We start from the raw sequence: 132,217 nt of genomic DNA on the forward strand, positions 1-132,217 counted from the left end.
TTGCAGTGTGATAGTTGAGATGTCAACTAAAATATAATTTGTCCTCATTATTTTTGAAATTAGAAAGCGTCCTCTATGTCTCGGACACGGCTTCACAGGAAATCATTCAACACTTAAACGAGGTATTTTCATTATCAAGGCCAATAGTAAAAAAGACCTTAATGGAGACACTTATAACAATAACTTGTCTGTTTCTAGTTCTGTTCTGGATGAACTAACTGAGGCTGTTATGGACTGCAATGTCGTAGTTAAAGCCATGTCAGAATGCTCAGATTTGTTCAGCTGGCACTTCTATGTAGATTAACTAACCTTAAAAAAAGTATCTATAAAGCTTTGTTCGCTTTACTGTTGAAAGACATTAGCATTCTTGAGGAAGAAGGTGTTGTCATTGAGTCATTGGGGCAGAATGTTAAAGGAACTGTCTTTTGTTTGTCTGCAGACAATCTTGCAGCACATCATTTAGATCTGGGTATTCCTGTAGGTTTTGTTTAGCTGCTAGAGATCTGATAAAATCCATGAGTGTAATTCAGGGGGAATTCTCCGGTCATGACATTTATGTTTGTGATGTTTTGCAGAGTAATACCAAAAGCAGTCAGGTGTAAAAGCAGACTGTGGGCTGCATGAAGCTTTGAAACATTTCCACCCCATCACTGGATTGGCTCCAGATATGCTTCATGATCTCTTGGAAGGTGTTGTACCAGTTGAGTTGTGTTTATACCTTCAAAAGCTGGTAAACCAGAAGTACTTCACTTTAGACTACCTAAACAATAAGATGAAGTTGTTTTCATTTAAACACACTCACAAAACAACAACTCACACCCAATACAAAAACCTGTTTCACAACAGACAGTGTTGGTGGAAAGGATGATGAAAACACCATCTTGTTTAGAGTGATGGCAATGTTCCAGAGGGAGATAAGGCATGGGCTGTCTTAATGGATTTAAAGCTGTCATTATCACCAGCATTTTCAGACGAAACTATGCAGTATTTGCAGATATTTTCTGAGGTTGTACATGACACCCATGACACAATGTGTCATTACTCTGCAGTTCATTTGAATCATGGTATGTTGAACTGTATGAGCTTTCAACAATGCCAGGAAAACTCTGTATTTCAGATCTGAAGAACACAATCACACTGCTGCTTACTTCATTGATGGTCAGTTAATGCTGTCTCCCAGGAGATACATCTTGGTGGAAAATGTTTCTGATCAACGGTGTTACAAAACACATTTTCACACATATTGTGCATGTGATTGTTAATTTTTCAGGCAATAGAAAAATGGCAGCTTTTTCCTGTTTGATGCTTCGTGTCATTGTTGATGCTAGAACTACTCAGAAGATCACACTTGCCTCCTATCTTGAATCCACTGGACTTGGATCAAAACTTCAGCACACAATACAAAGACCCTGATTTTTATAGACAACTTGTATCTAACATCGAGTTACCACCAAAAGCTACTTTTTAAAAAAAAAAAGAGAAACTAGTTCTACATCAACAACAGAAACTAAATTGTTAACTGATGTTTCCACACTCTAACGTGTTTTAGGGTGGCTTTACAGCAATTTTTCAGTGCAAGCATTTTTTTGTGAGGTTGAACACATACTTAGAGAAGGAAATTCTGCCTTTGAAAAAATAGGAAAAGTGTTGCAGCTGACCAGAAGCATGATGTCCTTGATATTTTTTTTTTGGTGCTCTGCCTAAAATGTAAACAAAAACAAAAATAGCAATTTCTTCTGTGACAAAGTAAAAAAAATTGGAGACAGCAGATCAAAAAAGCTTAATTATATTTTTTTAATCATTAGGGTATAATTTGAATGTATTTTCTTTGGCCTGGTGTGCCTTTTGTTGCACATAACTGTTGTCACAATTTTTGTTTGCATAATGCCTATTTCTTTAGCTAATATGGCAATTCTTTGACATTCTTTTTTTATGTTGTTGCACAGAAGAGTTATCACTGTTTTTGTTGGCTTAAGGGCTGTTTAGGTAATATTTCAATGTATTTTCATTTGACGTGGTGTGTGTCTTATGTTTTATAATAACTTTTTGTACTTTGTTTACTGATTTCAGATGTGTAATTTGTACTGTTAAGTTGTAAAATGTAGATATGGGTACAGGAAACTTAAAGAAACCAAGGCAATCAGTTGCCACAACATATTTAAGTCATTCCTTCTACAACTTCTACAAAAGTTACGTAAATTCTATAATTTAATAAAAAGTTGTCAGTACTCAAAATTGAGTTGCTAAAAATAAAAATGAACAAAACACTAACTACACATTTTGATTTAATGTTTATTTATAACTTAGTTTTACTAAAAATAATTTGCTTTATGGTTACTGATGATATTTAAGTTCGCAAAATTTAAAATAGCGGCAATCAGTGATGTCCACTGATGTCACATGAACTGCTTTACCAATGTTTTTACTACATTTCTGGATCTGTGATTATTTCAGTTGTATTGCTGTCAATGGAGGGTCAGATAGCTCTCTGATTTAATTAAACATTTCTTAATTTGTGTTCCAAAGGAGAACAAAGATCTTACAAGTTTGGAACAACATGATGGTGAGTAATTAATGACAAAATTTGTCACTCTCTACCTTCTCGTTCACAACGAGGTATAAAGTTTAAAACCGGTTTGACTGGCATTCTGATTATCTGTGCTGTCATTCATGGTTAGGGGAGGTTTCTGTAAATTGAAATCATCCAGATTAAAAAGGGTTGGGCCAATTTACAGTATAACTCTGTACAGCTTGGACAGACAGACACCAGATTTATTAGCCATTTCATAATACTATATTTTTTGCATTTAAAATTTAGATTATATATATGTTGTATGTTATTGCTCTTATTTTTTCTGTTATTTTTCTTTACAGATTAAGCCATAATGACTCGAAGTTCACTCTTTCAAGTTATCATGCTATTTTTCATTCTACACTTTGAAGAAGAGGCTCTGGCTTTCAAGTATATGCTAACTAGTTCCTTTACCCACCAGGAAATAACAGAAAAGGCAATTTTACAAACAACAGCAGAAGTCTGTAGGGTTCAGGCACTTCAACAAGGAAGGAATTTTGTGCAGGTGAGCAAAGAAAGTAATCCTTATCTTGTGTAATAGTTGCATTGCAATCAGATTCAAGATATTTAATACTTTTAACTGAATGGATGCTCAGACTTTAATTACATAATGATTATATATTGTTCAGTATTGATTTCCTGAGTTATTTGTCTCTTATAAATGTAAATTAAAATTCACTTAGTGTAAACCTGCGAAATTCATATCCATAATCCATGTGACCTTCACTAATAACAACATTCATGGATGTTAAAGGGTCAACGTATTTAATGTAATCAGCCTCGTTTATGTCCTGGGGAAAACACATGGACATGATTTGCGGTTGTTTGCACCTAGGGAAAAGTGTATTGCATACGTTGTGAAATGGCAGAAAGACGTAACTCGGGGGAGGAGAACGGTTGAGTAAATTATGTTATTTTTGTTTTCTTTGCGCAAAAAAAATATTCTCCTGGGGGTGTAAAACTGAAGTTGAGCCACTGATATCACATGAACTGTTTTACCAATGCTTTTACTACGTTTCTGGATCTGGGGCGATCATGGCTGGAAATTGTTCTCCATCATCAGTGGGCTTGTGTCAGACTCTGCATTGTGGGGAGATGGTGGGCTGGGCTCCGTGGCAGGGGGATCTGGCGAGATCAACCATGGGGACATGGCGAGTGGCTATCCATTTCTCGCCATAATCCACTCCACAAAGGTGGTGAATTCTGCTCAAGGACCACCTTTGGGTAGCTGATGAGTTCTGCGGGGGCTAAAAACAGCAGGAGGTGGAATTCCAAAGAAGACAAGAGGGTTCATGAGGGCACAACAAAAATGGAGGAAACACAGAGGAAACTGTTTTTATGTTGGGTCTTCTATCACAATTTATCTAAACAAGGACGCATGCAAGAATGGGTATTTGTTTTTAATTAATTATAAAAGAATTCCAAGCACAATAAAATTGCTTGTGGCCATAGCTATGCACAGAGGGAGTATGCTTTACTTTCAGGTCTAAAGTAGGTTTTTCTTTCATTTACAATATAATTGTAATATTATTTAAAAACTCTCAAATATTATAAAAATAAACATAATATGATAAATAACAAAAATAAATATTATATAAAATCATATATATAATTAAGGTAGTTGTCACAGAACTCCAAAGAAGATGAGAAAGACATAGATAATCAGCAACACAGTAAGGAGATAACTCAGGGGAAGGATAAGACATTTAACAATAACCAACCAACCAACAACCAAACTAAGAAAAGACCTTAAGTAAGACTGCTACCGAGGGAAAAACAGGTGAAGTGAGTTACCTAATAATGACTAACAGGAGAATTAACAAACAAGTTAAATCATACAGGAACAAAACCATATAAGGAAACAAAGGAACAGAAAAAGACAAAACAAAAGTTCACGTCCAGTCCCGTCACACATGACAAACTTTTTCTATTTTATATATATATATATATATATATATATATATATATATATATATATATATATATATATATATATATATATATATATATATATATATTTATTTTTTCGTATTCAAATGTATGCAAAAAATCTGGTTAAAATTAATCTAATCTAAAATCAATCAAAAGCAGTTTGATTATATTAACTAAAATGAGTAATGTAAAATTTTAAGTTTTGACCTGTAATAGACTACAATAATTGTTTCAATCTAAACAGCACTGGTTGTTTTAGAATTTTTTTTACAAAATTCCTTGCACTTGCAAGTTCACAACATTTCGAGGCTGATGTCAGCACAAATTCTGATACTTTGTGGAAAAGTTCAGTAGAATATATAATATGAATACAAAACGTTCTGATTGTATTTCTGTTTCAGCCAGATGTATTGACAGTTGAGTCTCTGACAGAAGCTTGCTCATCTCCTACATCTGTCAAAGGTTTCGAACAAGCTATTAATACAGTTTGTGATAGTAATGCAAGGATTGACAAAGACAAACCAACGGACGGAAAATACCACTTTGATGATGAGAAGTTTTTGGAGGGCTGGTATCTCATCAAAGAAGGTGTTGCAGCTGTTAAATATGCTGCAGATAAGATGAACTACGAAACGGCAAGAGAGAGATTGGGTGAGATTCTGCATACTATACAGGTGTGTCATTACTTTTTTTACTTTTACTTTCATAAACAAGCACATGAGTGGATGTACTGAGAAGTACATATCACCGCAGTTTCCAAAAGAAATCTAGAACACTAGAGGCAGTAAAACACAGCACCTGAAAATAGCCAGACCCTCTTGCTTGCACAGGGAATGTGCTAGTGGTGTAACTGGATTCAATGATCTATGCTAAAAGTGCTCATCGCCAGACCCAGAGGTCAGCTGAATAGATTCCAAAGTGGTAAAACTCAACCTTTATTTATTTATTTTTTTATCAGGTAGGTTTAAGGTTAGGTTTGGTGTAGGGCATATTTTCAGCATGACAGAGCATTCTGACCTGCTGCAAAACATACACATATCAACATAACAAAAACATGCCAAGGTTCACATACTGAACCTGTTTTAATGCCACTCAGTAGAGAGCGTAGAGAGCTTTATGCGTTAAAACGGAAGATTGTGAGAATGCAATTAACCAAGAAGAGTGACAGTTTTATACATTTCTTATTATTTATATTTAATATTAAATGATAATATTTTCTAAATATGTTATATTTTAAGATGAAATTAAAGTTAATATTTTAACATTTTAAACACTATTGTCTGTTTTGTGTTCTTCAACACAACACATTACTATGGGATACTGTACTCTTGTGCCCACAGCATATATATGTGGTCAGATGCATCTTTTCCATTGTTCTTCAGCTCTTAACCGTGCTGCAAGAACACTGTCACACTATGTTTTCACACAAAAAAGGATCACAAGTTAGTTATCCTTGTGGAAGACCAAGGTAAAGAGGACAGAAACTAAAGTTTTTACTCATGTTTAGCCTTGCTAACAGGGGCTAATGAACACTTTCATATGAGATTCCGGAGAGATTCCTATGGCATGTGTATATTTACTTTCAAGTAAAGTTACCCGTATGATGGGGAGTGGTTTGGAATGTGTTAATTGTTGCAAAATTGTATTGCTGTTTTCTCATAATTAGAGCGAATCAGGGCTCCAAGCAAGACCCCAGTTTGTCGTCATGGCATAACTTGTAGTAACTAACAGATAGGAAACTAAAGATCACATGATCACAATAGGATTTATAGGATTCATTTGCTCACTTTCGTTTGGAACATCCATGCAAATGTAACCTTAGCAATCCTGAGACCTTGATTAGCTTGTTCAGGTGTGTTTAATTGGGGTTGGAATGAAACTCTGCAGGACATTGGCACTCCAGGACTGACATCGCCTATCCCTTTATTAGTACTTTCATACAATATAATTAATATAAATGATTAACATTATATAAATATGTATATAACATTTATGTCGCTGTTTTCTATGACTTTAAAGGATTTTTACAGTCACAGCAACTGGATAGAACTAGGAAACCTGTTTCCATACTCAAACTTGATCAGACCTGATAAGACTATAGAAAATATTGCAGGTAAATAAATAAACGTGGCATTGAAATTCCATCTCTTAAATAGTAAGGGAATCAACAACAAACAAGATTCTATTTAACTCTTATTGGATTTATATTCTTAAAGGAATTGAAACTGCCACTTGTAGGAACTGTGATGATAACTGTAAAGACAACATTCTGAACAACATCATAAAAGAAAAAAAACTGACATCAGGATACTTTGGATTTTCCAAACCACCAGGTACTGAATTCCTATTATCATTTTATATAAAAATAAAGAAAACAAAGGAGCATGAACACTAATAAGTCCATGTTTAATATTGCAGGAAAGTGTAGCCATGGAGACTTCTTAGACGTTTCAAGTTTGTTTGAACCTAAAGGTGGAATCAATAAAGACACACGATCATCCAAGCATGGTCACCTTCATGACAGTGCTTCAACAGTAGCCATTGCTGCCACCAGAGAACTACTGGAAGACATAAGAAGTTACTTGGGAGACTCAAATTTTTTGAGGTTGGCCTACTAAAAAGATTTATTGATTTTTGTGCCTGCTGTTTGAATGAACCATTACTATGGTAGGCCGTTTTAACTTCTATTTCTTATCAGGATATGACTTCTTGATATCAACAATTAAAGTTTCACTAGTAACAATGTTAATTCTTGATATCAACAATAAAATCATCTATGGGAAGCCATTTTGAGTTTTATTTCTTCTCAGGATATTACTTTTTTATATCAGCAATTACATTTCCAATAGTAAAATGTCTCCGTAGGCTGCCCTTCAAATATATTTGTTGATATCAAGAAATAATTTATTACTAGTAAAAACCATTGATATTGATATCAACAGTTGTATTTGAATGGCAGCCTATGGAGATTATTTTAAAAGTAAAAATTAAATTGTTGATATCAAGAAGTCATATCCTGAGAAGGAATAAAAGTCTTGCCATATCATTACATGATTTTTATCAGATGACATGATCAATTCAATCAATCAATCAATCAATCAGATAATCGTGCCCCCACATGAAGCACCATTTGTGCCTGAGCAAACTTTTCTTCAAATTGAAATCAATTATGTTAATGACGGGTATTACATCTCAATGCAATTAAAATGTATTTCTTTTCTCTTTGTGGTCACTTACATTTAGATTCATGGGATTCTCTCAGAATTCAGTTCTTTGCTTTACTATTGACACTACAGGCAGCATGGGGATGACATTGAAGAAGTAAAACGAGTCACTTCTGAGACCACAGACAGGATGAGAGACACTGTATCAGAGTACATTCTGGTGCCATTTAATGACCCTGGTTCGAGACATTTAAATTACTTGTTTGCTCATTTCTCTGCACAAATTACAGTCATCCAAACTACTTTGCAACTACTAATATATGTGTTAAAAAACATTAGTATCTAATAACTGTAACTATTACACTCCCAAAGACTTTGGACCACTGATAAGAACAACAGATCCTGATGATTTCAAATTACAAATTAATGCTCTTCGGCCCCATGATGGAGGAGACACACCAGAGCTCTGCCTTTCAGGACTCCAGGTAAAAGATCAGTATGAGTGGAAATGTCTTCTGGATTCATTTTATGAAATATACAATATATTTCAAATGATTATTATTATGTTTCCCAGCTGGCTCTGACTGGTTCACCTCCCCAGACTAAAATATTTGTTTTCACGGATGCCGATGCAAAGGACTTACAATTAAAAAATACTGTGTTGGCACTGATTGAAAGCACAAAGTCTGTGGTAAGTATTATAAGTTTCTCCTAATATTATTGCCAATTAAACAGGCAGAATGCACAAAAATAGCATTATATTACCTGATAGCATCTCCTCTCCATGAGGATATGCATACTGAGTATTTGTATATATTTAAAATCTCTTAAACACCTTTTTGCATTTAGATACATTAATTATTATTATTTTATATGTCTATATATTTTTTCTAAACATATAAGGCACTTTGCCAATCAACCTACTTGCAGGGATGGGCAGTATTTCAAATACAGTATGTATTTAAAATATCATTATACTAAAGTATCTAATCTAAAATAAATTTCTGCATATAAATAGCACACCAAATAGAAACAAATATTTGGGTAATTCCCTTTACATATTTTTGAACAAATAAGCAAATATATAATACACTGGTTGTTTTGATTAGTATCCAGGTTTAAACAAACAGTTTCAAATATTGGATGTGTGTCAGTATAACAGATGTATGTTTTTATTATATTAGGCCCCCTAAAGATAAAATCCTAGAATACTCAGAATACTATAGGGATAAAACAATATTATAATATTATCAAAATATGATAATATTGTGCTATGAAGTCCATGAAACAATATTTACTACAATATAAAAAAATGCTACATTTTAAAAGGAAATTATTCTATCTAATACACTTTAAGTGTTTAAAATTAAGAGCTGCAACCCATATTGTTAACTAAGAAAACTTAATTTTAGCATCATTTGCAAACATATCATCAGTCAAATAATACTGGTTTAATTACCTGGAATAAACAAGCAACATTACTTTAATAATACTTTTTCAATTATTTCCTTTATATGTAAATACATTTAGATTAAATATGTAAATATGTCCATATATAATTTTTTTTTAGAATATTTAACATATTACATTTTCTGTGTGTAAATGTAAATAAACATAAAACTTCTCACGAGCAAGGAGGAGACACAAAAATACAGTCAAATTTTATTTTTATAAAGATATGTCTAGTATGTCATCACAGTGGAAAACTTGGCTTATATCATTATTGTAGCATGGATACTGCATCATATGCAATGTTTGTTATGTTGTTTACGGTCAAGCCATCAATATACCATAAAATTTAAACACGACGGTTATTGTGAAAAAGATCTATAAAATAAATAGCATTTCGGTCATGAGTTATTGATCTGTGAAATTTGAAACTGCTGCCAACTTGTGCCCACTGCACAAAATAGATGCTAAGGATGTGACTTTTTCCAACTGAATGAAAGCTGTGCACCTTTTATAGCCAAAGGGGTCTCAAATTTGGTAAATGTAGTGCCTAATTTTCACTATGTAAATAAAATAGTGCATGGGAAACGGCTTTATCAGAAGTGTTGAGACTTTTAGAATGCACATGAGCTTCTGTAGAAGCTCATCTCTAATATGGACAAAGACACAGCTGTAGATAAAAAAAGGTTTAATTTTACCCTTTCCATACGGGCCTGCACAGCTGGCCTAGAACATGGTGTAATGTTGGAGGAGAAATGTTACAGTCATTGGTTCAAATGCCAAATCTGCAACCAAATCTGATTGGTTCAAATGCTACAAATGCAAATTGTATAATATCCATTTAGGCTAAACTAAAATTTAAAATTATTTAAATAATACTGATCTTAGTAAACAACTAACGCTTTTAAAAATGGTGTGTTTTTTTTTTGTTGTTGTTGTTGTTGGGCAGTGTTTTGGGTGAATTCTGTAGTTTAAACTCTAAAAAAAATGTTTATTAAAAATCTAGATAAACTTCATGTTGACAAATGGTCTTGCTGCTCGTCGAAGAAGACGTGAGGACCTGAATCTAGGGCAGAACCAGCAGTACTCCACCAGGATCTCCAATCCCTTAAATGAGGTCTATGTAGATTTGGCTCTGGCTTCTGGAGGGCAGGCGATTGAAGTTACAAAAGCAACACTTCCCCAAGCCACCAGCATTATAGCGGACGCTTCCACATCTGCTCTAGTAATCAAATAAATATCTCAAACCTTTCACATAGTGCATACATATACAATATATACATGTGCAATGTTCTATGTCTTCAGGTAACTGTTTTTCAAACTGTAATTAACCAAGGAAAAGGAGAAAACTTCTCTTTCACCGTGGACTCCTCGCTGAAAAATTTGACAGTCTATATTACAGGAAGTTATCTAGTGTTCAACATCACAAGCCCATCAGGTATGTAGACAATTGCTAAGCTGCATATTCCATATTCCACATTCCACATATATTATCAGCTCTGTTTCATTACATTATTTACCTTCACAGGGGTTTCTCAGACCAATGAAGAATTAAGTGGAAAACTGGGCTTGGTTGAGCATGTGGGTAACTTTTACAGGGTGCGTCTGACTATACCTGATCCAGCAGGCCTTTGGAACATTAATATTAACTCATCACAGTCCTACACCATCAAAATCGTTGGTAACTTTTTTTGGTTTTACATCTCATTTATAAGACTACAAAAGGCACTAGTAGTTCACCCCTAGGTTGCCCCTATTGTCTTAATAAGTAATGATTTGGAGTTAATTTGGAGAAGCTCAGATAGCTCTGTTAGCTTCTCACGAGGCCTCCCACTGGCAGCTATTTTTCCCCCCTCAGCACGGACGCACTGGTACACAACTGGCCTCAGGCTTTACGCAAGTGTGCATTCCCCCCACTGAGCCTGCTTGCACAGACACTGTGCAAGATCTGGGAGGAAGAGGAGCAGGTCTTGCTGGATGTGCCATACTGGCCCAACTGGACCTGGTTCCTGTAACTCTTGCTCCTCGTGACATCCCCTCCCTGTTGAATACCTGTTGAATAGTAAGGACCTCATTTCCCAGGGTTTGGGCATCATCTGGCACCCAAGTCCCATCCAGACGTCTCATCCAATCCACACAGAGCATTGCCTCCTCCTTTGCGTTGTCCTATCGTGCTTGAAAATAACATACCGCAGCTTAAACTACACCTAACTGATAGTGTTAACAAAAGCAAATGTGAGAAAATGCACATGCTGAAGCAACCAAGTTATGGTAGCATTCTTCTACAACTCTTTCATCGCAATTTGTGTTTCACATGTCAATTTCAGTGCTCTAGCAGGTGAGCTACTTAGCAAGATACATTTTTGGTGTTTCTGCCAAGGCATGTTTTTCAGTGAGGTTAGGTTGGCATTTGAGATTCAGAAGACAAAATGTTGAATAAACAAAGAGAGAATTATAATTTGTGTATACAATATCTCCAAAAGCTATTTCCTTATTGAATTACCAGGTCAAAGTGACATCGACTTCCTCTTCAATTTTGTGGAGCTAAGTGATGGTGCTCATTCAGGCTACAGTGTATTAAGGGGCAGACCCACAGCAAGTAAGAGAACATATATAGTATACGACAAGTGAGCAACTTGTGCAGCTGATACTTATATTTTCAATTTTGTTCTTTCCCTGCTACAGACAATAACGTCACACTACTGCTTACTGTTCTGGGTGGGGACTCTGTTATCCCTACAGAGGTGGCTTTTGTGGAAGCTACAGGATCCAAGACTATTACTGGAACCTTAGAAAAGGTTGCAGGACGGAATTTCTTAGTCACAATGAACAGTGTGCCAGCAGGAGAATTTGTTGTACGTTTAACAGGGGAAAGGAGTTCCTCACGTTCATCAAATGATCGCTTTCAGAGACAGTCTGTCACTCAACACAGAGCTTCCAGTCTGGTTATTACTGTAAGATGAGGCCTTTTAACAGTAGTCAAAAATACACATGCACCACCTCTTACAACCATTTTTATTTCTTTATTTATTGTTTGTTTGTAAACTGTAATGTTCTTAAACTACCTTTAAGTGGCCTTAAGCTTGTAGAAATGTGCTAAACAAATAAAACGACTTGTAAATGGCATGTGTTTTTCCACATTCATACTAATCTTTCTCAATCTATACACTTAGGCTCAGACAGATGAGGTGTGGGAACCTGGGAAGACATTGAACATCCCTTTCAAAGTGTTGAACAGTGGCTCTTCTGAGCTCTTTAACATTAATGCCAGGAACAACCGTGGGTTTGTCACAGTATTTCCCAGCAACATGTCTGTTGGAAGTGGGAATAGTGGAAATGGCACCGTAAATATCACAGCGCCCTTAAACACTCCTTCAGGCACTGAAGTAACTCTCACCATTGAGGCAGAAACAACTGAGAAAAGCGATTTCAACTATGCTGTGCTTAAGCTTGTGATTGCTTCTCCGGTAACTATCTCTCTCTACTATATACTTTGAATAATGTTATATGGTTCAAGTTAAGCAAAAATATCTAAAACATAAACATAATAAAATACAATAAAAAAAAAAATCACTTACCATAAATGCAGAAAATTAGTTTCAAAAACTTAATAAAAATAAATGCTGTCCTTTTCAATGTGCATAAAAGAATCCTGTACAAAATGCATTAGTTTAAACAAAAATTATTTAGTACAATAGTTTTCAACTTTGTTTGTTTGATTATAAATCTTTCTTAAGGAGCAAACCAGCATAAGTTTTATTACATTTAAGTTAATTAACCGATAATAAAGTGTCTGAAATAATTTTCCCTCACAAGAGTACAGATGTGACATCTCCAGTCTGTGAGATTGTTAGCATAAAAGCTAACTGCTCAGGCAACTGTAGCCTGTCGTCATGGAATCTCTCAGCCAAACTTACAGATGGAAATGGGACTGGTATCGTATCTGTGACTCTGCGTCAGGGTCTTGGAACCCTCAACACTAGCACCACAATCGGAGATGGAGATGTGAACGTCACTTCTGTGTTCTACAGTGCCTCTTGTTGTTCTGAAGTAATGGAACTGGTTGCTGTAGACGGGGCTGGAAATGTTGGCATTTGCTCAAGGTCAGTAACATCCGCTGTCACCACCACAACCTACACAACCATGTCTACATCTACTACAACAAACAGCATGACTACAGCAACAGCAGCAACAACAACAGCTACAACAACAGTAATGATGACTTCCTCTACTTCCATTAATTCCACGACCAACAGTGCTAGATGCCCTTTTATTCACCCATGATTTTTTGGGTTAGTGTTGGAGCTATTCTGTTTTTCCATGTGTTATGCTTCTAAACATTTTATGCTAGTTGCCTTTACACTAACATTCTATCCGTCCTGTCAATTTTTTTTTTAAATTGTCAACATGTGGTATAAAATTTTCTATTAATTCCTGTAATAATTGATAAATGTACATGTACACGTAATTGATGTACAACTAAGATAATCAATTTCAGATCCAATTTTACCAGGCTGGTGGATTGATTTTTTTTTTTTTTTGGTGATGGTATTATAATTTATACTGATGATTTTTAATCACACAAATCAAATGTCTGTTCACATTTTTCCATATTAAACTATACACATCCAACAATTTTTTTAGATGCAGTGTCTTGTTATTTATATATTAATGTATTCTCTTGATTATAAATTTTAACATGTATGAAAATAACATTTAATGTACCATTTTTAAATATCGCTTAATGGGTTGTGCATTGTTTTTTTTTAACATAAAAACATCTGTGTATAACTTTACTAAAGCTAAAGAATAGTTACTGATATAGATTATCATGAAATTTTCTATGCTGACACGAACCATAAACGGACAGCTATAAATTAGAAATTTGTTTAATAGAGAAGTAACTTATGCTAGAAGAACATGCATACAATTTTCTATGCAATGATCAGAGATCCTTAACTTGAAGGTGCATGAATTTATTAACATAATTAATAAATAACTGATTTCACAAAACAGCAGTCTTTTTTTTTTTTTTTTTTTTTTTTTTTACATTTTAAAATGGAGATTATTCACCAGGCTGTCACTTCTAGTAGGATGCTTGTGGACTAGAAAAGTGGTTTTCAAACTTGTTCCAGGGGACCCACAGAAACATTTTGCATGTATCTATGTAAATTAATGTTAAAATGAATGATAGGTACCAAAGTAAGTATTTCAGGGGTAGGCAATGTTGGTCCCGGAGTGCCGATTTCCAGCAGAGTTTAGCTGCAACCCTGAAAAAAAAAACTCACCTGCCTGTAGCCTTAGTAATCCTAAAGACCTTGATTAGCTTGTTCAGGTGTGTGGATTAGGGTTGTAGCGAAACTCTGCAGGACATCGGCACTCCAGGACTGCGTTTCACTCTGCTTTTAGACAGCAATTTGCCATTTTGAAGTGTGTTCCACTTTGCGAAGTGGACGAGGCAAGGTTATATGGAAATACCCTTAATCCCTTGCAGGAGGATGAATATCCAGCACTCTCTCCACCTTCAATATCACGACTAAGGTTAGACCCTTGAGCCTTAATGGGTTAAATGCAGAGCACAAATTCCAAGTATGGGTCATCATAACTGGCCACAGGTCACTTTCACGTTCACACCCAAGTGAACAAGACGAAGGGAAGTTTTATAAAAAGAAAACAAACTGGAATGCAGCCTAGGACTGGCATTTCCTACTCTATACATTAAGAAGTCTAGCTCAAGTAGATTAACAAAATTTTTGTTGGTGTCTCACCAAAACGTACTTGTGCGCAAACATCCGTCCACATCGATCGCAACCAAAAGGCTTCTCACGTGTGTGGATCCTCATGTGCGTTTTGAGGTTTGAAGACTGGTTGAACATTTTCCCACAAAGGTTACAGCCATAAGGTTTTTCGCCGGTGTGAACAGTCACATGCTTTTTGAGGTTACTTTGATCTGCGAACTGCTTGTCACAGTGCACGCATTTGAATGGTTTTTCACCTCTGTGGATGCTGTGGTGTCTTTTCAGACTAGACGCCTGACTGAATCGCTTACCGCAAAGTGTACAGTGGTGAAGCCTCTCCCTGTTATGAAGTTTTTGATGCAAGAGGAGAGTGCTGGATTGAGAGAACCCTTTTCCACAATGTTTACACACAAACTTGTCTTTCTTTTGCATCTGAGGCGAGTCTGACTGTGAAATGGCGTTATCTTCATCGTTGTGTGTTAAATGACCTTCCATATCCGGCACAGACAAGCCATTAGAGTCCATTGGAGTTGCATAGGAACAAGTGGGATCAGTGCTCCCTCTGTACATCAAAAACTGATTCACAGAAGGTCCGTTGCACTCAGATTCAGCATAGGAGGCATGATTTGTGGTTCTGTCAAATCTCCTGGAAACCCATGAGGGATATGAAGGGTCAGGCTGCAGGTTAGTCACTGAATCTTCATCACAATGTCTCTCCATTTTGGTTTCACCTGTTTTGTTGAAATACAAAATTTTTTTTTGTAAATAATGTATTTAGTAATTATGTCAATTCCAGCAAGAATGTTCTACTTACTACTTAGTACATGTGCATCTTCACCTATTTCATTCATTTCAGGGATTTCATCCTCAAGGAGATCAGGTTGCATTCCATTGGACTGTCAGAGGAACAGATTATTAATGATGAATGTTAGGATTTTTAATGTTAAAGGCAATTTAGCAGAATATTGTCTGTATTCTAGACATACTATCTCTGCACCATGAAATATAAAAACTGAATATGCTTTGTTGGTAATACAGTAATGTTGCATTAGTTAAGATTAATGCACTAAGTAAAACTGTTTTAAAAACTGTTTAAGTAAAACAAAAATACAACTGTTCACGTCAGCTCAGATATTATACACTTACAAATACCATTCAGAAATAGCTAGCAAATGTCATAAATAATAAAAGAAATCTTGTCATTATAGCTATATAAATAAAGGTGTGTTGACAAAATGTAACACATTCTCCAATAATTTTAATAACTTTTTAGTATACTACATTGCTAAATTCTTTAAAAATATTTTTCATTGTCAGTGTCGTTGTTAAATTTGAATACAACAACAAACAATCTTACTAGGGTTAGGCAACAACATTAATCCAATAAACAAAAAGGGGGAGCAGTATGTAAACTGTTGCTGCTATAGAAAAGCGGAGAGTCTATCGTGAGCCTGATTTGTAAAGGAATACAGGTATGTTGAAATGTATCTCTCATACTCACCTCTTGATGGCAGTGCTGGACTGTGTCCTGGTCTACGACGTTATCCCTGTGGACTGTTACAAATACCCCTGCACTCTCATACTTTGTATCTTACCAGGAAAAAAAATTGATGAATTAGAATTTTCATCTCAATATCCATTGACAGGTTTGTTATGTTTTAGTTATATTCACTGGAAAATAAGTATGCGATAAAATATGCAGTAAACAGATACAATAAATAACACGATTATTAATACTATAATTTTAATGTTTCTTTAGCAGTTGATGAATCTATTCCACAATATATTACCAAATGAATAATTAGAAATCAAATAATGTTTGATTTCTAATTACTTACCTGGATTAATTTCAAATCATAACATTAATTTTGACACCCATATTGTTGGGGGGACAACTAAAACAAACTAAAGGTAAAAATAACAAAATACACAAATGCATACATATGCACGCACACATAAACAAACAAAGAAACATTAAATACAGTACAGCACACTTACGATTTGCAGCAGTCTCTGTTTCTCTTTCTGACTGTTCACAGCCCATGTTGTCAGGTCTCTCCTCTTTAATTATGACAACATCTGGCTCATTGTCCACTGCAGACTGATAACAAGCACAATGCTGCCATGACTCCCGATACATCATTAGTGGTCAGCTGAGAAAAGCGCTTTCTTACCTCTTCATGGCAGTGCTGGACTGTGTTCTGGTCTATGAAGTTTTCCCTGTGGACTGTCACAAAGACTCCTGCACTCCTGTACTGCTTGCCATCTTTAGCTGCAACATGGATGTGCAAGCGCACACACATAAAATGCAAAAATGTCCCTATGCAATATCTATATATAAAAAAAATACAGTGATTTAAAATGTTTGTAAATTTAACATTGTTGTTTGGTTGGATCATTTCTCCTTAAAAGCCATGTTTTGCCATCCTGCTGAGATCGAATAATCGCAAATCTGACGACTTAATAACTTAAATAACTTGATAAATAAAGAAAAAAATTAATAAATAACTTCATACACCATACTCACGGCTTTCATTAGACTTTGCTTCTCTTTCTGACTGTTCACACCTCACGTTGCCAGGTCTCTCTTCTTGAATTAGGAGAATGTCTGGCTCTTTATCCACTACAGACTGATAAAAAAGCACACTGTTGTTATGGTTTCCGAGAGTAAAGTGTTATGGGGGATGTAGACACAATTAGTGGTCAACTTACATGTCTTGCTCAATGGCCTATGCCAGTATATACAGATACGTTCAGATGGCATATACACCACCATTCACAAATTTTAGGTCAATAACATTTTTAAAATGTATTTGTTTTTTAACAAATGAAATTAATACTTTTTTTGAGCAAGCTTGCATTATATTGATAAAAATGACAATAATGCCATTTAAAGTATTACAATAGATATCTACTGGAAATAATTACAGCCTTTATGAGTACAAAAGCCTTCTTTCCAGAATATTAAAAATGTCATCAAACCTTTTAAAAGTAATGCATCCACCTAAAAAAACCCTGCTAAATAATAGCAAGTGACATACAGTAACTGAAGTTGCTGAAAAGAAATGAACACTTACATATTATACACCAAATCATCCTAAACTTTAGAAAATGTATTATCTAGGATCCTAAGGGTTTCAATTTCAACGTTTTAATTTAAATATCGTCGACATACTAATGAAACAAAAGACGAACACTTTGATGAATAGGGAAGTTTTGAATGCTGTAAAAGGGTTCAAAATATCAGGTAGGAGTGGTTTGCAGACTGAAGTGTACAAAACACTATGACAAAATGCAAACTTTAGAGCAAACAGATACACCCCGTTCACTGTTTATGCAGACCTGGTCTATTCTTTCGGGTTCAAGATGCGAGACTTTACCGGAGCGAGCTTCATCTTCATCCCTGCCCTCATTACACAGCAAAGAAATGTTCGCACTATTTCGCCCTGGAAACAAGCACATACGTTCTCCATTAGTAATTATTAAGTTATAACGGTGTCTTTGAATACAACTGCCATCACGTGTGTAAACTGAGTGACCAAGATCACCCCTTTACTTGATGCTTTTTCGTGAATACCTGTTTTGGTCTTTGTCAAGGCAGTCGATTCATTTCTCAGTTTGTGCGCTCGTCTATAGAACGAATCCCGAATCTCTAGCACTTTCAATTTCTTTTTAAGGAGGTTATTCTCCTTTTGTGTTTGAGATATTTCAAGCTGTAATTCGGTATAGCTTTCCTCAACGAGTTTGCAGATTTCTGCGACAGCAGCGTTTGCGAATACTTCCATAACCGAAGCGATTTGCGTCTGAAACGTTATAACATTTGCCATAGCGTTGAAATCTATTATTAAGCTAATTTAATATTACTGAACCAGTTCGGTAATTCCTTCCAAATGATTATGCGTACGGGTCCAAACGCGAAGCTGGCCAATGAGTCGACAACATCCGCTTGAGGTTTTTTTTTTTTTTTTCAAAATAAAAGTTCTCATATTACAAAGCAACTGTCACGTGCCCATAAACGTTTGTTCTTTTTTTTTTTTTTTTTTAGCACAGTATCACAAAAGAGTGAACGGTTCTGTAAATTTGGAATTTTTAGGACGTTACAAACTGCGACATACTGAGAAGTAATGTAGACAGTGAGTAAGTAACTCACTAAAGATACACCCCAGGCACTTGCGAGGTCGGCTTTATTTCATTGCACTTTATATAACCTAAGTAGATTTCTACTTAGATCCCCCCCATCTCTCTCTCCATCTCCCTCCCTCCTTCCTTCTTTCTCTCTCAACGATTTACGTCACGCAACATTTTATTTGTAAAAAGGTAAAAATGTATTTTCAGTATTTTCTGAATGATGAATATCATCAACTATAGGTAATAAATACATAATCAATTAATACATAATAATGATTAGTTAATAAATAATTAATGACTAATTGTGCACAATGATTAAAAAATGTTTAACTTGCTTTATGATCCGTTTTATGTTCCGGATATGTATTCTTTTCTCCTTGGATTTCTTGCCTTTAATTCTAAGTAATTCTAGAATCAATCATGACATGCAAAGATTTTAAATGCAGTTTACTGCATATGGTTGCTGGACATTTTTTAATTACTGCTATGCATTTATTATTGCTAAATATTTTATATATTTATTCAATTAATTTGAACCAAATTCACTTCTGACATTAAACCTTGACTTGATATGAGCTAATTAACAGTGGCGCATAAGATATTCATTAATTGCCAAACTTTCATTGTACATTTATTTCCACCTAATTGAAAAAATAACATAATTCTGAGTGACACTGTTTACCATATAAACAGCTCTGATGTGTCAATCAAGGCTAGGGCCAAAATAAGTAACTTTTATACTGACATTACAAAGAGAAACACAAACGTCTATATTGTTCTGTATTCTTTAGTATTTTTATTACAGTTTTTTATATTTTCATGCCAATGACTTACATAAATTTCCTTTACATCATGAACTTGCTTTACCTTTCCTTCACATTAATAAAGTGCATGGAGTATGAATAAATAATAGCTATAATTCCAATGTTGCACATTTGTCTCTGAACTGTGTAATGCTAAATAAACCAATGCTTTCCAAAAGCTTATTAATTGTAAACATAAACAGAATATTACAATAAATACAAATAAATAATACAATAAAATACAATTTTATTATACACTATAGGAAGAATTAAAATATCACATTTAGAACATTTTACAGAGAACCTGTTTGTCTAGCAATACAGGCTTAATAAAATAAATACTTTGTAAAATAAGAATTAACATATTTCTTTCACTACTAAAAAAAGAGACAGTATTGAATTGCATACTGAATATCCATAATCTATCATTTCTATTGGTGTTCAGTCCTGATTTTGTCAAGTCTCTCCGAACTCTCTAGAAGAGGCTGTTTCGTGTAGTGTACTGTACGTTGTACGACCGTCTTCTGTGCCAACGTCTTCTGATTGCTGCACAGCACCCACACAGCAGACACTGAACACAGAAACAGACAAAGTGAGAGTTTACATCATTTATACACTTTAAATTAGCTGTAAATAACACATTTAAAAGGCAGATCTATGTCTGCTTTTAGAATATTGATCGCCTCACTACTAAAGCACATATTTGACATTTAGTCATCATAATACTTACGCAAAGGAGAATCCAGCAAGGTACGAGCCCGATGATAATAGCACAGGGGACAATGATGGCAACAACCCATGCTGCGTTTGTACCGTTGTTTGACATTGTAGTGGTTACGGTTGGAACTGGTGTGGTAAAAACCTTGAAAAGGGTACCAACCAATAAACCAGCAGCAGAGTTGCTGTTATATTGTGAGAAAACATACGTAACACTGGCCTCAATCACGGTGAGATCATCACTGAGGAGAGATTAAAATATACTGTGAGAAACAAAATGAATATATATAAAAATAATCTCACCATTTATTCACCTACAGTATCACGAAAGCAGTTTTCTTCAATTCATTCAGACATTTCTTCTTAAAATAAAGTAAAAAACAGAACTCACTTGATATCAGGAACAATGAGCAGACTAACTGAGGGGTCTTTTAGGATCTGGGTCACCTGTAGAGTGCATCATTTAAAATACAGTAGGTTAATGATTAAAATAGGGAAATTTCAGAACAACAATATCCAAGGCTTTCCTACTCACCAAGTTATTTGTTTTATCTTGGATTACTTTGTAGGCTTCATTCCTGCTTGACTCTGTCAGTGATACTTTGTTGATTTCAAATGCGAATATGAGTGCGTAGGCAGTGTCATTAATTGCTTTAAAATAAATGACAAAAATAATTAGTTTTGTGACTGTATATGAGTGGTAGTATTTTATTATACATTCATTATGCATTAACAGTTTTTATTATTATTATTCTCCTTAAAAAGAATTCATAAATAAGAGCTACATGACAACAGATAAACCATTTGCATAAAATGTTATTTATATTCATGACAAAAACTGAGCATGAAAGGAGAGGAAAAACTCACCTAAATAGTCGACATTCTCCAAGGTCACAGGATCACTCACGCTTACTGTTTTCACGGTTAGTTTAGTTGTGAGATTTGTAGCCAGCACTGTTTTAACCACCTCTAGAACATTATCCTTACTTGGTCTTGGACCCAATGTGATAAAGTCAAGACGAATCTTAATAATTGCCTTCCTAATCCTGCATGAAAGATGATAAATAATTGGAATGAAACCACAGAAATGTTAGACTTAATATCAATGTAACGTAACAACAACTATCTTTAAAAAATCACTTATTGGTCTTACAAGATTGGTGGTGAAGTTGTGCTTGTTGTCAGTGCATTCACTGAAAAAGAAACTAGTGATTAATGAAGTAGAATTAATCTTATTTTTACACAAATACAGCATTGAAACATAAAAGTAGCAGGTGTGGATGATATGACAATACCTTCAGCAAGTTGAAGTTCCTGAACAAAAATACTGGGTTGCGTGAAGTCATTTGGTGAGAAAACATACTCTACTTTGGCCTGAATCACAGTGGAATTGCCCCTGTGGTGAGATTGAAATGTACAACGAGAAACTAAAGTCAATAACTAAAATCTATTTTTAATCATGTAGCAGTGTACTTAAACGTCCCAGCTAACACCAACGAAGAGCCATGAGGACATATTTTCTTAAATCAAAGTAAAAAGTGGGTCAGAACTTACGTGAAATCAGCTTCTTGGAACTTAATGAAAGGAACTGACGAGTTACTGAGGAGGATCTTGCATAGCTAAAAAAAATAGATTAATTTGTTTATAAATATGTTGGGTGTAAATTAAAATAAAACATAGAGAGAGAGGGAGAAAGAGGGAGAGAAAGAAGAAGAAGAAGACGAAAAAGTGATGGCAAAAGACTATTTTACTGAAATGTCTCCAACTCACCAATGAGTTTATAGAGTCTTGTATTAACAGATGGGTACCATTCCTGAGTTCAACTTTTTCAGACATAGTTATATTGCTGATTTCAAATCCAAAGTTGAGAGCATATGCCGTCTCATTGATTTCTTAAAAATACATAAAATAAAATGAATTATGTGGTTGTGTGGTTTTACATAGTTGAAATTTGACTAATGCATTTTTTAATATGATTTTTTTAATTCATTTAATCTATAGGCTACAGTTCTACAACCTCAGAATTTAAAAAACATACTTAGAACAAAAAAGAAGGGGAGATAAACTCACTTGTATATGTGACATTGACTAAGCTCACAGAATCACTCAGGTCTTGTGTTGTGGTATCTTGTTTGGTTGCCAGACGTGTTTTAAGCAGAGTGTTGGCCACCTCAACAACCCTATCTGGATTTGGCAGGGGGGCCAGTGTGACAAACACGAGGCGAATGAATATAAGTGCTTTGCCACGCCTACAAAGATAAGAAATAAGATGCATTAAGGTATGAAATAAAAATAAAAATAAAGCAAAACAGTAAGGACTGAAATCACTGCTCTTACACTATCAGTGGAGTAGTTGTCAGAGTACTGGCTGTTGTTAAGACTGTAAAAGAAAGTAACGATTAATGGAGGAAGCTGGCAGTTACAATATTTGCAATCCATTGTCACTTTTGACAAACCTGTCGGTGGGATTAGTTTATTTAGGAAGCTGACTGGTTGTATAACATCTCCATCCTGAAAAATGTAATCCATCTTGCCGTCAAATTGGTTTGAAGTGCTTCTAAAGAACAAACAGAATAAATACGTTAAGTATACATATGTGTACATGTAAATTTTAAGCATTATTTAGAAAATGCACTTAACGTAAAATGTGAATACATATTATATACATTAAGTCAGTTTTCATCTTACATGAAGTTGGTTGACTTGGGATTTAAAGTTTGTGTGCCAGGTTCATTCAGAAGAGTGTTCAACTGCAGAAGAAAAACCAAACATTCACGAAACTCTGGAGAACAATTACATTTGACAAAAACTTATACTCAGTTATTGCTTTATGCTTACCGCATTATTGATGACACCCTGAGCTTGTAGGTATGTGCCGTTTCTTAGATTAGGATCTTTTGACATGCTGATATTACTCAGATTAAATTTAAAGATGACAGCATAGGAAGTTGCTGCAATTTCTGTTTGGATATAATTATAATTATTTTTATTTGGTCTATATTTGCCACTATAAATTTTCAAAAGCTTTTCAGTTGAAGAAGATCACACTTACTCTCATAGGTGACATTCACCACCTTCAGTGATTCATTCAGCTTTGACTCTCTGGAATTACGGAGAGTACTGATAGCGCTGAGGACTAGATCTTCACTGGGAACTGGAGATGATGAGTTGAACACCAGCCTGGCTATGACCACTGCTGAACCAGATCTGTAATTCAAATTCAAATTTTATTTGTCACATACACATACATACATGGTACGACATGCAGTGAAATGTTCTTTCTTGCAGTGAAATGTTCTAAACAAAACTGTGTAAACAAAACACAGTTTGTTCAGAGTGTTCAATTTGTTCAATTTTAAGAGTAAAATTGCAAATGAAAACCAACACATACATGAGGGTTGGTGAAGTTACAGAGAAACTGGTTGTTTCTGGAAGCACTGTTGTCATGGTTGACACACGTAACTCATTAAGGAAGCTGACTGGTTGCATGGCATCTCCATCATTGAAGTTATAACCAATCTTGCCATCAATCTGGCTTGTAGCACTCCTACAGGACACATAGGAGATATCTGTTAGTGACTTTAATCCCCATCTAAAAAACTTTAGTTCAGTTGTTTATTTTTTTAAGTATTTGGTATTTCCCACAGCTTTATTGAACTAAAATGCGAGGAAACTTTAAATGAAGATTGTCACATGAGTTTTCATCTTACGTGAAGTTGGAAAATTTGGGTTCTAAAGGTGGGCTGCCAGGTTCGTTCAGAAGAGTGTTCAGCTGCAGGAGAAAAACAAATCTTTTGTCAGTCTCTGTTGAAAAGCTGCCATTGGACCTAAACCATTTTAGATTGTACATTTTTAACATTTACCGTAATATCAATGATTTTCTGCACTTCCTGGTAGGTGTTGTTTCTGAGCACCTGGTCCACTGGCATGCTAATGTCAACCACTTTAATTTCAAACACCACAGCATATGAGGTTTCTGAGATTTCTGTGTGGACACAAAAATATGACATTTTATTTGGTTAAAAACTTGCCATTTACATCAGTTTTCCTCATTTGCCTGTGAAAATGTTTTAAACCTTCTTTCATGACACTTACTCTCATAGGTGACATTCACCACTTTCACTAATTCATTCAGCTTTGACTCTCTGGAATTACGGAGAGTGTTGATAGCCCCGAGGACCAGATCTTCACTGGGAACTGGAGATGATGAGTTGAACACCAGCCTGGCTGTGACCACTGCTGAACCAGACCTGTAAGCAAAACACAGTTTTTTCAATGTGCATCAGATTGTTAGAGTAAAATTCCTTTTGCAGTTTCAAACCTTCTTCCAAATGAAAACCAACACTTACATGAGGTTTGGTGAAGTCACAGAGAAACTGGTTGTTGTTTCTGGAAGCACTGTTGTCGTGGTTGACACAAGTAACTCATTAAGGAAGCTGACTGGTTGCATGGCATCTCCATCATTGAAGTTATAACCAATCTTGCCATCAATCTGGTTTGTAGCACTCCTACAAGACACATAGGATATGTCTGTTAGTGACTTTCATCCCCATCTAAAAATGTTTACTTCAGTTGTTTATTTTTTTAGATATCGGGTATTTCCAACTGCTTTATTGAACTAAAATGCGAGGAACAATTAAATGAAGATTGTCACATGAGTTTTCATCTTACGTGAAGTTGGAAAATTTGGGTTCTAAAGGTGGGCTGCCAGGTTCGTTCAGAAGAGTGTTCAGCTGCAGAAGAAAAACAAATCTTTTGTCAGTCTCTGTTGAAATGCTGCCATTGGACCTAAACCATTTTAGATTGTACATTTTTAACATTTACCGTAGTAACAATGATTTTCTGCACTTCCTGGTAGGTGTTGTTTCTGAGCACCTGGTCCACTGGCATGCTGATGTTAACCACTTTAATTTCAAACACCACAGCATATGAGGTTTCTGAGATTTCTGTGTGGGGACAATAATATGACATTTTATTTGGTTAAAAACTTGCCATTTCTATCAGTTTTCTCATTTCCCTGTGAAAATGTTTTAAACCTTCTTTCATGACACTTACTCTCATAGGTGACATTCACCACTTTCACTGATTCATTCAGCTTTGACTCTCTGGAAATACGGAGAGTGTTGATAGCCCTGAGGACCAGATCTTCACTGGGAACTGGAGATGACAAGTTAAACACCAGCCTGGCTGTGACCACTGCTGAACCAGACCTGTAAGCAAAATGCAGTGTTTTCAGTGTGCATCAGATTGTTAGAGTAAAATTTCTTTTGCAGTTTTAATCCTTCTCCCAATTGAAAACCATCACTTACATGAGGTTTGGTGAAGTCACAGAGAAGCTGGTTGTTGTTTCTGGAAGCACTGTTGTCGTGGTTGACACAAGTAACTCATTTAGGAAGCTGACTGGTTGCATGGCATCTCCACCATTGAAGTTATAACCAATCTTGCCATCAATCTGGTTTGTAGTGCTCCTACAGGACACATAGAAGATATCTGTTAGTGACTTTAATCCCCATCTAAAAATGTTTAGTTCAGTTGTTTATATTTTTAAGTATTTGGTATTTCCAACTGCTTTATTGAACTAAAATGCGAGGACACTTTAAATGAAGATTGTCACATGAGTTTTCATCTTACGTGAAGTTGGAAAATTTGGGTTCTAAAGGTGGGCTGCCAGGTTCGTTCAGAAGAGTGTTCAGCTGCAGAAGAAAAACAAATCTTTTGTCAGTCTCTGTTGAAATGCTGCCATTGGACCTAAACCATTTTAGATTGTACATTTTTAACATTTACCGTAGTAACAATGATTTTCTGCACTTCCTGGTAGGTGTTGTTTCTGAGCACCTGGTCCACTGGCATGCTGATGTTAACCACTTTAATTTCAAACACCACAGCATATGAGGTTTCTGAGATTTCTGTGTGGGGACAATAATATGACATTTTATTTGGTTAAAAACTTGCCATTTCTATCAGTTTTTCTCATTTCCCTGTGAAAATGTTTTAAACCTTCTTTCATGACACTTACTCTCATAGGTGACATTCACCACTTTCACTGATTCATTCAGCTTTGACTCTCTGGAAATACGGAGAGTGTTGATAGCCCTGAGGACCAGATCTTCACTGGGAACTGGAGATGACAAGTTAAACACCAGCCTGGCTATGACCACTGCTGAACCAGACCTGTAAGCAAAATGCAGTGTGTTCAGTGTGCATCAGATTGTTAGAGTAAAATTTCTTTTGCAGTTTTAATCCTTCTCCCAATTGAAAACCATCACTTACATGAGGTTTGGTGAAGTCACAGAGAAGCTGGTTGTTGTTTCTGGAAGCACTGTTGTCGTGGTTGACACACGTAACTCATTTAGGAAGCTGACTGGTTGCATGGCATCTCCACCGTTGAAGTTATAACCAATCTTGCCATCAATCTGGTTTGTAGTGCTCCTACAGGACGCATAGAAGATATCTGTTAGTGACTTTAATCCCCATCTAAAAAGTTTAGTTCAATTGTTTATATTTTTAAGTATTTGCTATTTCCCACGGCTTTATTGAACTAAAATGCGAGGAACAATTAAATGAAGATTGTCACATGAGTTTTCATCTTACGTGAAGTTGGAAAATTTGGGTTCTAAAGGTGGGCTGCCAGGTTCGTTCAGAAGAGTGTTCAGCTGCAGAAGAAAAACAAATCTTTCGTCAGTCTCTGTTGAAATGCTACCATTGGACCTAAACCATTTTAGATTGTACATTTTTAACATTTACCGAAGTAACAATGATTTTCTGCACTTCCTGGTAGGTGTTGTTTCTGAGCACCTGGTCCACTGGCATGCTGATGTTAACCACTTTAATTTCAAACACTACAGCATATGAGGTTTCTGAGATTTCTGTGTGGAGACAATAATATGACATTTTATTTGGTTAAAAACTTGCCATTTCTATCAGTTTTTCTCATTTCCCTGTGAAAATCTTTTAAACCTTCTTTCATGACACTTACTCTCATAGGTGACATTCACCACTTTCACTGATTCATTCAGCTTTGACTCTCTGGAAATACGGAGAGTGTTGATAGCCCTGAGGACCAGATCTTCACTGGGAACTGGAGATGACAAGTTAAACACCAGCCTGGCTATGACCACTGCTGAACCAGACCTGTAAGCAAAATGCAGTGTGTTCAGTGTGCATCAGATTGTTAGAGTAAAATTTCTTTTGCAGTTTTAATCCTTCTCCCAATTGAAAACCATCACTTACATGAGGTTTGGTGAAGTCACAAAGAAACTGGTTGTTGTTTCTGGAAGCACTGTTGTCGTGGTTGACACACGTAACTCATTTAGGAAGCTGACTGGTTGCATGGCATCTCCACCGTTGAAGGTATAACCAATTTTGCCATCAATCTGGTTTGTAGCACTCCTACAAGACACATAGGATATGTCTGTTAGTGACTTTAATCCCCGTGTAAAAAAGTTTAGTTCAATTGTTTATATTTTTAAGTATTTGCTATTTCCCACGGCTTTATTGAACTAAAATGCAAGGAACAATTAAATGAAGATTGTCACATGAGTTTTCATCTTACGTGAAGTTGGAAAATTTGGGTTCTAAAGGTGGGCTGCCAGGTTCGTTCAGAAGAGTGTTCAGCTGCAGAAGAACAACAAATCTTTCGTCAGTCTCTGTTGAAATGCTACCATTGGACCTAAACCATTTTAGATTGTACATTTTTAACATTTACCGAAGTAACAATGATTTTCTGCACTTCCTGGTAGGTGTTGTTTCTGAGCACCTGGTCCACTGGCATGCTGATGTTAACCACTTTAATTTCAAACACTACAGCATATGAGGTTTCTGAGATTTCTGTGTGGAGACAATATTATGACATTTTATTTGGTTAAAAACTTGCCATTTCTATCAGTTTTTCTCATTTCCCTGTGAAAATGTTTTAAACCTTCTTTCATGACACTTACTCTCATAGGTGACATTCACCACTTTCACTGATTCATTCAGCTTTGACTCTCTGGAAATACGGAGAGTGTTGATAGCCCTGAGGACCAGATCTTCACTGGGAACTGGAGATGACAAGTTAAACACCAGCCTGGCTATGACCACTGCTGAACCAGACCTGTAAGCAAAATGCAGTGTGTTCAGTGTGCATCAGATTGTTAGAGTAAAATTTCTTTTGCAGTTTTAATCCTTCTCCCAATTGAAAACCATCACTTACATGAGGTTTGGTGAAGTCACAAAGAAACTGGTTGTTGTTCCTGGAAGCACCGTTGTCGTGGTTGACACAAGTAACTCATTTAGGAAGCTGACTGCTTGCATGGCATCTCCACCGTTGAAGGTATAACCAATCTTGCCATCAATCTGGTTTGTAGTGCTCCTACAGGACGCATAGAAGATATCTGTTAGTGACTTTAATCCCCATCTAAAAAAGTTTAGTTCAGTTGTTTATATTTTTAAGTATTTGGTATTTCCCACGGCTTTATTGAACTAAAATGCGAGGACACTTTAAATGAAGATTGTCACATGAGTTTTCATCTTACGTGAAGTTGGAAAATTTGGGTTCTAAAGGTGGGCTGCCAGGTTCATTCAGAAGAGTGTTCAGCTGCAGAAGAAAAACAAATCTTTCGTCAGTCTCTGTTGAAATGCTACCATTGGACCTAAACCATTTTAGATTGTACATTTTTAACATTTACCGTAGTAACAATGATTTTCTGCACTTCCTGGTAGGTGTTGTTTCTGAGCACCTGGTCCACTGGCATGCTGATGTTAACCACTCTAATTTCAAACACCACAGCATATGAGGTTTCTGAGATTTCTGTGTGGAGACAATAATATGACATTTTATTTGGTTAAAAACTTGCCATTTCTATCAGTTTTTCTCATTTCCCTGTGAAAATGTTTTAAACCTTCTTTCATGACACTTACTCTCATAGGTGACATTCACCACTTTCACTGATTCATTCAGCTTTGACTCTCTGGAAATACGGAGAGTGTTGATAGCCCTGAGGACCAGATCTTCACTGGGAACTGGAGATGACAAGTTAAACACCAGCCTGGCTATGACCACTGCTGAATCAGACCTGTAAGCAAAATGCAGTGTGTTCAGCGTGCATCAGATTGTTAGAGTAAAATTTCTTTTGCAGTTTTAATCCTTCTCCCAAATGAAAACCATCACTTACATGAGGTTTGTTGAAGTCACAAAGAAACTGGTTGTTGTTTCTGGAAGCACTGTTGTCATGGTTGACACACGTAACTCATTTAGGAAGCTGACTGGTTGCATGGCATCTCCACCGTTGAAGTTATAACCAATCTTGCCATCAATCTGGTTTGTAGCGCTCCTACAGGACGCATACAAGATATCTGTTAGTGACTTTAATCCCCATCTAAAAAAGTTTAGTTCAGTTGTTTATATTTTTAAGTATTTGGTATTTCCCACAGCTTTATTGAACTAAAATGCGAGGACACTTTAAATGAAGATTGTCACATGAGTTTTCATCTTACGTGAAGTTGGAAAATTTGGGTTCTAAAGGTGGGCTGCCAGGTTCGTTCAGAAGAGTGTTCAGCTGCAGAAGAAAAACAAATCTTTCGTCAGTCTCTGTTGAAATGCTACCATTGGACCTAAACCATTTTAGATTGTACATTTTTAACATTTACCGTAGTAACAATGATTTTCTGCACTTCCTGGTAGGTGTTGTTTCTGAGCACCTGGTCCACTGGCATGCTAATGTTAACCACTCTAATTTCAAACACCACAGCATATGAGGTTTCTGAGATTTCTGTGTGGAGACAATAATATGACATTTTATTTGGTTAAAAACTTGCCATTTATATCAGTTTTTCTCATTTCCCTGTGAAAATGTTTTAAACCTTCTTTCATGACACTTACTGTCATAGGTGACATTCACCACTTTCATTGATTCATTCAGCTTTGACTCTCTGGAAATACGGAGAGTGTTGATAGCCCTGAGGACCAGATCTTCACTGGGAACTGGAGATGACGAGTTGAACACCAGCCTGGCTATGACCACTGCTGAACCAGACCTGTAAGCAAAATGCAGTGTGTTCAGTGTGCATCAGATTGTTAGAGTAAATTTTCTTTTGCAGTTTTAATCCTTCTCCCAATTGAAAACCAACACTTACATGAGGTTTGGTGAAGTCACAAAGAAACTGGTTGTTGTTTCTGGAAGCACTGTTGTCGTGGTTGACACACGTAACTCATTTAGGAAGCTGACTGGTTGCATGGCATCTCCACCGTTGAAGTTATAACCCATCTTGCCATTAATCTGGTTTGTAGTGCTCCTACAGGACACGTAGAAGATATCTGTTAGTGACTTTAATCCCCGTCTAAAAAAGTTTAGTTCAATTGTTTATATTTTTAAGTATTTTGTATTTCCCACGGCTTTATTGAACTAAAATGCGAGGACACTTTAAATGAAAATTGTCACATGAGTTTTCATCTTACGTGAAGTTGGAAAATTTGGGTTCTAAAGGTGGGCTGCCAGGTTCGTTCAGAAGAGTGTTCAGCTGCAGAAGAAAAACAAATCTTTTGTCAGTCTCTGTTGAAATGCTACCATTGGACCTAAACCATTTTAGATTATACATTTTTAACATTTACCGTAGTAACAATGATTTTCTGCACTTCCTGGTAGGTGTTGTTTCTGAGCACCTGGTCCACTGGCATGCTGATGTTAACCACTCTAATTTCAAACACCACAGCATATGAGGTTTCTGAGATTTCTGTGTGGAGACAATAATATGACTTTTTATTTGGTTAAAAACTTGCCATTTCTATCAGTTTTTCTCATTTCCTTGTGAAAATGTTTTAAACCTTCTTTCATGACACTTACTCTCATAGGTGACATTCACCACTTTCACTGATTCATTCAGCTTTGACTCTCTGGAATTACGGAGAGTGTTGATAGCCCTGAGGACCAGATCTTCACTGGGAACTGGAGATGACGAGTTAAACACCAGCCTGGCTATGACCACTGCTGAACCAGACCTGTAAGCAAAATGCAGTGTGTTCAGTGTGCATCAGATTGTTAGAGTAAAATTTCTTTTGCAGTTTTAATCCTTCTCCCAATTGAAAACCATCACTTACATGAGGTTTGGTGAAGTCACAAGGAAACTGGTTGTTGTTTCTGGAAGCACTGTTGTCGTGGTTGACACACGTAACTCATTTAGGAAGCTGACTGGTTGCATGGCATCTCCACCGTTGAAGTTATAACCAATCTTGCCATCAATCTGGTTTGTAGCGCTCCTACAGGACGCATACAAGATATCTGTTAGTGACTTTAATCCCCATCTAAAAAAGTTTAGTTCAGTTGTTTATATTTTTAAGTATTTGGTATTTCCCACGGCTTTATTGAGCTAAAATGCGAGGACACTTTAAATGAAGATTGTCACATGAGTTTTCATCTTACGTGAAGTTGGAAAATTTGGGTTCTAAAGGTGGGCTGCCAGGTTCGTTCAGAAGAGTGTTCAGCTGCAGAAGAAAAACAAATCTTTGGTCAGTCTCTGTTGAAATGCTACCATTGGACCTAAACCATTTTAGATTGTACATTTTTAACATTTACCGTAGTAACAATGATTTTCTGCACTTCCTGGTAGGTGTTGTTTCTGAGCACCTGGTCCACTGGCATGCTGATGTTAACCACTCTAATTTCAAACACCACAGCATATGAGGTTTCTGAGATTTCTGTGTGGAGACAATAATATGACATTTTATTTGGTTAAAAACTTGCCATTTCTATCAGTTTTTCTCATTTCCCTGTGAAAATGTTTTAAACCTTCTTTCATGACACTTACTCTCATAGGTGACATTCACCACTTTCACTGATTCATTCAGCTTTGACTCTCTGGAATTACGGAGAGTGTTGATAGCCCTGAGGACCAGATCTTCACTGGGAACTGGAGATGACGAGTTAAACACCAGCCTGGCTATGACCACTGCTGAACCAGACCTGTAAGCAAAATGCAGTGTGTTCAGTGTGCATCAGATTGTTAGAGTAAAATTTCTTTTGCAGTTTTAATCCTTCTCCCAATTGAAAACCATCACTTACATGAGGTTTGGTGAAGTCACAAAGAAACTGGTTGTTGTTTCTGGAAGCACTGTTGTCGTGGTTGACACACGTAACTCATTTAGGAAGCTGACTGGTTGCATGGCATCTCCACCGTTGAAGTTATAACCAATCTTGCCATCAATCTGGTTTGTTGCGCTCCTACAGGACACATAGAAGATATCTGTTAGTGACTTTAATCCCCGTCTAAAAAAAGTTTAGTTCAGTTGTTTATATTTTTAAGTATTTGGTATTTCCCACGGCTTTATTGAACTAAAATGCGAGGACACTTTAAATGAAGATTGTCACATGAGTTTTCATCTTACGTGAAGTTGGAAAATTTGGGTTCTAAAGGTGGGCTGCCAGGTTCGTTCAGAAGAGTGTTCAGCTGCAGAAGAAAAACAAATCTTTGGTCAGTCTCTGTTGAAATGCTACCATTGGACCTAAACCATTTTAGATTGTACATTTTTAACATTTACCGTAGTAACAATGATTTTCTGCACTTCCTGGTAGGTGTTGTTTCTGAGCACCTGGTCCACTGGCATGCTGATGTTAACCACTCTAATTTCAAACACCACAGCATATGAGGTTTCTGAGATTTCTGTGTGGAGACAATAATATGACATTTTATTTGGTTAAAAACTTGCCATTTCTATCAGTTTTTCTCATTTCCCTGTGAAAATGTTTTAAACCTTCTTTCATGACACTTACTCTCATAGGTGACATTCACCACTTTCACTGATTCATTCAGCTTTGACTCTCTGGAATTACGGAGAGTGTTGATAGCCCTGAGGACCAGATCTTCACTGGGAACTGGAGATGACGAGTTAAACACCAGCCTGGCTATGACCACTGCTGAACCAGACCTGTAAGCAAAATGCAGTGTGTTCAGTGTGCATCAGATTGTTAGAGTAAAATTTCTTTTGCAGTTTTAATCCTTCTCCCAATTGAAAACCATCACTTACATGAGGTTTGGTGAAGTCACAAAGAAACTGGTTGTTGTTTCTGGAAGCACTGTTGTCGTGGTTGACACACGTAACTCATTTAGGAAGCTGACTGGTTGCATGGCATCTCCACCGTTGAAGTTATAACCAATCTTGCCATCAATCTGGTTTGTTGCGCTCCTACAGGACACATAGAAGATATCTGTTAGTGACTTTAATCCCCATCTAAAAAAGTTTAGTTCAGTTGTTTATATTTTTAAGTATTTGGTATTTCCCACGGCTTTATTGAACTAAAATGCGAGGACACTTTAAATGAAGATTGTCACATGAGTTTTCATCTTACGTGAAGTTGGAAAATTTGGGTTCTAAAGGTGGGCTGCCAGGTTCGTTCAGAAGAGTGTTCAGCTGCAGAAGAAAAACAAATCTTTGGTCAGTCTCTGTTGAAATGCTACCATTGGACCTAAACCATTTTAGATTGTACATTTTTAACATTTACCGTAGTAACAATGATTTTCTGCACTTCCTGGTAGGTGTTGTTTCTGAGCACCTGGTCCACTGGCATGCTGATGTTAACCACTCTAATTTCAAACACCACAGCATATGAGGTTTCTGAGATTTCTGTGTGGAGACAATAATATGACATTTTATTTGGTTAAAAACTTGCCATTTCTATCAGTTTTTCTCATTTCCCTGTGAAAATGTTTTAAACCTTCTTTCATGACACTTACTCTCATAGGTGACATTCACCACTTTCACTGATTCATTCAGCTTTGACTCTCTGGAATTACGGAGAGTGTTGATAGCCCTGAGGACCAGATCTTCACTGGGAACTGGAGATGACGAGTTAAACACCAGCCTGGCTATGACCACTGCTGAACCAGACCTGTAAGCAAAATGCAGTGTGTTCAGTGTGCATCAGATTGTTAGAGTAAAATTTCTTTTGCAGTTTTAATCCTTCTCCCAATTGAAAACCATCACTTACATGAGGTTTGGTGAAGTCACAAAGAAACTGGTTGTTGTTTCTGGAAGCACTGTTGTCGTGGTTGACACACGTAACTCATTTAGGAAGCTGACTGGTTGCATGGCATCTCCACCGTTGAAGTTATAACCAATCTTGCCATCAATCTGGTTTGTTGCGCTCCTACAGGACACATAGAAGATATCTGTTAGTGACTTTAATGCCCGTCTAAAAAAGTTTAGTTCAGTTGTTTATATTTTTAAGTATTTGGTATTTCCCACGGCTTTATTGAACTAAAATGCGAGGACACTTTAAATGAAGATTGTCACATGAGTTTTCATCTTACGTGAAGTTGGAAAATTTGGGTTCTAAAGGTGGGCTGCCAGGTTCGTTCAGAAGAGTGTTCAGCTGCAGAAGAAAAACAAATCTTTGGTCAGTCTCTGTTGAAATGCTACCATTGGACCTAAACCATTTTAGATTGTACATTTTTAACATTTACCGTAGTAACAATGATTTTCTGCACTTCCTGGTAGGTGTTGTTTCTGAGCACCTGGTCCACTGGCATGCTGATGTTAACCACTCTAATTTCAAACACCACAGCATATGAGGTTTCTGAGATTTCTGTGTGGAGACAATAATATGACATTTTATTTGGTTAAAAACTTGCCATTTCTATCAGTTTTTCTCATTTCCCTGTGAAAATGTTTTAAACCTTCTTTCATGACACTTACTCTCATAGGTGACATTCACCACTTTCACTGATTCATTCAGCTTTGACTCTCTGGAATTACGGAGAGTGTTGATAGCCCTGAGGACCAGATCTTCACTGGGAACTGGAGATGACGAGTTAAACACCAGCCTGGCTATGACCACTGCTGAACCAGACCTGTAAGCAAAATGCAGTGTGTTCAGTGTGCATCAGATTGTTAGAGTAAAATTTCTTTTGCAGTTTTAATCCTTCTCCCAATTGAAAACCATCACTTACATGAGGTTTGGTGAAGTCACAAAGAAACTGGTTGTTGTTTCTGGAAGCACTGTTGTCGTGGTTGACACACGTAACTCATTTAGGAAGCTGACTGGTTGCATGGCATCTCCACCGTTGAAGTTATAACCAATCTTGCCATCAATCTGGTTTGTTGCGCTCCTACAGGACACATAGAAGATATCTGTTAGTGACTTTAATCCCCATCTAAAAAGTTTAGTTCAGTTGTTTATATTTTTAAGTATTTGGTATTTCTCACGGCTTTATTGAACTAAAATGCGAGGACACTTTAAATGAAGATTGTCACATGAGTTTTCATCTTACGTGAAGTTGGAAAATTTGGGTTCTAAAGGTGGGCTGCCAGGTTCGTTCAGAAGAGTGTTCAGCTGCAGAAGAAAAACAAATCTTTGGTCAGTCTCTGTTGAAATGCTACCATTGGACCTAAACCATTTTAGATTGTACATTTTTAACATTTACCGTAGTAACAATGATTTTCTGCACTTCCTGGTAGGTGTTGTTTCTGAGCACCTGGTCCACTGGCATGCTGATGTTAACCACTCTAATTTCAAACACCACAGCATATGAGGTTTCTGAGATTTCTGTGTGGAGACAATAATATGACATTTTATTTGGTTAAAAACTTGCCATTTCTATCAGTTTTTCTCATTTCCCTGTGAAAATGTTTTAAACCTTCTTTCATGACACTTACTCTCATAGGTGACATTCACCACTTTCACTGATTCATTCAGCTTTGACTCTCTGGAATTACGGAGAGTGTTGATAGCCCTGAGGACCAGATCTTCACTGGGAACTGGAGATGACGAGTTAAACACCAGCCTGGCTATGACCACTGCTGAACCAGACCTGTAAGCAAAATGCAGTGTGTTCAGTGTGCATCAGATTGTTAGAGTAAAATTTCTTTTGCAGTTTTAATCCTTCTCCCAATTGAAAACCATCACTTACATGAGGTTTGGTGAAGTCACAAAGAAACTGGTTGTTGTTTCTGGAAGCACTGTTGTCGTGGTTGACACACGTAACTCATTTAGGAAGCTGACTGGTTGCATGGCATCTCCACCGTTGAAGTTATAACCAATCTTGCCATCAATCTGGTTTGTAGCGCTCCTACAGGACACATAGAAGATATCTGTTAGTGACTTTAATCCCCATCTAAAAAGTTTAGTTCAGTTGTTTATATTTTTAAGTATTTGGTATTTCCCACGGCTTTATTGAACTAAAATGCAAGGACACTTTAAATGAAGATTGTCACATGAGTTTTCATCTTACGTGAAGTTGGAAAATTTGGGTTCTAAAGGTGGGCTGCCAGGTTCGTTCAGAAGAGTGTTCAGCTGCAGAAGAAAAACAAATCTTTGGTCAGTCTCTGTTGAAATGCTACCATTGGACCTAAACCATTTTAGATTGTACATTTTTAACATTTACCGTAGTAACAATGATTTTCTGCACTTCCTGGTAGGTGTTGTTTCTGAGCACCTGGTCCACTGGCATGCTGATGTTAACCACTCTAATTTCAAACACCACAGCATATGAGGTTTCTGAGATTTCTGTGTGGAGACAATAATATGACATTTTATTTGGTTAAAAACTTGCCATTTATATCAGTTTTTCTCCTTTCCCTGTGAAAATGTTTTAAACCTTCTTTCATGACACTTACTCTCATAGGTGACATTCACCACTTTCACTGATTCATTCAGCTTTGACTCTCTGGAAATACGGAGAGTGTTGATAGCCCTGAGGACCAGATCTTCACTGGGAACTGGAGATGACGAGTTGAATACCAGCCTGGCTGTGACCACTGCTGAACCAGACCTGTAAGCAAAACGCAGTTTTTTCAGTGTGCATCAGATTGTTAGAGCAAAATTTATTTTGCAGTTTTAATCCTTCTCCCAATTGAAAACCAACACTTACATGAGGTTTGGTGAAGTCACAGAGAAACTGGTTGTTGTTTCTGGAAGCACTGTTGTCGTGGTTGACACACGTAACTCATTTAGGAAGCTGACTGGTTGTATGGCATCTCCATTCTGGAAGACGTATTCCATCCTGCCATCAATCTGGTTTGAAGTGCTCCTACATAACACACAGAAGACATCAGTAAGGTTCTATAAAGGACACGTTCAAAAAGCTTTCATTTCATTATTTTTCTTTGCTTCTGAGCTAAAATGTGCAAACACATGAAATAAAGATTGTGTAGTGAGTTTTCATCTTACGTGAAGTTGGAGGACTTGGGTTCAAAATCTTGCTTGCCAGGCTCGTTTAGAAGAGTGTTCAACTGAATTAAAAAAGAAATCAAGACATTCATCAACGTCTGATGAAGATTTACACTGGTCCCTGACTTCACATTTGGGTTAATGCTTGTTACTTACCGCATTATTAATTAAATCTTGCACTTGAACATAACTTTTGTTTCTTAGCTCAGGATCCTTAGGTATGCTGACATTATTCAAAATAATAGTAAATATGACAGCATAGGAAGTTTCAGAGATTTCTGTTTAGAAAGAAATACAGTTTCGTTCAGTTAAAATTTGACATTATTCACTGGTTCAAACTTTTATAAATTAAATGATTTTTCATTCATAATGAAGAAACTTACTCTGATAGATAAAACTGACAATCTGCAGTGATTCATTGAGTTGTGACTCTCTAGATGTAATTAGAGTACTAATAGCACCTTGGACCAAAGTTTCAGTGGGCAGAGATGACAAGTTGGAAAATATCAGTTTGGTTGTGACTGTTGCTGCACCGGACACATTTGATGCCAATGTTTTGGATATGTTTGAAGTTTCTGGATTTGAAGTACTTTGAAATGTAACAAATGCATCTGCTTTTGTTGTATTGTTCAGAGTTGTGGTATTGCTAATAGGAGTTTCAACTGGTGTTGTTTTTATGAATGTTTGACCTAGAACTGTAGATGATGGTGATGTTGATGTATTTGTGTTTGAACCTAATGTTATTGGAGCTACTGGAAATTCTGCTGTATTAGCAAGACCTGTAATAATTCCAGTGGTAGTTGTTGATGCAGTTGTAGTTTCTGAATCCATGCTTGGGCTTGAAGTTGTTTTTGTTGAAAGTTCAAGTGTGGCTGGAGCAGAAGATGTACTTGTAAAAGCAACAGTTGTTTTTAAAAGATCTCCTGTTGTCACTTGAAATGCAGTTGTCATTTGAGCTGCAGCTGAGCTTGTTGTGCTTGGAGCAGTAGCTGAGATATCAACTGGAACTGTATTGGTAGGAAGAACAGTCATGGTTGTAATGGGTGCATTTGAGGTTCTTGGAGGTTCAGTTGTTTTTGTTGGAGTTAAAGTTGGAAATATAGTTACATGTGATGAGGACATGGGCATAATTGTTACAGCAACAGTTATGGTCTCCAGAGACACAGTTGTAATTATTGGAGGTGCATTTGTTGTGGTAGGGAGTGTTGCTTGGCTTAGAGTTGGAGCTGTATTAGTGAAAGCAACAGTTGTGCTTGATAGAGGTGAAGATGTTATTTGGAATGCAGTTGTTGTGGCCACTGTAGCAGTGCTTGTGCTTAGAATTGAAGCTGCGGTTTGAGCTGGATTTTCTGTTGTTGATGAAATTGCAGATGTTCTGGCTGTAATTGTGGATATGGTTGGACCTTGTATTGTTGTACTTGTAGTTTGAGATGAGATTGAAGATGAAAAAGCAGTAGGAGCTCCAATCATAGAGGAGGAAGATGTAAAACTGGATGCTGCGGGTGCAGGTGTACTGCCTGAAGTTGTAGACATTGGTAGTGAAGCAAGAGTTGAGGTTTCAGTAGTCGTGGCTGCAAATGAAATTGTGGTTTCGGCTGTTTTTGTACTTGGAGCTTCAGATGAGGTAGCAGCAGATGTAACAGTTGAAGGTAACTTTGTGGTAGCTGACGTCGATGCTGTATGAGCAGTTGTGCTTTCTAAAGTTGTAGACTTTACTGGAGCAGGGTTGACAAATATTGATGTGGTTTGAAGTGGAGATTCAGATGAAGTTGGAGATGCCGTAGCAGTAGAAGGCACTATCGCAGGTGAGGAAAGCGTAGATGTTGAGGATGCAGTCTTAGTTTCGGAAGCTGTTGTCACAGTAGTGGAAGGCCCCACTGTGGTCATGGAAGCTGCAGTTGTGCTTGCTGCAGGTGTAGTTGTACTACCTGATGCTGTTACTTCTGAAGTCACAACTGCTGATGCAAGAGTTCCAGTAGATGTGGTTGCTAGAAGCAATTTGGTTTGAGATGCTGTTGTACTCAAAGCTTCAGATGACACAGGAACTGTTGTTATAGTGGAAGATACAGCTGCAGTTGTGGAAGCTGTAGTTTTAACTGTTGTAATCCCTGAATCTGTAGACATAGTTGTTGAAGTAATAGCTGTGGATTCTGAAATTGCTGATGTTGCTGTTGTTGGATTCCTCAGTGTTGTAGAAGCAGTTGATAGAGCTGTAATTGTGGCTTTTGCTGTTGTAATCTCTGAAGTTGTAGGAATTGTTGTTGTCGAAATAGCAGTGGGAACAGAAGTTGCAGCTGCTGAGTTGCTCATTGTTAAAGATGTGGCTGATGGAGCTGTAGTTGTGCTTTCAGCTGGTGTACTCTTGCTCGCTGTTATAGACGAAGATGATAAAGCTGCAGTTGTGGTTCTTACTGTTGTGCCCTCTGAAGTTGTAGGCATTGTTTTTGAAGTAGGAGTTGTAGGTTCAGAAGTTACAGCTGCTGATGTTATTGGATTGTTCAGTGTTGTAGAGGCAGTTGATGAAACTGTAGTTGTGGCTCTTGCTGTTGTAATCTCTGAAGTTGTAGGCATTGTTGTTGTCGAAAGAGTAGTGGAATCAGAAGTTGCAGCTGCTGATGTTGTTGGATTGCTCAGTGTTGTAGAAGCAGTTGATGAAACTGTAGTTGTGGATTTTGCTGTTGTAATCTCTGAAGTTGTAGGCATTTTTGTTGTCGAAATAGTAGTGGGATCAGACGTTGCAGCTGCTGAGTTTGTTAGATTGCTCATTGTTAAAGATGTGGCTGATGGAGCTGTAGTTGTGCTTTCAGCTGTTGTACTCTTGCTCGCTGTTGTAGATGCGGATGATAAAGCTGCAGTTATGGTTCCTACTGTTGTACCCTCTGAAGTTGTAGGCATTGTTTTTGATGTAGGAGTAGTAGGTTCAGAAGTTACAGCTGCTGATGTTGTTGGATTTCTCAGTGTTGTAGAAGCAGTTGATGAAGCTGTAGTTGTGGCTCTTGCTGTTGTACCCTCTGAAATTAAAGGTATTGTACTAAGAGTAGTGGGTCCAGAAGTTGCAGCTGCTGATGTTATTGGAATGCTTGTTGCTGTAGATGCAGTTGGTAAAGCTGTAATTGTGGTTTGTGAAATTGTAGATGTGGTTTCTGCTGGTGTACTCTCTGAAGTTGTAGATATTGTTTTAGTAAAAGTAGTTGATTCAGAAGTTACAGCTGCTGATGTTGTTGGATTGCTTGTTGTTGGAGATGTGGTTGATGAAGCTGTACTTGTGGTTTGTGCTGGTGTACTCTCTGAAGTTGAAGGTATTGTAGTAAGAGTCGTGGCTTCAGATGTTACAGCTGCGGATGTTGTTTGTTTGCTTGTTGTTGGAGATGTGGTTGATGAAGCTGTAGTTGTGGTTTGTGCTGGTGTACTCTCTGAAGTTGAAGGTATTGTAGTAAGAGTCGTGGCTTCAGATGTTACAGCTGCGGAAGTTGTTTGTTTGCTCGTTGTTGGAGATATGGTTGATGAAGGTGTAGTTGTGGTTTGTGCTGGTGTACTCTCTGAAGTTGAATGTATTGTAGTAAGAGTTGTGACTTCAGATGTTACAGCTGCGGATGCTGTTGGATTGCTTGTTGTTGGAGATGTGGTTGATGAAGCTGTAGTTGTAGTTTGTACTGGTGTACTCTCTGAAGTTGTAAGCATTGTTGTTGCAGAAAGAGTAGTAGGATCAGAAGTTGCAGCTACTGATGTTGTTGGATTACTCGTTGTTTGAGATGCAGTTGATGAAGCTGTAGTTGTAGTTTGTGCTGGTGAACTCTGTGAAGATGAAAGTATTGTAGTAAGAGTTGTGGCTTTAGATGTTACAGCTGTGGATGTTGTTGGATTGCTCGTTGTTGGAGATGTGCTTGATGAAGCTGTAATTGTGGTTTGTGCTGGTGTACTCTCTGAACTTGTAGGTATTGTAGTAAGAGTTGTGGCTTCAGATGTTACAGCTGTGGATGTTGTTGGATTGCTCGTTATTGGAGATGTCGATGATGAAGCTGTAATTGTAGTTTGTGCTGGTGTACTCTCTGAAGTTGAAAGTAGTGTAGTAAGAGTCATGGTTTTAGAAGTTGCAGCTGCTGATGTTGTTGGATTACTCATTGTTTGAAATGCAGTTGATGAAGCTGTAGTTGTGGTTTGTGCTGGTGTACTCTGTGAAGTTGAAGGTATTGTAGTAAAAGTTGTGGCTTCAGATGTTACAGCTGCGGATGTTGTTGGATTGCTTGTTGTTGGAGATGTGGTTGATGAAGCTTTAGTTGTAGTTTGTGCTGGTGTACTCTCTGAAGTTGAAGGTATTGTAGTAAGAGTCATGGTTTTAGAAGTTGCAGCTGCTGATGTTATTGAATTGCTTGTTGTTGGAGATGTGGTTGATGAAGCTATAATTGTAGTTTGTGCTGGTGTACTCTCTGAAGTTGAAGGTATTGTAGTAAGAGTAGTGGATTCAGATGTTACAGCTGTGGATGTTGTTGGATTGCTTGTTGTTGGAGATGTGGTTGATGAAGCTGTAATTGTAGTTTGTGCTGGTGTACTCTCTGAAGTTGAAGATTTTGTAATAAGAGTAGTGGATTCAGATGTTACAGCTGTGGATGTTGTTGGATTGCTTGTTGTTGGAGATGTGGTTGATGAAGCTGTAATTGTAGTTTGTGCTGGTGTACTCTCTGTACTTGTAGGTATTGTAGTAAGAGTAGTGGATTCAGATGTTACAGCTGTGGATTTTGTTGGATTGCTCGTTGTTGGAGATGTGGTTGATAAAACTGTAGTTGTGGTTTGTGCTGGTGTACTCTCTGAAGTTGAAGGTATTGTAGTAAGAGTCGTGGCTTCAGATATTACAGCTGCGGATGTTGTTGGATTGCTTGTTGTTGGAGATGTGGTTGATGAAGCTGTAGTTGTAGTTTGTGCTGGTGTACTCTCTGAAGTTGAAGGTATTGTAGTAAGAGTCATGGTTTTAGAAGTTGCAGCTGCTGATGTTATTGGATTACTCATTGTTTGAGATGCAGTTGATGAAGCTGTAGTTTTAGTTTGTGCTGGTGTGCTCTCTGAAGTTGAAGGTATTGTAGTAAGAGTCGTGGATTCAGACGTTACAGCTGCGGATGTTGTTGGATTGCTTGTTGTTGGAGAAGTGGTTGATGAAGCTGTAGTTGTAGTTTGTGCTGGTGTACTCTCTGAAGTTGAAGGTATTGTAGTAAGAGTAGTGGATTCAGACGTTACAGCTGCGGATGTTGTTGGATTGCTTGTTGTTGGAGATGTGGTTGATGAAGCTGTAGTTTTAGTTTGTGCTGGTGTACTCTCTGAAGTTGAAGGTTTTGTAGTAAGAGTAGTGGATTCAGATGTTACAGCTGCGGATGTTGTTGGATTGCTTGTTGTTGGAGATGTGGTTGATGAAGCTGTAATTGTAGTTTGTGTTGGTGTACTCTCTGAAGTTGAAGGTTTTGTAGTAAGAGTAGTGGATTCAGATGTTACAGCTGCGGATATTGTTGGATTGCTTGTTGTTGGAGATGTGGTTGATGAAGCTGTAGTTGTAGTTTGTGCTGGTGTACTCTCTGAAGTTGAAGGTTTTGTAGTAAGAGTCGTGGATTCAGATGTTACAGCTGTGGATGTTGTTGGATTGCTTGTTGTTGGAGATGTGGTTGATGAAGCTGTAGTTGTAGTTTGTGCTGGTGTACTCTGTGAAGTTGAAATTACTGTAGTAAGAGTAATGGATTCAGATGTTACAGCTGTGGATGTTGTTGGATTGCTTGTTGTTGGAGATGTGGTTGATGAAGCTGTAGTTGTAGTTTGTGCTGGTGTACTCTCTGAAGTTGAAGGTTTTGTAGTAAGAGTAGTGGATTCAGATGTTACAGCTGCGGATATTGTTGGATTGCTTGTTGTTGGAGATGTGGTTGATGAAGCTGTAGTTGTAGTTTGTGCTGGTGTACTCTCTGAAGTTGAAATTACTGTAGTAAGAGTAATGGATTCAGATGTTACAGCTGTGGATGTTGTTGGATTGCTTGTTGTTGGAGATGTGGTTGAAGAAGCTGTAGTTGTGGTTTGTGCTGGTGTACTATCTGAAGTTGAAGGTATTGTAGTAAGAGTAGAGGATTCAGATTTTACAGCTGCGGATGTTGGATTGCTTGTTGTTGGAGATGTGGTTGATGAATCTGTAGTTGTAGTTTGTGCTGGTGTACTCTCTGAAGTTGAAGGTTTTGTAGTAAGAGTCGTGGATTCAGATGTTCCAGCTGTGGATGTTGTTGGATTGCTTGTTGTTGGAGATGTGGTTGATGAAGCTGTAGTTGTAGTTTGTGCTGGTGTACTCTCTGAAGTTAAAGGTATTGTAGTAAAAATAGTGGATTCAGATGTTACAGCTGCGGATGTTGTTGGATTGCTTGTTGTTGGAGATGTGGTTGATGAAGCTGTAGTTGTAGTTTGTGCTGGTGTACTCTGTGAAGTTGAAGGTATTGTAGTAAGAGTAGTGGATTCAGATGTTACAGCTGCGGATGTTGTTGGATTGCTTGTTGTTGGAGATGTGGTTGATGAAGCTGTAATTGTAGTTTGTGCTGGTGTACTCTCTGAAGTTGAAGGTTTTGTAGTAAGAGTAGTGGATTGAGATGTCACAGCTGCGGATGTTGTTGGATTGCTTGTTGTTGGAGATGTGGTTGATGAAGCTGTAGTTGTAGTTTGTGCTGGTGTACTCTGTGAAGTTGAAGGTACTGTAGTAAGAGTAGTGGATTCAGATGTTACAGCTGCGGATGTTGTTGGATTACTTGTTGTTGGAGATGTGGTTGAAGAAGTTGTAGTTGTAGTTTGTGCTGGTGTACTCTCTGAAGTTGAAGGTTTTGAGGTAAGAGTAGAGGATTCAGATGTTACAGCTGCGGATGTTGTTGGATTGCTTGTTGTTGGAGATGTGGTTGATGAATCTGTAGTTGTAGTTTGTGCTGGTGTACTCTCTGAAATTGAAGGTATTGTAGTATGAGTCGTGGATTCAGATGTTACAGCTGTGGATGTTGTTGGATTGCTTGTTGTTGGAGATGTGGTTGATGAAGCTGTAATTGTAGTTTGTGCTGGTGTACTCTGTGAAGTTGAAGGTTTTGTAGTAAGAGTTGTGGATTCAGATGTTACAGCTGTGGATGTTGTTGGATTGCTTGTTGTTGGAGATGTGGTTGATGAAGCTGTAGTTGTGGTTTTTGCTGATGTACTCTCTGAAGTTGAAGGTATTGTAGTAAGAGTCGTGGATTCAGATGTTACAGCTGCGGATGTTGTTGGATTACTTGTTGTTGGAGATGTGGTTGAAGAAGCTGTAGTTGTGGTTTGTGCTGGTGTACTCTCTGAAGTTGAAGGTATTGTAGTAAGAGTCGTGGATTCGGATGTTAAAGCTGCGGATGTTGTTGGATTGCTTGTTGTTGGAGATGTGGTTGATGAAGCTGTAGTTGTAGTTTGTGCTGGTGTACTCTCTGAAGTTGAAGGTTTTGTAGTAAGAGTCGTGGATTCAGAAGTTACAGCTGTGGATTTTGTTGGATTGCTTGTTGTTGGAGATGTGGTTGATGAAGCTGTAATTGTAGTTTGTGCTGGTGTACTCTCTGAAGTTGAAGGTATTGTAGTAAGAGTTGTGGCTTCAGATGTTACAGCTGCGGATGTTGTTGGATTGCTTGTTGTTGGAGATGTGGTTGATGAAGCTGTAGTTGTAGTTTGTGCTGGTGTACTCTGTGAAGTTGAAGGTATTGTAGTAAGAGTAGTGGATTCAGATGTTACAGCTGCGGATGTTGTTGGATTGCTTGTTGTTGGAGATGTGGTTGATGAAGCTGTAATTGTAGTTTGTGCTGGTGTACTCTCTGAAGTTGAAGGTTTTGTAGTAAGAGTAGTGGATTCAGATGTTACAGCTGCGGATGTTGTTGGATTGCTTGTTGTTGGAGATGTGGTTGATGAAGCTGTAGTTGTAGTTTGTGCTGGTGTACTCTCTGAAGTTGAAGGTATTGTAGTAAGAGTCGTGGCTTCAGATGTTACAGCTGCGGATGTTGTTGGATTGCTTGTTGTTGGAGATGTGGTTGATGAAGCTGTAGTTGTAGTTTGTGCTGGTGTACTCTCTGAAGTTGAAGGTTTTGTAGTAAGAGTCGTGGCTTCAGATGTTACAGCTGTGGATGTTGTTGGATTGCTTGTTGTTGGAGATGTGGTTGATGAAGCTGTAGTTGTAGTTTGTGCTGGTGTACTCTCTGAAGTAGAAGGTTTTGTAGTAAGAGTCGTGGATTCAGATGTTACAGCTGTGGATGTTGTTGGATTGCTTGTTGTTGGAGATGTGGTTGATGAAGCTGTAGTTGTAGTTTGTGCTGGTGTACTCTCTGAAGTTGAAGGTATTGTAGTAAGAGTCGTGGATTCAGATGTTACAGCTGCGGATGTTGTTGGATTGCTTGTTGTTGGAGATGTGGTTGATGAAGCTGTAGTTGTAGTTTGTGCTGGTGTACTCTCTGAAGTTGAAGGTTTTGTAGTAAGAGTCGTGGATTCAGATGTTACAGCTGTGGATGTTGTTGGATTGCTTGTTGTTGGAGATGTGGTTGATGAAGCTGTAGTTGTAGTTTGTGCTGGTGTACTCTCTGAAGTTAAAGGTATTGTAGTAAGAGTAGTGGATTCAGATGTTACAGCTGTGGATGTTGTTGGATTGCTTGTTGTTGGAGATGTGGTTGATGAAGCTGTAGTTGTAGTTTGTGCTGGTGTACTCTGTGAAGTTGAAGGTATTGTAGTAAGAGTAGTGGATTCAGATGTTACAGCTGCGGATGTTGTTGGATTGCTTGTTGTTGGAGATGTGGTTGATGAAGCTGTAGTTGTAGTTTGTGCTGGTGTACTATCTGAAGTTGAAGGTTTTGTAGTAAGAGTCGTGGATTCAGATGTTACAGCTGTGGATGTTGTTGGATTGCTTGTTGTTGGAGATGTGGTTGATGAAGCTGTAGTTGTAGTTTGTGCTGGTGTACTCTCTGAAGTTGAAGGTATTGTAGTAAGAGTCGTGGCTTCAGATGTTACAGCTGTGGATGTTGTTGGATTGCTTGTTGTTGGAGATGTGGTTGATGAAGCTGTAGTTGTAGTTTGTGCTGGTGTACTCTCTGAAGTTGAAGGTATTGTAGTAAGAGTCGTGGCTTCAGATGTTACAGCTGCGGATGTTGTTGGATTGCTTGTTGTTGGAGATGTGGTTGATGAAGCTGTAGTTGTAGTTTGTGCTGGTGTACTCTCTGAAGTTGAAGGTTTTGTAGTAAGAATCGTGGATTCAGATGTTACAGCTGCGGATGTTGTTGGATTGCTTGTTGTTGGAGATGTGGTTGATGAAGCTGTAGTTGTAGTTTGTGCTGGTGTACTCTCTGAAGTTGAAGGTTTTGTAGTAAGAGTCGTGGATTCAGATGTTACAGCTGCGGATGTTGTTGGATTGCTTGTTGTTGGAGATGTGGTTGATGAAGCTGTAGTTGTAGTTTGTGCTGGTGTACTCTCTGAAGTTGAAGGTTTTGTAGTAAGAGTCGTGGATTCAGATGTTACAGCTGTGGATGTTGTTGGATTGCTTGTTGTTGGAGATGTGGTTGATGAAGCTGTAGTTGTAGTTTGTGCTGGTGTACTCTCTGAAGTTAAAGGTATTGTAGTAAGAGTAGTGGATTCAGATGTTACAGCTGTGGATGTTGTTGGATTGCTTGTTGTTGGAGATGTGGTTGATGAAGCTGTAGTTGTAGTTTGTGCTGGTGTACTCTGTGAAGTTGAAGGTATTGTAGTAAGAGTAGTGGATTCAGATGTTACAGCTGCGGATGTTGTTGGATTGCTTGTTGTTGGAGATGTGGTTGATGAAGCTGTAGTTGTAGTTTGTGCTGGTGTACTATCTGAAGTTGAAGGTTTTGTAGTAAGAGTCGTGGATTCAGATGTTACAGCTGTGGATGTTGTTGGATTGCTTGTTGTTGGAGATGTGGTTGATGAAGCTGTAGTTGTAGTTTGTGCTGGTGTACTCTCTGAAGTTGAAGGTATTGTAGTAAGAGTCGTGGCTTCAGATGTTACAGCTGTGGATGTTGTTGGATTGCTTGTTGTTGGAGATGTGGTTGATGAAGCTGTAGTTGTAGTTTGTGCTGGTGTACTCTCTGAAGTTGAAGGTATTGTAGTAAGAGTCGTGGCTTCAGATGTTACAGCTGCGGATGTTGTTGGATTGCTTGTTGTTGGAGATGTGGTTGATGAAGCTGTAGTTGTAGTTTGTGCTGGTGTACTCTCTGAAGTTGAAGGTTTTGTAGTAAGAATCGTGGATTCAGATGTTACAGCTGCGGATGTTGTTGGATTGCTTGTTGTTGGAGATGTGGTTGATGAAGCTGTAGTTGTAGTTTGTGCTGGTGTACTCTCTGAAGTTGAAGGTTTTGTAGTAAGAGTCGTGGATTCAGATGTTACAGCTGTGGATGTTGTTGGATTGCTTGTTGTTGGAGATGTGGTTGATGAAGCTGTAGTTGTAGTTTGTGCTGGTGTACTCTCTGAAGTTGAAGGTTTTGTAGTAAGAGTCGTGGATTCAGATGTTACAGCTGTGGATGTTGTTGGATTGCTTGTTGTTGGAGATGTGGTTGATGAAGCTGTAGTTGTAGTTTGTGCTGGTGTACTCTCTGAAGTTGAAGGTTTTGTAGTAAGAGTAGTGGATTCAGATGTTACAGCTGCGGATGTTGTTGGATTGCTTGTTGTTGGAGATGTGGTTGATGAAGCTGTAGTTGTAGTTTGTGCTGGTGTACTCTCTGAAGTTGAAGGTATTGTAGTAAGAGTAGTGGATTCAGATGTTACAGCTGTGGATGTTGTTGGATTGCTTGTTGTTGGAGATGTGGTTGATGAAGCTGTAGTTGTAGTTTGTGCTGGTGTACTCTCTGAAGTTGAAGGTTTTGTAGTAAGAGTCGTGGATTCAGATGTTACAGCTGTGGATGTTGTTGGATTGCTTGTTGTTGGAGATGTGGTTGATGAAGCTGTAGTTGTAGTTTGTGCTGGTGTACTCTCTGAAGTTGAAGGTTTTGTAGTAAGAGTAGTGGATTCAGATGTTACAGCTGCGGATGTTGTTGGATTGCTTGTTGTTGGAGATGTGGTTGATGAAGCTGTAGTTGTAGTTTGTGCTGGTGTACTCTGTGAAGTTGAAGGTATTGTAGTAAGAGTAGTGGATTCAGATGTTACAGCTGCGGATGTTGTTGGATTGCTTGTTGTTGGAGATGTGGTTGATGAAGCTGTAATTGTAGTTTGTGCTGGTGTACTCTCTGAAGTTGAAGGTTTTGTAGTAAGAGTAGTGGATTCAGATGTTACAGCTGCGGATGTTGTTGGATTGCTTGTTGTTGGAGATGTGGTTGAAGAAGCTGTAGTTGTGGTTTGTGCTGGTGTACTATCTGAAGTTGAAGGTTTTATAGTAAGAGTAGTGGATTCAGATGTTACAGCTGTGGATGTTGTTGGATTGCTTGTTGTTGGAGATGTGGTTGATGAAGCTGTAGTTGTAGTTTGTGCTGGTGTACTCTCTGAAGTTGAAGGTTTTGTAGTAAGAGTCGTGGATTCAGATGTTACAGCTGTGGATGTTGTTGGATTGCTTGTTGTTGGAGATGTGGTTGATGAAGCTGTAGTTGTAGTTTGTGCTGGTGTACTCTCTGAAGTTGAAGGTTTTGTAGTAAGAGTCGTGGATTCAGATGTTACAGCTGTGGATGTTGTTGGATTGCTTGTTGTTGGAGATGTGGTTGATGAAGCTGTAGTTGTAGTTTGTGCTGGTGTACTCTCTGAAGTTGAAGGTTTTGTAGTAAGAGTAGTGGATTCAGATGTTACAGCTGCGGATGTTGTTGGATTGCTTGTTGTTGGAGATGTGGTTGATGAAGCTGTAGTTGTAGTTTGTGCTGGTGTACTCTGTGAAGTTGAAGGTATTGTAGTAAGAGTAGTGGATTCAGATGTTACAGCTGCATGATGTTGTTGGATTGCTTGTTGTTGGAGATGTGGTTGATGAACCTGTAATTGTAGTTTGTGCTGGTGTACTCTCTGAAGTTGAAGGTTTTGTAGTAAGAGTAGTGGATTCAGATGTTACAGCTGCGGATGTTGTTGGATTGCTTGTTGTTGGAGATGTGGTTGAAGAAGCTGTAGTTGTGGTTTGTGCTGGTGTACTATCTGAAGTTGAAGGTTTTATAGTAAGAGTAGTGGATTCAGATGTTACAGCTGTGGATGTTGTTGGATTGCTTGTTGTTGGAGATGTGGTTGATGAAGCTGTAGTTGTAGTTTGTGCTGGTGTACTCTCTGAAGTTGAAGGTTTTGTAGTAAGAGTCGTGGATTCAGATGTTACAGCTGCGGATGTTGTTGGATTGCTTGTTGTTGGAGATGTGGTTGATGAAGCTGTAGTTGTAGTTTGTGCTGGTGTACTCTGTGAAGTTGAAGGTACTGTAGTAAGAGTAGTGGATTCAGATGTTACAGCTGCAGATGTTGTTGGATTGCTTGTTGTTGGAGATGTGGTTGATGAAGCTGTAGTTGTAGTTTGTGCTGGTGTACTCTCTGAAGTTGAAGGTATTGTAGTAAGAGTCGTGGCTACAGATGTTACAGCTGCGGATGTTGTTGGATTGCTTGTTGTTGGAGATGTGGTTGATGAAGCTGTAGTTGTAGTTTGTGCTGGTGTACTCTGTGAAGTTAAAGGTATTGTAGTAAGAGTAGTGGATTCAGATGTTACAGCTGCGGATGTTGTTGGATTGCTTGTTGTTGGAGATGTGGTTGATGAAGCTGTAGTTTTAGTTTGTGCTGGTGTACTCTGTGAAGTTAAAGGTATTGTAGTAAGAGTAGTGGATTCAGATGTTACAGCTGCGGATGTTGTTGGATTGCTTGTTGTTGGAGATGTGGTTGATGAAGCTGTAGTTGTAGTTTGTGCTGGTGTACTCTCTGAAGTTGAAGGTATTGTAGTAAGAGTCGTGGCTACAGATGTTACAGCTGCGGATGTTGTTGGATTGCTTGTTGTTGGAGATGTGGTTGATGAAGCTGTAGTTGTAGTTTGTGCTGGTGTACTCTGTGAAGTTGAAGGTATTGTAGTAAGAGTAGTGGATTCAGATGTTACAGCTGCGGATGTTGTTGGATTGCTTGTTGTTGGAGATGTGGTTGATGAAGCTGTAGTTGTAGTTTGTGCTGGTGTACTCTCTGAAGTTGAAGGTATTGTAGTAAGAGTCGTGGATTCAGATGTTACAGCTGCGGATGTTGTTGGATTGCTTGTTGTTGGAGATGTGGTTGATGAAGCTGTAGTTGTAGTTTGTGCTGGTGTACTCTCTGAAGTTGGAGTTACTGTAGTAAGAGTCGTGGATTCAGATGTTACAGCTGCTGATGTTGTTGGATTGCTTGTTGTTGGAGATGTGGTTGATGAAGCTGTAGTTGTAGTTTGTGCTGGTGTACTCTCTGAAGTTGAAGGTATTGTAGTAAGAGTCGTGATTTCAGATGTTACAGTTGCGGATGTTGTTGGATTGCTTGTTGTTGGAGATGTGGTTGATGAAGCTGTAGTTGTGGTTTGTGCTGGTGTACTCTCTGAAGTTGAAGGTATTGTAGTAAGAGTCGTGGATTCAGACGTTACAGCTGCGGATGTTGTTGGATTGCTTGTTGTTGGAGATGTGGTTGATGAAGCTGTAGTTGTAGTTTGTGCTGGTGTACTCTCTGAAGTTGAAGGTATTGTAGTAAGAGTCGTGGATTCAGATGTTACAGCTGCAGATGTTGTTGGATTGCTTGTTGTTGGAGATGTGGTTGATGAAGCTGTAGTTGTAGTTTGTGCTGGTGTACTCTCTGAAGTTGAAGGTTTTGTAGTAAGAGTCGTGGATTCAGATGTTACAGCTGCGGATGTTGTTGGATTGCTTGTTGTTGGAGATGTGGTTGATGAAGCTGTAGTTGTAGTTTGTGCTGGTGTACTCTCTGAAGTTGAAGTTACTGTAGTAAGAGTCGTGGATTCAGATGTTACAGCTGCTGATGTTGTTGGATTGCTTGTTGTTGGAGATGTGGTTGATGAAGCTGTAGTTGTAGTTTGTGCTGGTGTACTCTCTGAAGTTGAAGGTATTGTAGTAAGAGTCGTGGTTTCAGATGTTACAGCTGCGGATGTTGTTGGATTGCTTGTTGTTGGAGATGTGGTTGATGAAGCTGTAGTTGTGGTTTGTGCTGGTGTACTCTCTGAAGTTGAAGGTATTGTAGTAAGAGTCATGGATTCAGACGTTACAGCTGCGGATGTTGTTGGATTGCTTGTTGTTGGATATGTGGTTGACGAAGCTGTAGTTGTAGTTTGTGCTGGTGTACTCTCTGAAGTTGAAGGTATTGTAGTAAGAGTTGTGGCTTCAGATGTTACAGCTGCGGATGTTGTTGGATTGCTTGTTGTTGGAGATGTGGTTGATGAAGCTGTAGTTGTGGTTTGTGCTGGTGTACTCTCTGAAGTTGAAGGTATTGTAGTAAGAGTCGTGGCTTCAGATGTTACAGCTGCTGATGTTGTTGGATTGCTTGTTGTTGGAGATGTGGTTGATGAAGCTGTAGTTGTAGTTTGTGCTGGTGTACTCTCTGAAGTTGAAGGTATTGTAGTAAGAGTAGTGGATTCAGATGTTACAGCTGTGGATGTTGTTGGATTGCTCGTTGTTGGAGATGTGGTCGATAAAGCTGTAGTTGTGGTTTGTGCTGGTGTACTCTCTGAAGTTGAAGGTACTGTAGTAATAGTCGTGGCTTCAGATGTTACAGCTGCGGATGTTGTTGGATTGCTTGTTGTTGGAGATGTGGTTGATGAAGCTGTAGTTGTAGTTTGTGCTGGTGTACTCTCTGAAGTTGAAGGTATTGTAGTAAGAGTAGTGGATTCAGATGTTACAGCTGTGGATGTTGTTGGATTGCTTGTTGTTGGAGATGTGGTTGATGAAGCTGTAGTTGTAGTTTGTGCTGGTGTACTCTCTGAAGTTGAAGGTATTGTAGTAAGAGTCATGGATTCAGACGTTACAGCTGCGGATGTTGTTGGATTGCTTGTTGTTGGAGATGTGGTTGACGAAGCTGTAGTTGTAGTTTGTGCTGGTGTACTCTCTGAAGTTGAAGGTATTGTAGTAAGAGTCGTGGCTTCAGATGTTACAGCTGCGGATGTTGTTGGATTGCTTGTTGTTGGAGATGTGGTTGACGAAGCTGTAGTTGTGGTTTGTGCTGGTGTACTCTCTGAAGTTGAAGGTATTGTAGTAAGAGTCGTGGCTTCAGATGTTACAGCTGCGGATGTTGTTGGATTGCTTGTTGTTGGAGATGTGGTTGATGAAGCTGTAGTTGTGGTTTGTGCTGGTGTACTCTCTGAAGTTGAAGGTATTGTAGTAAGAGTCGTGGCTTCAGATGTTACAGCTGCTGATGTTGTTGGATTGCTTGTTGTTGGAGATGTGGTTGATGAAGCTATAGTTGTAGTTTGTGCTGGTGTACTCTCTGAAGTTGAAGGTATTGTAGTAAGAGTCGTGGATTCAGATGTTACAGCTGTGGATGTTGTTGGATTGCTCGTTGTTGGAGATGTGGTCGATAAAGCTGTAGTTGTGGTTTGTGCTGGTGTACTCTCTGAAGTTGAAGGTACTGTAGTAATAGTCGTGGCTTCAGATGTTACAGCTGCTAATGTTGTTGGATTGCTTGTTGTTGGAGATGTGGTTGATGAAGCTGTAGTTGTAGTTTGTGCTGGTGTACTCTCTGAAGTTGAAGGTATTGTAGTAAGAGTAGTGGATTCAGATGTTACAGCTGTGGATGTTGTTGGATTGCTCGTTGTTGGAGATGTGGTCGATAAAGCTGTAGTTGTGGTTTGTGCTGGTGTACTCTCTGAAGTTGAAGGTACTGTAGTAAGAGTCATGGCTTCAGATGTTACAGCTGCGGATGTTGTTGGATTACTCGTTGTTTGAGATGCAGTTGATGAAGCTGTAGTTGTGGTTTCAGCTGTTGTACTCTCTGAACTTGTAAGCATTGTTGTTGAAGAAAGAGTAGTAGGATCAGAAGTTGCAGCTGCTGATGTTGTTGGATTAGTCGTTGCTTGAGATGTAGTTGATGAAGCTGTAGTTGTGGTTTCTGCTGTTGTACCCTCTGAAGTTGAAGGTACTGTAGTAAGAGTCGTGGCTTCAGATGTTACAGCTGCGGATGTTGTTGGATTACTCGTTGTTTGAGATGCAGTTGATGAAGCTGTAGTTGTGGTTTCAGCTGTTGTACTCTCTGAACTTGTAAGCATTGTTGTTGAAGAAAGAGTAGTAGGATCAGAAGTTGCAGCTGCTGATGTTGTTGGATTAGTCGTTGCTTGAGATGTAGTTGATGAAGCTGTAGTTGTGGTTTCTGCTGTTGTACCCTCTGAAGTTGAAGGTACTGTAGTAAGAGTTGTGGCTTCAGATGTTACAGCTGCGGATGTTGTTGAATTGCTTGTTGTTGGAGATGTGGTTGATAAAGCTGTAGTTGTGGTTTCATCTGTTGTACTCTCTGAAGTTGTAGGCATTGTTGTTGCAGAAAGAGTAGTAGAATCAGAAGTTACAGCTGCGGATGTTGTTGGATTACTTGTTGTTTGAGATGTGGTTGATGAAGCTGCAGTTGTGGTTCCTACTGTTGTACCCTCTGAAGTTGTTTCAGCTGCAGTTGTCATTTCTGAAGATGTAGGCAAGATTGTTGAAGTAAGTGGTTCTGTAGTTGTACCTGAAGAATCAAAAGAGGTTGGAGATGATGTTGCTGAGGTTGAAGTGGGAAGAATAGTTGTGGTTTCTGAAGTTGTGGACTCCGTTGTTGAAGCACTGAATTTTTAAAAAGAAAAATATTATACCTTTTCAAGTATTTAAAAAAAGTATATTAAATGAAAAATTAATGACACATATTTGAAATCCAAACAATCACCTACCCAACTCTACTTGTAGAATTAATAGCACACAACAAACAAACTGTAAAGAGAAACACATTCCTGTAAAATCTTTCATAAATTTTGTTAATATTGTTTCTATCAAAAACAGATAACAAACTGTAGAACACATATGTCCATATTCTATAAAGATATTCCGGAAACACTCTAGAATACTGCTCCATCATTAATGAATAACTACACAAGAATACATGAGTAATGCAATATTAGCACTCTAGTAACTGATACTATCTAACAAGAAACTTTGATTAATGAATTAGTAAGTAATAGTACTTTGTAGAATATGGTAGTTTACTATTAGCTAATCAGTAACTGTTATTTTTTTCATACCTCCCCAAGAACTACTAAGAAATACTGTATACAGCTTCATAATTAACACAAATAATACACAATGTATAATTAATTCTAAAGTGAAGCTCATGGTAACCCACTAGTAATGACTCAAGTATTACCAAATACTTCAGAGGGATTTAATAATTATTAGGATCAGTATTCTAAAGTGAAGATTATGATAACTCACTAGTAATGACTGAAATCTTTTTAAGGTTTTGCAGGTTTTGCAAGTATTGAATAGTAATTATTCAGGTGTTACTACATGCTTCTAAAGAAATTCCAATTTTTTGAAGCAGTATTCTAAAGTGAAGATTGTAATAACTCTCTAGTAATTACTAAAGTCATTGTAATCTTTTAAGGTATTTGTTTTTGCTCTGGTTAGTAATTCACTTTGCTAGCTTTAAATCATTACTAGTAGGTTACAATGATCTTCATTTTAGAATACAGATGCAAATAATTAGTAGTATCTTCAGAAGGATGTAGCAACACTTGAAGTATTACTATCTAAACCCTTACATACATCTCAAAAGCTTACAATGAAGTCAGTTGATATTAGAGAGTTATGATGATTTTTACTTCAGAATCCTGATCCAATTAATTAGTAGTTCCTTTACAAGGATTTGTTCTTGAGTCATCACTAGTGTGTTATCATCATTCTAATTTTGGAATTAATTATTTATTATGCATAATTCACATTAACTATGAACCTGTGTACAGAAGTTCTTAGGAGTTCTTCAGGACATATGAAAAAAATAGTATTTGATTAGCTAATTGTGAACCGCCAGTTTCAAATCAGTGATATTACTAATTAAATTGTTTATCTTGTTAGGTAATAGTAGTTACTAGAAAGTTAATAGTGTATTAGTTATTTGTTGACAAATCAGTATTCTAAAGTGTTACCGATATTCCATTAATATGCTAAGTTCTATGCATTTTACATTTACAATACTTACAAAGGATGAATAGATTTTTTCCTGTGCCATCTTGTTTAAAAAGAAAAAAACGTCTGAAAGAGAAATCAAGACATTTAAATACATTTAGATAATTGTTGCATGATTCATACGTTTACCCTACACAAAATAATATCTACAAATGATTTAATGTTCTGATCAGCAATTTGAGTCCTGCAAATAACCTAAATAATAAACAATAAAAAGTAAAAAATAATGTAAAAGAATAATATATTCCATCCCTGAAATACCTTGCATTTCTATTAATGAAACACATACTACATAGACTGAAAATAATAGTCCAGTGAATCTAATGAATCTGCCTCAAATCTAGTGAGTCAATGTTTTAGTCACCCATTCAAAAAAAACTCACTTTGTTCATAAATGAATAAGCTCTTTGATCCAATGATATTTTAATTAAATCCATTCATGCCACTTAAAAATCACTAAACAGCATAAATATACCGAAATTTTGTCAAATATGTCTTCGATGCCTAGATTAAAACAGGATATCCATAGTGCAATTTCCACTACACTTTTGTGTTGAGTGATTACACCATCACACATTGTGTCTAGCAGCTAGCAGCTAGGATTGTGAACAAATACAATAATACTTATGAGTTATTCCCCCCATGTGTTAATATTTAAGGTGTTCTGTAAAATTAGACAATTTTTACCTATTTAGCCAAATTTATGTAGGTATGGGAATCTTATGCCTGATATCTCAAAAATATAAAAATAGAGACCTCTAGAGGACATTTTTTATAAATAAAAATCCCCCCTAAAATTTGTCTACTGCCTGTTAGATGATTCAAAAGGGAGATGGACCAAATAAATATCTAAAACAGACATTAGAATAAAAACATAATTTTTTATAATAATAGTAATAATTAAAAAAATAGTTAAAAATACAACAAAAATATTGATTATTAAAAAAAATATATATGTAAATAAACCCAAAAACGCCAACTGTCCCTTTTTATTAAAATCAAGGGGTCATTAATGATGCTTACATTATCACATATGCAGATTCATAGACAATGTAGGTTTAGTTTTTTGTGTTTTTTTCGGGGTTGCCAGAATTGAACAGGTTAATTATCTCCAATCCAATATTATCTTGAATGTGTCTGTCTCAATACCTGAAAACATCTGAAAGAGCATAATACATCTAAAAGAGCTATAATGACAACCACCTCAAACCCAAGAGTCCCCCAGTAACTGTATACTTGAAGAGATCTGAATGCGTGTATGTTGTCGGTCATCTTAATGATGGCATAAACCGAAGCGTACGGTTTTTAAATACAGAAAACGTTTAATTTTATTTAGTATTTGCACATTTATAAATGAATAATTTACTTTATCTTTAGATTACATCATTGCTTAATTGATCAAAAACGACAGGGCAAAAACAAAATGTATTGTTTTTTTTTGTTTTTTTTTGATTATTGAAAAGCAAAAATATAAATTCTTAATTTGTCAGAAAAACAAAATAAGACTAAATAAAATGTACGGTCAAAGCGAATGTTTATAATTAAATATGGAATGCATAGACACAGACACAGAAATACATTTGTTTTTAAGTGACGTCCAGTGTAACTTTACGCGCGCTTTAGGAGACCCCCGCAAAAGCAGATGCAGCATATATTTGCTTAATGGTTGTTGTTGTTGTTTTTATAAAAATTAATTTATTATTAATATTTCATTAATTTAGTGACATACCTTCTCCCGCTCTTCAAAGTCATAACCATGAATAACGAACTATATTCCTTATGATAGTCCTTGCAATGCTCGGCGTTATGAGTTTTCGGTTTACAGACTAACAAGACAAAATCTGTGCCAGTAAATATAAGGTGTGTTGACGTTGTAAGGTAAGGTGTGGTAGTCTAACAGGTGTGATTTTAGTGACGAATCTGTGTAGCGTGCACTACAGCATCTGATTTACGCTCTAACTCTGTCAACAATAAAGGGTGTACCCACCAGTTTACGCTAAAATCCCATCACGTCGCGAAAAGTTTGCGATATCGTTTTACGCACCTCACAGGGTTATTAAACTTAAAATAGCTTTAGGTTAGAAGTGGAATTACAAAATAATTTTAAAAAGCCTCCAAAAGCCAATTAAACATACCAGCTATGAAATGTACGTTACAATTTGATATTAAAACAGGCCTACTTGTTATCCATGGCTATGGTATCATTTTTGTTTATAACTTAAAATCGTATCTGAAGCTAAGATGTAAAGTCAGCTATGTGTCCACACAGAATGCGACTTTCAAAATCAAGCTTTTCGTGAAAATAAATAAATAAAAGTAAATAAATAACTGGAAAATTACAAATAAAAAAGTTACATAATATCATATAAAATATATAATATAACAATATAAATATAACAGAAATTTAACAGAAACACATGTGCAGGAAATTGAAGTACATTTCATTTTAATATTGTTTAATTACTTAATACTAAACAGTTACATTTAATTTGTGCACTGCACTGATGGAAACAATCCAGTTAAACTATATAGGTGTTTTATGGTGGGATTATGTGTGTAATAAATTAACATATTTGTGGAGTCATAAAAAATTATTACATATCTCAGTCCAGCTATATTAAACTGTTTGGTCACTTTCTAGGGTTACTGTCCATCAAAATATTTTAAAATTATTATATATCACAGATTTTTTTAATTAGTGCTACTGGTTTTACAACTGCAATATTTTATCTTTGCAATAGTTACTAGTTCAATTTTCACCAGTAACTGCAATTTTATTTATATTGTATTCCTAAACTCCCTGTTATTCCATCGGCCACTGTTGTGACCATCAACGTTTACTCATTCTATGACCACAGGTAACAAAACTAAGCATATGTGAATTCATGTATCAATTTTAGACACCCTAAAGATAATGTATAACAAAAATCCTTATCATATCTTTATGTTAACATACTTTACTAGCCTTTTGTTTTGAAGCTTTGATGCAGCCATCATCTTCTCATGGTGCAAACGAGAATTAAACTGCTTTCGTCATGTGACAATTTGCACCAACCATGTAAAAACTGCACATATTTAAGACTATTATTTTTTCCATATTTGCAGGACGCTCACCAAAACATCCATCAGTAAGGTTTTAAGCTTTACAATTGAAAACCATTTTTTGCAGAAGAAGAAGAAGAAGAGGAAGAAGAAGAAACAGCACTGGGAAAAGCTGCATGACATCTTAGCCTTGTATGGTGTACAACTACGAGCTCATAATAAAGCGTATAAATAATACACCAAATAAAATTGAAAACTCTATATTCAAAAATGGACTTTAGAATATATGTACATGTATGTCTTTGGCACGCATATAATACGCAGTTTTCTTATACATAGTGTACGCATCTACCCCACAACCTATACCCGTAGCATATACACGCCAAACCCAATTTTTGTGTATTAATATACCACATGTTTTCATTTTATTTGGCGTACTATTTATAAGCACTTTCAAGAGATTGGGTAGACGAATTTGTGTTTCATAGTTTATGCTCTTCCTACATTATAAAGGACTCACTTGAAGCAAGCTTAAATTTATATAAAACAAACAAAACATGTTTTTTTTTCTATACCCAAATATTGTGTATAGTTAATATTTCACAATGGCAAATAATAATAAAAACAACAACAACAACAACAATAATAATAATAATAATAAAATAATTTTGACTGACATTGTCACCTTATATTATAGTAAGTACAGTGTATTATACAATACAAAAGCCTTAGTAACCGATTCTGCTATCCTTCTGTTCCAAAAACACTGTCTACTTCTAACAGTATGTTACCAAACATAGCAACTGACTCCAAGAACCTAACCTGTGAAGCAGGTTAGAAGCTAGAATAGTTTGCTTTAGGCAAACGTCATGAGATGCCCTACTCCTGAGGATCTTGTTGGTGTGGAGGAGCAGATTATTACAGTTATATTAATGTTATTGCAGTTATATTGCAGAATAATCCAAATTTATATCATGAAATGAAATCAGTTTGATTTACCTCGTAATTTATAATTAGTATATTTTCAATGTCACATATTACAGATCTGCATTATTAACACTTAGCAAGGGAGTGTTGCCAAAAAATATTTAGTGTTTGTCTATTCCATAATTATATAAACATCTTTAATAGGTCTATAAATAGAGCTAAGGTCAGAGATGTTCCAACTCTATTAAAGCAAGACTCCAATTACTTGAAGACAGATAGGTGTGTCGGATATGTGGGAAATTGTCCCACCCCTCAACCCTATTATCCCTCTGCAAAAGACGAAATGAGAAGGACATTTGTTGAAAATTATACAGGTTTTCAGGAACCTGAAAATGAGTACATTAAACTGTGTGCCTCAAACCTTGTTCAGTTCTTTAGAAAAAAAAATGGAATTGCAAGCCAAAAATATCAATAAATAACTAAATCACCACCTGGATTTAACTAAGCAAACAGGTGGTATGATTTGAGGTTACTGCAGTCAAGTCTATGTTCAGCAATGTGCCCAAAAAAGTCAGCTGACTACCTGAATATGCTGAAAGACTTTGTGATGTGAGATGAGACTTTGCACAACGGCCAGACCCTCCCATCATCAATTACAAGATCTTTGCGAAAAATGTATAGCAATGTATATCCACATACTGCAGATGGCTATGATGCTAACCCTGGAATAAAATCCACCAGGATGAAGTGAAGAAGTGTGGTCCCACATGTTTTACAGGCATCAGAATGCCAAGTCAATAGACGTACTACCTGCATCAGGGCCCCGCATACCCTAGCTATGGCCCTGAGGGTGTCACACCTACTGACTGAATCAGCAATAATGTAAGGCAGCTAATGACTGAAGACCTGCTAGTGGGTCAATGGCTTGTGGAAATATGGAAATATTAAACTTTTGAAGGACATTTACAATAATATGTCACAAGGTGGGAGAAATGTGATTGTCAGTTTTCTAATATGTATTTAAAAGGCGTTTGTTTAATAAATACAAAGTTGAAAAAATAAATAAATAAATAAAAAAATGAATGAATAATTTGTGTATAATATTGTGAATCATTGCAAATGAAAAATTGAGGAAGTATGTGAAGTAAACAGAGCAAAGAGGAAGAGAATTCTCAATAGAATTCTTTGCACATTCTCAAGACATGTCACAGATGGCACACCTTGGCCTAAATATATTTAACAAGCAAAAAAGCACACTATTAAGGTATAAAATAGATGACACATAATATTTGATGTGTTCATGCGAAAAAAAGCTCACCTACTCTAAAGACCTGTTTAACCATAAGTCATTATGCTTAATTTCTGGTACCTGAAAGAAAAGAATTATTTGACACAATAATTAAACCCAGTGTATCTATGAAAGTGCAATTTGATTTAGTGTGTAGATTCTACTTTATTTTTATTTTGTTTGGGGTCAGCATGCTCTAGCAATAATTTTCATTTTACTATCACAGTTAAAACAGATAGAAAGCATCTCTCTGAAATTGTTTTGGCATTTTTCTTTATTTTTCTTTCTTCATGTCATTCTTTCAGACAGTATGTTTTAGGGTGTGAGCACATTCAGAACCTTCTGTGCTCACACACAAACAAGCCTTCTAACAAACACACAAACTATCCCTCTTTCACAATCATATTGTATTGTATTAATTTCCTCTTGGGTGTGGAATGTTACAAACAAGCATAAACACGCACAGACCTTTATCACATCAACATCTCTGACACATTGATGGACAGACGTACACACAGACACACCTTCCTTCATACTGTATATACGACAATGAACAAGATCCCGACAGACATACTTCATTTGAAGTCATAAATCTAAAAATACACAAACTCTACTTCGTGAATACAAGCTGAATAAAACACAGGTAAAAGTGATAACGTAACGCTACCTGGTCTCACGGCATAAATGTGCCTTGGTGCACTTTTTAACAAGGCACAAAATATGTACCAATAAGTACTTCAGCGCGGTTTCCAAAAGAAATTAACACTAGAGGCAGAATATCATGACTTCAAAAGAATATCAATATGTTGGGATATTTGAAAACAGATGTTTTTGAATGTTAGCATCACACATATCCAGCTTCGTATCTATGGATTATCATAGACAAATATACTTGAGAGACGAGGATCCCCGGTTTCAATCCTGAGTAACTACGGTTCAACAAAAATCTGTATAAAAGGAAGCTGCGCTGTTGCATCAACAAATGTGCTTTTATATCAGTTTTGCATTTGTTGACACTATCGGTAACTTTAGTGTTTGATTTGGTGTATGGCATATTTCCAACATAATAGAGCATTACATTTTAGCAACAGTCCACGGATGTTTCCATTCTGAACCGCAATACACAGGCATACTTATGTCAACATATTAAAGATGTACCAGGGTTCACATAAAAAAAGTGTTGCAGAAAAAGAGACCATAATGGAAAAACAAGATAAAAATGTCTCACTAGTTGAGTTTTTTTTTAAGTTTTATTACAATTTTACATTTAATGTTTAATTTAATTTAATCTTTCCGCAGAAAAATACTACAAATGTTTAAGTTAACCATTATGTCTCAAATTGTGTTATTTATTAGTGCATGATGGTATATGGTAAACACCGATCTGTTAGCTATTGAAATTTATATGTGAAACTACTAATGTGACATAGAAAGCTAACAGATTCATAGTGACTCAGACTCTCATATACGCAAATACAAAATACCGAAATGCATGACAAACTGATGAACCATTACAACAGCCAGTAATTGACCTGCCAAACCACATCTATTCATGTGAATGTTTTGATGATACCTGATCTTTAAGCTTTTTGGTCAAAGGTCTAAAAAGCTCCACCCTTTACTTTTATAGTTTGTTCATTGTCGTTTTTAATGACGAAGACATCAAACCTGATATGTTACTTTTGATTATTTATAATCACTACAGTGCACTCCACTTTTACCATATGCAGAACGTCTTTTCTTATTAAGTAGTTTGTGTGTCCTTTTTCAACCTTTTTATGAAAATGTACAGTGATATATAACTTTTGTGAAGACATTTGTGTTCTTTGGTAAAAAACTATATTCACTTTTTCATATGGTGATGTCATACCCTTGTTATATCCAGGTTAGAAATGATCTCTAGTGTTTGCAGTGATAGCAGAGGTGACAGATTTGCAAATCAAAAAGGCCACTACAGACAATTCACTTCAAGGCTATAATTATAGAAAGAATACGTTTAGGGGATAGGTGGGGATCCGAACTTGAACAGCATAACGTCAGACTCATGTCATTCATTACGCACGTACCTGCTGTTAGGCAAGAAAGGCATATAGGTATTGTACTATTATTATTCATTTTATTTTATTTTTTATTTTTTATTTATTAATTTTTGAAACAAGGTTTTTACACATATAAAAGAATATTTCACCCAAAAATTAAAGTTCTGTCCTTTATAGTAGGTGAATAAATTGTGAGAGAAAGATCATTTTTGGCTAAATTATTCCTTTAAAAAACATCTAAATACTAATTACTTTTAGAGATAATGTATAGCACATATAAAACTGTATACAGCAGTTTTCAAAAGTATGTACAATAATTTTTAATAAGAGTTTCATATGTGTCTATATAATTACCATACAGTTTTGTTTTTCAAGTACAGTATCTCGTATACCGTATGGTATATAACTGATTAATTAAATATTGCACATTTTTCCAATTTAGATGAATACATTATTTTTATCAGTTACATTAGTCCTGCTTCACTTAAATGTGTTATATGAAATATTAATCTGATACGAGATTTAAATCAGAAGCATTTGTGTAATGAGCAAAGAAACTAACAAAGGCTAAAAAGGTGTTGGCTTCACAAAGATATAATTTAGTGAATAAGTTGAAACGTGTAAAGAATGAGGTGGACCAAGATTCCTATAATGAAAAAGCTGAGAACAATTTGAAAATGATGCAACAAAATGTCTTTTACAATTCCACATATATAGGGCTGCTTTCATCAGTCTAAAAGAAATAAAGAGGTTTGATTTGTTTACAACTGAGTTATAGGGTGAATTCAGGTACTTGTCCCAATTTTACCTCAATTTTACCTCCTATTTAGTTGGGTCAGCAAACTATTTTACCTGACAAATTGGCAACATGCCATATCTTGGGTCCCAGTTTTATTTTTTAGGTTACATTGTTTTATGTTGTAAATAAATTTTGCCTGGTTGGTTTTTAAGACCTTTTTTTAAGCAGCTGCTTATTTTTTTGGTTTTTGATTGTGAACTACTGTAAAAATGTATAAATATCACAAACATGTTAGCTACTATATTGTACGCTTACTTGTTTTTAAAGCTAACTTTTTGTTTCTGCCTGACCAGAGAATAATTCACATTACAGCATGTTTTCTCTAGCTTTGTGTCTAAGGAATTTTAATGAATCTTTGTTCTTCTGCAGATATTCTTTTTTTTTGCAGTCTGCAGTCAAGTAATTTCCATTACAAAAAGGAAAAAAAACTGCTACACAACTGTATTCAGAATTGGTTAGTATGGTGGAAGGAACAACTTAAAACATGCGTGGTTTTCAGACCGCTGCTGCATCAGCGTTAAAATATGTATGCTGTCACATCTCATTTCTGTCATTCTGCACTATCATCTCCTACTTGCTTTTGCTGACATTACTTTGCATTGCTATGTCATCCTGGAAGTCTGTCTGTTTTATAGGTCTTTTAAGACAAATGATTGTAAACCACTCAATTGCTATTAGACCACAAAATGAACTCAATATGTGGGTTTACTGTATTTAAAGTATCAAATACACATAAAGCTGTCAAAACCCTTTTTTTTGCTGTCACTTTAACATTTAATGCATGGATTGTATATGACCTGTTTAATGGCAACCATGCTGCCTGATATTGTCACTATCCTATTTGTTCCCAGTACTCCCTTTCACCATTCCAGACGATACCCAGCTGCAAAGGCAGGTATGCATGTAACAGTTCAATTAGAACAAAGGGGATTATCTTAAAAAAACACATTGTGGTCTGTGAGAACTTTTTGAATCATGAAGACAAGAGATAAAAGGGAACAGAAACAGTTTAGTGGCAGACTTTTTAGTGCTATGAATGCCTCCGAAACACAGACAAAAAATGTAGACTATTCTATAAAATGTTTACAGGTGGTCTAGCAGCTGAAATTTGGACTGTCATTGAACACATTTGATAATTAGCAATTGCGTTTTGTGCTGTGCAAACATGACAAAAATCAGTTTATCGATAAACAGTCACATTTCTGATCTGTCTCTTGTTTGTTTTGAAGTTGCACAAATCTGTTGCTGTACCGTCACAGCGGGAACTGGTATATCCAGTTGGGCCACGACCCAACCCACATCAAATGCGTCAAATCTGAGTAATTGTGATAAAAGCAACTATTAATAAAATTGTATTACATAGCCTTTGAATTTATTTTTAGCCTAGCTTAGAGGTTTTGAAATACTAAAAAGCAAATACTTTTCTGTTCTGAAATTTATACGATGATCATATTGGTAATACGTCTCTAGCAGACAACAAATATAATACCTGGCAAAACTTTGAAGGGTCAGTGTTCTCTCCATTTCAGAGGAACAAAGTGATTTGTGTGACATTCATATATTTAGTGCTACTTATTGAGACTCTGTTATTTATTATTGAAGCTGTTGTTTACTGTATACTGTAGTTACGCCCACGTTTCTTCACAATAAAGGCTTTGCATAAAAGTTTTAGTTCAACAGCAAAAGGGGCCCTTGCAGCCCCTCTCTGAACATGTCACTAAAGCCAGCTTATATGTTTAAGATTATATACATCCATGTCCTCACCATGTTATGTAGTGTTGGCACAAGTACACTCAAAAAACATGTAAATGCTTAACAATTTTTTTTTACAGAAACCAATTGCATTTATCTGTTTACAGAAATTTCTGTTGAGCATTTAGTTGTGGTTAAGTTTCTTAGAACACACACAGAGAGGAAACCATCCCACTTTATCTTTGCACATTCTTACATAAGTTTCTTAGACATCTCATCATTGCTCATCTATTTGGAAAAGCTGTAATGAATGTGGGCATGGTCCTGTGCAACAGGTTGGGGCTGGGTTCCCATAGTGAGATGTTAAATCAGTACACAGAAAAAAACATCTCGGTTATGTATATAAACGTTTTTTCTTGACGGAGGAAACAGAGATGACCAACGAATTGGGGACAAATTGGGGATTTCAGAGCCTGTCCTCTAACAAAAAAACGACCTATATTTACAGTTTGAAAGTTATGTCAAAATAATGACAGTGTCTTGCTGCGCCTGTCATGAAATTACATATTACTGTCCTTGGCAATGAAATTGCATCATTATTTACATGCAACGTGTGAACCTTTTACATTGATCTCACTGTAATTTGTACATATTTTAGGAATGACCACACCTAACCGACTCCTAAACCTACCACTTACAGGGGTAGTGCTAAATCATGATGTATAGTGCATAAACATTTTATGAGCATGTGAGTTCTCTGGGATCAAACCCATTATCACATGATCACATATCATTGTAAAACTATGCAAACCCCAAATTATGAAGCGGGTAAGAGAGTTTGAAACATTATTATGTCTTGCTGCCAATAGGGCACAATAGTAGTACATGCTCTTATGGGTCGTATTTCAGGGATTTGGACAAATGACCTATATGGGCTTATTGGTTGGAGAACAGGTTGGGATTTCAATATTTCACTATTTCACTAGTCTACTTTGATTGTAAACTAAATGTTGACCCAAAGAGCACCAGATCCCTGTGCTTGGATGACTGGTCCTGAGACTAACAAGCCAGTTGTCCAGATAGTTGAGGATGCAACTTCCTTGAAACCATGGCGGCACAGGAACATTCTGTAAAGTGGATGCCCCTGGACTTATGGGTAGAAATGGGAAACTGAATCATATAGCTGAGTCTGATGGTCTGCAGGAGCCAGTGAGACTGGCTGGGTAGCACTAGCCAAGCACTCAGATACAGTATAAGTGGATGGCCTTCACCCTTCTTAACGGCGCTGCATTGTCATATCCCTCTTGTTAGCCAGACACAGCCAGAGGTGGCATTCCTGAACCACGAGGGTGGACATCGCATGGTCCAGAAAACACATGGTGACCTTCATCGCTTGGATTGTGTGGTTCAAAACTCTTTCAGAACCCTTGTGCAGGTCCCCTAGTACTTCTGGCCTGATGGACCTGCAGTAATCCTGTATTTTATTCTTGACAGTACATGCCTTTGTACCAGTTGCCTGTTTTCACTCATATGTTTACGTTGCCTAGTTAATTTATTTATATGTATTTTAGTAGCTGTTTTTTATTTTAGTAGTTTTTTTTTATCATATGATGATTTATAACCATATGATGTGTACATGCAATTATGCTCTGTCTGTGTTTTTAGGATGACATTTACTTTTTAGATGACCTGTACATATAAAACAGTGCACACTGATGACCTCTGCTGTACATATATATGTATAGAGGAATTTTTAATTACCAAGCGAAATTCTGTTTATAGAATTATTTTAAATTGAAATTATCATCTCATCTCAATTATGTCCACGCATTTAAAGGTGCTGCATTGTTAGCCAATCAAAGATGTCTACCAGAGCATAATTTAATTTTAATTTAATTTAATCCTGCTTGAGTTCTCAGAAATCTTCTATATGAACAATAGAACAAAAGATGTTTTTTCAATGCTGTTGTTTTCAGGTGTGTCTGTTAAATTGTTCACAAAGAAGTCATACAGTACTACAAAATGGATGATACTCCTTCTAATGTATTACAAATAAAGAGTTAGTTTGTTCTAAAGATGTTTTATCAATCTTCAGAACCATTCCGTCTTACCATTTATCAGACAGTAAAGACTGGTTTGACTGGCCCAATCATTTTTCAAACATATTAAAGCTGTAAAACTCAGTGTATTTTATAGTATATGGATACAATTATGTTCTCATATAAATATTTATTTGTTTTTATTATAGTTTTTAACTATACTGTCTTATTACATTAATTGTGGATTTATACATAAATACATCATCATGGTCCAATATATTATTTTTGACAGAGATAAAGTACATGGTGCGTGAATAAAGAAGTGATCAACACATTCTGCATTTGTCCCTTAAAATTAAATACATACTACCAAATAAATCTTTCATTTACAAAACAAGATCATCATTACTTTACATAACAGAATTTTTAAATAAATAAAGTCATTCCTTAAATATCAGTTTAAAAAAAATCACAGTTGCATCACATTCTAAGAGGTTCTGTATGCCCAGCAATACAGGAAAATAATTTTTTTTCTAGAATATATCTAGAAGAGGCTGTTTCGTGTAGTGTACTGTACGTTGTACGACCGTCTTCTGTGCCAACGTCTTCTGATTGCTGCACAGCACCCACACAGCAGACACTGAACACAGAAACAGACAAAGTGAGAGTTTACATCATTTATACACTTTAAATTAGCTGTAAATAACACATTTAAAAGGCTATGTCTGCTTTTAGAATATTGATCGCCTCACTACTAAAGCACATATTTGACATTTAGTCATCATAATACTTACGCAAAGGAGAATCCAGCAAGGTACGAGCCCGATGATAATAGCACAGGGGACAATGATGGCAACAACCCATGCTGCGTTTGTACCGTTGTTTGACATTGTAGTGGTTACGGTTGGAACTGGTGTGGTAAAAACCTTGAAAAGGGTACCAACCAATAAACCAGCAGCAGAGTTGCTGTTATATTGTGAGAAAACATACGTAACACTGGCCTCAATCACGGTGAGATCATCACTGAGGAGAGATTAAAATATACTGTGAGAAACAAAATGAATATATATAAAAATAATCTCTCTTTATTCACCTACAGTATCACGAAAGCAGTTTTCTTCAATTCATTCAGACATTTCTTCTTGAGATAAAGTAAAAAACAGTGGGCCAGAACTCACTTGATATCAGGAACAATGAGCAGACTAACTGAGGGGTCTTTTAGGATCTGGGTCACCTGTAGAGTGCATCATTTAAAATACAGTAGGTTAATGATTAAAATAGGGAAATTTCAGAACAACAATATCCAAGGCTTTCCTACTCACCAAGTTATTTGTTTTATTTTGGATTACTTTGTAGGCTTCATTCCTGCTTGACTCTGTCAGTGATACTTTGTTGATTTCAAATGCGAACGTGAGTGCGTAGGCAGTGTCATTAATTGCTTTAAAATAAATGACAAAAATAATTAGTTTTGTGACTGTATATGAGTGGTAGTATTTTATTATACATTCATTATGCATTAACAGTTTTTATTATTATTATTCTCCTTAAAAAGAAGTCATAAATAAGGGCTACATGATTACAACAGATAAACCATTTGCATACAATGTTATTTATATTCATGACAAAAACTGAGCATGAAAGGAGAGGAAAAACTCACCTAAATAGTCGACATTCTCCAAGGTCACAGGATCACTCACGCTTACTGTTTTCACGGTTAGTTTAGTTGTGAGATTTGTAGCCAGCACTGTTTTAACCACCTCTAGAACATTATCCTTACTTGGTCTTGGACCCAATGTGATAAAGTCAAGACGAATCTTAATAATTGCCTTCCTAATCCTGCATGAAAGATGATAAATAATTGGAATGAAACCACAGAAATGTTAGACTTAATATCAATGTAACGTAACAACAACTATCTTTAAAAAAATCACTTATTGGTCTTACAAGATTGGTGGTGAAGTTGTGCTTGTTGTCAGTGCATTCACTGAAAAAGAAAGTAGTGATTAATGAAGTAGAATTAATCTTATTTTTACACAAATACAGCATTGAAACATAAAAGTGCAGCAGGTGTGGATGATATGACAATACCTTCAGCAAGTTGAAGTTCCTGAACAAAAATACTGGGTTGCATGAAGTCATTTGGTGAGAAAACATACTCTACTTTGGCCTGAATCACAGTGGAATTGCCCCTGTGGTGAGATTGAAATGTACAACGAGAAACTAAAGTCAATAACTAAAATTTATTTTTAATCATGTAGCAGTGTACTTAAACGTCCCAGCTAACACCAACGAAGAGCCATGAGGACATATTTTCTTAAATCAAAGTAAAAAGTAAGAACTTACGTGAAATCAGCTTCTTGGAACTTAATGAAAGGAGCTGAAGAGTTACTGAGGAGGATCTTGCCTAGCTAAAAAAAATCGATGAATTTGTTTATAAATGTGTCAAGATTAATGTGGTAAATAAAACAGAGGCGGAATAAGAAAAAGTGATGGTAAAAGACTATTGTACTGAAATGTCTCCAACTCACCAATGAGTTTATAGAGTCTTGTATTAACAGATGGGTACCATTCCTGAGTTCAACTTTTTCAGACATAGTTATATTGCTGATTTCAAATCCAAAGTTGAGAGCATATGCCGTCTCATTGATTTCTTAAAAATGCATAAAATAAAATTAATTAGTTGTGTGGTTATATGTGGATGGTGAAATTTCACTAATGCATTGCTTAATATTATTTGTTAATTTAATTAAAGGCTATAAAAGCTAAAGATTTACAAAAAATAAATAGCATATTCTCAACAAAAAAAGGAGAGATAATCTCACTTGTATATGTGACATTGACTAAGCTCACAGAATCACTCAGGTCTTGTGTTGTGGTATCTTGTTTGGTTGCCAGACGTGTTTTCAGCAGAGTGTTGGCCACCTCAATAACCTTATCTGGATTTGGCAGGGGGGCCAGTGTGACAAACACGAGGCGAATGAATATAAGTGCTTTGCCACGCCTACAATGATAAGAAATAAGATGGATTAAGGTATGAAATTAAAATAAAAATAAAAAAAACAGTAAAGACTGAAATCATTGCTCTTACACTATCAGTGGAGTAGTTGTCAGAGTACTGGCTGTTGTTAAGACTGTAAAAGAAAGTAACGATTAATGGAGGAAGCTGGCAGTTACAATATTTGCAATCCATTGTCATTTTTGACAAACCTGTCGGTGGGATTAGTTTATTTAGGAAGCTGACTGGTTGAATGGCATCTCCACCATTGAAGTTATAACCCATCTTACCATCAATCTGGTTTATAGTGCTCCTACAGGACACATAGGAGATATCTGTTAGTGACTTTTATCCCCATCTAAAAATGTATAGTTCAGTTGTTTATTTTTTTAGTTATTTTCCATGGCTTTAGTGAACTAAAATGAGAAGACACATTGACTGAAGATTGTCACATGAGTTTTCATCTTACGTGAAGTTGGAAAATTTGGATTGGAAAGCTGGGCTGCCAGGTTCATTCAGAAGAGTGTTCAGCTGCAGGAGAAAACCAAATCTTTCGTCAATCTCTGTTCATCCTTCTGCCATTGGACCTAAACTATTTTAAATTACACATTTTTAAAATTTACCGAATTATTGATGATTTTCTGCACTTCCTGGTAGGTGTTGTTTCTGAGCACCTGGTCCACTGGCATGCTGATGTTAACCATTTTAATTTCAAACACCACAGCATATGAGGTTTCTGAGATTTCTGTGTGGAGACAAAAACATGACATTTTATTTGGTGAAAAACTTGCCATTTATATCAGTTTTTCTCAATTCCCTGTGAAAATGTTTTAAACCTTCTTTCATGACACTTACTCTCATAGGTGACATTCACCACTTTCACTGATTCATTCAGGTCTGATTCTCTGGAATTACGGAGAGTGTTGATAGCCCTGAGGACCAGATCTTCACTGGGAACTGGAGATGATGAGTTGAAAACCAGCCTGGCTGTGACCACTGCTGAACCAGATCTGTAAGCAAAACACAGTTTGTTCAATGTGCATCAGATTTTAAGAGTAAAATTCCTTTTGCAGTTTTAATTCTTCTCCCAACTGAAAACCAACACTTACATGAGGTTTGGTGAAGTCACGAAGAAACTGGTTGTTGTTTCTGGAAGCACCGTTGTCGTGGTTGACACACGTAACTCATTTAGGAAGCTGACTGGTTGCATGGCATCTTCATCATTGAAGTTATAACCCATCTTGCCATCAATCTGGTTTGTAGCGCTCCTACAGGACACATAGGAGATATCTGTTAGGGACTTTAATCCCCATCTAAAAAAGTTTAGTTCAGTTGTTTATTTTTTTAGGTATTTGGTATTTCCCATGGCTATATTGAACTAAAATGAGAAGACACATTAAATGAAGATTGTCACATGAGTTTTCATCTTACGTGAAGTTGGAAAATTTGGATTGGAATGCTGGGCTGCCAGGTTCATTCAGAAGAGTGTTCAGCTGCAGAAGAAAAGCAATTCTTTCGTCAGTCTCTGTTGAAATGCTGCCATTGGACCTAAACCATTTTAGATTGTACATTTTTAACATTTACCGAATTATCAATGATTTTCTGCACTTCCTGGTAGGTATTGTTTCTGAGCACCTGGTCCACTGGCATGCTGATGTTAACCACTTTAATTTCAAATACCACAGCATATGAGGTTTCTGAGATTTCTGTGTGGAGACAAAAATATGACATTTTATTTGGTTAAAAACTTGCCATTTATATCATGTTTTCTCATTTCCATATGAAAATGTTTTAAACCTTCTTTCATGACACTTACTCTCATAGGTGACATTCACCACTTTCACTGATTCATTCAGCTTTGACTCTCTGGAAATACGGAGAGTGTTAATAGCCCTGAGGACCAGATCTTCACTGGGAACTGGAGATGATGAGTTGAACACCAGCCTGGCTATGACGACTGCTGAACCAGATCTGTAAGCAAAACACAGTTTGTTTAATGTGCATCAGATTTTAAGAGTAAAAAATTATTTTTGCAGTTTTAATTCTTCTCCGCAATAGAAAACCAACACTTACATGAGGTTTGGTGAAGTCAAAAAGAAACTGGTTGTTGTTCCTGGAAGCACCGTTGTCGTGGTTGACACAAGTAACTCATTTAGGAAGCTGACTGGTTGCAGGGCATCTCCACCATTGAAGTTATAACCCATCTTGCCATCAATCTGGTTTGTAGCGCTCCTACAGGACACATAGGAGATATCTGTTAGGGACTTTAATCCCCCTATCTAAAGATGTTTAGTTCAGTTGTTTATTTTTTAAGGTATATGGTATTTCCCACGGCTTTATTGAACTAAAATGAGAAGACAGATTAAATGAAGATTGTCACATGAGTTTTCATCTTACGTGAAGTTGGAAAATTTGGATTGGAAAGCTGGGCTGCCAGGTTCATTCAGAAGAGTGTTCAGCTGCAGGAGAAAACCAAATCTTTGATCAGTCTCTGTTGAAATGCTGCCATTGGACCTAAACTATTTCAGATTGTACATTTTTAACATTTACCGAATTATCGATGATTTTCTGCACTTCCTGGCAGGTATTGTTTCTGAGCACCTGGTCCACTGGCATGCTGATGTTACCCACTTTAATTTCAAATACCACAGCATATGAGGTTTCTGAGATTTCTGTGTGGAGACAAAAATATGACATTTTATTTGGTTAAAAACTTGCCATTTATATGAGTTTTTCTCATTCCTGTGGAAATGTTTTAAACCTTCTTTCATGACACTTACTCTCATAGGTGACATTCACCACTTTCACTGATTCATTCAGCTTTGACTCTCTGGAATTACGGAGAGTGTTGATAGCCCTGAGGACCAGATCTTCACTGGGAACTGGAGATGATGAGTTGAACACCAGCCTGGCTATGACGACTGCTGAACCAGATCTGTAAGCAAAACACAGTTTGTTCAATATGCATCAGATTTTAAGAGTAAAAAATTATTTTTGCAGTTTCAATTCTTTTCCGCAATTGAAAACCAACACTTACATGAGGTTTGGTGAAGTCACAAAGAAACTGGTTGTTGTTCCTGGAAGCACCGTTGTCGTGGTTGACACAAGTAACTCATTTAGGAAGCTGACTGGTTGCAGGGCATCTCCACCATTGAAGTTATAACCCATCTTGCCATCAATCTGGTTTGTAGCGCTCCTACAGGACACATAGGAGATATCTGTTAGGACTTTAATCCCAATCAAAAAATGTTTAGTTCAGTTGTTTATTTTTTTAGGTATTTGGTATTTCCCACGGCTTTATTGAACTAAAATGAGAAGACAGATTCAATGAAGATTGTCACATGAGTTTTCATCTTACGTGAAGTTGGAAAATTTGGATTGGAAAGCTGGGCTGCCAGGTTCATTCAGAAGAGTGTTCAGCTGCAGGAGAAAAACCAAATCGTTGGTCAGTCTCTGTTGAAATGCTGCCATTGGACCTAAACTAATTTAGATTGTACATTTCTAACATTTACCGAATTATCGATGATTTTCTGCACTTCCTGGCAGGTATTGTTTCTGAGCACCTGGTCCACTGGCATGCTGATGTTACCCACTTTAATTTCAAATACCACAGCATATGAGGTTTCTGAGATTTCTGTGTGGAGACAAAAATATGACATTTTATTTGGTTAAAAACTTGCCATTTATATCAGTTGTTCTTATTTCCCTGTGAAAATGTTTTAAACCTTCTTTCATGACACTTACTCTCATAGGTGACATTCACCACTTTCACTGATTCATTCAGCTTTGACTCTCTGGAATTACGGAGAGTGTTGATAGCCCTGAGGACCAGATCTTCACTGGGAACTGGAGATGATGAGTTGAACACCAGCCTGGCTATGACGACTGCTGAACCAGATCTGTAAGCAAAACACAGTTTGTTCAATGTGCATCAGATTTTAAGAGTAAAAAATTCTTTTTGCAGTTTTAATTCTTCTCCGCAATTGAAAACCAACACTTACATGAGGTTTGGTGAAGTCACAAAGAAACTGGTTGTTGTTCCTGGAAGCACCGTTGTCGTGGTTGACACAAGTAACTCATTTTGGAAGCTGACTGGTTGCAGGGCATCTCCACCATTGAAGTTATAACCCATCTTGCCATCAATCTGGTTTGTAGCGCTCCTACAGGACACATAGGAGATATCTGTTAGGGACTTTAATCCCCCTATCTAAAGATGTTTAGTTCAGTTGTTTATTTTTTAAGGTATATGGTATTTCCCATGGCTTTATTGAACTAAAATGAGAAGACAGATTAAATGAAGATTGTCACATGAGTTTTCATCTTACGTGAAGTTGGAAAATTTGGATTGGAAAGCTGGGCTGCCAGGTTCATTCAGAAGAGTGTTCAGCTGCAGGAGAAAACCAAATCGTTGGTCAGTCTCTGTTGAAATGCTGCCATTGGACCTAAACTAATTTAGATTGTACATTTTTAACATTTACCGAATTATCTATGATTTTCTGCACTTCCTGGCAGGTATTGTTTCTGAGCACCTGGTCCACTGGCATGCTGATGTTAACCACTTTAATTTCAAATACCACAGCATATGAGGTTTCTGAGATTTCTGTTTGGAGACAAAAATATGACATTTTATTTGGTTAAAAACTTGCCATTTATATCAGTTGTTCTCATTTCCCTGTGAAAATGTTTTAAACCTTCTTTCATGACACTTACTCTCATAGGTGACATTCACCACTTTCACTGATTCATTCAGCTTTGACTCTCTGGAATTACGAAGAGTGTTGATAGCCCTGAAGACCAGATCTTCACTGGGAACTGGAGATGATGAGTTGAACACCAGCCTGGCTATGACGACTGCTGAACCAGATCTGTAAGCAAAACACAGTTTGTTCAATGTGCATCAGATTTTAAGAGTAAAAAAATTTTTATGCAGTTTTAATTCTTCTCCGAAATTGAAAACCAACACTTACATGAGGTTTGGTGAAGTCACAAAGAAACTGGTTGTTGTTCCTGGAAGCACCGTTGTCGTGGTTGACACAAGTAACTCATTTAGGAAGCTGACTGGTTGCAGGGCATCTCCACCATTGAAGTTATAACCCATCTTGCCATCAATCTGGTTTGTAGCGCTCCTACAGGACACATAGGAGATATCTGTTAGGACTTTAATCCCCTATCTAAAGATGTTTAGTTCAGTTGTTTATTTTTTTAAGGTATATGGTATTTCCCACGGCTTTATTGAACTAAAATGAGAAGACAGATTAAATGAAGATTGTCACATGAGTTTTCATCTTACGTGAAGTTGGAAAATTTGGATTGGAAAGCTGGGCTGCCAGGTTCATTCAGAAGAGTGTTCAGCTGCAGGAGAAAACCAAATCTTTGATCAGTCTCTGTTGAAATGCTGCCATTGGACCTAAACTATTTCAGATTGTACATTTCTAACATTTACCGAATTATCGATGATTTTCTGCACTTCCTGGCAGGTATTGTTTCTGAGCACCTGGTCCACTGGCATGCTGATGTTACCCACTTTAATTTCAAATACCACAGCATATGAGGTTTCTGAGATTTCTGTGTGGAGACAAAAATATGACATTTTATTTGGTTAAAAACTTGCCATTTATATCAGTTGTTCTCATTTCCTGTGAAAATGTTTTAAACCTTCTTTCATGACACTTACTCTCATAGGTGACATTCACCACTTTCACTGATTCATTCAGCTTTGACTCTCTGGAATTACGGAGAGTGTTGATAGCCCTGAGGACCAGATCTTCACTGGGAACTGGAGATGATGAGTTGAACACCAGCCTGGCTATGACGACTGCTGAACCAGACCTGTAAGCAAAACACAGTTTGTTCAATGTGCATCAGATTTTAAGAGTAAAAAATTATTTTTGCAGTTTTAATTCTTCTCCGCAATTGAAAACCAACACTTACATGAGGTTTGGTGAAGTCACAAAGAAACTGGTTGTTGTTCCTGGAAGCACCGTTGTCGTGGTTGACACAAGTAACTTATTTAGGAAGCTGACTGGTTGCAGCGCATCTCCACCATTGAAGTTATAACCCATCATGCCATCAATCTGGTTTGCAGCGCTCCTACAGGACACATAGGAGATATCTGTTAGGGACTTTAACCCCCATCTAAAGATTTTTAGTTCAGTTGTTTATTTTTTTAGGTATTTGGTATTTCCCACGGCTTTATTGAACTAAAATGAGAAGACAGATTAAATGAAGATTGTCACATGAGTTTTCATCTTACGTGAAGTTGGAAAATTTGGATTGGAAAGCTGGGCTGCCAGGTTCATTCAGAAGAGTGTTCAGCTGCAGGAGAAAACCAAATCTTTGGTCAGTCTCTATTGAAATGCTGCCATTGGACCTAAACTATTTTAGATTGTACATTTCTAACATTTACCGAATTATCGATGATTTTCTGCACTTCCTGGCAGGTATTGTTTCTCAGCACCTGGTCCACTGGCATGCTGATGTTAACCACTTTAATTTGAAATACCACAGCATATGAGGTTTCTGAGATTTCTGTGTGGAGACAAAAATATGACATTTTATTTGGTTAAAAACTTGCCATTTATATCAGTTGTTCTCATTTCCCTGTGAAAATGTTTTAAACCTTCTTTCATGACACTTACTCTCATAGGTGACATTCACCACTTTCACTGATTCATTCAGCTTTGACTCTCTGGAATTACGAAGAGTGTTGATAGCCCTGAAGACCAGATCTTCACTGGGAACTGGAGATGATGAGTTGAACACCAGCCTGGCTATGACGATTGCTGAACCAGATCTGTAAGCAAAACACAGTTTGTTCAATGTGCATCAGATTTTAAGAGTAAAAAAATTTTTATGCAGTTTTAATTCTTCTCCGAAATTGAAAACCAACACTTACATGAGGTTTGGTGAAGTCACAAAGAAAATGGTTGTTGTTCCTGGAAGCACCGTTGTCGTGGTTGACACAAGTAACTCATTTAGGAAGCTGACTGGTTGCAGGGCATCTCCACCATTGAAGTTATAACCCATCATGCCATCAATCTGGTTTGTAGCGCTCCTACAGGACACATAGGAGATATCTGTTAGGGACTTTAACCCCCATCTAAAGATGTTTAGTTCAGTTATTTATTTTTTAAGGTATATGGTATTTCCCACGGCTTTATTGAACTAAAATGAGAAGACAGATTCAATGAAGATTGTCACATGAGTTTTCATCTTACGTGAAGTTGGAAAATTTGGATTGGAAAGCTGGGCTGCCAGGTTCATTCAGAAGAGTGTTCAGCTGCAGGAGAAAACCAAATCGTTGGTCAGTCTCTGTTGAAATGCTGCCATTGGACCTAAACTATTTTAGATTGTACATTTTTAACATTTACCGAATTATCGATGATTTTCTGCACTTCCTGGCAGGTATTGTTTCTGAGCACCTGGTCCACTGGCATGCTGATGTTAACCACTTTAATTTGAAATACCACAGCATATGAGGTTTCTGAGATTTCTGTGTGAAGACAAAAATATGACATTTTATTTGGTTAAAAACTGCCATTTATATCAGTTGTTCTCATTTCCCTGTGAAAATGTTTTAAACCTTCTTTCATGACACTTACTCTCATAGGTGACATTCACCACTTTCACTGATTCATTCAGCTTTGACTCTCTGGAATTACGGAGAGTGTTGATAGCCCTGAGGACCAGATCTTCACTGGGAACTGGAGATGATGAGTTGAACACCAGCCTGGCTATGACGACTGCTGAACCAGATCTGTAAGCAAAACACAGTTTGTTCAATGTGCATCAGATTTTAAGAGTAAAAATTCTTTTGCAGTTTTAATTCTTCTCCACAATTGAAAACCAACACTTACATGAGGTTTGGTGAAGTCACAAAGAAACTGGTTGTTGTTCCTGGAAGCACCGTTGTCGTGGTTGACACAAGTAACTCATTTAGGAAGCTGACTGGTTGCAGCGCATCTCCACCATTGAAGTTATAAACCATCATGCCATCAATCTGGTTTGCAGCGCTCCTACAGGACACATAGGAGATATCTGTTAGGGACTTTAACCCCCATCTAAAGACTTTTAGTTCAGTTGTTTATTTTTTTAGGTATTTGGTATTTCCCACGGCTTTATTGAACTAAAATGAGAAGACAGATTAAAGGAAGATTGTCACATGAGTTTTCATCTTACGTGAAGTTGGAAAATTTGGATTGGAAAGCTGGGCTGCCAGGTTCATTCAGAAGAGTGTTCAGCTGCAGGAGAAAACCAAATCTTTGATCAGTCTCTGTTGAAATGCTGCCATTGGACCTAAACTATTTCAAATTGTACATTTCTAACATTTACCGAATTATCGATGATTTTCTGCACTTCCTGGCAGGTATTGTTTCTGAGCACCTGGTCCACTGGCATGCTGATGTTACCCACTTTAATTTCAAATACCACAGCATATGAGGTTTCTGAGATTTCTGTGTGGAGACAAAAATATGACATTTTATTTGGTTAAAACTTGCCATTTATATCAGTTGTTCTCATTTCCTGTGAAAATGTTTTAAACCTTCTTTCATGACACTTACTCTCATAGGTGACATTCACCACTTTCACTGATTCATTCAGCTTTGACTCTCTGGAATTACGGAGAGTGTTGATAGCCCTGAGGACCAGATCTTCACTGGGAACTGGAGATGATGAGTTGAACACCAGCCTGGCTATGACGACTGCTGAACCAGATCTGTAAGCAAAACACAGTTTGTTCAATGTGCATCAGATTTTAAGAGTAAAAATTCTTTTTGCAGTTTTAATTCTTCTCCGAAATTGAAAACCAACACTTACATGAGGTTTGGTGAAGTCACAAAGAAACTGGTTGTTGTTCCTGGAAGCACCGTTGTCGTGGTTGACACAAGTAACTCATTTAGGAAGCTGACTGGTTGCAGGGCATCTCCACCATTGAAGTTATAACCCATCATGCCATCAATCTGGTTTGTAGCGCTCCTACAGGACACATAGGAGATATCTGTTAGTGACTTTAATCCCCATCTAAAAATGTTTAGTTCAGTTGTTTATTTTTTTAGGTATTTGGTATTTCCCACGGCTTTATTGAACTAAAATGAGAAGACAGATTCAATGAAGATTGTCACATGAGTTTTCATCTTACGTGAAGTTGGAAAATTTGGATTGGAAAGCTGGGCTGCCAGGTTCATTCAGAAGAGTGTTCAGCTGCAGGAGAAAACCAAATCTTTGATCAGTCTCTGTTGAAATGCTGCCATTGGACCTAAACTATTTTAGATTGTACATTTTTAACATTTACCGAATTATCGATGATTTTCTGCACTTCCTGGCAGGTATTGTTTCTGAGCACCTGGTCCACTGGCATGATGATGTTAACCACTTTAATTTCAAATACCACAGCATATGAGGTTTCTGAGATTTCTGTGTGGAGACAAAAATATGACATTTTATTTGGTTAAAACTTGCCATTTATATCAGTTGTTCTCATTTCCCTGTGAAAATGTTTTAAACCTTCTTTCATGACACTTACTCTCATAGGTGACATTCACCACTTTCACTGATTCATTCAGCTTTGACTCTCTGGAATTACGAAGAGTGTTGATAGCCCTGAGGACCAGATCTTCACTGGGAACTGGAGATGATGAGTTGAACACCAGCCTGGCTGTGACCACTGCTGAACCAGATCTGTAAGCAAAACACAGTTTGTTCAATGTGCATCAGATTTTAAGAGTAAAAATTCTTTTTGCAGTTTTAATTCTTCTCCGCAATTGAAAACCAACACTTACATGAGGTTTGGTGAAGTCACAAAGAAACTGGTTGTTGTTCCTGGAAGCACCGTTGTCGTGGTTGACACAAGTAACTCATTTAGGAAGCTGACTGGTTGCAGGGCATCTCCACCATTGAAGTTATAACCCATCTTGCCATCAATCTGGTTTGTAGCGCTCCTACAGAACACATAGGAGATATCTGTTAGTGACTTTAATCCCATCTAAAAAATGTTTAGTTCAGTTGTTTTTTTTTTTTAGGTATTTGGTATTTCCCACGGCTTTATTGAACTAAAATGAGAAGACAGATTCAATGAAGATTGTCACATGAGTTTTCATCTTACGTGAAGTTGGAAAATTTGGATTGGAAAGCTGGGCTGCCAGGTTCATTCAGAAGAGTGTTCAGCTGCAGGAGAAAACCAAATCTTTCGTCAGTCTCTGTTGAAATGCTGCCATTGGACCTAAACTATTTTAGATTGTACATTTTTAACATTTACCGAATTATCGATGATTTTCTGCACTTCCTGGCAGGTATTGTTTCTGAGCACCTGGTCCACTGGCATGCTGATGTTAACCACTTTAATTTCAAACACCACAGCATATGAGGTTTCTGAGATTTCTGTGTGAAGACAAAAATATGACATTTTATTTGGTTAAAAACTTGCCATTTATATCAGTTGTTCTCTTTTCCCTGTGGAAATGTTTTAAACCTTCTTTCATGACACTTACTCTCATACGTGACATTCACCACTTTCACTGATTCATTCAGCTTTGACTCTCTGGATTTACGGAGAGTGTTGATAGCCCTGAGGACCAGATCTTCACTGGGAACTGGAGATGATGAATTGAACACCAGCCTGGCTGTGACCACTGCTGAACCAGATCTGTAAGCAAAACACAGTTTGTTCAATGTGCATCAGATTTTAAGAGTAAAATTTCTTTTGCAGTTTTAATTCTTCTCCCAATTGAAAACCAACACTTACATGAGGTTTGGTGAAGTCACAAAGAAACTGGTTGTTGTTTCTGGAAGCACCGTTGTCGTGGTTGACACAAGTAACTCATTTAGGAAGCTGACTGGTTGCAGGGCATCTCCACCATTGAAGTTATAACCCATCTTGCCATCAATCTGGTTTGTAGCGCTCCTACAGGACACATAGGAGATATCTGTTAGGGACTTTAATCCCCATCTAAAGATGTTTAGTTCAGTTGTTTATTTTTTAAGGTATATGGTATTTCCCACGGCTTTATTGAACTAAAATGAGAAGACAGATTAAATGAAGATTGTCACATGAGTTTTCATCTTACGTGAAGTTGGAAAATTTGGATTGGAAAGCTGGGCTGCCAGGTTCATTCAGAAGAGTGTTCAGCTGCAGGAGAAAACCAAATCTTTGATCAGTCTCTGTTGAAATGCTGCCATTGGACCTAAACTATTTCAGATTGTACATTTTAACATTTACCGAATTATCGATGATTTTCTGCACTTCCTGGCAGGTATTGTTTCTGAGCACCTGGTCCACTGGCATGCTGATGTTAACCACTTTAATTTCAAATACCACAGCATATGAGGTTTCTGAGATTTCTGTGTGGAGACAAAAATATGACATTTTATTTGGTTAAAAACTTGCCATTTATATCAGTTGTTCTCATTTCCTGTGAAAATGTTTTAAACCTTCTTTCATGACACTTACTCTCATAGGTGACATTCACCACTTTCACTGATTCATTCAGCTTTGACTCTCTGGAATTACGGAGAGTGTTGATAGCCCTGAGGACCAGATCTTCACTGGGAACTGGAGATGATGAGTTGAACACCAGCCTGGCTATGACGACTGCTGAACCAGATCTGTAAGCAAAACACAGTTTGTTCAATGTGCATCAGATTTTAAGAGTAAAAATTATTTTGCAGTTTTAATTCTTCTCCGCAATTGAAAACCAACACTTACATGAGGTTTGGTGAAGTCACAAAGAAACTGGTTGTTGTTCCTGGAAGCACCGTTGTCGTGGTTGACACAAGTAACTCATTTAGGAAGCTGACTGGTTGCAGGGCATCTCCACCATTGAAGTTATAACCCATCTTGCCATCAATCTGGTTTGTAGCGCTCCTACAGGACACATAGGAGATATCTGTTAGGGACTTTAATCCCCTATCTCTAAAGATGTTTAGTTCAGTTGTTTATTTTTTAAGGTATATGGTATTTCCCACGGCTTTATTGAACTAAAATGAGAAGACAGATTAAATGAAGATTGTCACATGAGTTTTCATCTTACGTGAAGTTGGAAAATTTGGATTGGAAAGCTGGGCTGCCAGGTTCATTCAGAAGAGTGTTCAGCTGCAGGAGAAAACCAAATCTTTGATCAGTCTCTGTTGAAATGCTGCCATTGGACCTAAACTATTTCAGATTGTACATTTTTAACATTTACCGAATTATCGATGATTTTCTGCACTTCCTGGCAGGTATTGTTTCTGAGCACCTGGTCCACTGGCATGCTGATGTTAACCACTTTAATTTCAAATACCACAGCATATGAGGTTTCTGAGATTTCTGTGTGGAGACAAAAATATGACATTTTATTTGGTTAAAAACTTGCCATTTATATCAGTTGTTCTCATTTCCCTGTGAAAATGTTTTAAACCTTCTTTCATGACACTTACTCTCATAGGTGACATTCACCACTTTCACTGATTCATTCAGCTTTGACTCTCTGGAATTACGAAGAGTGTTGATAGCCCTGAAGACCAGATCTTCACTGGGAACTGGAGATGATGAGTTGAACACCAGCCTGGCTATGACGACTGCTGAACCAGATCTGTAAGCAAAACACAGTTTGTTCAATGTGCATCAGATTTTAAGAGTAAAAAATTATTTTTGCAGTTTTAATTCTTCTCCGCAATTGAAAACCAACACTTACATGAGGTTTGGTGAAGTCACAAAGAAACTGGTTGTTGTTCCTGGAAGCACCGTTGTCGTGGTTGACACAAGTAACTCATTTAGGAAGCTGACTGGTTGCAGGGCATCTCCACCATTGAAGTTATAACCCATCTTGCCATCAATCTGGTTTGTAGCGCTCCTACAGGACACATAGGAGATATCTGTTAGGGACTTTAATCCCCCTATCTAAAGATGTTTAGTTCAGTTGTTTATTTTTTAAGGTATATGGTATTTCCCACGGCTTTATTGAACTAAAATGAGAAGACAGATTCAATGAAGATTGTCACATGAGTTTTCATCTTACGTGAAGTTGGAAAATTTGGATTGGAAAGCTGGGCTGCCAGGTTCATTCAGAAGAGTGTTCAGCTGCAGGAGAAAACCAAATCTTTGATCAGTCTCTGTTGAAATGCTGCCATTGGACCTAAACTATTTTAGATTGTACATTTTTAACATTTACCGAATTATCGATGATTTTCTGCACTTCCTGGCAGGTATTGTTTCTGAGCACCTGGTCCACTGGCATGCTGATGTTACCCACTTTAATTTCAAATACCACAGCATATGAGGTTTCTGAGATTTCTGTGTGGAGACAAAAATATGACATTTTATTTGGTTAAAAACTTGCCATTTATATCAGTTGTTCTCATTTCCCTGTGAAAATGTTTTAAACCTTCTTTTCATGACACTTACTCTCATAGGTGACATTCACCACTTTCACTGATTCATTCAGCTTTGACTCTCTGGAATTACGGAGAGTGTTGATAGCCCTGAGGACCAGATCTTCACTGGGAACTGGAGATGATGAGTTGAACACCAGCCTGGCTATGACGACTGCTGAACCAGATCTGTAAGCAAAACACAGTTTGTTCAATGTGCATCAGATTTTAAGAGTAAAAATTATTTTTGCAGTTTTAATTCTTCTCCGCAATTGAAAACCAACACTTACATGAGGTTTGGTGAAGTCACAAAGAAACTGGTTGTTGTTCCTGGAAGCACCGTTGTCGTGGTTGACACAAGTAACTCATTTAGGAAGCTGACTGGTTGCAGGGCATCTCCACCATTGAAGTTATAACCCATCTTGCCATCAATCTGGTTTGTAGCGCTCCTACAGGACACATAGGAGATATCTGTTAGGGACTTTAATCCCCTATCTAAAGATGTTTAGTTCAGTTGTTTATTTTTTAGGTATATGGTATTTCCACGGCTTTATCGAACTAAAATGAAAAGACAGATTAAATGAAGATTGTCACATGAGTTTTCATCTTACGTGAAGTTGGAAAATTTGGATTGGAAAGCTGGGCTGCCAGGTTCATTCAGAAGAGTGTTCAGCTGCAGGAGAAAACCAAATCTTTGATCAGTCTCTGTTGAAATGCTGCCATTGGACCTAAACTATTTTAGATTGTACATTTCTAACATTTACCGAATTATCGATGATTTTCTGCACTTCCTGGCAGGTATTGTTTCTGAGCACCTGGTCCACTGGCATGCTGATGTTAACCACTTTAATTTCAAACACCACAGCATATGAGGTTTCTGAGATTTCTGTGTGAAGACAAAAATATGACATTTTATTTGGTTAAAAACTTGCCATTTATATCAGTTGTTCTCATTTCCCTGTGAAAATGTTTTAAACCTTCTTTCATGACACTTACTCTCATAGGTGACATTCACCACTTTCACTGATTCATTCAGCTTTGACTCTCTGGAATTACGGAGAGTGTTGATAGCCCTGAGGACCAGATCTTCACTGGGAACTGGAGATGATGAGTTGAACACCAGCCTGGCTATGACGACTGCTGAACCAGATCTGTAAGCAAAACACAGTTTGTTCAATGTGCATCAGATTTTAAGAGTAAAAATTCTTTTTGCAGTTTTAATTCTTCTCCGCAATTGAAAACCAACACTTACATGAGGTTTGGTGAAGTCACAAAGAAACTGGTTGTTGTTCCTGGAAGCACCGTTGTCGTGGTTGACACAAGTAACTCATTTAGGAAGCTGACTGGTTGCAGGGCATCTCCACCATTGAAGTTATAACCCATCTTGCCATCAATCTGGTTTGTAGCGCTCCTACAGGACACATAGGAGATATCTGTTAGGGACTTTAATCCCCCTATCTAAAGATGTTTAGTTCAGTTGTTTATTTTTTAAGGTATATGGTATTTCCCACGGCTTTATTGAACTAAAATGAGAAGACAGATTAAATGAAGATTGTCACATGAGTTTTCATCTTACGTGAAGTTGGAAAATTTGGATTGGAAAGCTGGGCTGCCAGGTTCATTCAGAAGAGTGTTCAGCTGCAGGAGAAAACCAAATCTTTGATCAGTCTCTGTTGAAATGCTGCCATTGGACCTAAACTATTTCAGATTGTACATTTCTAACATTTACCGAATTATCGATGATTTTCTGCACTTCCTGGCAGGTATTGTTTCTGAGCACCTGGTCCACTGGCATGCTGATGTTACCCACTTTAATTTCAAATACCACAGCATATGAGGTTTCTGAGATTTCTGTGTGGAGACAAAAATATGACATTTTATTTGGTTAAAAACTTGCCATTTATATCAGTTGTTCTCATTTCCTGTGAAAATGTTTTAAACCTTCTTTCATGACACTTACTCTCATAGGTGACATTCACCACTTTCACTGATTCGTTCAGCTTTGACTCTCTGGAATTACGAAGAGTGTTGATAGCCCTGAGGACCAGATCTTCACTGGGAACTGGAGATGATGAGTTGAACACCAGCCTGGCTATGACGACTGCTGAACCAGATCTGTAAGCAAAACACAGTTTGTTCAATGTGCATCAGATTTTAAGAGTAAAAATTATTTTTGCAGTTTTAATTCTTCTCCCAATTGAAAACCAACACTTACATGAGGTTTGGTGAAGTCACAAAGAAACTGGTTGTTGTTTCTGGAAGCACCGTTGTCGTGGTTGACACAAGTAACTCATTTAGGAAGCTGACTGGTTGCAGGGCATCTCCACCATTGAAGTTATAACCCATCATGCCATCAATCTGGTTTGCAGCGCTCCTACAGGACACATAGGAGATATCTGTTAGGGACTTTAACCCCCATCTAAAGATGTTTAGTTCAGTTGTTTATTTTTTTTTAGGTATTTGGTATTTCCCACGGCTTTATTGAACTAAAATGAGAAGACAGATTCAATGAAGATTGTCACATGAGTTTTCATCTTACGTGAAGTTGGAAAATTTGGATTGGAAAGCTGGGCTGCCAGGTTCATTCAGAAGAGTGTTCAGCTGCAGGAGAAAACCAAATCTTTGGTCAGTCTCTATTGAAATGCTGCCATTGGACCTAAACTATTTTAGATTGTACATTTCTAACATTTACCGAATTATCGATGATTTTCTGCACTTCCTGGCAGGTATTGTTTCTGAGCACCTGGTCCACTGGCATGCTGATGTTAACCACTTTAATTTCAAATACCACAGCATATGAGGTTTCTGAGATTTCTGTGTGGAGACAAAAATATGACATTTTATTTGGTTAAAAACTTGCCATTTATATCAGTTGTTCTCATTTCCTGTGAAAATGTTTTAAACCTTCTTTCATGACACTTACTCTCATAGGTGACATTCACCACTTTCACTGATTCATTCAGCTTTGACTCTCTGGAATTACGAAGAGTGTTGATAGCCCTGAAGACCAGATCTTCACTGGGAACTGGAGATGATGAGTTGAACACCAGCCTGGCTATGACGACTGCTGAACCAGATCTGTAAGCAAAACACAGTTTGTTCAATGTGCATCAGATTTTAAGAGTAAAAAATTCTTTTTGCAGTTTTAATTCTTCTCCGAAATTGAAAACCAACACTTACATGAGGTTTGGTGAAGTCACAAAGAAACTGGTTATTGTTCCTGGAAGCACCGTTGTCGTGGTTGACACAAGTAACTCATTTAGGAAGCTGACTGGTTGCAGGGCATCTCCACCATTGAAGTTATAACCCATCATGCCATCAATCTGGTTTGTAGCGCTCCTACAGGACACATAGGAGATATCTGTTAGGGACTTTAATCCCCCTATCTAAAGATGTTTAGTTCAGTTGTTTATTTTTTAAGGTATATGGTATTTCCCACGGCTTTATTGAACTAAAATGAGAAGACAGATTCAATGAAGATTGTCACATGAGTTTTCATCTTACGTGAAGTTGGAAAATTTGGATTGGAAAGCTGGGCTGCCAGGTTCATTCAGAAGAGTGTTCAGCTGCAGGAGAAAACCAAATCTTTGATCAGTCTCTGTTGAAATGCTGCCATTGGACCTAAACTATTTCAGATTGTACATTTCTAACATTTACCGAATTATCGATGATTTTCTGCACTTCCTGGCAGGTATTGTTTCTGAGCACCTGGTCCACTGGCATGCTGATGTTACCCACTTTAATTTCAAATACCACAGCATATGAGGTTTCTGAGATTTCTGTGTGGAGACAAAAATATGACATTTTATTTGGTTAAAAACTTGCCATTTATATCAGTTGTTCTCATTTCCCTGTGAAAATGTTTTAAACCTTCTTTCATGACACTTACTCTCATAGGTGACATTCACCACTTTCACTGATTCATTCAGCTTTGACTCTCTGGAATTACGGAGAGTGTTGATAGCCCTGAGGACCAGATCTTCACTGGGAACTGGAGATGATGAGTTGAACACCAGCCTGGCTATGACGACTGCTGAACCAGATCTGTAAGCAAAACACAGTTTGTTCAATGTGCATCAGATTTTAAGAGTAAAAAATTCTTTTGCAGTTTTAATTCTTCTCCGAAATTGAAAACCAACACTTACATGAGGTTTGGTGAAGTCACAAAGAAACTGGTTGTTGTTCCTGGAAGCACCGTTGTCGTGGTTGACACAAGTAACTCATTTAGGAAGCTGACTGGTTGCAGGGCATCTCCACCATTGAAGTTATAACCCATCTTGCCATCAATCTGGTTTGTAGCGCTCCTACAGGACACATAGGAGATATCTGTTAGGGACTTTAATCCCCCTATCTAAAGATGTTTAGTTCAGTTGTTTATTTTTTAGGTATATGGTATTTCCCACGGCTTTATTGAACTAAAATGAGAAGACAGATTCAATGAAGATTGTCACATGAGTTTTCATCTTACGTGAAGTTGGAAAATTTGGATTGGAAAGCTGGGCTGCCAGGTTCATTCAGAAGAGTGTTCAGCTGCAGGAGAAAACCAAATCTTTGATCAGTCTCTGTTGAAATGCTGCCATTGGACCTAAACTATTTTAGATTGTACATTTTTAACATTTACCGAATTATCGATGATTTTCTGCACTTCCTGGCAGGTATTGTTTCTGAGCACCTGGTCCACTGGCATGCTGATGTTAACCACTTTAATTTCAAATACCACAGCATATGAGGTTTCTGAGATTTCTGTGTGAGACAAAAATATGACATTTTATTTGGTTAAAAACTTGCCATTTATATCAGTTGTTCTCATTTCCCTGTGAAAATGTTTTAAACCTTCTTTCATGACACTTACTCTCATAGGTGACATTCACCACTTTCACTGATTCATTCAGCTTTGACTCTCTGGAATTACGGAGAGTGTTGATAGCCCTGAGGACCAGATCTTCACTGGGAACTGGAGATGATGAGTTGAACACCAGCCTGGCTATGACGACTGCTGAACCAGATCTGTAAGCAAAACACAGTTTGTTCAATGTGCATCAGATTTTAAGAGTAAAAAAATTTTTTTGCAGTTTTAATTCTTCTCCGCAATTGAAAACCAACACTTACATGAGGTTTGGTGAAGTCACAAAGAAACTGGTTGTTGTTCCTGGAAGCACCGTTGTCGTGGTTGACACAAGTAACTCATTTAGGAAGCTGACTGGTTGCAGGGCATCTCCACCATTGAAGTTATAACCCATCTTGCCATCAATCTGGTTTGTAGCGCTCCTACAGGACACATAGGAGATATCTGTTAGGGACTTTAACCCCATCTAAAGATGTTTAGTTCAGTTGTTTATTTTTTAAGGTATATGGTATTTCCCACGGCTTTATTGAACTAAAATGAGAAGACAGATTAAATGAAGATTGTCACATGAGTTTTCATCTTACGTGAAGTTGGAAAATTTGGATTGGAAAGCTGGGCTGCCAGGTTCATTCAGAAGAGTGTTCAGCTGCAGGAGAAAACCAAATCGTTGGTCAGTCTCTGTTGAAATGCTGCCATTGGACCTAAACTATTTTAGATTGTACATTTTTAACATTTACCGAATTATCGATGATTTTCTGCACTTCCTGGCAGGTATTGTTTCTGAGCACCTGGTCCACTGGCATGCTGATGTTAACCACTTTAATTTGAAATACCACAGCATATGAGGTTTCTGAGATTTCTGTGTGAAGACAAAAATATGACATTTTATTTGGTTAAAAACTTGCCATTTATATCAGTTGTTCTCATTTCCCTGTGAAAATGTTTTAAACCTTCTTTCATGACACTTACTCTCATAGGTGACATTCACCACTTTCACTGATTCATTCAGCTTTGACTCTCTGGAATTACGGAGAGTGTTGATAGCCCTGAGGACCAGATCTTCACTGGGAACTGGAGATGATGAGTTGAACACCAGCCTGGCTATGACGACTGCTGAACCAGATCTGTAAGCAAAACACAGTTTGTTCAATGTGCATCAGATTTTAAGAGTAAAAAAATTTTTATGCAGTTTTAATTCTTCTCCGAAATTGAAAACCAACACTTACATGAGGTTTGGTGAAGTCACAAAGAAACTGGTTGTTGTTTCTGGAAGCACCGTTGTCGTGGTTGACACAAGTAACTCATTTAGGAAGCTGACTGGTTGCAGGGCATCTCCACCATTGAAGTTATAACCCATCTTGCCATCAATCTGGTTTGTAGCGCTCCTACAGGACACATAGGAGATATCTGTTAGGGACTTTAATCCCCCTATCTAAAGATGTTTAGTTCAGTTGTTTATTTTTTAAGGTATATGGTATTTCCCACGGCTTTATTGAACTAAAATGAGAAGACAGATTAAAGGAAGATTGTCACATGAGTTTTCATCTTACGTGAAGTTGGAAAATTTGGATTGGAAAGCTGGGCTGCCAGGTTCATTCAGAAGAGTGTTCAGCTGCAGGAGAAAACCAAATCTTTGATCAGTCTCTGTTGAAATGCTGCCATTGGACCTAAACTATTTCAAATTGTACTTTTCTAACATTTACCGAATTATCGATGATTTTCTGCACTTCCTGGCAGGTATTGTTTCTGAGCACCTGGTCCACTGGCATGCTGATGTTACCCACTTTAATTTCAAATACCACAGCATATGAGGTTTCTGAGATTTCTGTGTGGAGACAAAAATATGACATTTTATTTGGTTAAAAACTTGCCATTTATATCAGTTGTTCTCATTTCCCTGTGAAAATGTTTTAAACCTTCTTTCATGACACTTACTCTCATAGGTGACATTCACCACTTTCACTGATTCATTCAGCTTTGACTCTCTGGAATTACGGAGAGTGTTGATAGCCCTGAGGACCAGATCTTCACTGGGAACTGGAGATGATGAGTTGAACACCAGCCTGGCTATGACGACTGCTGAACCAGATCTGTAAGCAAAACACAGTTTGTTCAATGTGCATCAGATTTTAAGAGTAAAAAATTATTTTTGCAGTTTCAATTCTTTTCCGCAATTGAAAACCAACACTTACATGAGGTTTGGTGAAGTCACAAAGAAACTGGTTGTTGTTCCTGGAAGCACCGTTGTCGTGGTTGACACAAGTAACTCATTTAGGAAGCTGACTGGTTGCAGGGCATCTCCACCATTGAAGTTATAACCCATCTTGCCATCAATCTGGTTTGTAGCGCTCCTACAGGACACATAGGAGATATCTGTTAGGGACTTTAATCCCCCTATCTAAAGATGTTTAGTTCAGTTGTTTATTTTTTAAGGTATATGGTATTTCCCATGGCTTTATTGAACTAAAATGAGAAGACAGATTAAATGAAGATTGTCACATGAGTTTTCATCTTACGTGAAGTTGGAAAATTTGGATTGGAAAGCTGGGCTGCCAGGTTCATTCAGAAGAGTGTTCAGCTGCAGGAGAAAACCAAATCTTTGATCAGTCTCTGTTGAAATGCTGCCATTGGACCTAAACTATTTTAGATTGTACATTTTTAACATTTACCGAATTATCGATGATTTTCTGCACTTCCTGGCAGGTATTGTTTCTGAGCACCTGGTCCACTGGCATGCTGATGTTAACCACTTTAATTTCAAATACCACAGCATATGAGGTTTCTGAGATTTCTGTGTGGAGACAAAAATATGACATTTTATTTGGTGAAAAACTTGCCATTTATATCAGTTGTTCTCATTTCCCTGTGAAAATGTTTTAAACCTTCTTTCATGACACTTACTCTCATAGGTGACATTCACCACTTTCACTGATTCATTCAGCTTTGACTCTCTGGAATTACGAAGAGTGTTGATAGCCCTGAAGACTAGATCTTCACTGGGAACTGGAGATGATGAGTTGAACACCAGCCTGGCTATGACGACTGCTGAACCAGATCTGTAAGCAAAACACAGTTTGTTCAATATGCATCAGATTTTAAGAGTAAAAAATTATTTTTGCAGTTTTAATTCTTCTCCGCAATTGAAAACCAACACTTACATGAGGTTTGGTGAAGTCACAAAGAAACTGGTTGTTGTTCCTGGAAGCACCGTTGTCGTGGTTGACACAAGTAACTCATTTAGGAAGCTGACTGGTTGCAGGGCATCTCCACCATTGAAGTTATAACCCATCTTGCCATCAATCTGGTTTGTAGCGCTCCTACAGGACACATAGGAGATATCTGTTAGGGACTTTAATCCCAATCAAAAAATGTTTAGTTCAGTTGTTTATTTTTTTAGGTATTTGGTATTTCCTACGGCTTTATTGAACTAAAATGAGAAGACAGATTCAATGAAGATTGTCACATGAGTTTTCATCTTACGTGAAGTTGGAAAATTTGGATTGGAAAGCTGGGCTGCCAGGTTCATTCAGAAGAGTGTTCAGCTGCAGGAGAAAACCAAATCGTTGGTCAGTCTCTGTTGAAATGCTGCCATTGGACCTAAACTAATTTAGATTGTACATTTCTAACATTTACCGAATTATCGATGATTTTCTGCACTTCCTGGCAGGTATTGTTTCTGAGCACCTGGTCCACTGGCATGCTGATGTTACCCACTTTAATTTCAAATACCACAGCATATGAGGTTTCTGAGATTTCTGTGTGGAGACAAAAATATGACATTTTATTTGGTTAAAAACTTGCCATTTATATCAGTTGTTCTCATTTCCCTGTGAAAATGTTTTAAACCTTCTTTCATGACACTTACTCTCATAGGTGACATTCACCACTTTCACTGATTTATTCAGCTTTGACTCTCTGGAATTACGGAGAGTGTTGATAGCCCTGAGGACCAGATCTTCACTGGGAACTGGAGATGATGAGTTGAACACCAGCCTGGCTATGACGACTGCTGAACCAGATCTGTAAGCAAAACACAGTTTGTTCAATGTGCATCAGATTTTAAGAGTAAAAAATTCTTTTTGCAGTTTTAATTCTTCTCCGCAATTGAAAACCAACACTTACATGAGGTTTGGTGAAGTCACAAAGAAACTGGTTGTTGTTCCTGGAAGCACCGTTGTCGTGGTTGACACAAGTAACTCATTTAGGAAGCTGACTGGTTGCAGGGCATCTCCACCATTGAAGTTATAACCCATCTTGCCATCAATCTGGTTTGTAGCGCTCCTACAGGACACATAGGAGATATCTGTTAGGGACTTTAATCCCCCTATCTAAAGATGTTTAGTTCAGTTGTTTATTTTTAAGGTATATGGTATTTCCCATGGCTTTATTGAACTAAAATGAGAAGACAGATTAAATGAAGATTGTCACATGAGTTTTCATCTTACGTGAAGTTGGAAAATTTGGATTGGAAAGCTGGGCTGCCAGGTTCATTCAGAAGAGTGTTCAGCTGCAGGAGAAAACCAAATCTTTGATCAGTCTCTGTTGAAATGCTGCCATTGGACCTAAACTATTTCAGATTGTACATTTTTAACATTTACCGAATTATCGATGATTTTCTGCACTTCCTGGCAGGTATTGTTTCTGAGCACCTGGTCCACTGGCATGCTGATGTTACCCACTTTAATTTCAAATACCACAGCATATGAGGTTTCTGAGATTTCTGTGTGGAGACAAAAATATGACATTTTATTTGGTTAAAAACTTGCCATTTATATGAGTTTTTCTCGATTCCCTGTGAAAATGTTTTAAACCTTCTTTCATGACACTTACTCTCATAGGTGACATTCACCACTTTCACTGATTCATTCAGCTTTGACTCTCTGGAATTACGGAGAGTGTTGATAGCCCTGAGGACCAGATCTTCACTGGGAACTGGAGATGATGAGTTGAACACCAGCCTGGCTATGACGACTGCTGAACCAGATCTGTAAGCAAAACACAGTTTGTTCAATGTGCATCAGATTTTAAGAGTAAAAAATTATTTTTGCAGTTTCAATTCTTTTCCGCAATTGAAAACCAACACTTACATGAGGTTTGGTGAAGTCACAAAGAAACTGGTTGTTGTTCCTGGAAGCACCGTTGTCGTGGTTGACACAAGTAACTCATTTAGGAAGCTGACTGGTTGCAGGGCATCTCCACCATTGAAGTTATAACCCATCTTGCCATCAATCTGGTTTGTAGCGCTCCTACAGGACACATAGGAGATATCTGTTAGGGACTTTAATCCCAATCAAAAAATGTTTAGTTCAGTTGTTTATTTTTTTAGGTATTTGGTATTTCCCACGGCTTTATTGAACTAAAATGAGAAGACAGATTCAATGAAGATTGTCACATGAGTTTTCATCTTACGTGAAGTTGGAAAATTTGGATTGGAAAGCTGGGCTGCCAGGTTCATTCAGAAGAGTGTTCAGCTGCAGGAGAAAACCAAATCGTTGGTCAGTCTCTGTTGAAATGCTGCCATTGGACCTAAACTAATTTAGATTGTACATTTTTAACATTTACCAAATTATCGATGATTTTCTGCACTTCCTGGCAGGTATTGTTTCTGAGCACCTGGTCCACTGGCATGCTGATGTTAACCACTTTAATTTCAAATACCACAGCATATGAGGTTTCTGAGATTTCTGTTTGGAGACAAAAATATGACATTTTATTTGGTTAAAAACTTGCCATTTATATCAGTTGTTCTCATTTCCCTGTGAAAATGTTTTAAACCTTCTTTCATGACACTTACTCTCATAGGTGACATTCACCACTTTCACTGATTCATTCAGCTTTGACTCTCTGGAATTACGAAGAGTGTTGATAGCCCTGAAGACCAGATCTTCACTGGGAACTGGAGATGATGAGTTGAACACCAGCCTGGCTATGACGACTGCTGAACCAGATCTGTAAGCAAAACACAGTTTGTTCAATGTGCATCAGATTTTAAGAGTAAAAAATTATTTTTGCAGTTTTAATTCTTCTCCGCAATTGAAAACCAACACTTACATGAGGTTTGGTGAAGTCACAAAGAAACTGGTTGTTGTTCCTGGAAGCACCGTTGTCGTGGTTGACACAAGTAACTCATTTAGGAAGCTGACTGGTTGCAGGGCATCTCCACCATTGAAGTTATAACCCATCTTGCCATCAATCTGGTTTGTAGCGCTCCTACAGGACACATAGGAGATATCTGTTAGGGACTTTAATCCCCCTATCTAAAGATGTTTAGTTCAGTTGTTTATTTTTTAAGGTATATGGTATTTCCCATGGCTTTATTGAACTAAAATGAGAAGACAGATTAAATGAAGATTGTCACATGAGTTTTCATCTTACGTGAAGTTGGAAAATTTGGATTGGAAAGCTGGGCTGCCAGGTTCATTCAGAAGAGTGTTCAGCTGCAGGAGAAAACCAAATCTTTGATCAGTCTCTGTTGAAATGCTGCCATTGGACCTAAACTATTTCAGATTGTACATTTTTAACATTTACCGAATTATCGATGATTTTCTGCACTTCCTGGCAGGTATTGTTTCTGAGCACCTGGTCCACTGGCATGCTGATGTTACCCACTTTAATTTCAAATACCACAGCATATGAGGTTTCTGAGATTTCTGTGTGGAGACAAAAATATGACATTTTATTTGGTTAAAAACTTGCCATTTATATCAGTTGTTCTCATTTCCTGTGAAAATGTTTTAAACCTTCTTTCATGACACTTACTCTCATAGGTGACATTCACCACTTTCACTGATTCATTCAGCTTTGACTCTCTGGAATTACGGAGAGTGTTGATAGCCCTGAGGACCAGATCTTCACTGGGAACTGGAGATGATGAGTTGAACACCAGCCTGGCTATGACGACTGCTGAACCAGATCTGTAAGCAAAACACAGTTTGTTCAATGTGCATCAGATTTTAAGAGTAAAAATTCTTTTTGCAGTTTTAATTCTTCTCCGCAATTGAAAACCAACACTTACATGAGGTTTGGTGAAGTCACAAAGAAACTGGTTGTTGTTCCTGGAAGCACCGTTGTCGTGGTTGACACAAGTAACTCATTTAGGAAGCTGACTGGTTGCAGGGCATCTCCACCATTGAAGTTATAACCCATCTTGCCATCAATCTGGTTTGTAGCGCTCCTACAGGACACATAGGAGATATCTGTTAGGGACTTTAATCCCAATCTAAAGATGTTTAGTTCAGTTGTTTATTTTTTTAAGGTATATGGTATTTCCCACGGCTTTATTGAACTAAAATGAGAAGACAGATTAAATGAAGATTGTCACATGAGTTTTCATCTTACGTGAAGTTGGAAAATTTGGATTGGAAAGCTGGGCTGCCAGGTTCATTCAGAAGAGTGTTCAGCTGCAGGAGAAAACCAAATCTTTGATCAGTCTCTGTTGAAATGCTGCCATTGGACCTAAACTATTTTAGATTGTACATTTTTAACATTTACCAAATTATCGATGATTTTCTGCACTTCCTGGCAGGTATTGTTTCTGAGCACCTGGTCCACTGGCATGCTGATGTTACCCACTTTAATTTCAAATACCACAGCATATGAGGTTTCTGAGATTTCTGTGTGGAGACAAAAATATGACATTTTATTTGGTTAAAAACTTGCCATTTATATCAGTTGTTCTCATTTCCCTGTGAAAATGTTTTAAACCTTCTTTCATGACACTTACTCTCATAGGTGACATTCACCACTTTCACTGATTCATTCAGCTTTGACTCTCTGGAATTACGGAGAGTGTTGATAGCCCTGAGGACCAGATCTTCACTGGGAACTGGAGATGATGAGTTGAACACCAGCCTGGCTATGACGACTGCTGAACCAGATCTGTAAGCAAAACACAGTTTGTTCAATGTGCATCAGATTTTAAGAGTAAAAATTATTTTTGCAGTTTTAATTCTTCTCCACAATTGAAAACCAACACTTACATGAGGTTTGGTGAAGTCACAAAGAAACTGGTTGTTGTTCCTGGAAGCACCGTTGTCGTGGTTGACACAAGTAACTCATTTAGGAAGCTGACTGGTTGCAGGCATCTCCACCATTGAAGTTATAACCCATCTTGCCATCAATCTGGTTTGTAGCGCTCCTACAGGACACATAGGAGATATCTGTTAGGGACTTTAATCCCCCATCTAAAGATGTTTAGTTCAGTTGTTTATTTTTTTAGGTATTTGGTATTTCCCACGGCTTTATTGAACTAAAATGAGAAGACACATTAAATGAAGATTGTCACATGAGTTTTCATCTTACGTGAAGTTGGAAAATTTGGATTGGAAAGCTGGGCTGCCAGGTTCATTCAGAAGAGTGTTCAGCTGCAGGAGAAAACCAAATCTTTCGTCAGTCTCTGTTTGAAATGCTGCCATTGGACCTAAACTATTTTAGATTGTACATTTCTAACATTTACCAATTATCGATGATTTTCTGCACTTCCTGGCAGGTATTGTTTCTGAGCACCTGGTCCACTGGCATGCTGATGTTAACCACTTTAATTTCAAATACCACAGCATATGAGGTTTCTGAGATTTCTGTGTGGAGACAAAAATATGACAATTTATTTGGTTAAAAACTTGCCATTTATATCAGTTTTTCTCATTTCCCTGTGAAAATGTTTTAAACCTTCGTTCATGACACTTACTCTCATAGGTGACATTCACCACTTTCACTGATTCATTCAGCTTTGACTCTCTGGAATTACGAAGAGTGTTGATAGCCCTGAAGACCAGATCTTCACTGGGAACTGGAGATGATGAGTTGAACACCAGCCTGGCTATGACGACTGCTGAACCAGATCTGTAAGCAAAACACAGTTTGTTCAATGTGCATCAGATTTTAAGAGTAAAAAATTCTTTTTGCAGTTTTAATTCTTCTCCACAATTGAAAACCAACACTTACATGAGGTTTGGTGAAGTCACAAAGAAACTGGTTGTTGTTCCTGGAAGCACCGTTGTCGTGGTTGACACAAGTAACTCATTTAGGAAGCTGACTGGTTGCAGCGCATCTCCACCATTGAAGTTATAAACCATCATGCCATCAATCTGGTTTGCAGCGCTCCTACAGGACACATAGGAGATATCTGTTAGGGACTTTAACCCCCATCTAAAGATTTTTAGTTCAGTTGTTTATTTTTTTAGGTATTTGGTATTTCCCACGGCTTTATTGAACTAAAATGAGAAGACAGATTAAATGAAGATTGTCACATGAGTTTTCATCTTACGTGAAGTTGGAAAATTTGGATTGGAAAGCTGGGCTGCCAGGTTCATTCAGAAGAGTGTTCAGCTGCAGGAGAAAACCAAATCTTTGGTCAGTCTCTGTTGAAATGCTGCCATTGGACCTAAACTATTTTAGATTGTACATTTCTAACATTTACCGAATTATCGATGATTTTCTGCACTTCCTGGCAGGTATTGTTTCTGAGCACCTGGTCCACTGGCATGCTGATGTTACCCACTTTAATTTCAAATACCACAGCATATGAGGTTTCTGAGATTTCTGTGTGGAGACAAAAATATGACATTTTATTTGGTTAAAAACTTGCCATTTATATCAGTTGTTCTCATTTCCCTGTGAAAATGTTTTAAACCTTCTTTCATGACACTTACTCTCATAGGTGACATTCACCACTTTCACTGATTCATTCAGCTTTGACTCTCTGGAATTACGAAGAGTGTTGATAGCCCTGAAGACCAGATCTTCACTGGGAACTGGAGATGATGAGTTGAACACCAGCCTGGCTATGACGACTGCTGAACCAGATCTGTAAGCAAAACACAGTTTGTTCAATGTGCATCAGATTTTAAGAGTAAAAAATTCTTTTTGCAGTTTTAATTCTTCTCCGAAATTGAAAACCAACACTTACATGAGGTTTGGTGAAGTCACAAAGAAACTGGTTGTTGTTCCTGGAAGCACCGTTGTCGTGGTTGACACAAGTAACTCATTTAGGAAGCTGACTGGTTGCAGGGCATCTCCACCATTGAAGTTATAACCCATCATGCCATCAATCTGGTTTGTAGCGCTCCTACAGGACACATAGGAGATATCTGTTAGGGACTTTAACCCCCATCTAAAGATGTTTAGTTCAGTTGTTTATTTTTTAAGGTATATGGTATTTCCCACGGCTTTATTGAACTAAAATGAGAAGACAGATTAAATGAAGATTGTCACATGAGTTTTCATCTTACGTGAAGTTGGAAAATTTGGATTGGAAAGCTGGGCTGCCAGGTTCATTCAGAAGAGTGTTCAGCTGCAGGAGAAAACCAAATCTTTGATCAGTCTCTGTTGAAATGCTGCCATTGGACCTAAACTATTTCAGATTGTACATTTCTAACATTTACCGAATTATCGATGATTTTCTGCACTTCCTGGCAGGTATTGTTTCTGAGCACCTGGTCCACTGGCATGCTGATGTTACCCACTTTAATTTCAAATACCACAGCATATGAGGTTTCTGAGATTTCTGTGTGGAGACAAAAATATGACATTTTATTTGGTTAAAAACTTGCCATTTATATCAGTTGTTCTCATTTCCTGTGAAAATGTTTTAAACCTTCTTTCATGACACTTACTCTCATAGGTGACATTCACCACTTTCACTGATTCATTCAGCTTTGACTCTCTGGAATTACGGAGAGTGTTGATAGCCCTGAGGACCAGATCTTCACTGGGAACTGGAGATGATGAGTTGAACACCAGCCTGGCTATGACGACTGCTGAACCAGATCTGTAAGCAAAACACAGTTTGTTCAATGTGCATCAGATTTTAAGAGTAAAAAATTCTTTTTGCAGTTTTAATTCTTCTCCGAAATTGAAAACCAACACTTACATGAGGTTTGGTGAAGTCACAAAGAAACTGGTTATTGTTCCTGGAAGCACCGTTGTCGTGGTTGACACAAGTAACTCATTTAGGAAGCTGACTGGTTGCAGGGCATCTCCACCATTGAAGTTATAACCCATCATGCCATCAATCTGGTTTGTAGCGCTCCTACAGGACACATAGGAGATATCTGTTAGGGACTTTAACCCCCATCTAAAGATGTTTAGTTCAGTTATTTATTTTTTAAGGTATATGGTATTTCCCACGGCTTTATTGAACTAAAATGAGAAGACAGATTCAATGAAGATTGTCACATGAGTTTTCATCTTACGTGAAGTTGGAAAATTTGGATTGGAAAGCTGGGCTGCCAGGTTCATTCAGAAGAGTGTTCAGCTGCAGGAGAAAACCAAATCTTTGATCAGTCTCTGTTGAAATGCTGCCATTGGACCTAAACTATTTCAAATTGTACATTTCTAACATTTACCGAATTATCGATGATTTTCTGCACTTCCTGGCAGGTATTGTTTCTGAGCACCTGGTCCACTGGCATGCTGATGTTACCCACTTTAATTTCAAATACCACAGCATATGAGGTTTCTGAGATTTCTGTGTGAAGACAAAAATATGACATTTTATTTGGTTAAAAACTTGCCATTTATATCAGTTGTTCTCATTTCCCTGTGGAAATGTTTTAAACCTTTCATGACACTTACTCTCATAGGTGACATTCACCACTTTCACTGATTCATTCAGCTTTGACTCTCTGGAATTACGGAGAGTGTTGATAGCCCTGAGGACCAGATCTTCACTGGGAACTGGAGATGATGAGTTGAACACCAGCCTGGCTATGACGACTGCTGAACCAGATCTGTAAGCAAAACACAGTTTGTTCAATGTGCATCAGATTTTAAGAGTAAAAAATTTTTATGCAGTTTTAATTCTTCTCCGAAATTGAAAACCAACACTTACATGAGGTTTGGTGAAGTCACAAAGAAACTGGTTGTTGTTTCTGGAAGCACCGTTGTCGTGGTTGACACAAGTAACTCATTTAGGAAGCTGACTGGTTGCAGGGCATCTCCACCATTGAAGTTATAACCCATCTTGCCATCAATCTGGTTTGTAGCGCTCCTACAGGACACATAGGAGATATCTGTTAGGGACTTTAATCCCCCTATCTAAAGATGTTTAGTTCAGTTGTTTATTTTTTAAGGTATATGGTATTTCCCACGGCTTTATTGAACTAAAATGAGAAGACAGATTAAAGGAAGATTGTCACATGAGTTTTCATCTTACGTGAAGTTGGAAAATTTGGATTGGAAAGCTGGGCTGCCAGGTTCATTCAGAAGAGTGTTCAGCTGCAGGAGAAAACCAAATCTTTGATCAGTCTCTGTTGAAATGCTGCCATTGGACCTAAACTATTTCAAATTGTACTTTTCTAACATTTACCGAATTATCGATGATTTTCTGCACTTCCTGGCAGGTATTGTTTCTGAGCACCTGGTCCACTGGCATGCTGATGTTACCCACTTTAATTTCAAATACCACAGCATATGAGGTTTCTGAGATTTCTGTGTGGAGACAAAAATATGACATTTTATTTGGTTAAAAACTTGCCATTTATATCAGTTGTTCTCATTTCCCTGTGAAAATGTTTTAAACCTTCTTTCATGACACTTACTCTCATAGGTAACATTCACCACTTTCACTGATTCATTCAGCTTTGACTCTCTGGAATTACGGAGAGTGTTGATAGCCCTGAGGACCAGATCTTCACTGGGAACTGGAGATGATGAGTTGAACACCAGCCTGGCTATGACGACTGCTGAACCAGATCTGTAAGCAAAACACAGTTTGTTCAATGTGCATCAGATTTTAAGAGTAAAAAATTCTTTTTGCAGTTTTAATTCTTCTCCGCAATTGAAAACCAATACTTACATGAGGTTTGGTGAGGTCACAAAGAAACTGGTTGTTGTTCCTGGAAGCACCGTTGTCGTGGTTGACACAAGTAACTCATTTAGGAAGCTGACTGGTTGCAGCGCATCTCCACCATTGAAGTTATAACCCATCATGCCATCAATCTGGTTTGCAGCGCTCCTACAGGACACATAGGAGATATCTGTTAGGGACTTTAACCCCCATCTAAAGATGTTTAGTTCAGTTATTTATTTTTTAAGGTATATGGTATTTCCCACGGCTTTATTGAACTAAAATGAGAAGACAGATTCAATGAAGATTGTCACATGAGTTTTCATCTTACGTGAAGTTGGAAAACTTGGATTGGAAAGCTGGGCTGCCAGGTTCATTCAGAAGAGTGTTCAGCTGCAGGAGAAAACCAAATCGATGGTCAGTCTCTGTTGAAATGCTGCCATTGGACCTAAACTATTTTAGATTGTACATTTTTAACATTTACCGAATTATCAATGATTTTCTGCACTTCCTGGCAGGTATTGTTTCTGAGCACCTGGTCCACTGGCATGCTGATGTTAACCACTTTAATTTGAAATACCACAGCATATGAGGTTTCTGAGATTTCTGTGTGAAGACAAAAATATGACATTTTATTTGGTTAAAAACTTGCCATTTATATCAGTTGTTCTCATTTCCCTGTGGAAATGTTTTAAACCTTTCATGACACTTACTCTCATAGGTGACATTCACCACTTTCACTGATTCATTCAGCTTTGACTCTCTGGAATTACGGAGAGTGTTGATAGCCCTGAGGACCAGATCTTCACTGGGAACTGGAGATGATGAGTTGAACACCAGCCTGGCTATGACGACTGCTGAACCAGATCTGTAAGCAAAACACAGTTTGTTCAATGTGCATCAGATTTTAGGGGTAAAAAATTCTTTTTGCAGTTTTAATTCTTCTCCGCAATTGAAAACCAACACTTACATGAGGTTTGGTGAAGTCACAAAGAAACTGGTTGTTGTTCCTGGAAGCACCGTTGTCGTGGTTGACACAAGTAACTCATTTAGGAAGCTGACTGGTTGCAGGGCATCTCCACCATTGAAGTTATAACCCATCATGCCATCAATCTGGTTCGTAGCGCTCCTACAGGACACATAGGAGATATCTGTTAGGGACTTTAACCCCCATCTAAAGATGTTTAGTTCAGTTGTTTATTTTTTAAGGTATATGGTATTTCCCACGGCTTTATTGAACTAAAATGAGAAGACAGATTAAATGAAGATTGTCACATGAGTTTTCATCTTACGTGAAGTTGGAAAATTTGGATTGGAAAGCTGGGCTGCCAGGTTCATTCAGAAGAGTGTTCAGCTGCAGGAGAAAACCAAATCTTTGGTCAGTCTCTATTGAAATGCTGCCATTGGACCTAAATTATTCTAGATTGTACATTTTTAACATTTACCATAGTATTGATGATTTCCTGCACTTCCTGGTAGGTATTGTTTCTGAGCAGCTGGTCCACTGGCATGCTGATGTTAACCACGTTAATTGTAAACACCACAGCATATGATGTTTCTGAGATTTCTGATTGGAGACAACACAGAAAATATATTTTTGTTTGTTACAAGTCTACATTTAATATTTCCTCATGTGAAAATCAGGATACTTACTCTCATAGGTGATATTCACTACTTTCACTGCTTTATTAAATTGTGACTCTCTGGATTTCAGGAGAATGTTTATTGCACTGAAGACCTGAGATTCACTGGGTAGTTGAGACGAGTAGTTGAACAGTAGCTTGCTTGCCACCACTGCTGTTGTTTGGGTTGATGCAGTTGTAGTAGCTGAGGTTATTGGAATACTTCTTGTAGGTCCAAATGTAGTCAGTGGAGTGACTCTTGTAGTTGGGGAAGCACTTGTTGCTGACATTGACAATGGCATAGTCGTTTCTTGAGTTACAATTATAAAGGTTGGTGCACTGGTTTCAGTGGTTGCTAAAGACACAGTTTTTGTGCTTTGAGGTCCAAATGCAGTAGGAGCTGGATTTAGCAAAGATGTAGTTGTTAGAAGTGGTTTTGTAAATTCTGATAATGTTGGCATGGTTGTGGGTGTGACATATGTTGTTGCTGCAGCAGTTCTGCTTGTTGTGAAAATTGGTATTGTGGTCATTGATATGGTTGTTGTGCTTGTTGATACAAGTGAAGAGGTTGAAGATACTGAAGGAAGTGTTGTGGTAAGAACAGCATTTTCTGTTGCTAGGGGTACAACTGTATGTTCTGAGAAAACCCGCAAAGATGTGGGTGTCACAGCTGTGGTTGTATAACCTTTAGTGATTGAAAATGGTGTTGGAGCAACACTTGTTGTTAGAGGTGCACTTGTATTTGCTAGGGAGGAAGATGTGGTGTTCACATCTGTTACTGTAAATGTATCATTTGTTGAAGTTACTGCTGTTGTTGTTGGTGATGCAGCATTTGTTGGAGGCTCTGGAAATACAGCCATCGTTGTAGGATTCACAGCTGTGGTTGTAGAAGCTACATTTTTTGAAGACTGTACTGTTGTTGCTAGAGTAGCATTTTCTGTTGCTGTAGGTGCAGTTGTAGATAGTGGGAATCCAGAAATACTTGTGGGGTTCGCTGCTGTGATGGTTGAAGCTTTAGTTGTTGAAGATTGTGATGTAGAAGTTGCAATCGGTGAGAATATGATTGTGGTTGTGGGAGTCACACCTATAGTTTTATAAGCTTCACTTTTAATTGTTGACAATGGTGTCTCTGTTGGAGCAGTATTTTCTGCTGCTGTAGGTACTGAGAATGCATGCATTTCTGTGGTGGTTGTTTCTGGAGTAGCTTTTGTTGTTGTAGTTTTTGGAGGTGAAGGAGTGGTTTTGAGGGTCACAGGTGTGGTAGTAGTACTTTCAGTTGTTGAAGACAGTGGAGTTGTTGGGGCAGCATTTTCTGTTGTTGTGGGTACTGAGTATACAGGCGTGGTTGTGGGGTGTACTGATGTGGTGCTTGAAGCTTCAGTTGTTGAAGATGTTGCTGTTGCAGCTGGTGAAGCACTTGTTGTTACAGGTGCTGTGTTAGATTCTGAAGATATAAGAGTGGTTGCAGGGCTCACAGCTGTGGTAGTAGATACTTCATGTGGCAAAGATGGTAGAGTTGTTGTTGGAACAACATTTTCTGTTGCTTGAGGTATAGAGAATACAGGAATGTTTGTGGGGTTCACTGCTGTGGTGGTTGAAGCCTCATTTGTTGTTGACAATGGTGTAGTTTGAGCAGCTTTTGTTGTTGTAGTTTCTGAAAATGTAAAAGTTGTTGTGGGGCTCACAGCTGTGGTTGCATAACCTTCAGTAGTCGAAAATGATGTTGGAACAAGATTTGTTGTTGTAGATTCAGTTACTGATGATATAGTGATTGTAGGGTTCACGGCTGTGATAGTAGAAGTTTCAGTTGTTGGAGACATTGTTGGAGCAGCATTTGTTGCGGGTAAAGGTACAGTTATAGTTGGTGATGATAGGTGTGTGGTTGTGGTGGTCACAGCTGTGGTTGTGTAAGTTTCAGTTGTTATTTTTGAAGATGGTGTCTCTGTTAGAGTGCCATTTTCTGTTGTTATAGGTACTGAGAATACAGGCATAGTTGTGAGGTTCAGTTCCGGGGTGGTTAAAAATTCATTTGTTGTTGAAAATGGTGTTGTTTGAGCAGCATTTGCTGTTGCTTTAGTTTCTAAAAATAAAAGAGTGGTTGTGGAGGTCACCGCTGTAGTTGTATAACCTTCAGTGACTGAGGATGGTGTTGGAGCAACAGTTGTTGTTTTAGGTACGGTTGTAGATATGAGTGTGGTTGTGGGGATCACTTCTATGGTTGTGGAAGCTTCTGTTTCTGTTGATGGTGCTGTTGTTGAAGCAACATTTGTTGCTGTTGAAGGTGTAGTTGTACTTGATGAGGATATGAGTGTGGATGTAGGGATCACCTCTATGGTGGTGGAAGCTTCTGTTTTTGTTGACGGTGCTGTTGTTGTAGTGACATTTGTTGCTGTTGAAGGTGTAGTTGTACTTGATGAGGATATGAGTGTGGTTGTAGGGATCACCTCTATGGTTGTGGAAGCTTCTGCTTTTGTTGACGGTGCTGTTGTTGTAGTGACATTTGTTGCTGTTGAAGGTGTAGTTGTACTTGATGAGGATATGAGTGTGGTTGTGGGGATCACCTCTATGGTTGTGGAAGCTTCTGTTTCTGTTTTTGATAGTGCTGTTGTTGTTGAAGCAGTATTTGTTGTTATTGAAGGTGCATTCATGCTTGTTGAAGACATGAGTGTGGTTTTAGGGATCACCTCTATAGTTGTAGAAGCTTTGGTTTCTGTTGTCATTGAAAATGGCATTGCTGTTTGACCTACAGCTGTTGTTGAGGGTATGTTTTCTGTAGAAGCCTCGTTTGTTCTTAAAGGTGCCATTGACGTTGAATCAGTAGTTGTAGGAGATGGGGTTGTGAAAGTCACAGATGTACATGAATTTTGTTTGGGGATAATAGATGCTTTAGTTTTTATTATACAAACGTCATTGGCTGTTGAAACTGGTGCTGTTGGTGTTATGGAGGATGTTCCTCCACAAACAATGCACCGTACATATACTATCAAAAAAAAGGAAAGAAATATATGTAATTATTATCCTTTGACCATTTAAAATTAAATTTCAAATTCCACAAACATTTTGAATAGATTTAATTACATTTTTCACATTTTTTTTTAACAATTTCTTGACACATAACATTCAGAATATACATACATATGGTGAGAAATACGATCCATCTGGCATCATATTTTGAAATGAAACACCACCTAAAACAGAAGATAAGTAACTAATATTATTTAAAAAAAAATACAGAACACTCATGTAATCATGCTACTGAAAACAAATTCTAAATCATTGTGTTTACTAAAAAAAGGACTGTAATAGTATTATGTTTTGTATATATTATACAGTTGGACTCTGTATTCAAGGTATAGACATTTCTATTAACTGACATTTCCTGAGAATCTAACCCATGAATTTGGTGTTGCTAATGCCGTGTTTTGCTGTTTGAGCTACAGTAAGGCACATATAGATAAATAGATTTCAAGCAAACACTGAAAAATGTATGGATTACAAACAATGACATGTAAAATATGCAGTGCTGCGGGTTGTCCAGGACCGTAAGGTATCCTGTTAATCATTTCTGATTCTAAAAGTCTGTTCATGAGCACCCCCTGATGACTGAATATGTAGCCTCAATTGTTATGTCTATAAAGTGTACTGGTGGCATTGTATCTGGATATGCAGGGTATGCAAGTGCATATGAGCCTAGGCAGACTGGGGACCCACCAAGCCAAGTGGGAACATTCAATTGAAACGAGGGAACAAACAGAGCAACCCTGGCCCTGGCCCAAGACACCATCAACCTGGCCTTGGCCCAAGTTCCATTAGAACCTAGGCCTTTTCTCTCTCTCTCTTTGACTTGCTATGTCAATGCAGTGTACTACCTAACAATCTATCCAACTTTAGGTCACCAGTGCATAAATGTGATGTCACCAGTAATTATTACTAATTACTGATTTAATTATCATCTGTTGAAGCTCAGAATGCTTCTAATGTGTATTTCTATGAACTTAGGGCAGGGTTTGACATGACATCATTCCAATTGTAATAATTTGGTTCTTTCAATTTGTGAGATGGAATGGAATTATTAATTTGGAATCAATATGGAATCAATTTATCAATTAAAAAAATCAATCAATCTACCTGTCTGTCTGTCTATCCATATATCTATCTATTTGTTGGTCTATCAGTCAGTCAGTCTATAATTCTGTCATTCTTTGTGCTTGTTAGGTTTACAAAAAATATATTTTAAGATTTTACTATTTTTTATCAAACAAGGCTTTTTCAAACCAAAACCAACAATCTTGCATTTCTAGGAAGATTTCAGTTTAATTAATTATATTTCCTTACTTGCTACCTCAGTTAAAATTCTAATATAATTTAAAAAGCAATCTCAATTCAATTCCTAAAAGTGTTCTACCCTGTATAATGTAAAGTTGATACAAGCTGGTAACAAATCAAAAGAGCAAACACAGAGGCTATTATAACACTTTTACATAAATGTTGTTGTATTGATTATTATGTAGAATTGAGTGTTATACAGCATTATAAGCTATATGATTGAAATAATCATTCACCTACCTCCTTCTGCTGTTTAAAGTCATAACCATGTACACCAAATAGTATTGCAATTCTCTGTGTGATTTGCCTTCTTAGCTCAAAAGTAACTGACTGAAAAGAGTAAATTTGGGCAATGCTATATCAAAGGTATGTTGACGTGTAGGGTGTGGTAAAAAAAAGCGACCGAACCCTGTAGTACGCAATAGAGAAGCATGATGGTATTATTTCATATCCACAATGAAGGGTGTAATTACAATGCTGATTACTGCTAACATGAATGTCAAGAATTCATTTCTGTCAGGATAATAAAAGGTGTTTTGGTGACAACAGATGTGCCTATTTTGATGTAAAATAAAGTAATGCATAAAGAAATAAAAAGTAAACTAAAACAAGCCTTATAAAAAATGAAATAGATAATGAAATTGATAGGAATGAACGTCCTATCTAATTAAATTAACCCATGATAATTTTACTAAAAAGAAAATGTTGTAAAAGTTTATAAATGGTTATTTTAACAGGAATAGCCTATATTGCCTATAGCCTATAACATAATACAATGTAAAACTAAATACAATACACTAATTATTAATGTTTAATTTTATTAGTAAATTCATTAAAACATTATGTGTGTATATATTTTTTTTTCTTCTTTTTTTCCCTTAAATATTATGTTTGTTAGAGTATGTTTAACGAGCATACATTTCAGTTGATCTACATACTAATTTTACCTCAGTGTGTTACTTGCTGTTTCTTTCTAATTGTTTGTGACATTTACTAGCAACTTCTGAGTGCAAGTTGTTTCTACAGCAAATGTTTTGTCACTGTATGCCATCACAGGACCTGGGTTCCCACCCAACCTCTCTGCCAACCTACTCAGCATCTTGAAATATCAGAATTTGAAGTAGAGAGGAAGTGACATTTGGTCACATGATAATCCTCAAATGTGCAATGAAATCATTATTTAGACTATGCTACTATGCTGTTTCATAATTAGGCTAATAAATTCAAATGTATTGATTTAATAACTGTGCAAATAACTTGTATGCTGATAATGAAACAGTTGCACAGAAAAATGCTTAGCCACAAATTAATCTCAGTATTATTTCTTAAAATAATGGATTCGGGGTGTGAGCCTCGATGTCACAAAATCTCTTTGATGCATGTTCAAGAATAATGTCTATCACATAAAAATGTGATTGCTCTCATGTTTTATTGTTATACTGTATAGGGTGTGTCTTGGAATGTTCACCAATGCACAAACTAACAACAATATAAAGCAACTTACGCAGACAAACCTTTTGAGGTTATTCAGAATGAACAATCACTACAGTCTTAATTTAGGCAACGCAGCTTTTCCAACAGTACAACAGCATATCTCAACAACAAGACAGTCAAAAGCCCTTTTCAAGTTTAGTTGTTTAAAGTAAGATTGATTTACTATTAATTACTTATCTGTAACTTTAACCAGGTTCAAAATTACCATAACACAATGGGTTAACCAGTTGTACAGTGTCTTGTAACATCTCTACCATATAAAATGTCTATAAAACGTAAAATATACCCAATAATTGATATGAAATGTTAAAGCCAGTGTCAAATATAGAATGGCAGATTCACAGTTGTGTTTTGATGCATGGTTATGTTTAATTAATTCAACGTGGCTCAGACAAATAGGTAATAATATAAAACACATATATGCAATATAACTTAAGTAAGAACATGGGGAACTCCATAAGGAAATGTGTAGACTTGATTATATTTTTACAGGATAGTGCAGAATGAAATTGAACAGTGATTCTTGTATAACATTTCAATACAACAATCATTTTGTACAAAACATAAGCTACAAGTGTAAACCATGTAGTGTCAATTCATGGACTTTTTACTTGCGTGCAAGGTGTTAATTTACCGTTTGTGCATATGCAGACTAATCATTCAATTAACATGTGTTTACTATTTAATATTCACACTATTTCATTTAACTATTATGGAAACAACAACTTAAAAAGAATAATGCGCATCTATAAAATAAGATAATTTGCTTAGCTCTGACATAAGAGGGTGTGGACTGCACTGGTTAGAAATATCTCACCTGGGATGGGCCTGGTGTGAAGAAATAGCTGCTGGTTAAGTTTCCATCATGCAGCTGTAATTTTTGTTTTTTTTTGTAAATAAATTTTATAGTTCTTTTTAATGAATGTTATAAGAAATGCTAAGAAATCTAAAAAAAAAGCTGAGTAAAATATGGACAGAACCAGCAACTGTGTTGTTTTGACACAGCAGTTTGGGTTAAATGTTTTACCCATCCTTCTGCATAGTAACCCAATCACTGGGTCAGAACAAACCAATAGCTGTTTCTACCCCTACTTTACCCAGCACTGGGTTGTATTTAACCCAGCATTTTGTTAGAGGCAAGAAAATAATAGAAATAAAAACAAATAATAAACATAAATAAAAGTACAATAAAGTGATTGACTTAAAAACAAAATGGCACTGTTGCACCTATTGAATGGGCATTTATTGAGTGATGTTTTTTTATTTATTTTTGTAGTTACTTTCCTAAATTGTAAAAAAATTTGAAAAAAATAAAAAATGAAACAAGTCTGACAAGTTTTTGTGGTTTTGACATTGACTTCTATGAATGCTACATAAATACTGGAGAGTTGGTGAAGAACAAGCTATGAATCAACAGTGAATCGCCATTGATCAACACTAGTTACAAGTTGACAATGTGACTTGGCTACAAGCTGACAATAAGACTCTATTTTTAAAAAAAACTGAGTAAACAGCGTCCACTTTGAAAAGATTATATAAAAAATTGATGGCAAGTCCAGAGCAATTGCCATCCAGCAGCACTGTATAGGACCTAGAGTGTTTTGGTCAACGTTAATTCAAGTCCTAAGTCTAATAAGACTTCTCCCACTGTTTTAACCTCATGTTAACCCTCACAGGGTGTCTACTAAATTAATAGACAAATCAATTAATCTATAATCATGAAACATAAATTAACATAGAATACAAATAACAGAAAAGACTGTATACACTGCAGAGTTTGAACTTCTCCCCCTTTACCTGACTGGAAATTAGTTAAGCCACACAAAACAGCAAATATTCACAACTATATGTTGTGACTAACCTATTAATAAGTGGATTTGTCTATGGGATTCTGTATTTGGCACATGTACACAATGTTGCGTTCTTTACTTGCATAAAAAGTGATTGATTCGTGCACTAAACATTTTATTGTATAGTACATCTACAGACATTTTAAAATAGTGATTTTATATAGCTGCAGTATATAAACAACATTAGGCCTATACTCAAACATGGCAACAGAAAGTTTACTTTTAGCAGAAACCTCCACTGAAAATGACTTTCAAATGATACACGACAAACTGCATTTTTGCAGCTGCTTACATTTATGCTCTCCTGGAGAGCTTTATGTAGTACCACCCACTTAAACTTTTCTGGCTTTGGCCCTGAAACAAACAACTAAATGTTTGTAAAATAGAGTTTAAGATTGAGATTTCATTAAACAAGTAGTAGCCTATATCAAGAGGCTAGGTTTTCATGGGGCTGGTTTTCATGGTTGTTTTTTTTTTCTTTTGTAAAACTTTTCAAAAGATAAAACAAAGTAATTTGAGAAGGTATATAATGAAAAAAAAACATCTACCTTTGATGAGTAGATAACATCAACATTCTTGAGCTGTTTCATAATTCCAAGTATGCAAAGAACGGACTTGAGTTCTCGTGTAGAACAGTGTTATGTAATAGATGGTTCCTGTGAAAAAGCAAGACAAACAAATGGAACCAAAATGAGTGCACATTCTTTAAATCACAACTTGTTTTATGGCTTATTTAAAAGTTTATAATGAAGTTTTAGTCATATGCATGCATGATAATCAGTTTTTCTAGAATGATTACTGGGATTTTTACAATGCTTGCAACAGTGCCAGCAATGAGCAATAATCTATGCTATTCTAGGCTAATACCTTTTTTTTGTTTGTTTGTTTGTTTTTTTGCGAGACCTTACAATCAGTGGCAGAAGTAAACCTCTATAAATCTACCTGCAGCTTAATAAAACGTAGACTACATAAGCAAGCCTGGTGTGTGTATTCTGTGTCATTCACAATTTCTTGTAAAGCCGGTTTTTCCTGCATGTGGCTACATTCTAATGGATAATTTTTTTTTTATTAGTCATAATAACAAATGATTATACAGTGCATAAAAAAGCATAGTCACTGTTCTCATGGCCTTCTTCTTGGACACAAATCAGCAGCTACTAAATACACTGGCAAAATCAAAGAGAAAATAATCACTTTATCCGATGTTTATCCAAGTGAATGACAGCCTTACTTATTGTAGTTCCACGGTTTAGCTAGTTCTCTCTCACCGGACTTAATAGGAAAACAGGAAAGCAGGCATTTGGACCAAAGCACTGCGAGGCATAGGACGGGAGACTCTAAATGTTTCTAAACTGTCTAATGTTGTTTTACTACTTACACAATTATCTAAAGTATATAAACTGTTATTTATAATCTATAGCCTGGTCTGGAGATTAGTGCCCTCTATCCAAGCAGGGGCGCTCCAGCTAGTGTAGCAATTATTTATTTCTCATGTGTCCAAGAAAAACAAAAACAATACATAAATACTTTAGACCTAAACAAAATACAGAACACAGACAACAGAGTACATTTTATCCACTTTAGTTTATTAAGAACTAATGAAGTAAAAAAGACATGAATACATTCAAGAAGCCCTGTGAAGAAACTTTCAAGCACTGTTCATCCCTCTATGGAAAATTTGCAATTAAAATACGATTTAATGATTTCCCTTTTAACCAGTAAAAATTAAATTTACTATACATTTGCTGTGCATTTTTAGTAACTAAGTAGTAAAGGAGACAACAGCACATATTCACATGCTCTCAAGGCTCCATAGTGAGCCCATTTTAGACTAGAAAATACATATGAATTAAAGTTATACAAATATAATTGTACACTCAAACTAAGAGTCCTGTAAATCTGAGCGTCATGCAGAACTGACAAAATCAAATTTCGGGATGCATATTGTGGCTGTATAATAAATAACTTTTATTCATGTGTTTTAGGTTCATTTTTGTAAGATGGAGTGGCAAATCTGTACCTGTTTCAGAAATGATTGATAAGAGTGATATGAGTGCATTAGAAAATCAGTTTGTGATTTTTTAATAAAACAAACAGGGTGAGGACCAATAAAGGATAGATGTAATGAGTGTGAGAGCAGTGATGAATATGAAGAGTAGGTACTATTTGACAAGTGACAGAACAAGTTATAATTAATAAGCTAGGTAGCCTAATATAAAGCATCTCAAGCTCGTGATTGTCATTATCATCCAATCATTTGTCAGTAATGTTAGGCAGTTTAAAGCTGGATATAGTTACTTAGGCTGCTTCGGAATAAACGATGAAAATAAAACAATATACCCTACCGATTAATGTCCGTCTGGTTACATAATTAACATAAGAAACAGCGCGGTGTTAAAGACTACGCTAGCCTGTCTTGTTTGAGCTAATCTTAGCATCTCTGTGTTGGTCAGTTAGCGCAGCTTGCAGCGCTTATTCATACCGCTCCGTTTGTGTGTCTTCTCCCGCACTTAATTATGAAGATCAGTATTACGTTATTACTTTTATTTTTCTCAATTATCTTTCATGTTAATATGTTACCACTCAAACCAATGGGCCTAGTGAAGTAGTTTAAAGACCTGCGCGCGTATGAGCTTCTGAAAGATATGTTCAAAAACCTAGCAAACCTTTGCAACCATTCAGAACCAGCCAGCATCTATGTGTCACACAATCTTAAAACTTTCAAACTTTGAGCTTTTATAGTTTCAAACTGAATCGTACAGCCTATATCTATCATATGATAATCTCTCTCTCTCTCAAAATTTTAAATTTTTAAAACTTTTATGAGCCTGAATGCATATACAGTACAAATATATTTCACGGCGCTGTCTAGCTTAATTGTTCATTAAAAAAAAATAAAAAATTATTACGCTTATTACGCTTGTTACACTGCTGACCAAATTATTTGGACATTTAATATGGTTTCTTTTAAATCTAAATTATTTATAATACTGATTAACACATTTATTTGTGAAAATTTTAATGTACAGGTATATTTTCCTTACAACCCACTAGCCGCAAGAGAGCGCCAACTGCCTTTGTATAAAACCAAAAAAGGCCTTGGTATGATAGGAAGTACATGAAAGTGGCGCCATCATTAGGTAACATAATTATGACATACATAATCTTAACCGACTTTTTCAAGAAGCATTTCAAAACCTATTGCTTGTTTTGTTTTTATCTAAAATAATAATAATAATAATAATCTACTGAAATTGACAAAAATGAATTCAAATTTGTTAAATTCAGTAGACTATTGTTGTTATTATAAATACAAATAATAATTATTTTATGATATATTAATTGGAGGTATGGGAATTCAAATTTATATCAGTTGATCCAATATCCTTCCCATACATGAATAGCTAAAGTGATATTATGTTATTAATATTAATATTATTATATAGTCTATATTGCTTTGTGCATTCTCAGGTGGTATCGGAATCTTTTTATTACAGTGTCAACTAGTTTTAGGTCAGAAGGAACTCATAGTCAGGAGAATTTTGTCTTTTTGGTGATCCTAAACTGAAAATACTACCATTATTTATTCGACCTCTTGTTGTTTCAAAGGGTGGAAAGTTACTTACAACATTCAAAATAAATATTGTGTAATTTTATTTATATCATAGTATACAAGGTGTCACACAGATTTCTGTTAGATCATCGATAGTCATTTGGTTATATTTACACATTTGGTCTTAAATGTAATAACATTTTTGTGATTCAAAAAGATCATATAGGCAGATTTTTCTTTTTTTGTTTACATGGATCTAAAGTGCATAAAGTGTGAATAAGCGTTAAAGACATTGCCCATTAAAATTAAATGTGCAATATTAAATAAATTAATTTTTTGGAAATAGCAAAAATATAATAACATGTAAATATTGCAAACATTACAGAAATACTAAAAAAAAAATCATTCATTAGACAATTCTGAAAATAAATACATTAATCACAATTTAAGATCCTGTCTGTCCAGCAATACAGGCTCAAGATAAATAGTATATTATTATTATAAAGCTCTAAGACAGCATAATCATTATGGAAAGTTAAATGTAAACTTTAAAGTACCACCATCATAATTTGGATGATTAATATAAGAGGTCATTAGTGTGATAAAAATTTGTGTGTCTCAAGTTCTCTAGAAAAGGCTGTTTCGAGTAGTGTATTGTACATTATATGACCGTCTTCTGGACCACCGTCTTCTTATTGCTGTACAGCAACCACAAAGCAAACACTAAGGACAGAGAGAGAGTCTAATTAGACTGACTGGAATTAACATTTGTGACATTCATAGGTTTTGGGTAAATTATTTTTATTAAATGCATAATATATATGTTATTACTAACTACTTCAATTATAATATGCAAATTTGATCTAAAATATTCATGCAACTTACACACAGGAGAATCCAGCAAGGTATGAGGAAGATGGCAATAGCACAGGGCACAATGATGGCAACAACCCATGCAGCACTAGTGCTGTTATTTGTGATTGTAGTGCTTAGCACTGTGTAGTAAAAGGTGGTTGTTGTTGTTGTTGTTGCTGCAGGCGTAGTTGTGGCAATAGGTTCTGTAGATGACAAGGTGTAAAATAATGTAAGAAAGATGTAAAAATAATGCCAAAAAATTAAATATTTATAAAACGAATAATAGTAAAATATGTGCAACATGTGCAGAACAACATACCATTATTTACCACAATAAGTGCATAGAGAAAGGCACTTGGTTTCTGGATGTCACTTTCTGAGAATACATAGTGTACATTCGCCTGAATAGTAGTGGAGTTACCCCTGTGGAGAAATGAAAGTGCACATTGATGCAAATTAACCCTTCATATTTTTGGCCCATTTAAAGTAGATGTCTTAGAATCAATGGACATTTCTGTGTCTAATAAAACAGTAAATCTTACGTGAAATTGACATCTTTGAACTCAAATGGTGTGGCAGTGGGCTCATTTAGGATCTCATTCAGCTAAACAGATCAGCAACAAAAACAATTAATAAATAATTGTTGTATAAGCTTATTAAAAATATGGGCATACAAATAATATCACACTCACCAATTTATTTATAGAGTCCTGGATTAATTTATATGTGGTATCCCTGAGTTCAAGTTTCTCAGACATGGTAACATTGCTGATTTCAAATCCAAAATCCAGGGCATATGACGTATCAGAAAGTTCTTTAAAAAAATACACAAAGTAATAATAATGATGCATATTAGCTGACACTGTATGCATATATCTTTTCCTGAAATGTGTTTACTGGTGACTGGACAGTGAAGAGAAAACTCACTTGTGTAGGAGACATTCACAAAGCTCACAGGGGTACTCAAGGTTTGTGCCCTTAGTTCTCGTTTAGTTCTGAAACGTACGGCCAGCAGATTTGTAGCCAACTCTAAGACTTTCGCCTCACTTGGTATAGGGCCCCGTGTGATAAATATGAGCTGAATATAGATAATCACCTTCCCAATCCTGAAAAATATGGTAACTAATGTTAAGGGTTGGTTACCTTTTACAAAATACAATTTATTCTTAAATTGTATACTTACACATCTGGTATTTCTACAGGTTTCTGAGTTGGGTTATTCACAGTTGGAGCTGGAGTTGTTGGGACTGCAGTGAAAAAAAATATATTTAAGGATATTTAAAACATGAAATAGTAGCTCATAGTTTTACAGTGTCATATATTGAATTAATTGATCTCTATAATATGAAAAGAACACATACTATTCATAACTTTGAGAAGTTCTTGGAGAAAGCCACTGGGTGATTTGATGTCTTGTTGTCGGAAAATATAATCCACAGTTGCAATTACCTCCCTGGAATTGTTTCTGAGAGAATATAAAACAGATTTTCTAAACTCACTTGAACTCACATTATTGCTCTGATTAAAGTATAAAACAAATAATCATTACATACATGAAACTGGCTTTGTTGAACTCAATAGATGTGTCAGAGTCACTTAGGATCTGGTTCAGCTACGGAATTGATCAATAAACACAGATTAATCATTTTATAATATTATTTTAAGGTTGATGTTTACATTTCTCTCTAAAACAGCCTCAAACCCACCTTTCTTTTTATGGAGTTTTGAATGAACATGTAATTGGCATCCCTAACTTCAAGCTTTTCTGCCATGGATAGACTCTTGATCTCAAATCCAAATTTGAGGGCATATGAATTATCAGCAATTTCTTAATAAGAACACAGAATGTAACATTAATTAGTTGATTATACAAATAAGTGTATCCTCATGCTTATAGTGTGAGAGAGAGATATCAACCAGCCAGCGATAATTAAAAAGGTAGACAAAAGATGTACATTTTATTAACATTTTAAGAATATCGTCATGAACTATTCAAATAGTTGTAAAAAAACTTTATTATCAATTAAACCCTGTTACCAAATTTTTGATATTAGGTTAACTACAAGGTTATATTCCCAACAAGCAAATCTAAAAAGAAATCATCTAAAAGAGAACAACTTACTCTCATAGGTGACATTCACATAGCTCACAGGGTCACTTAGGGTTTGTGCTGTGTCAACTCTGAGACTTGGGATCAGAAGTGATTTGACTAAATTTTGAACTTCACTCTCACTTGGTAGGGGGCCCCATGTAATAAAAATTACCCTGATGTAAAATAACACCCTCTCGATCCTGAAAAAGAACATTTCAACAAAAATTATCTACAGTACAGACAGAAAATGTAATCAATCGCCTTTGAATAAGACTAAGAATAGAATGAATGAATTTTCGTACAAAGTTTCAGATATGTCTGGTGTTGCAAGGGTTGTTGTTATTACGCCTGTAAAACAAAATTGATTACTGGATGAAAAACACATTAACAATAATACAGTGAAAATGGCATGAACAGTCATAATTTACATATTGTTTTATATAATGCATATTTATATAATTTGAATTGACATACTGCTCTGTAAATTAAGCTCCTTTATGAAAATGATGGGTTGATTGTTGTTATTGAAGATATATTCCATACTGCCCTTAATGAGGTTTTCTGTGCATCTAGAAGAAAATGGAAAAAAATATGGCTGTATATGTAAGAAAAAAATATGCGTAATCAATTGAATCTGAAATCGAAGTAAGATTGCATATTAGATGCAGTTGGAGGATATTTTAAAGGAGCATCTGTCAATATAGTCAAAACCTTTAAATCTTTTCAGGTTTGATTATTTTAAAATGCAAAAATGTTACAGTGAATTAACAATATGAATGTACATGATTAAGAAATTAAGTCATCTTACGTGAATGTAGAGGACTTGGCTTCAAGAACCTCATTGCCAGGTTCATTCAGAAGTGTGTTCAACTGCAGAGTGATATCAAGACACATTTATCACACGTATATATATATATATATATATATATATATATATATATATATATATATATATATATATATATACACACACACACACACACACACACACACACACACACACACATAATATATATTTTAATGCTTACCACATTATTAATAACATTCTGCAAGTGCTGATAGGTGCTGTTCTTTAGCTCAGGGTCCTCTGGTATACTAATGTTAATCAGGTTAAATGTAAAGATGATTGCATAGGAGGTCTCTGAGATATCTGTTTGAAGGGAAATATATGAAATATATGTTTTGGCTTCATGTTCACATTGTAGTCAGCACATTCATTTTTCAAAAGCTTTTCAGCTCAGAAAAATAAAACTTACTTTCATAGGTGACATTTAGCACCTGCACTGAATTGTAGAGCAGCGAATCTCTGGATTTCAGAAGAGTGTTGATAACACTGAGGGCCTTAGTTTCACTGGGAACTGGAGATGAGGAGTTGAACAGCAGTTTGCTTGTAACCAGTGCTGAACCAGTTATGTTCATTAGAGGTAAGCTTGTAGTAATTGTCATCTCAGACATTGTGGTTGTTGGAGGTATTTTCATGGATGATGTTGTTATTGACTCCTCCACCAATGTTGAAGGGTTTGTGATGCTTGCCGGGGTCAAGATTGTACTTTTTACACCAATACTTGTATTAGTTTCAGGCAGAGTTGTAGTTTCTAGATGAGTTGAAAATGTTGATGGGGCTACTGCGGTTGTTGTAGATGCTATATCAGCTGTTGAAAAGGGTGCAGTATTTGAGAATGTTGGATGGGTGGGCAAAGTTGTAGCTGTTTCAACAGTAGCTGTAACTGTTAGGATTGTTGTGGTTTCAGCCGTTGTAGTTGTTGAAGGATTGTTTGTTGGTGAGGAAACCAAAGTTGTAGTTGCATCAACAGTTGTTGTGAAGTAAGGCATAGTTGTGGTTGTTGTATTAGTTATTGACTCGGGTGCTGTTATTGAGGATATTGGAGGGGTGGTTGCGGAAGCAACAGTTCTTGTTGCATTGGAAGTTGTTGTTGTTGTGGCATCAGGCATACTTGTAGCTGATGCACCATTTGTTGCTGATGTCTTGTTAGCCAAATTTGTTGCTACATACGTGGTGGTGTCAGACATAATTTTGGTTGCTGCAACAGTTGTTGAGTTTGGTTCTATATTTGAAGATGTTGAAGGGGTGGCTGTAGCAGTCAAAGTCTGTGCTACATTTATGGATTTCGGGGATATGGAAAAAGTTGTTATTGTCTCGTCCGTAGCTGTACTGGAAAGAGCTGTTGTGGTTTCAGCCACAGTAATAGTTGTAAGATTGTTTGTTCCTGGAAGTGTTGTAGTTACAACAGTGTTTGTTAAATGGTTTGTGGTCAATGTAGTTTCAGAAGATTTAGTTGTGTCAATAACAGCTATAGTTGGAAGTGTTGTGTCAGGCATAGCTGTAAATACAGAATGGCTTGTACTGGTTGGTGTTGATGTTATGATTGTGGGAGCCAAATTTAAAGTTGTCTCACCAATAGTTCCAGGTAGAATTGTTGTTGTCTCCCCCACATCAGTATTTGATGGTTGATTTTTTGTTGTGGAAATGACAGTCACAGTTGTCTCACCAATAGTTGTGGATGCTATATCAGTTGTCAACACTGGTCTTATTACAGAGGAAGTGGGATGGGTGGTTGTGGCAGTCAGAGTTGTTGTATTTGCAACAATAGGTGATGTGGCGTTGGGCATTCCAGTGGTTGCTGTATCAGATGAGAACTCTTTAGGGGTGCTAGTGGTAGCCAAAGTTGTTGTTTCATGACTAGTTTTTGTAATTACTGTTGCTTCAGACATAGTTGTCATTCTTGAATCACTTGTTGTTGTGGCTTTATGCATAGTTGTAGTTACTGCAGCAGTTGCCATTGTTGGTGCTAAAGTTGAGGGTGTTGGAATGGTGCTTGTAGTAGCCAAAATTGTTGGTGTTGCAGCAGTAGTTGCTTTTGGAAGTGATATGGTGTTATCAGGCATAGGTGTGGTTTCTGACCCAGTTGTCAATGTTGGTGCTACAACTGAGGATGCTGAAGGGGTGCTAGAGCCACCCAAAACTGTTGTGGCTTCAGAGATATTTATGGTTAATATATCAGTTGTTGCTGCTATATTATATGTTGTGGATGTTGTACGGGTGGTTTTGGCAGCCATAGTCATTGTCCCATCAGTAGAAGTTGTGGTGCCAGGCATACTTGTGGTTCCTGCATCTGTTGTTGCTGATGTTGTTACCACAGTTGAGAACATTGAATGGGTGGGCGTGGAGGCCAAAGCTGCTGTTGCATCAGTAGTTGTTGTAATGTCAAGGATAGTTTTGGTTTCATCAATTGATATGGATGTTGATGGCACAGTTGGCAATGTCCAAGGAGTTGATGCTGTGGCCAAAGTTGTTGCATCAATAGTTGTTGTGTTGGCAGGCATAGATGTGCTTCCTGCATCAGTTGTCGATGTTGATGGTACATTTAAGAATGTTGGAGGGGTGGTTGTGGCAACCAAAGATGTTGAGGTATTAATCATTTTTGTGGTGCCAACCCAGGTTGTGGCTGTTGCATCAGTTGTTGATATTGCTGCTATACCTAAGACTGTTAGAGGAGCTGTAGTACTAGGCAAATTTGTTTCAGTTGTTAAAATTGGTGATGTAGCTGACGATGAGGGAGGGGTGGTTGTGGAAGCTGAAGCTATTGTTGCATCAGCAGTTATTGTAGTGGCAGAAAGAATTGTGGTTTCTTCATCAGTTGTTGATGCTGGTTTAATTATTGATGATGTTGGAGGGCTTGTTGAATAAGCTAAATTAGTTGTTGCATCAGTAGTTGTTTTGATATCAGGCATGGTGGTTGTTGCATCAGTTGTTGATGTTAGAGTGGTGGCTGTGGAATCCAAAGTTGTTATTGCATCAGTATTTTTTGTTGTTAATGTTGCATCAATTTGTGTTGTCATGTCAGAAAGGGGTTTTACTGCTGCATCAATTGTTGATGCTGGACCCATAGTTGAGGATGATTGAGGGGTGGTTGTGTTATTCAAATTGGTTGTTGCAACAGTACTTGTGTCACGCACAGTTGTAGTTGATCCATCAGTTGTTAATGCTGCTACTAAAGCTGAAGATGTTGGATAGGCGGTTGTGGAAGTCAAAGGTATTGTTGCACCAGTAGTGTTTGTTGTGTCAGGTAGAGTTGTGCTTCCTGCATCAGTTGTTGATGCTGGTTCTACAGTTGAGGATGTTGATTGGGTGTTTGTGAAATCAGCAGTTGTTGTTGTATTAGTAGTTGTTATTTTGTCAAGCAGAGTTAATGTTGATGCATCAGTTGTTGATGTTAGATAGGTGGTTATGAAATCATTAGATGTTGTGGTTTCTGTATTAGTTGTTGTTGCTGCTGTTGATAATGATGCAGTACTTAAAGATTGTTGAGGGGTGATTGGGAAAGTCAAAGTTGTTGTTGTTTCAATGCTTCTTGTGGTGTCTGGCATAGCTGTTATTGCTTCATCAGATGTCATTGATGTTGGTGCTATAGTTGAGAATGTTGGCTGGGTGCTTGTGGAAACCGAAACTGTGGTAAAATCAATTGTTGTTTTGGTGTCTAACAGAATTGTGGTTGATTCATCAGTTGTTGAAGTTACAGGGGTGGTTGTGGGAACCAAAGATATTGTTGCACTCGTATTTGTTGTGTTGTCTGAGAGAGTTGTGATTACTGCATCAATTGTTGATTCTGGTTCTAACATTGAGGATGACTGCGGGGCAGTTGTGGTATTCAAATTTGTTGTTGCAACAGTACTTGTTGTTGTATCACGCACAGTTGTGTGTGATGCATCAGTGGTTGATGTTGGTACTGAAGCTGAAGATGTTGGATGGATGGCTGTGGAAGTCAAAGTTATTGTTCCAACAGTAGTTGCTGTTGTGTCAGGCAGACCTGAGATTCCTGCATCACTTGCTGATGCTGGTTCTACAGTTGAGGATGTTGTTTGGGTGTTTGTAAAAAATAAAGTTGTTGTTGCAACAGAAGTTATGTTGTCAGGAAGCATTATGGTTGTTGCATCAGTTGTTGATGTTAGATACGTGGTTATGAAATCATTAGATGGTGTGGTATCAGTCTTAGTTGTTGTTGCTGCTGTTGATGATGGCGCAGTACTTAAAGATTTTTGAGGGGTGATTGTGGAAGTCAAAGTCTTAGTTGTTGTTGTTGTTTCAACACTTATTGTGGTGTCTGGCATAGTTGTGATTGTTTCATCAGATGTCATTGATGTTGGTCCTGTAGTTGGGGATGTTGGTTGGGTGCTTGTGGAAACCGAATTTGTGGTAACATCAACAGTTGTTTTGGTGTCAGACACAGTTGTGGTTGATGCATCAGTTGTAAAAATTAGCGGTGTGGCTCTTAAATCCAAAGTTGTTATCGCATAACTAGATATTGTGGTATCAGTAACAACTGTTGTTTCTCCATTAGCTATTCTTAATAGTGAAGTATGTGATGATGTTTCAGCAGTGGTTGTGGAAACCAAAGTTGTTGTTGCATATGTAGTTGTGGTGCTGTCAGACAGACTTGTGGTTGATGCGTCCATTGTTAATATTACAGGGGTGTTTGTGGATTCTAAAGTTGTTGTCGCATAACTAGATTTTGTTTTGTCAGGCATACTTGTTGTTGAAACAGTAGCTGAAAATGTTGGGGAGGTGGTTGTGGAACTCAAAGTTATTATCGGACTAGAACTTGATGTGGTGTCAGAAGGAGTTGTTGCATCACTAGTTTTTGTACTGTGACTCATAGTTATTGTTGTTGCTACATTAGATGTTAATGTTGCTGCAGTACTTGAGGATGTTAGAGGCATGGTTGTGGAAGCCAAAATTGTAGTTGCATCTGTAGATGTGGTGCTGTCAGATAGACTTGTGGATGATGCATCAGTTGTTAAAATTAGCGGTGCTGTTCCTGAATCCAAAGTTGTTGTCGCATAAGTAGATATTGTGGTCTCAGTCACAGCTGTTGTTTCTCCATTGGCTATTGATGTTGGTGAAGTATGTGATGATGTCTGAACGGTTGTTGTGGAAGCCAAAGATGTTGTTGTATCTGTACTTGTTGTGGTGTCAGATAGAGTTGTAGTTGAAGCAACAGATGCTGTCGGTGTTGGTGCAATAGTTGAGGATATTGGTTCAGTGGATTGAGAAGATAAAGTTGTTGTCACATCAATAGTTGTTTGGGTGTCAGGCAGAGTTGTGGTTGTTGCATCAGAAGTTGTTGATGTTGGTGCCAGAGTTGATGACGACGGAAGTGAGACTTTGGTAGCCAAAGTTGTTGATGCATCAGTACTTGTGGAGTCAGGCACAGTTGCGCTTGATGCATCCGTAATTAAAATTAGAGGGGTGGTTGTGGAATCTGAAATTCTTGCATCACTAGATTTTGTACTGTCAGGCACAGTTGTTGTTGCTCCAATAGACGTAGATGTTGGTGCAGTACTTGAGGATGTTAAAGGCATGGTTGTGGAAGCCAAAGTTGTTGTTGCATCTGTAGTTGTGGTGCTGTCAGACAGACTTACGGATGATGCATCAGTTGCTAAAATTAGCGGTGCTGTTCCTGAATCCAAAGTTGTTGCATAAGTAGATATTATGGTCTCAGTCACAGCTGTTGTTTCTCCATTAGCTATTGACGTTGGTGAAGTATGTGATGATGTTTGAGTGGTGGTTGTGGAAGCCAAAGATGATGTTGTATCTGTACTTGTTGTGGTGTCAGACAAATCTGTGGTTGAATCAACAGATGCTGTCGATGTTGGTGCAATAGTTGAGGATGTTGATTCGGTGGATTTGGAAGATAAAGTTGTTGTCACATCAATAGTTGTTTTGGTGTCAGGCAGAGTTGTGGTTTCTGCATCAGATGTTGTTGATGTTGGTGCCAGAGTTGATGACGACGGAAGTGAGACTTTAGTAGCCAAAGTTGTTGATGCATCAGTACTTGTGGAGTCAGGCACAGTTGCGGTTGATGCATCCGTGATTAATATTAGAGGGGTGGTTGTAGAATCTAAAATTCTTGCATCACTAGAATTTGTACTGTCAGGCACAGTTGTTGTTGCTCCAATAGACGTTGATGTTGGTGTAGTACTTGAGAATGTTAGCGACATAGTTGTGGAAGCCCAAGTTGTTGTTGCATCTGTAGTTGTGGTGCTGTCAGACAGACTTGTGGTTGATGCATCAGTTGTTAAAATTAGCGGTGCTGTTCCTGAATCCAAAGTTGTTGTCGCATAAGTAGGTATTATGGTCTCAGTCACAGCTGTTGTTTCTCCATTGGCTATTGATGTTGGTGAAGTATGTGATGATGACTGAACGGTTGTTGTGGAAGCCAAAGATGTTGTTGTATCTGTACTTGTTGTGGTGTCAGAGAGATCTGTGGTTGAAGCAACAGATGCTGTCGGTGTTGGTGCAATAGTTGAGGATATTGGTTCAGTGGATTGGGAAGATAAAGTTCTTGTCACATCAATAGTTGTTTTGGTGTCAGGAAGGGTTGTGGTTGCTGCATCAGATGTTGTTGATGTTGGTGCCACAGTTGATGACAACGGGAGTGAGACTTTGGTAGCCAAATTTGTTGATGCATCAGTACTTGTGGAGTCAGGCACAGTTGCGCTTGATGCATCCGTGATTAATATTAGAGGGGTGGTTGTGGAATCTGAAATTTTTGCATCACTAGATTTTGTACTGTCAGGCATAGTTGTTGTTGCTCCATTAGATGTTGATGTTGGTGCCATACTTGAGGATGTTAGAGGCATGGTTGTGGAAGCCAAAGTTGTTGTTGCATCTGTAGTTGTGGTGCTGTCAGACAGACTTGTGGTTGATGCATCAGTTTTTAAAACTAGCGGTGCGGTTCCTGATTTCAAAGTTGTTGTCGCATTACTAGATATTGTGGTCTCAGTCACAGTTGTTGTTTCTCCATTAGCTATTAATATTGGTGAAGTATGTGATGATGATGGAGCGGTGGTTGTGGAAGCCAAAGATGTTGTTGTATCTGTACTTGTTGTGGTGTCAGACAGATCTGTGGTTGAAGCAACAGATGCTGTCAATGTTGGTGCAATAGTTGAGGATATTGGTTCAGTGGATTGGGAAGATAAAGTTGTTGTGACATCAATAGTTGATTTGGTGTCAGGCAGAGTTGTGGTTGCTACAACAGATGTTGTTGATGTTGGTGCCAGAGTTGATGATGACTGAAGTAAGACATTGGTAGCCAAAGTTGTTGATGCATCAGTACTTGTTGTGGAGTCAGGCACAGTTGCGGTTGATGCATCTGTGATTAATATTACAGGAGTGGTTGTGGAATCTGAAATTTTTGCATCACTAGATTTTGTACTGTCAGGCACAGTTGTTGTTGCTCCACTAGACGTTGATGTTGGTGCAATACTTGAGGATGTTTGGGGCATGGTTGTGGAAGCCAAAGTTGTTGTTGCATCTGTAGATGTGGTGCTGTCAGACAGACTTGTGGTTGATGCATCAGTTGTTACAATTAGCGGTGCGGTTCCTGAATCCAAAGTTGTTGTCGCATAACTAGATATTGTGGTCTCAGTCACAGTTGTTGTTTCTCCATTAGCTATTGATGTTGTTAAAATATGTGGTGATGATTGAGCGGTGGTTGTGGAAGCCAAAGATGTTGTTGTATCTGTACTTGTTGTGGTGTCAGACAGATCTGTAGTAGAAGCAACAGATGCTGTCGATGTTGGTGCAATAGTTGATGATGTTGATTCGGTGGATTGGGAAGATAAAGTTGTTGTCACATCAATAGTTGTATTGGTGTCAAGCAGAGTTGTGGTTGTTGCATCAGATGTTGTTGATGTTGGTGCCAGAGTTGATGATGACTGAAGTAAGACATTGGTAGCCAAAGTTGTTGATGCATCAGTACTTGTTGTGGAGTCAGGCACAGTTGCGGTTGATGCATCTGTGATTAATATTACAGGAGTGGTTGTGGAATCTGAAATTTTTGCATCACTAGATTTTGTACTGTCAGGCACAGTTGTTGTTGCTCCACTAGACGTTGATGTTGGTGCAATACTTGAGGATGTTTGGGGCATGGTTGTGGAAGCCAAAGTTGTTGTTGCATCTGTAGATGTGGTGCTGTCAGACAGACTTGTGGTTGATGCATCAGTTGTTACAATTAGCGGTGCGGTTCCTGAATCCAAAGTTGTTGTCGCATAACTAGATATTGTGGTCTCAGTCACAGTTGTTGTTTCTCCATTAGCTATTGATGTTGGTGAAGTATGTGATGATGATTGAGCGGTGGTTGTGGAAGCCAAAGATGTTGTTGTATCTGTACTTGTTGTGGTGTCAGACAGATCTGTAGTAGAAGCAACAGATGCTGTCGATGTTGGTGCAATAGTTGATGATGTTGATTCGGTGGATTGGGAAGATAAAGTTGTTGTCACATCAATAGTTGTATTGGTGTCAAGCAGAGTTGTGGTTGTTGCATCAGATGTTGTTGATGTTGGTGCCAGAGTTGATGATGACTGAAGTAAGACATTGGTAGCCAAAGTTGTTGATGCATCAGTACTTGTTGTGGAGTCAGGCACAGTTGCGGTTGATGCATCTGTGATTAATATTACAGGAGTGGTTGTGGAATCTGAAATTTTTGCATCACTAGATTTTGTACTGTCAGGCACAGTTGTTGTTGCTCCACTAGACGTTGATGTTGGTGCAATACTTGAGGATGTTTGGGGCATGGTTGTGGAAGCCAAAGTTGTTGTTGCATCTGTAGATGTGGTGCTGTCAGACAGACTTGTGGTTGATGCATCAGTTGTTACAATTAGCGGTGCGGTTCCTGAATCCAAAGTTGTTGTCGCATAACTAGATATTGTGGTCTCAGTCACAGTTGTTGTTTCTCCATTAGCTATTGATGTTGGTGAAGTATGTGATGATGATTGAGCGGTGGTTGTGGAAGCCAAAGATGTTGTTGTATCTGTACTTGTTGTGGTGTCAGACAGATCTGTAGTAGAAGCAACAGATGCTGTCGATGTTGGTGCAATAGTTGATGATGTTGATTCGGTGGATTGGGAAGATAAAGTTGTTGTCACATCAATAGTTGTATTGGTGTCAAGCAGAGTTGTGGTTGTTGCATCAGATGTTGTTGATGTTGGTGCCAGAGTTGATGATGACTGAAGTAAGACATTGGTAGCCAAAGTTGTTGATGCATCAGTACTTGTTGTGGAGTCAGGCACAGTTGCGGTTGATGCATCTGTGATTAATATTACAGGAGTGGTTGTGGAATCTGAAATTTTTGCATCACTAGATTTTGTACTGTCAGGCACAGTTGTTGTTGCTCCACTAGACGTTGATGTTGGTGCAATACTTGAGGATGTTTGGGGCATGGTTGTGGAAGCCAAAGTTGTTGTTGCATCTGTAGATGTGGTGCTGTCAGACAGACTTGTGGTTGATGCATCAGTTGTTACAATTAGCGGTGCGGTTCCTGAATCCAAAGTTGTTGTCGCATAACTAGATATTGTGGTCTCAGTCACAGTTGTTGTTTCTCCATTAGCTATTGATGTTGGTGAAGTATGTGATGATGATTGAGCGGTGGTTGTGGAAGCCAAAGATGTTGTTGTATCTGTACTTGTTGTGGTGTCAGACAGATCTGTAGTAGAAGCAACAGATGCTGTCGATGTTGGTGCAATAGTTGATGATGTTGATTCGGTGGATTGGGAAGATAAAGTTGTTGTCACATCAATAGTTGTATTGGTGTCAAGCAGAGTTGTGGTTGTTGCATCAGATGTTGTTGATGTTGGTGCCAGAGTTGATGATGACTGAAGTAAGACATTGGTAGCCAAAGTTGTTGATGCATCAGTACTTGTTGTGGAGTCAGGCACAGTTGCGGTTGATGCATCTGTGATTAATATTACAGGAGTGGTTGTGGAATCTGAAATGTTTGCATCACTAGATTTTGTACTGTCAGGCACAGTTGTTGTTGCTCCACTAGACGTTGATGTTGGTGCAATACTTGAGGATGTTTGGGGCATGGTTGTGGAAGCCAAAGTTGTTGTTGCATCTGTAGATGTGGTGCTGTCAGACAGACTTGTGGTTGATGCATCAGTTGTTACAATTAGCGGTGCGGTTCCTGAATCCAAAGTTGTTGTCGCATAACTAGATATTGTGGTCTCAGTCACAGTTGTTGTTTCTCCATTAGCTATTGATGTTGGTGAAGTATGTGATGATGATTGAGCGGTGGTTGTGGAAGCCAAAGATGTTGTTGTATCTGTACTTGTTGTGGTGTCAGACAGATCTGTAGTAGAAGCAACAGATGCTGTCGATGTTGGTGCAATAGTTGATGATGTTGATTCGGTGGATTGGGAAGATAAAGTTGTTGTCACATCAATAGTTGTATTGGTGTCAAGCAGAGTTGTGGTTGTTGCATCAGATGTTGTTGATGTTGGTGCCAGAGTTGATGATGACTGAAGTAAGACATTGGTAGCCAAAGTTGTTGATGCATCAGTACTTGTTGTGGAGTCAGGCACAGTTGCGGTTGATGCATCTGTGATTAATATTACAGGAGTGGTTGTGGAATCTGAAATGTTTGCATCACTAGATTTTGTACTGTCAGGCACAGTTGTTGTTGCTCCACTAGACGTTGATGTTGGTGCAATACTTGAGGATGTTTGGGGCATGGTTGTGGAAGCCAAAGTTGTTGTTGCATCTGTAGATGTGGTGCTGTCAGACAGACTTGTGGTTGATGCATCAGTTGTTACAATTAGCGGTGCGTTCCTGAATCCAAAGTTGTTGTCGCATAACTAGATATTGTGGTCTCAGTCACAGTTGTTGTTTCTCCATTAGCTATTGATGTTGGTGAAGTATGTGATGATGATGACTGAGCGGTGGTTGTGGAAGCCAAAGATGTTGTTGTATCTGTACTTGTTGTGGTGTCAGACAGATCTGTAGTAGAAGCAACAGATGCTGTCGATGTTGGTGCAATAGTTGATGATGTTGATTCGGTGGATTGGGAAGATAAAGTTGTTGTCACATCAATAGTTGTATTGGTGTCAAGCAGAGTTGTGGTTGTTGCATCAGATGTTGTTGATGTTGGTGCCAGAGTTGATGATGACTGAAGTAAGACATTGGTAGCCAAAGTTGTTGATGCATCAGTACTTGTTGTGGAGTCAGGCACAGTTGCGGTTGATGCATCTGTGATTAATATTACAGGAGTGGTTGTGGAATCTGAAATTTTTTTGCATCACTAGATTTTGTACTGTCAGGCACAGTTGTTGTTGCTCCACTAGACGTTGATGTTGGTGCAATACTTGAGGATGTTTGGGGCATGGTTGTGGAAGCCAAAGTTGTTGTTGCATCTGTAGATGTGGTGCTGTCAGACAGACTTGTGGTTGATGCATCAGTTGTTACAATTAGCGGTGCGGTTCCTGAATCCAAAGTTGTTGTCGCATAACTAGATATTGTGGTCTCAGTCACAGTTGTTGTTTCTCCATTAGCTATTGATGTTGGTGAAGTATGTGATGATGATTGAGCGGTGGTTGTGGAAGCCAAAGATGTTGTTGTATCTGTACTTGTTGTGGTGTCAGACAGATCTGTAGTAGAAGCAACAGATGCTGTCGATGTTGGTGCAATAGTTGATGATGTTGATTCGGTGGATTGGGAAGATAAAGTTGTTGTCACATCAATAGTTGTATTGGTGTCAAGCAGAGTTGTGGTTGTTGCATCAGATGTTGTTGATGTTGGTGCCAGAGTTGATGATGACTGAAGTAAGACATTGGTAGCCAAAGTTGTTGATGCATCAGTACTTGTTGTGGAGTCAGGCACAGTTGCGGTTGATGCATCTGTGATTAATATTACAGGAGTGGTTGTGGAATCTGAAATGTTTGCATCACTAGATTTTGTACTGTCAGGCACAGTTGTTGTTGCTCCACTAGACGTTGATGTTGGTGCAATACTTGAGGATGTTTGGGGCATGGTTGTGGAAGCCAAAGTTGTTGTTGCATCTGTAGATGTGGTGCTGTCAGACAGACTTGTGGTTGATGCATCAGTTGTTACAATTAGCGGTGCGGTTCCTGAATCCAAAGTTGTTGTCGCATAACTAGATATTGTGGTCTCAGTCACAGTTGTTGTTTCTCCATTAGCTATTGATGTTGGTGAAGTATGTGATGATGATTGAGCGGTGGTTGTGGAAGCCAAAGATGTTGTTGTATCTGTACTTGTTGTGGTGTCAGACAGATCTGTAGTAGAAGCAACAGATGCTGTCGATGTTGGTGCAATAGTTGATGATGTTGATTCGGTGGATTGGGAAGATAAAGTTGTTGTCACATCAATAGTTGTATTGGTGTCAAGCAGAGTTGTGGTTGTTGCATCAGATGTTGTTGATGTTGGTGCCAGAGTTGATGATGACTGAAGTAAGACATTGGTAGCCAAAGTTGTTGATGCATCAGTACTTGTTGTGGAGTCAGGCACAGTTGCGGTTGATGCATCTGTGATTAATATTACAGGAGTGGTTGTGGAATCTGAAATTTTTGCATCACTAGATTTTGTACTGTCAGGCACAGTTGTTGTTGCTCCACTAGACGTTGATGTTGGTGCAATACTTGAGGATGTTTGGGGCATGGTTGTGGAAGCCAAAGTTGTTGTTGCATCTGTAGATGTGGTGCTGTCAGACAGACTTGTGGTTGATGCATCAGTTGTTACAATTAGCGGTGCGGTTCCTGAATCCAAAGTTGTTGTCGCATAACTAGATATTGTGGTCTCAGTCACAGTTGTTGTTTCTCCATTAGCTATTGATGTTGGTGAAGTATGTGATGATGATTGAGCGGTGGTTGTGGAAGCCAAAGATGTTGTTGTATCTGTACTTGTTGTGGTGTCAGACAGATCTGTAGTAGAAGCAACAGATGCTGTCGATGTTGGTGCAATAGTTGATGATGTTGATTCGGTGGATTGGGAAGATAAAGTTGTTGTCACATCAATAGTTGTATTGGTGTCAAGCAGAGTTGTGGTTGTTGCATCAGATGTTGTTGATGTTGGTGCCAGAGTTGATGATGACTGAAGTAAGACATTGGTAGCCAAAGTTGTTGATGCATCAGTACTTGTTGTGGAGTCAGGCACAGTTGCGGTTGATGCATCTGTGATTAATATTACAGGAGTGGTTGTGGAATCTGAAATTTTTGCATCACTAGATTTTGTACTGTCAGGCACAGTTGTTGTTGCTCCACTAGACGTTGATGTTGGTGCAATACTTGAGGATGTTTGGGGCATGGTTGTGGAAGCCAAAGTTGTTGTTGCATCTGTAGATGTGGTGCTGTCAGACAGACTTGTGGTTGATGCATCAGTTGTTACAATTAGCGTGCGGTTTCCTGAATCCAAAGTTGTTGTCGCATAACTAGATATTGTGGTCTCAGTCACAGTTGTTGTTTCTCCATTAGCTATTGATGTTGGTGAAGTATGTGATGATGATTGAGCGGTGGTTGTGGAAGCCAAAGATGTTGTTGTATCTGTACTTGTTGTGGTGTCAGACAGATCTGTAGTAGAAGCAACAGATGCTGTCGATGTTGGTGCAATAGTTGATGATGTTGATTCGGTGGATTGGGAAGATAAAGTTGTTGTCACATCAATAGTTGTATTGGTGTCAAGCAGAGTTGTGGTTGTTGCATCAGATGTTGTTGATGTTGGTGCCAGAGTTGATGATGACTGAAGTAAGACATTGGTAGCCAAAGTTGTTGATGCATCAGTACTTGTTGTGGAGTCAGGCACAGTTGCGGTTGATGCATCTGTGATTAATATTACAGGAGTGGTTGTGGAATCTGAAATTTTTGCATCACTAGATTTTGTACTGTCAGGCACAGTTGTTGTTGCTCCACTAGACGTTGATGTTGGTGCAATACTTGAGGATGTTTGGGGCATGGTTGTGGAAGCCAAAGTTGTTGTTGCATCTGTAGATGTGGTGCTGTCAGACAGACTTGTGGTTGATGCATCAGTTGTTACAATTAGCGGTGCGGTTCCTGAATCCAAAGTTGTTGTC

The 132,217-nt window shown here is 37.5% G+C and overlaps 7 protein-coding genes across 12 annotated transcripts; 1 reads left to right on the forward strand and 6 right to left on the reverse strand.

Moving 5' to 3' along the window:
• Positions 1 to 2,748: 2,748 nt before the first annotated feature.
• Positions 2,749 to 13,738, forward strand: LOC122341576 (von Willebrand factor A domain-containing protein 7-like). The gene is given in 16 exon segments (XM_043235068.1): positions 2,749 to 3,077; positions 4,906 to 5,178; positions 6,524 to 6,617; positions 6,721 to 6,837; positions 6,923 to 7,109; positions 7,748 to 7,806; positions 7,809 to 7,907; positions 8,041 to 8,153; positions 8,243 to 8,359; positions 10,124 to 10,342; positions 10,423 to 10,555; positions 10,646 to 10,798; positions 11,624 to 11,716; positions 11,803 to 12,071; positions 12,291 to 12,584; positions 12,934 to 13,738. Coding segments are annotated over 16 exon segments (2,880 nt in total). The 5' UTR covers positions 2,749 to 2,885; the 3' UTR covers positions 13,402 to 13,738.
• A 427-nt stretch (positions 13,739 to 14,165) lies between these two features.
• On the reverse strand, positions 14,166 to 18,796 carry si:dkey-56e3.3 (zinc finger protein 287). 3 transcript variants are annotated; one of them, XM_043235637.1, is made up of 8 exons: positions 18,433 to 18,796; positions 18,198 to 18,301; positions 17,383 to 17,485; positions 17,030 to 17,127; positions 16,854 to 16,956; positions 16,357 to 16,445; positions 15,694 to 15,751; positions 14,166 to 15,586 (listed from the first exon to the last, which is right to left on the reverse strand). In XM_043235637.1, the coding sequence occupies exons 1-8, from the start codon at positions 18,680 to 18,682 to the stop codon at positions 14,859 to 14,861; spliced, it is 1,533 nt and encodes a 510-aa protein (XP_043091572.1). In that variant the 5' UTR covers positions 18,683 to 18,796; the 3' UTR covers positions 14,166 to 14,858. The 3 variants fall into 3 exon arrangements, with proteins under 3 accessions (XP_043091572.1, XP_043091492.1, XP_043091656.1); XM_043235557.1 differs by having other exon boundaries at positions 14,168 to 15,586; positions 15,670 to 15,751; XM_043235721.1 differs by having other exon boundaries at positions 14,168 to 15,586; positions 15,670 to 15,751; positions 18,236 to 18,301; positions 18,433 to 18,505.
• A 958-nt stretch (positions 18,797 to 19,754) lies between these two features.
• Positions 19,755 to 40,941, reverse strand: LOC122337558 (mucin-17). Of its 4 annotated transcripts, XM_043233825.1 has the most exons (71): positions 38,025 to 40,941; positions 37,798 to 37,919; positions 37,642 to 37,703; positions 37,343 to 37,501; positions 37,089 to 37,243; positions 36,857 to 36,978; positions 36,704 to 36,765; positions 36,383 to 36,541; positions 36,129 to 36,283; positions 35,897 to 36,018; positions 35,744 to 35,805; positions 35,423 to 35,581; positions 35,169 to 35,323; positions 34,937 to 35,058; positions 34,784 to 34,845; positions 34,462 to 34,620; positions 34,208 to 34,362; positions 33,976 to 34,097; positions 33,823 to 33,884; positions 33,501 to 33,659; positions 33,247 to 33,401; positions 33,015 to 33,136; positions 32,862 to 32,923; positions 32,539 to 32,697; positions 32,285 to 32,439; positions 32,053 to 32,174; positions 31,900 to 31,961; positions 31,578 to 31,736; positions 31,324 to 31,478; positions 31,092 to 31,213; positions 30,939 to 31,000; positions 30,617 to 30,775; positions 30,363 to 30,517; positions 30,131 to 30,252; positions 29,978 to 30,039; positions 29,656 to 29,814; positions 29,402 to 29,556; positions 29,170 to 29,291; positions 29,017 to 29,078; positions 27,734 to 27,892; positions 27,480 to 27,634; positions 27,248 to 27,369; positions 27,095 to 27,156; positions 26,774 to 26,932; positions 26,520 to 26,674; positions 26,288 to 26,409; positions 26,135 to 26,196; positions 25,813 to 25,971; positions 25,559 to 25,713; positions 25,328 to 25,449; positions 25,175 to 25,236; positions 24,853 to 25,011; positions 24,599 to 24,753; positions 24,367 to 24,488; positions 24,214 to 24,275; positions 23,895 to 24,050; positions 23,556 to 23,710; positions 23,342 to 23,463; positions 23,192 to 23,253; positions 22,960 to 23,060; positions 22,841 to 22,883; positions 22,574 to 22,752; positions 22,274 to 22,395; positions 22,058 to 22,122; positions 21,799 to 21,899; positions 21,657 to 21,696; positions 21,371 to 21,549; positions 21,039 to 21,154; positions 20,895 to 20,950; positions 20,517 to 20,745; positions 19,755 to 20,357 (listed from the first exon to the last, which is right to left on the reverse strand). In XM_043233825.1, the coding sequence occupies exons 1-71, from the start codon at positions 40,534 to 40,536 to the stop codon at positions 20,262 to 20,264; spliced, it is 10,992 nt and encodes a 3,663-aa protein (XP_043089760.1). In that variant the 5' UTR covers positions 40,537 to 40,941; the 3' UTR covers positions 19,755 to 20,261. The 4 variants fall into 4 exon arrangements, with proteins under 4 accessions (XP_043089760.1, XP_043089939.1, XP_043089850.1 ...); XM_043234004.1 differs by lacking the exons at positions 29,017 to 29,078; positions 29,170 to 29,291; positions 29,402 to 29,556; ... (7 more) ...; positions 31,324 to 31,478; positions 31,578 to 31,736 and adding exons at positions 28,056 to 28,117; positions 28,209 to 28,330; positions 28,441 to 28,595; positions 28,695 to 28,853; XM_043233915.1 differs by lacking the exons at positions 24,214 to 24,275; positions 24,367 to 24,488; positions 24,599 to 24,753; ... (7 more) ...; positions 26,520 to 26,674; positions 26,774 to 26,932 and adding exons at positions 28,056 to 28,117; positions 28,209 to 28,330; positions 28,441 to 28,595; positions 28,695 to 28,853.
• LOC122348885 (mucin-5AC) lies at positions 40,562 to 42,936 on the reverse strand. Its single transcript, XM_043244779.1, has 2 exons — positions 40,983 to 42,936; positions 40,562 to 40,650 (listed from the first exon to the last, which is right to left on the reverse strand). Exons 1-2 carry the CDS (start codon positions 42,643 to 42,645, stop codon positions 40,562 to 40,564), a joined length of 1,752 nt encoding a protein of 583 aa, XP_043100714.1. The 5' UTR covers positions 42,646 to 42,936.
• A 1,313-nt stretch (positions 42,937 to 44,249) lies between these two features.
• muc13a (mucin 13a, cell surface associated) lies at positions 44,250 to 63,094 on the reverse strand. Its single transcript, XM_043244789.1, has 5 exons — positions 63,072 to 63,094; positions 50,805 to 52,391; positions 48,422 to 48,991; positions 44,350 to 48,343; positions 44,250 to 44,255 (listed from the first exon to the last, which is right to left on the reverse strand). The coding sequence occupies exons 1-5, from the start codon at positions 63,092 to 63,094 to the stop codon at positions 44,250 to 44,252; spliced, it is 6,180 nt and encodes a 2,059-aa protein (XP_043100724.1).
• Positions 63,095 to 68,108: 5,014 nt separating this feature from the next.
• LOC122348907 (uncharacterized threonine-rich GPI-anchored glycoprotein PJ4664.02-like) lies at positions 68,109 to 105,972 on the reverse strand. The gene is made up of 144 exons (XM_043244797.1): positions 105,916 to 105,972; positions 105,346 to 105,817; positions 104,151 to 105,143; positions 102,992 to 103,113; positions 102,839 to 102,900; positions 102,517 to 102,675; positions 102,320 to 102,414; positions 102,031 to 102,152; positions 101,878 to 101,939; positions 101,556 to 101,714; positions 101,299 to 101,453; positions 101,067 to 101,146; positions 100,914 to 100,975; positions 100,590 to 100,748; positions 100,394 to 100,488; positions 100,105 to 100,184; positions 99,952 to 100,013; positions 99,630 to 99,788; positions 99,433 to 99,527; positions 99,142 to 99,221; positions 98,989 to 99,050; positions 98,667 to 98,825; positions 98,470 to 98,564; positions 98,178 to 98,257; positions 98,025 to 98,086; positions 97,703 to 97,861; positions 97,474 to 97,600; positions 97,061 to 97,122; positions 96,831 to 96,896; positions 96,543 to 96,637; positions 96,251 to 96,330; positions 96,098 to 96,159; positions 95,775 to 95,933; positions 95,579 to 95,673; positions 95,288 to 95,367; positions 95,135 to 95,196; positions 94,811 to 94,969; positions 94,614 to 94,708; positions 94,322 to 94,401; positions 94,169 to 94,230; positions 93,847 to 94,005; positions 93,590 to 93,744; positions 93,358 to 93,479; positions 93,205 to 93,266; positions 92,882 to 93,040; positions 92,625 to 92,779; positions 92,393 to 92,514; positions 92,240 to 92,301; positions 91,918 to 92,076; positions 91,661 to 91,815; positions 91,429 to 91,550; positions 91,276 to 91,337; positions 90,952 to 91,110; positions 90,695 to 90,849; positions 90,463 to 90,584; positions 90,310 to 90,371; positions 89,986 to 90,144; positions 89,729 to 89,883; positions 89,497 to 89,618; positions 89,344 to 89,405; positions 89,023 to 89,181; positions 88,766 to 88,920; positions 88,535 to 88,656; positions 88,382 to 88,443; positions 88,059 to 88,217; positions 87,803 to 87,957; positions 87,571 to 87,692; positions 87,418 to 87,479; positions 87,094 to 87,252; positions 86,837 to 86,991; positions 86,606 to 86,727; positions 86,453 to 86,514; positions 86,129 to 86,287; positions 85,874 to 86,028; positions 84,678 to 84,799; positions 84,525 to 84,586; positions 84,204 to 84,362; positions 83,948 to 84,102; positions 83,715 to 83,836; positions 83,562 to 83,623; positions 83,238 to 83,396; positions 82,981 to 83,135; positions 82,749 to 82,870; positions 82,596 to 82,657; positions 82,271 to 82,429; positions 82,016 to 82,170; positions 81,785 to 81,906; positions 81,633 to 81,694; positions 81,311 to 81,469; positions 81,057 to 81,211; positions 80,825 to 80,946; positions 80,672 to 80,733; positions 80,349 to 80,507; positions 80,093 to 80,247; positions 79,862 to 79,983; positions 79,709 to 79,770; positions 79,387 to 79,545; positions 79,131 to 79,285; positions 78,901 to 79,022; positions 78,748 to 78,809; positions 78,426 to 78,584; positions 78,171 to 78,325; positions 77,940 to 78,061; positions 77,787 to 77,848; positions 77,465 to 77,623; positions 77,208 to 77,362; positions 76,976 to 77,097; positions 76,823 to 76,884; positions 76,501 to 76,659; positions 76,244 to 76,398; positions 76,013 to 76,134; positions 75,860 to 75,921; positions 75,537 to 75,695; positions 75,280 to 75,434; positions 75,048 to 75,169; positions 74,895 to 74,956; positions 74,571 to 74,729; positions 74,314 to 74,468; positions 74,082 to 74,203; positions 73,928 to 73,989; positions 73,607 to 73,765; positions 73,350 to 73,504; positions 73,120 to 73,241; positions 72,967 to 73,028; positions 72,643 to 72,801; positions 72,386 to 72,540; positions 72,154 to 72,275; positions 72,001 to 72,062; positions 71,679 to 71,837; positions 71,441 to 71,579; positions 71,193 to 71,303; positions 71,039 to 71,100; positions 70,782 to 70,882; positions 70,663 to 70,705; positions 70,397 to 70,575; positions 70,103 to 70,224; positions 69,918 to 69,982; positions 69,663 to 69,763; positions 69,519 to 69,558; positions 69,232 to 69,410; positions 68,897 to 69,012; positions 68,753 to 68,808; positions 68,369 to 68,597; positions 68,109 to 68,214 (listed from the first exon to the last, which is right to left on the reverse strand). The coding sequence occupies exons 1-144, from the start codon at positions 105,970 to 105,972 to the stop codon at positions 68,119 to 68,121; spliced, it is 17,985 nt and encodes a 5,994-aa protein (XP_043100732.1). The 3' UTR covers positions 68,109 to 68,118.
• Positions 105,973 to 115,018: 9,046 nt separating this feature from the next.
• LOC122348917 lies at positions 115,019 to 118,817 on the reverse strand. The gene is made up of 14 exons (XM_043244807.1): positions 118,595 to 118,817; positions 118,367 to 118,488; positions 118,147 to 118,208; positions 117,369 to 117,538; positions 116,953 to 117,074; positions 116,800 to 116,858; positions 116,608 to 116,711; positions 116,430 to 116,493; positions 116,174 to 116,352; positions 115,939 to 116,060; positions 115,789 to 115,850; positions 115,602 to 115,669; positions 115,277 to 115,449; positions 115,019 to 115,114 (listed from the first exon to the last, which is right to left on the reverse strand). Exons 1-14 carry the CDS (start codon positions 118,815 to 118,817, stop codon positions 115,019 to 115,021), a joined length of 1,626 nt encoding a protein of 541 aa, XP_043100742.1.
• Between the last annotated feature and the right edge of the window lie 13,400 nt (positions 118,818 to 132,217).

Source organism: Puntigrus tetrazona, chromosome 1, assembly GCF_018831695.1.
Source record: "Puntigrus tetrazona isolate hp1 chromosome 1, ASM1883169v1, whole genome shotgun sequence".
Lineage (NCBI taxonomy): Eukaryota > Metazoa > Chordata > Actinopteri > Cypriniformes > Cyprinidae > Puntigrus > Puntigrus tetrazona.

Bases quoted from the DNA above. Each gene is read 5' to 3' on its own strand.
- si:dkey-56e3.3 (XM_043235557.1), bottom strand. From the start codon at position 18,682: ATGGCAAATGTTATAACGTTTCAGACGCAAATCGCTTCGGTTATGGAA. The intron at 18,302-18,432 runs GTATTCACGAAA...GCTTGTTTCCAG, and splicing joins CTTGACAAAGACCAAAACAG to GGCGAAATAGTGCGAACATT. The intron at 17,128-17,382 runs GTGAGTATGGTG...TCCATGTTGCAG, and splicing joins AGCAAAGTCTAATGAAAGCC to CTAAAGATGGCAAGCAGTAC.
- LOC122348885 (XM_043244779.1), bottom strand. From the start codon at position 42,645: ATGAGTAATCCAATAACATCAGCAGCTGCAACTTCTAAAACCATGACT. The intron at 40,651-40,982 runs CCGCAGCTGTAA...TTAATTTCAGAG, and splicing joins AACAAGCAAACAAACAACAT to GGTACAACAGCAAGAGCCAC.
- LOC122337558 (XM_043233825.1), bottom strand. From the start codon at position 40,536: ATGCCTACAACTTCAGAGGGTACAACAGTAGGAACCATAACTGCAGCT. The intron at 35,806-35,896 runs GTAAATGTTAAA...TTTCTTCTGCAG, and splicing joins AGAAAATCATTGTTACTACG to CTGAACACTCTTCTGAACGA. The intron at 23,464-23,555 runs GTAAGTGTGATC...ATATCCAAACAG, and splicing joins GGTGAATGTCACCTATGAGA to AAATTGCAGCAACTTCCTAT.
- LOC122348917 (XM_043244807.1), bottom strand. From the start codon at position 118,817: ATGAAAATACCTCCAACAACCACAATGTCTGAGATGACAATTACTACA. The intron at 116,353-116,429 runs GTAAGTATACAA...CATATTTTTCAG, and splicing joins CCTGTAGAAATACCAGATGT to GATTGGGAAGGTGATTATCT. The intron at 116,061-116,173 runs GTGAGTTTTCTC...ATTTTTTTAAAG, and splicing joins TGTGAATGTCTCCTACACAA to AACTTTCTGATACGTCATAT.
- muc13a (XM_043244789.1), bottom strand. From the start codon at position 63,094: ATGCCTTTCTTGCCTAACAGCAG. The intron at 52,392-63,071 runs GTACGTGCGTAA...TTCAGAGAGTAC, and splicing joins CCTTTCTTGCCTAACAGCAG to ACCAGCACAAACTACAACTA. The intron at 48,344-48,421 runs ATCCACAGCTGT...AGCACAAACTAC, and splicing joins ACAACAAGCAATCCAACAAC to AACTACAGCTTCATCAACCA.
- LOC122348907 (XM_043244797.1), bottom strand. From the start codon at position 105,972: ATGGCACCTTTAAGAACAAACGAGGCTTCTACAGAAAACATACCCTCA. The intron at 90,145-90,309 runs GTAAGATGAAAA...TGTGTCCTGTAG, and splicing joins TCCAAATTTTCCAACTTCAC to GAGCGCTACAAACCAGATTG. The intron at 77,624-77,786 runs GTAAGATGAAAA...TGTGTCCTGTAG, and splicing joins TCCAAATTTTCCAACTTCAC to GAGCGCTACAAACCAGATTG.